The sequence below is a fragment of the Calliphora vicina genome, chromosome 5 (assembly GCF_958450345.1).
Source record: "Calliphora vicina chromosome 5, idCalVici1.1, whole genome shotgun sequence".
NCBI classification, from domain to species: Eukaryota; Metazoa; Arthropoda; class Insecta; order Diptera; family Calliphoridae; genus Calliphora; species Calliphora vicina.
In genome coordinates this window covers 67,201,920-67,340,873 of record NC_088784.1, presented here as the reverse complement: position 1 = coordinate 67,340,873, position 138,954 = coordinate 67,201,920, and the positions used below count along the sequence as shown (strand labels likewise).

General features: G+C 30.5%; 7 protein-coding genes across 7 annotated transcripts; 2 read left to right on the top strand and 5 right to left on the bottom strand.

The window, feature by feature from the left end:
• Positions 1–22,327: 22,327 nt before the first annotated feature.
• Positions 22,328–32,629, bottom strand: PIG-X (Phosphatidylinositol glycan anchor biosynthesis class X). The gene is made up of 4 exons (XM_065511697.1): positions 32,463–32,629; positions 32,254–32,386; positions 22,981–23,129; positions 22,328–22,924 (listed from the first exon to the last, which is right to left on the bottom strand). The coding sequence occupies exons 1-4, from the start codon at positions 32,585–32,587 to the stop codon at positions 22,525–22,527; spliced, it is 807 nt and encodes a 268-aa protein (XP_065367769.1). The 5' UTR covers positions 32,588–32,629; the 3' UTR covers positions 22,328–22,524.
• A 2,299-nt stretch (positions 32,630–34,928) lies between these two features.
• Positions 34,929–39,399, bottom strand: rnh1 (ribonuclease H1). The gene is made up of 6 exons (XM_065511381.1): positions 39,242–39,399; positions 36,059–36,308; positions 35,717–35,988; positions 35,387–35,657; positions 35,156–35,314; positions 34,929–35,025 (listed from the first exon to the last, which is right to left on the bottom strand). Exons 1-5 carry the CDS (start codon positions 39,340–39,342, stop codon positions 35,216–35,218), a joined length of 993 nt encoding a protein of 330 aa, XP_065367453.1. The 5' UTR covers positions 39,343–39,399; the 3' UTR covers positions 34,929–35,025; positions 35,156–35,215.
• Positions 39,400–39,664: 265 nt separating this feature from the next.
• LOC135961927 (uncharacterized) lies at positions 39,665–101,683 on the top strand. Its single transcript, XM_065513575.1, has 4 exons — positions 39,665–40,635; positions 49,548–50,609; positions 70,032–70,944; positions 100,455–101,683. Exons 2-4 carry the CDS (start codon positions 50,466–50,468, stop codon positions 100,703–100,705), a joined length of 1,308 nt encoding a protein of 435 aa, XP_065369647.1. The 5' UTR covers positions 39,665–40,635; positions 49,548–50,465; the 3' UTR covers positions 100,706–101,683.
• Positions 88,216–92,219, bottom strand: LOC135961929 (protein lifeguard 1-like). The gene is made up of 4 exons (XM_065513578.1): positions 92,101–92,219; positions 89,742–89,899; positions 89,126–89,374; positions 88,216–89,064 (listed from the first exon to the last, which is right to left on the bottom strand). Exons 1-4 carry the CDS (start codon positions 92,174–92,176, stop codon positions 88,705–88,707), a joined length of 843 nt encoding a protein of 280 aa, XP_065369650.1. The 5' UTR covers positions 92,177–92,219; the 3' UTR covers positions 88,216–88,704.
• Positions 96,089–98,490, bottom strand: LOC135961928 (protein lifeguard 1-like). Its single transcript, XM_065513577.1, has 4 exons — positions 98,269–98,490; positions 97,803–97,963; positions 96,918–97,166; positions 96,089–96,849 (listed from the first exon to the last, which is right to left on the bottom strand). Exons 1-4 carry the CDS (start codon positions 98,342–98,344, stop codon positions 96,490–96,492), a joined length of 846 nt encoding a protein of 281 aa, XP_065369649.1. The 5' UTR covers positions 98,345–98,490; the 3' UTR covers positions 96,089–96,489.
• A 652-nt stretch (positions 101,684–102,335) lies between the features above and the next one.
• LOC135962157 (mitochondrial-processing peptidase subunit alpha) lies at positions 102,336–105,624 on the top strand. Its single transcript, XM_065513929.1, has 5 exons — positions 102,336–102,513; positions 102,629–103,010; positions 103,081–103,497; positions 104,392–105,037; positions 105,103–105,624. The coding sequence occupies exons 1-5, from the start codon at positions 102,470–102,472 to the stop codon at positions 105,270–105,272; spliced, it is 1,659 nt and encodes a 552-aa protein (XP_065370001.1). The 5' UTR covers positions 102,336–102,469; the 3' UTR covers positions 105,273–105,624.
• drosha (ribonuclease 3 drosha) lies at positions 105,390–112,089 on the bottom strand. Its single transcript, XM_065513927.1, has 4 exons — positions 110,441–112,089; positions 109,478–110,225; positions 107,808–109,420; positions 105,390–106,133 (listed from the first exon to the last, which is right to left on the bottom strand). Exons 1-4 carry the CDS (start codon positions 112,047–112,049, stop codon positions 105,778–105,780), a joined length of 4,326 nt encoding a protein of 1,441 aa, XP_065369999.1. The 5' UTR covers positions 112,050–112,089; the 3' UTR covers positions 105,390–105,777.
• Positions 112,090–138,954: the final 26,865 nt, after the last annotated feature.

Below are 138,954 nucleotides of genomic sequence, written 5' to 3'. Positions count from 1 at the left end.
TTGAATATGAACTGATTAACCGGTTTTTTTGAAGACAAAAACCGAAACCGTTTAACTGGTCTTTTTAAAAGACAATAATAAAAACCGGTTTTTTCAAAAACACACTTTTTCGGTTAAACCGGAAACCGATTTTTCAAATTTGCCGGTTTTTTGGACACTCTAGAATTTATACTTTTTGAAAAGCCTATTTTTTATATAAAATTCAACTTTATCGCAAAAATTTGCATAGTCGATATCAAAATATAGTAACCCATTTTAGATGGCCAAATACGTTCTTAATTGTTTTGTTAACGGTTCCGATAACCTCGATTTATTTCCCTCTTTTTTTCTATACCATTGTGCGCCCCTCAATTCTAAATTTTTCACGCTAGAATCATGGGTATTTTGTTAGCTAATTGCAGCTGAAACAAATTAAATTACGTAAAACTAAATTGTCCAGCGAATGGTATAATTTTTTAAAATTTTTCCGATTTAATGAATCTAATAGAAGAATTCACCAACATTTTACTTTCAAATAAATAAATAACTCAAGTTTGACATTATTATCCATTTTTTAATTATTAAAAACTATAAATTATTATTAAAACCTTTATATGAAATTGACACATAATTTACGGCCTTTTAGAAACCGATAAAGCTAAACAATGCTGTCCAAAAATGTTTACTTTATTATGTTTATACTATTATTTAAAAACAAGCGTATTGCTAAAATTTAAATATTAAATTTTGGCCAAAAAGGGTTAAAATTTTCCAAGACTGAAGTGTATAAAAGATTCGTCACAAACCCATGAAGCATTATCAGTTTTTGTTTTTAAATTTTTTATATTTTTTTCATTTTTATGATACTAGTACTACAAGTATTATAAATATTTTATTAATTTTAGTAGTACAATAGCTACTTTTTCGTCGGAACTAAAGGGTGTTTCCTGATAAAAATCTCGCTTCTATTTATCAGCATCGGAAAGTAATTGGAAATCAGAGTAGTTTATGGCAATATTTGTTTCATACAAATAATTTTTTTTATTAGTAGGATTATAAATTAATAAAAGTTTGTTTTTTGTTTTAAAAATAAATTTATAATAGTATTTTGTTTATAATTGTTTTTAAATTTTGTGATATTTTTTTGGCCGGTAAAAAAAAATAAAATCGAATTCTTTTGAAGAATGGTTTTTTGAAATTTTCAAAAAATTAAGAGGGTCATTCGTATCACAAATAAACATAACAGAGTGTGTTAATAAAACTTAAACCGTTCAATATAAAAATTCTCAAAAATACGTAAATTTATTTCAATATTATACAAATTCATTAAATATTAAAATATTGGCATATTACTCGGTATTTATAAATTTATCCACTTTTTCCGGAAATCCTCCCATTGAATATTTTATGATTTCATGATCCCAAATCGAGCCAGAAATATGAAAGGTAAAAGCCATTTTTGTAGACACTCCGTAATATATATTTCTGAGTTTATCGCGCCTGATGTCACAAATGATTGGCTTCATTTGCCACAACTGCAAATGGCTTGCCACACAGAAAACTTCTTGGGGAATTTTGTTTGTTTTAATAATCAGAACATTTAACTTTACGAGATGCTTTTCTGGTAGAAGTGTTTGGTGCTCTTCGAAAGAGTTGTTCGACTTATTTTACTTACCAATATTTGTTAGACCTTCTTTATTTCTCACCCAGGTTTCCTTTCCGTTCAAGTCCTCCTTATACTGTTTAATGGCTTTGGAAACAGTGTGACGATATACCTACAGATGCTATTTTTTTTAAAGTAAATATTTTTTCACGTACTTTTTTCGCTGTCCATTTTGACCGAAATAACAGTTGAAAATTAACCCCCTGTCTATACTTGACAAATATTTATTATAACAATTAATGACGTTTGTTGTCAAGGCAAAATTGTCTGATCAAAAGCAATGCAATAATACTACTAAATGAAGACTATACCTGATAATATTTTATCTTGACAACCATTTTGACGTTTATCATGATAAAAATTTATCAGGTATAGACAGGGGGTAATGATTAAGAAAAAATAATATCTGACATATTTTTAAAAGCTAATGTGATTAAAAAAAAAAAAATTTTGACTCACTCTTTAACATAATTATGAATTTTCAAGTCATTTTCAGAGGGGGCCTTGTATGGGGACTAGGGACAGTATAATTTCAGAGTAATTAGAACTAAATTGTGCAAAATATCATTAGGATTTCTGCATAATCAACAATTTATGACTACCGAAACAGTATTCCGGGGGACATTTGTATGGGGGGGTAGGTGAAATCATGGACCGATTTACTGTTCTGAAAATGTGTCGTAAAATGAAGATCGCAATAAATATCCGAATAATTTCACGATAAAGTTCCATTTCATTCACTGTAAATAATATAAATAAAACACATTAACTTGCTGTGACTTACAATATAAATAGTAACTCTCGTATAATCAGAATTACTCGTATTAAATAGATTTCAATCTTTAAATCACTTTATTTTTTTGATTGTCCGTCAAATATTGAGACTTTATTGCTGACGATGTTCATTTTTAAATGTTACTACCTGGAAAAAACGGTTAAGTGTTATCCATCATCATCATCATCATATGGCATTAATTACAATCGTCATCATATACATACGACGAATATACGCAAGAATCAAGTACTTACGGCCAAGTGTTGATAACAACTTATCGTCTTTGAGAGTATCTTGTCGTGCGAACACGGCGAGGTATGGTATCTAAACATTCATGCAAAGAGTGTGAATGTATTTAGTTAGTGCACCTTGAATGTGAAGATCGATAAAGAACATAATGATATTGAGTGGGTTTTTCCAGTTAATGTCCAAAAATAATTAGCCACTAAAGTCATCAGGTTTTTTAATTATAATCTTCTCTAAAATAGTTAATGGATTTATTTTCGTTCATATTAAAGACTTTGGAAATTCAGTGTTAAATTTTAAAATAAACCTATGCGGGAATTAATGACGTTTTTAGATCTGCTTACTAAAAGTTGAAGAATTTAATTTTCACAAAATTCACTTTAACATTGAAATTTTCCACTCGATTTAATTATTAAGATTTTTTAATATAAATTTTGCAATAAATATCAGTCAAAGTTGAAATAAGTCGACATTAAAAATTTATGTTATTCTTGAAAAAATCACATCACCACATATTATTGTTTTATTAAAATTTATATACATAAAGCTCATTTGCGACATAGGGTTATAATTCAAAATATTTTTATTTAACTAAGTATGTACTATAAAGCATTCCCTATCTTTCAGATAGTTCTGTTTTCAAAAATGTTTGTTATTTTCGGAGAGAGAGAGATTGGTGAAAAACAAAAATTATGTTTTAACTAGGGACAATCGCTCATTATTTAACAAACTATTGGAAAATTGATTAGATTGGCCATCTCTGATTTTATTTAACAGTTTCTCATTTAATCCTTCAGTTAAAATATAGTGATTTAAGTTCTGAGGTACATAGAGTAACTTCGGGGATTGTGGACTATGCGTCTAATGTGGACCAGTGTCTTTTTTCAGAAACTATTGAAGGTATGATAAAACTGATTTGTCGTACATTTTACAATTTGTTTGAAACGACAATTGCACATCTGCTTTCATGAGTAATTGATATATTGGCTTTTTATTCTTGTATTGAAATTAATGCGCGTGCTCAACATTTTTTTCGGCTCAAGTAAGAAACAAAATTTGGTACAGTTACTTGGCAGAATTTAATGTTTGGTTGTTTTATATAGTTAAAGTGGACACGTAGTTTTGCATATATTTGGTAAGAATTTAAGCACATTTAGATTATTAGGTAAAAATAATTGTTTACCACTGTAGCCCAAGTTCGTGTAATGTGGACCACTTAAATTACTTGATTATGTACTACTGGTCCACATTACCCGACAATAACTATGTACTTTGTATGCCATCTATCTAAGCCAAGAACGCGACTTTTTAGTTTGTATTAATAATAATATATTAAAATTAAATTTTTTAATCATTCATGATCAGCTGATTCATGAATTTTATGTATCAAATACTAGTCCACATTACCCTCATATAGTGGTCCATATTACCCTCCAATTTTTTTAATGCTGGTTTTTGGGTTCCTTTCAATATTTTCACATAAATTTTTTATCCTTTGACGTAAAAAATTTTCAACTGCAAAAACAATTAGAGAATACATTAGCTAATTTATTGCACAACTTTTTTAATATCCATATATATTGTGGCCAAAAAACAAAACGGTAGTCCACATTACCCGAAGTTACTCTAATAAGTTAAATCAATCATTTTAGTAAAAACAAGTAAGAGAGCTATATTCGGCTGTGCCGAATCTTATATACCCTTCACCAAATTATACTTTAAAATAAAAATTTTAAATATTTTTAGGTAAACAAAATTTAAATTTTTTTTCAAGTTGTTTTTTCAAAATTGTTTATTAATTTTTTTTTTAAATTTTAAAATTTTTTAAATTAATAATTTTATAATTTTTTTTTAATTTTAAATTTTTTTTTTTTAGTTTTTAATTTTTTTTTTTAATATTTAGTGAAAAAAAATTTTGGTGTCGTTGCACAGGTCTTTGAAATATCTATCATTAGATATCCATATTGTCTATATTAATGATTTAGTAATCCAGACATGGTTCAAAAATCGAGGTTATCCTTGTTTTTTCCTTATATCTCAGCCATTTGTGGACCGATTTTCTCGATTTTAAATAGCAACCGAGCCGGAATAATTCCGGAGATGATGTATCATTCGTGTATGTAAGTTATTTGAGGGCTTCAGAAAGTTGATTTCAACACACAGACGGACAGACGGACATGGCTATATCGACTCCGCTATCTATAACGATTCAGAATATATACTTTGTGGGGTCGCAATTGAAAAATGTAGAAATTACAAACGGAATGACAAACTTATATACATATACCCTTGCCACTCATGGTGAAGGGTATAAAAATAAGAAAGTATAGTCGGTGACCATAACTAATTACACTGTGCACGAAATTACACTTTTTATACCCTTCACCTTCGTGAAGAGGGTATATATAAGTTTGTCATTCCGTTTGTAATTTCCTCAATATAATTTTCCGACCCTATAAATTATATATATTCTGGATCCTTATAGATAGCGGAGTCGATTAAGACATGTCCGTCTGTCTGTCTGTTGAAATCAATTTTCTGAAGACACCAGATATCTTCGGGATCCAAATCTTCAATAATTCTGTCAGACATGCTTTCGAGAAGTTTGCTGTTTAAAATCAACAAAATCGGTCCACAAATGGCTGAGATATGAACATCGATTTTTGACCTACATATATCTGGATTACTAAGTAATTAATATAGACAATATGGATATCTAATGATAGATATTTCAATGACCTTTGCAACGACGTATATAAGACCATAATAAGTTGGACCTACAATGGGTGAAAATCGTAAAAATTTTAAAATAACAATTCGCCCAATTAGGCCCTTAATAATTCCTTTTAGAAATTTTTGGTTGTGATAACCTATTTTTTAGCTAATCGAATTATTCACCAATAATTACCGATTTTTTCTGATGTGATTGAAAAAATTAAGTTGGGGTGAGAAAATGTTACGCTTTTTTGTTAACAGTTTTTCCATTGCTGGAACCGAACAAATCTGTGGATATAATAACAACATTCGATCAATTTGACTATCACAACAAATCTAATTATTGTAACGTTTGAATAACTTTTTTATTCTGGAGAAAATTTTCCCGCTATTACCCGAAATTACTACAGTATTGGCCAATTCACAAGTCTCATATAATGTCATATTGTTCTAATATTTCACAATGGTTTGAAAATTTTGTTATTGACTTTCAAGTAAAAAATGTCCTAAATTAATACTATTCTGTATGCTATGTTTATTGGGTTATCGTTACCAAACAGCAGACCCTGCGCCTAAGAGTCGATTAAGCCGAGCCGGCGAGTCGTGAAATATTAGGACATTAGACAATATGACATGATAGGAGACCTTGTGTATTGACCATAAGTATCGTAAATAATTATTTTATTAATTTTCCACAATTTTTAAGAGCTTGAAATAAAATCAATCGGAATTTGAACCAATTCAAGAGTTGACAGATATCACGTAAACAGATGTCACGATCAATTGGCATGATGCGCATGATTTTAAACTTTCCATAATTACTTTAAAAATTGATCTTAATATTTTCGGAATTTACGTTCTTTTTCGTATAAAATAACAACTCACAAATGTCCACAATTGATTATTGATTAATTTGAAACGTGTTATTGAAAGCTAATTAAAATTACCATATCATAATACATACATATTTGTGTCACAACACAATATAGAATTTAATCTTTTCAAGTGTATGACGCAAAACTTGAGAGATTGGTAGCTATAGATATATTTCGCTATTATCAGTGGATACAGAATTAATTAAGTAGAAATAAGAGCATTTAATTTTCAATATAACATTGGAAATCTGATCATACCAATGTTATCAATTGTGACCAATTACGCATAAAGATTGTATGTATTTTCTAAGGTAACGTAATCGTACTTGTAAACAAATAAATAAACTAAATCATAGAGAATTATACCTAGAGACGAGACACTCCGATTTGTCAAATAAAAATACAACAAATCATATGTCTGATACAAAAACAAAATACATTGACTCCATTGTTTTTGACAACAGTCTTTTTGACAACTATGTCTCGTCTTTATGTTACCCTATGAACCAAATTTTAACCCATTGTTATCACACGTCTTAAATTAAAATTATAACCAATTAAATTAAAAACTATAAAATTATATTATACGGTTTATTGCATAGATACTTAAATACACATAGATTTGTTGTTTTTGTTTTCACATAGTTTTTATTACTAACACATTCTCATCACTTAGGTTTTTGACAACTGAGTTAGGTCTTTAACAAACAATTGAGTATGTCCATAAAAAATTCCGCAAAAATTAAAATTTTTCGTCTTTTTTTCCGAATCCAATCCTAGACATTAAAATAAATGTAACCTTTGTTAAAACCCATTCCAAAAGTCAATCATTTTACTATAATTCAAAACTAAATATAATGGTTCAGACCAAAATGAAACAATTCCATATCAATGCAATAAGCAACTCCAAGATATTTGTGGAAAAAAAATCCCGGGGCATTTTTTATTCATAATTGGGCTGATATTTTTAAAAAAAAATAAACAAATTCTTTTTGTAATGAAACATGTCTGCGTATGAGTGATATTTATTATTAATCATAACAAGTATACTCAAGATCAGTGTATCACAAAACTATTTTGCTTACGCAGTTTTAGAAATTAGTTTTTCATTCATATGCAGAATTGTAAAAAACTGGTAAAAATATATATTTTTTTTGCAACTGACAATAGATATTATTTAAAATGGGAAAACCTCAAGAAAACTTGTAAAAATATTAATTTTTGTTTAATTGTTATATTTGTTATTTCTCATCAAAATGTGAAGGTCAGAAAATTATTTTGCATTTTCTAAATTTCAGTTATTTTTTTTTTAATTTTTTGCTGTCTAATTCATAATAACTTAAAACAGCTTTATAAGACGTAAATAAGAAAAAATTCAAAAATTTGTATTCATAAACGTTTAATAGTGTTATAAGGCCGGGTAACTTATCAAAATTTTAAACATAATTAAGGCTTAATCAATGTTTAAATATATTTTTTTCATACAAAAAAATTTAACATGTTTAAAATTTTGATAAGTTACCCGGCCTAAAGGCCCAACTATAATATGCATAAGCTAGCTTAAGGTAATGTCAAAACCGAACGAAAAGTCTGTCAAATGCTTAAGGAAATTCAAAGAAACTTTTAGGTGGCTATAATGTACTTACGCGCATTCAAAACTATTTAGCCCCATTTGAACATTTATGTGCAACTTGCAATTAAAAAAATACGTATTTCTTATTATTTTATCAAAATACATATATAAATTTTCTTCATCCTTTTCATTTATTTCTTAAGCAAATAAAATTCGACGAAACTTGACGAAACTCTCTTAAGTACATTATAGTTTGTCACATACGTTTTATATGTATTCGCACATTTGCTTAAGCTGACTTAAGCTAGTGTATGCATATTATAGTTTTTAATTTCAAACATTTGAGTTTGTTGATGAAAGGGGAAAGAGGAATGAAAAAGGGAACTTTGTTTTATGTACATGAAGTTTTTGTTGAGTATGTCATCCACATTTATTCGTTCGTATTCGTACTGTACAGAAATGTCAAAAACTGAAAAGCAAAAACTTCACTGTGTGGACACGAATGCAGTTTCAAAAGAGAATTTAAAAATGTTTTGCAGCAAATGTTTCACAGTGTGGACCGGGACTAATAATTGAAATAAAATATATAAAAACGTTTGTATATTAATACATTTTAGCTTAATATAAATTTATTAGAATCAAATACAGATTTTTTCTATAAAAATTAGTTTTTATCTTCAAAAATGTATTATTACTAAAAAAAAAACAATGAAAAAATAGAATTAACGAATATTTTATCTTAATGACAAGCAACACTAACCATAGAGAACAGACATAGAGCGGAAACTCTCCTGTCAAAGTCCTAAATCAGTTGTCAGAAACCTAAGTGGTGAGAATGTATTAGTAGAAAAACTATGTGAAAACAAAAACAACACTCGTATGTGTGATTATCTCTTTATATATATAATTCTTATGTACGTGTGTTAGTAACTGAACTCCTCCTTAACGGCTGGGCCGATTTCGATGAAATTTGTTGTGTGTGTTTGAGTGGGTCCCTGGATGGTTTAGATTCACAATTGACCTATATAGGAACAATGGGCATGGCACCTCCCATACAAAGCAAACATTTATTATTGCATATCTGGAGTACTATTATAGTGGGAGTCTTCAAACTTTGTGTGAGCTATGACAAGACAACGTTTGCCGGGACAGCTAGTTTTGAGTAATTTTTTTGTTTGATTTTTTTTCTAATTTTCGGTCTATGTTTCTCTTTGCTAAAGTGTTTGTTAACAAATTTGTGCTTTAAATCTACAATAAGTTTTTATTATGAACTAGCTGACCCGGTGCGCTTCGCCACCCCAATTAGAATAAAGAAATAGTACTATCAAGTCTCACTTTGTGAATCTAATTGTAAACGTCTAATTTCATATTTCTGGGTCCATTATTATAGAAAATGCAAAATGTGTTCCTAATTTTAAATTTTTATGTTTATTATTATAAAATATTCAAAAAGTACCATTGCAATAAGGAAATAGTACCATTGATAATCACTTTTAAATTCGCATTCACTAAACCATAACCCGTCAAGCTTGAATTTTAGATTTGTATATCATTTCCTATATTATCAACTAATTTTGTTTCTATAATACTTAAGATTTAATAAATTATCACAAAACCGAAACCGATCGGTTTTTAATTTTTTAAAACCGAAACCGCGGTTTTGAAATTCTTCGATTTTTTGGAAAGTCTAGGTCCATTATTATAGGAAATTCAATAAAAGTACCATTAGAATATATAAAAAGTACCAAAAATCCCCCACTTGTGGTTTCCCACTCACTCGGGTCCATATAAGCTTAATTTCATTGGTGTAGAAATTACAAAAAGTACCATTCGAATAAAGAAAAAGTACCAAAAAGTCTCCCCTAGAATTCTAACTCACTTAGGACCATGTATGCTTAATTTCATGTTTTTAAGTCCATTGCTATAGAAAATTAAAAAAAAGTACCATTCGAATAAACAAAAGGTACCATGAGGTATCCGCTTGAATTTTCAATCACTTAGGACCATATACGCTTAATTTCATATTTAGGTCCATTATATTATAGAAAATTCAAAAAGTACCATTAGAATATAGAAAAAGTACCAAAAACAACCCACTTGTAGTTTCCCACTCACTCGGTTCCATATAAGCTTTATTTCATGTTTCTAGGTTCATTGGTGAAGAAATTACAAAAAGTACCAATCGAATAAAGAAAAAGTACCACAAAGTCTCCCCATAGAATTCTCACTTACTTAGGACCATATATGCTTAATTTCATGTTTCTAAGTTCATTGTTATAGAAAATTCAGAAAAGTACTATTAGAATAAACAAAAAGTACCAAAAAGTCTCCCCCTAGAATTCTCACTCACTTAGGACCATATATGCTTAACTTCATATTTCTATGTCCATTATTACAGAAAATTCAAAAAGTACCATTCGAATATAGAAAAAGTACCAAAAAGCAGTCACTTGTAGATTCCCACTCACCCGGTCTTAATTTCATGTTTTTAGGTTCATTGGTGAAGAAATTACAAAAAGTACCATTCGAATAAAGAAAAAGTACCAAAAAGTCTCCCCCTAGAATTCTCACTCACTTAGGACCATATATGCTTAATTTCATGTCTCTAAGTCCATTGTTATAGAAAATTCAAAAAAGTACCATTAGAATATAGAAAAAGCACCAAAAAGCCCACACTTGTGGTTTCCCACTCACTCGGTTCCATATAAGCTTTATTTAATGTTTCTAGGTTCATTGGTGAAGAAATTACAAAAAGTACCATTCGAATAAAGAAAAAGTACCAAAAAGTCTCCCCCTAGAATTATCACTTACTTAGGACCAAATATGCTTAATTTCATGTTTCTAAGTCCATAGTTATAGAAAATTCAAAAAAGTACCATTAGAATATAGAAAAAGTACCAAAAAACCCACACTTGTGGTTTTCCACTCACTCGATTTATATATAAGCTTTATTTCATGTTTCTAGGTTCATTGGTGAAGAAATTACAAAAAGTACCATTCCAATAAAGAAAAAGTACCAAAAAGTCCCCCGCTAGAATCTCACTCACTTAGGACCATATATGTTTAATTTCATGTTTCTAAGTCCATTATTATAGAAATTTCAAAAAAGTACCATTAGATGAACAAAAAAGTACCTATAGTTCAGTTCACACATTTTGGTACCTAAATATTATCCCCTATTCCTAACACTAACTTCACTCAAATAAATATCAGCTAACTTTAATGTCGATAACTGAAATAATTTAAAATTTTAAAAAAGTACCGTTAGGAGAAAAGTACCAATTTCCCTTTTCTTACTTGAACACCCCTCAAGTTTGAAATTTAAAAATATTCCATTTTGCCAAAATTGTTTATGCTATAGGCATGTATCAAAATATTAAAATCTGTGTTAATGTGCCCAAGAATAAATATGTTTTAAAAAAAGTACCAAACTGTTTACCCGGATTTGGCCCAATATACACATTGGTACTCGAGTTGCAAATAACACGCTGTTAGTTAATTTTTGTATGAATCCAGGAACCAACGTTAAAAAAATTATCAAAATTGGCTTAATAATTTCAAATATAATGTATTTTCCCGATTTTATCCCCTTTTTGGTACCTTTTTTATCCCCATTGAGGTGGTACAATTTCATTCAAATAAATTTCTGTAACGTGGTGGGAGCTCATAATAAAATATTCGTATGTCTATGTCAAATTATAGAAAAACATATTTTATGAAAAAGTACCAAAAATTAACACAATTTTTATCCCTTAAAGGTTCGAATTTCCAAAAAGTACCAAACTTATATTTTTTATTTTTTGTTAATTAAAGAATACGATTTAAAATTTGTTTCTATGTTTATTGGTTTAAAAGATACATAGGGTGCAAAAAAAGTACCAAAATACAGTTTTTACCCGTTTTCTCCCCTAAAAGTTTCGAATTTCCAAAAAGTACGAAACACCTGTCAGCTTATTTTTTAAATGGAGTAACATGCTATTTTAAGTTTTTTTGTATCTTTATTAGTTTTGAAGATATAAGGTTACCGAATTTACCCGTTTTTACCCTTTTTTACCCCCTAAACGTTCGAATTTCCAAAAATCCCTTCTTATCGGATCGTTTTGGAGAGGGAGGAACCCACAGTTAAAATTTCGTGATTCTAGCTTCAGCCGTTTGGGCTGTACGATGATGAATCAGTCAGTCAGTCAGTCAGTCAGTCAGTCAGTCAGTAACGTTACTCTTTTATATATATAGATTAGACCGTTGGTCTTTATTTTAGTTTTTCGTGAACTTTATTTACATATAAATTTGTGAGAGAGAAAACTTTACAATTTATATGGAATTCAAGTCCGGGATTTGAGGAGGTGTTGGCAAGGGCTTGATATTGTACAAAAGCCAAATTTTGAGGTCTAAAACTGTATGTATGTCAAATACATATACATAGTAGTATAGACCACCATGGACAAATATCCATGGTGGTCTATACCATGGATATTTGTCCAAAAATGTCATTGCTTTTGTCATTGAATATAACAGAATGTTAAAATTTTAATTTGTATGGAGCTTAGCGAATGATAACCACTTCTGAATTTTATAATCCGAAATGCGTGGTTTTTGTTGGTTCTCAACACCCTACGGACTGTTGTTTAAATTTGTACATAGTGTTCTTCTTAGTTTGTCGTTTGGTATTAGTCCTTCTTCTCTTGCATTCAATGATTTTGGGCTAGCACTCGGAGATACATTTTCAATGCTTTCGAGTACTATTGACCAATTGATTAATATTTTTATAAGTTGATGACATATATTAAACATATCACATAGCAATCTAAACTATTTGGGACAAATTTTGCTAAGAAAAATAGGTAATAAGTTACATGGATGAGAAAAAACACCGGTTTCGCCAAAATGTCAAATTTTGAAAACATTTTTAAAATTTCTATTCAATAGGTCTATGCTTGGTGCAAAAGACATTAGTTTCAAATGTTTGTTTACTTGACATGAAATCCCCCACACAGAGAAACCAGATTCGTAATAGCAACCGAATTTGTTGCCAATTGAATGATTCGGTTGCACACATAGAATTTTTCGGTTCCAGAAAGTCAGTTGATAAAGAACTTCGGTTGAAGTAACCAAAATTTTGTTACCACTTCTATAATTTTGTAGCCACAACTGTAAATCATTCGATTGGCAACAAATTCGGTTGCTATCACGAATCTGTTTTCTCTGTGCATATACTTTTTGGTTCTACGACCAATATTTCGATATGTTACAAACGGAATGATAAAATGAATAAACCCCCTGTCTTTTTTGATGGTGGATATAAAAATAGTAAATACTCGTATCAAGTTAAAAATTAAAGATTTCTAGAATATTTTGAGGAAGTTTAATTTTATCATCCAGATGTACCATTTTAAATATTTTTTTTATTATTTGTATAAATAAAATAACTTAAATTAGTTATAAAAGATAATGCTGACATGCATTTTAGACACTAAAAGTAAATATTTATGTGAATTTATATTAGGTTACAGTAATGAGCAAAATTGTAAAACCTCTCTGCTTTAAAATAAATTTTGAGTGTTTTTCATACACAAATTTGAAAATTGTTTTTCGTTCATATTTCGGTAATGATTTTAAATGCTTGGCATTCAATAAGTTCCTTAGATTATTTGTTAAACCATGATCTATATTAAATTTATAAAAAGTCTATCTGGTATTCATATAAATAAGATTTTAGAAAAGTTTTAATATAATAAAACACTTTGGCCAGACACTGTGTATATTTAAGAGAAATATTATCTTTGTACAATATACTAGCAATATAAATAAATACATACATATGTACATCTTATTTTATTTTTGGAGTTAATTGGACTTCTTAATTTTTATTATTTTCCTGCTAAATTTAAGCAAAGCACAACATTAAATGGAATATTTTCTAAAAAATTGTTATTGTCGTAGCAAATTTTAACATTTAAAGATTGGACCTAATCATAAAGTTTTTATGAAGGAAGTAAACAAACAATATTCAATATTTTTATTTCGTACACCATTTCCTAATTGTTATGAAAATAGAAAAGAACCGCCAGGTCGGGTCTATAATAGATTTAGATAAAAATTCATTGAAAAGTTTCCATATTTTCTACTGAAACAGGTTTAACTATTTTGTCCCGTAAATTTTTTAATGATTTTGTACAATGATCCAATGATATATTCAAATATATTTGTCCATTTATTGGGAATGAAAACAATACTTATGTACATATAACCTAATAAATCTCAGAACTATAAACAAAATATACAATTTAAATTAACATATTTTAAAAATTTCTATTTCTATTTGTTTTCTGTTTTTTTTTAAACAGTTTCTAACATTTTATAATGATTACTTCTAAGTAGCTTGTTATAAAAAACAAATATAAACATTTTTTTTAGATAATTTTCAGGAACAACGTACTAAAACTTCCACTTTTATTGAGTACAATAATTGTCGTTTAAATATATCGTAGAAAAAACTAGAGCAAATAAAATGTTTCCCATTTGTTCTATTTAATAACTCGTCTGTTTTTTTTTATTTGCAAAAACTGGCAACTCACGTTTAAAAGTAAAAAGAGAAAATATACATAGAGCGGAAAATATAAAAAAAACTCAAATAAAAATAATTACTCAAAAAAGTGTGTTGTTTTTCTTTTTACATTGTTTTTCTTACTAATACATTCTCACCACTTCGGTTTCTAATAACTGAGTTAAGTCTTTGACAGAAGAGTTTCCGATCAATGTATATTTATCTATGATTATCACATTTAATATTGTTTGTTCATCAAATGAGCCGTTTATATCAAAAGTAACTTAAGTACACTTTAAAAAAATGCTTTGTAATGTGTATGTAATTCTTACTTTACTATGTAATGCTTATTTATTTATAATCATAAATCCTAATACTAATATTTAATTAGCAATATAAAATAATTAACGGACTTGGACAATTTTAGAAGCCAACGGGCCTATATTTAAAGTAATTAACGAGCACTTAAAATAATACTCAGACGTTTATTTTAAACATATGAAGTGTTCATTTTAAATTTGGTTTTAATTTATTTTTTAAATTGCCCCAATTATCTTTAATGGCGGCTATAAAACAATAACACAAAAAAGGTGTTAAAAACATTCATAGAAATGTTTTGCGATTAAAAGGAAAATTTATATGTTTAAATGCATATTAAAAAGCTAAATATACAACAAAGAGAATAAAAAACTCGTCACCTTTGTAAAGAGTTCAAAATCATAAAACTTTTAGCACGTGAAATTTCAAGAATAAAAAATTTTGACGTAGTGGTATTTTACGTAGATCAAATTCGTTCTTAAATGTCTAACGTTTGACAACGAATTGAGATGAATTTTGGAATATTAAAACAGATTAAGTGCAAAAACCTTAACTACACTCAATTAGCAATATTTTAAATTACAATCAACAAAACGATGCTCTCACTAAATTTTAAAAAAATTAGTGGTCATGAAATTATTGAAGCCAAATTCGAATAATAAAAATTTTAATAAATTTTTGTTATTTTTAAATTAAAAATTTTAATGAAGTTGTACTACACCATTTTTCATTGAAATTGAGAAAATTTCCATTTTAAATTGAGCAAATTCCAATTGAAATTGAGAAAATTCCAAATGAAATTGAGAAATTCCATTTTAAATTGAGAAAAATCCAAATGAAATTGGGAAAATTCTAAATAAAATTGAGAAACATATAAATTATTTTAAACAAAAAAAAATAAAAAATTAACGATTATATCAGATATGGAAAGATGTGGTGGTCTGGATAGAGAGACCAATTTCAATTTATTTTGTCGTAGAAAACATGGTTGGTCTCGTGTTGGATCCCGAACAGTTCTTTCGATGCCTACTTCCCGTACCCCGACATCCACCTGATAGGTGCAATTGGTACCGCAGGCATTATTCAAATGGATAGTCGCAGAGATTCGTTCAGTGACGAAAGCGCAAACGAATGGGTTAAAAATGTTGATAGCAAGAGTTGGGTAACCAGTTATCTGAACTCGTTCTGGTATGTGACAATACCCCTTTCCACAGTCGTTTACGTGAAATTTTCGACAACTCTTCAGCAACACTTTTACAATTGAGTCCCTATTCACCAATGCTTAAGATGAATATACCAACCGTAAATCATCCTAATGTAGGAGAGCAGACGATTTTATATCTTCAAGAATTATTTAACGATTCCAAGTGCTGTATAACTACTGAATATTGCAGTAGAGCTATACAAAATACAACATCATTCCACCAAAGCGCTTTGGAATTGCATGATATGCCTCTTGGTCAATAATACTGCCTACATATGTTTTTTGTTTAATGTATATTATTTATGTAGAGTAAAATAAAATTTTCTCAATTTCATTTGGAATTTTCTTAATTTCAATTAGAATTTTCCCAATTTCATTTGGAATTTTCTCAATTTCATTTGGAATTTTCTCAATTTCATATTGAAATTCTCAATTTCATTTGAAATTTTTTCAATTTGAAATGGAATTTCTCAATTTCATTTGAAATTTTCTCAATTTAAAATGGAAATTCTCAATTTCATTAGGAATTTTCTCAATTTAAAATGAAAATTCTCAATTTCAATTGGAATTTTCTCAATTTAAAATGGAAATTCTAAATTTCATTTGGAATTTTCTCAATTTAAAATGGAAATTCTCAATTTCATTTGGAATTTTCTCAATATCATGTATAATGTTCTCAATTTCAATGAAAAATGTTGTAGTTTTAAGTTTTGAATTAAATAAACTGCAAAATTAGTACACTACCCCCATCTATGCCAAATATAAATAAAATGTTAACTCCTTAATTGTTCGAATTTCTAAAAAGTAGCAAACTTATATTTCGCACTTGATTAAAAAGAGGGTAGTATCTCTTAAAAAAATCCCTTCTTAGTGGATTTACATAAGGAGCGGAGCGTATAGGCCAAATTTCATGTCTCTACATTTTGGCATTTGGGCTGGGCGATTTGAATCAGTGAGTCACTCAGTAACGTATAGAGTTTAATAAAGCTCAAAGGTGTGCATTTCTGGGCATCACAGGTGCCTTTGGCAGCACCCCGCAGGCGGCCTTGGATATAATCCTAAACCTACTACCTTGAGAGTGTGGCAGCAAGAAATTTATTCAGATTATCAGAGTCTTCTTTGGTAAAACCATTGCGGGCAGGTCACTCTAGGATATTGTATGAGGCAGGTCTTATAGGTCAGGACATTATTCCATATGGAATCTCTGACTGACTTTCAACTTCGGTGCATCACCCCCAGTAGAGTTTCCCATTAGGGATAAGTGGGTTGGATCCGATCAACTGTTCGATGGGTGCGCAGTTTTCAATGACGGATCCAAGATGGAATCTGGTACAGGGGCTGGGGTTTATTTGGTCCACAATGAAATCAAGCGCTCATATAGACTCTCTAACGAGTGCAGCGTCTTCCAGGCAGAGATCTCCGCGATCTGGAAAGCCACAGAGTTGATAAAGGCAAACGTCAATAGAAGGTCTGCAGTGACTATATACGTTGACAGTCAGGCGGCACTATAGGCTCTGGAATGTCATTTAATACACTCCAACCTAGTGCAGGACTGTAGGAGAGCTCTAGAGGAGCTTTTGGTACACTGCTCAGTAAGATTGTGTTGGGTACCAGGGCACTGTGACATACAGGGAAATGAGGTAGCAGATGAACTGGCTAGACATGGTTGTGATATAGATCATGATACATACTAGAGAACGGGGTGGTTAAACCACCTATATGTCACTACTACAGGTTAATTTATGAAAGATTCCTCGACTATACAAATCAATCCTGGAGCAGTAGGTCAGATTGCAAAGTGTCCAGGGCCTTATGGCCAAAACTGAATGTAAACGCAACCAGAACATTGATAGAGTTGGATAGGTATAATCTTAGGATTCTAGTTGGAGTGATAACCGGTCATTGCTCAATTGGAGCCTTTAAGGGTAAATGCGATAATGGCACACTAGGGTGTGTGGGGATTCAGAGGAGCTAGAGACAGTAGAGCACATCATATGCAACTTCCCTAGGTTACATGCTCACAGACTTAGGTGGCTAGGAAATAGATTTCTGGACGAACTTGGTAATGTTGCTGGCTGCAAACTGAGCAACATACTAGGTTTCATTAAGGGAATAGGGGGCTATTTAAGGGACGTTCTACAGCGATTCCAAATCCGTAACAAGATCTTTCTTTCTCTTTTTAACAGGCGGTTTTGGACTCTTTTTATTCTTAATCTATCCTCACTGTTTATATCTATTGAAGGGAATCACAATGGACCTCCGAGTGGAAGTGCACATAGTGTATACCCCTTCCTAACCTAACCTAACTTATAGAGTATATACGAGATATATAGATAGAAGATAAATAGATAAGTATTTATATTTTGATATTGTCTTAGAAAACTGTAACTGTTATAAATAAGTACTTTAACATGGATTTTCTGGAAAATATATATCCAAAAACTACAAATACTCAGCATTTATTTTTCGTTAAACTAGAAATTTTATGTATGTATGATTAATAATTGTATTATTCATACAACCAAAATAATTTCGTAATAAGCTTGGTACTGTATTATATTATTGTAATTAAGATAACACGATAATAAAACAGATACCCCTTTTTTTCTTTTGATATTTCTAAATTGTAGGAAAAAATGGAATATGTACAATATGGTTACGAATGTGTGAAATTCTATTTCAATCCTATTGGCCTATAATAAATGGCCATTTTATTTCCAAAATATTTTTATTCTTCTCCACTGTAAAGTGTTTTGTGATACGTTATCTCTATTCGATAGATTCTAAAATCATTCGTTGCAAAAGATAGATATGCATGTATATAAATACTCACAGCCTCAAAAGTGTGTAAACATTAGAGAATTAATTGATTTTTTCAAGATAATAAAAATCATAAAATCTATCCATTAATTAACATGTAAATGTTTCGATTTGTTGTAGATTAGACCGAATATTATATTCGGTTCTGAAAAAAGAAGAATAATACATATAATTCACTGATGTTTACTCACTTTTGAGGCTGTGTGGATAGATAACTTTCTGTTCTGGAATAATACGAGTATTACAGAAAGTTTATTTAATATTAACAGATGTCATGGCATTAAATATAAGATTCTTTTAAAAGAACCTGTCTAAAATTAACAATTTAGTGGCTGTACAAAAATTTATGATATCATTCTAAGATACCGTTTCTCAAAATGTTTTTCCTGGGTTCTGTATTTTCTAAATCAAAGGAAAAAAGTGTCCTTATTTAAGGAAACATATGAAATATCATGTGAAAGTTCTTTGAAAGGCGCTTTCAATCCCATAACACAAATTTTCATGTAAGTCCAAAAATATTGGAACTTTAAAAGTTTTAAGTTTTTTATAGTTATTTAAAATAATAAATAAACTTATTTAAGTCACCGAAACGAAATTTTCCGTATTTGAAATTGAATTTAGTTCGAATATCAAAAATTCAAAAAAAGTTCGAACTTGATTAACTGTCTGTTCCACGATGTCGAAAGAAAAATGAGTAGAAAAAATTTGTATGAAAAACACTCAGTTTTAAAATTCTTTCGAATAATTTACATACAAATTGGTTCGAATCATTTTTCTTTCGACATCGTGAAACAAGCCTTGGTTAACAACGTATTAATTTAAACTAATGATTTAAACAATAATTTTTGCAAAAAGTTATAGATGTTGAAATATTATTGAACATTCATGATACAGCATTGAAATAGCCTTTCAAATACCTAACACATGATACAAATATTTCATATGTTTCCTTTGAGAAAAATATGAAACAATCATAAAAACTTTAAGAAAATATCCTTTTTATCAAATGATCCAACTCACCAAATACTGACGCACAGTGGTTTAGAAACTTTTTTTTTGGAAATAATTCGGTATCTCGGGAACTATTGGAGATATTATTACAAAATTTCACATGGTTAGAGCTGAGGTGTTTTTGAGTTTTGAGTTGTTCAGCTTCCTAGGGGTAATACGGGTCTCAAAATTTTTAAAAAAATCCCCAAAAATTCATTTATGATCCAAATTTAAAATATAAATAGTCCTTGAGAAGATCTACAAAAAATACGCTTACATGTGTAGGTTATCTCCTTCAGTTGAAGAGATATTTAGGTTTATTTTTTTTTTAATTTTGCTCGATTTTTTTTTATTTTTTAGATATGGCGGCCCTACGGAGTGTCGGAAAGAAAACTTAATGCAAAAGCATGTAAAGTAAAATTGGGCTCACTTAAGCGGACACAGTATCCCCCAGACCTATCCAAACTTGGACAATTTTAAAAAAAATATTTAGGTTTCAGTAAAAAATTCTAAAAAGGCAAAGCACCGATCCTCGAAAAAGTTCCGTATTTGTATAACCCTATATGTTGTTTAAATACTTAGAAAGTTGTTTTACTATCACACGGTAAATAGCGTCACAGTAGGCACTTTTCTAAAAAAAACTCGGTTTTTGGAACACATTTTCCCCGTTTTAGGAATTTCGGTATTTGAAAATAAAAAATGTCAAAAATTATAATGTCATTAATTTAAGGACATTTGGATCTAAATTAGTTCCCAATTTTGTTATGATATCTTTAACCGTTAAAATTTTACATTAAATCAAATTTTATATTTTTCTTCATGGAAAATCACCATATTATAATTTTTTTAGTTTTTAAGGTAAATGACGTTCAAAAAATTAATTAAATTCTTTAATTTTATTAAAATATGAATCTACAAGTCCTTCACAATATTTTTGATTTTGGACCAAATTATTTCAATAAGGTTAAGCATAGGTGAATAGGGACTCAATGTTAAAAGTGTAGCTGGAGAGTTGTCGAAAATTTCACATAAACGACTGTGGCAAGGGGCATTGTCACATACCAAAACGAGTTCAGATAACTGATTACCAACCTCTTGCTATCAACACTTTTGACCCATTCGTTTACGCTTTCGGCAGTGAACGAACCTCTGCGACTATCCATTTGAATAATGCCTGCGGTACCAATTGCACCTATCAGGTGGATGTCTGGGCCACCGGAAGTAGGTATCAAAAGAACTGTTCGGGATCCAACACAAGACCAACTATGTTTTCTACGACAAAATAAATTGTAATTGGTCGCTCTACCCAGACCACCACATCTTTCCACATCTGATATAATCGTTAATTTTTTTCTTTTTAGTTTCAAATAATTTATATAATGTTTATTTAGAATTTTCCCAATTTCATTTGGAATTTTCCCAATTTCATTTGGAATTTTCCCAATTTCATTTGTAATTTTCTAAATTTCAATTTAAATTTCTCAATTTCATTTGGAATTTTCTCAATTTCAAATGGAAATTCTCAATTTCAATTGGAATTTTCTCAATTTAAAATTGAAATTCTCAATTTAAAATTGAAATTCTCAATTTCATTTGGAATTTTCTCAATCTGAAATGGAAATTCTCAATTTCATTTGGAATTTTCTCAATTTAAAATGGAAATTCTCAATTTCATTTGGAATTTTCTCAATTTCAATGAAAAATTGTGTAGTAGTTTAGAAGATTCAGATTTATTAAATTTTTTTTTGCGATCGACGCACTTTGAGAAAATCTCTTCAAACAAACTCAACTTTAATTTTAGTTGGAAACGTCGACACCTAGTTTTTACTCAATACAAACGGGGCCACCCTAATGTACATGGCTTGTTCTTTTAAATTAATGTTTTAATTATTTAATGTCGGTTATAAACTAATTCATTCATATCCCAGAAGTCTTAAGAACTTCTAACGAAATGTAGCAATTCTGCTGAATAATAACAATTATATTATAATTGTGGGATAATATGATTCTTAAATAATTTAATGGTTCATTGATAAAAGTATTTCCAGAATGTTAAATGGTACTAGAAATTGCTTATACTAAACAGTTGTGTGTTCCATTTCGCATAAGGTAAATATAAAAACAGAATAGTGAACTAAAAAACAGATCCCAGCTAAAACTTGGTAATGACTTGCAATTATTTAATACGAGGGTACGTCAATAAGACCTCGACTTTTTTAATTTCCCGGCTCTTAACTAAAAGGGTAGAACTGCTGGTTACTTGGGCATTGCAACGCATAGGGAAATGTGATTGGAATATATGGTTCTGGAATGATATTTGGATGACATCAATAGAACGGACAGAGAATTGTCAAGCCCAAGTTAGACATGACAAGAACTACATAGATTGATGTTAGGGTTGGATGGATGCAGTTCGAGAACATTAATGCGGTAGCTAGAATTAGTAAATGAGAAAGTGATACTATCGATTTTTGTAGGTAGTATCGAGGAAACATATCATTTGTCATTGCCCAATGGCGGCATTACTCATTATAGACTGTAGAATATCTTTTGTTTCATTAATGATGATAGAACGAATTACTTTTTCAGCAAACTATTCCGCGATATAACATAACATATGGTCAGTTTGAATTCAATTTAATATATTTATTTATTAGTTTAGTGGAAATACAATTTGCATTATTTTATAGAAAATTGTGATTAATACTATTCGTTACTTACAAATGCATTATATTATTGATTGATTGCTTCGATATTTCTTTAATAAGTATTAATTATTCTTTTGTACAAGTCTTTGTTTTCGAATCTTCTCCTTTCATAATCTATTTGTGTTTCTTTTGCAGAAGTCTTTGCTCTTCCAACTTCTCATTGATGGCCATAGGAACACGTCGCGTACGAAACACCGTCCACAAGGAAACAATCCAACTAACAATAATGGTGGCATACAATATCGGTGGAAAGGCACGTTCATTACCTACTGGTATTTCGGCTCGTAACTGGGATTTTAATTTAACATCTACCTTCACAAATTTCCAATTGCAGGGCTCATTCCATGTATCCTTTGTTTGGCGACTAGTTGATTCCTTTATAATTGGCACCTTCTCATCCAAGCAGTAACTGGTATTTGGCTCGATTTGTAATTCATTCTCTAACAAATACTGTTCATCGCTAGGACAGTTGATAAACATTGTTGGTGTATTTATATCTACTGCTACAAAGGAACTGTCATAAAAATTAATTATTATAAAGATTATTCTGCTGTAGGGGTATTAGTTTACCTGTCATCGTTAGGAGCATGATAGCGAAAATGTATGGGCAACGTTATAGTATCGGTTATTTTGGGCACACCTTTAAGAAAAACTTCAAAGTCATTAGATTGCTCTGTTGGCTTTTCTATATCCACAAATGCGGGATAAATGGCATCAAGCTAAAATGTGTATATAAAACAGTTTAAAGTCAGTTATTACAACTCTAATCAAAGTAGTGTTTAAAATTAACAACTATATCCAAAATATTAAAAATAAACAAAACATCTAGAGATCTAAACAACAATTCATATAAAGAAAAACAATGTTATTTACAACAGTCATTATTATTTTTAACTGAAAGCAAGTGGATGTTTGTGTGATAAATGGGCAAGTTATTTTCGGTCTCTGTAAATTAGATAAGACAGTTAATATTTTATATGATTCTTAAATTAAAACGCTTTTTTATTATTTTGAAAGATAAATAAACAAATGATTATGAATCATATTAGAAAGATTAATTTCAACGAGCAAGATTCTTGAACATACTATGACCAATAATACGTGATGTATTTAATGAATGCATTCATCAGCGAGAAAAGTCTCATTTATTTAAATGTTACAAGTTAAACTCTTTTATATGGCTATGTCAAATCTTACGCACCCTTTACAGTATTTTTCTATAGAAGCACAAGATTTTCTATAGAAACTACATTTATAAAAAAGATTTTCAACTGAAATGCTTTTATACACAATATTTTCTGTAGAAAATATGTACTGTTGTACACAATATTTCTATACTGTTATACACAATATTTTCTGTAGAAAATACAGTTATACATAGGATTTTATATTGTAAATATTGTTATACACAAGATATTCTATAGAAAATACCGTCATGCATATGATTTTTACTAGAAAATACTGTTACACACATGAATGTAATGAATTGAATAAAGGAATTGAAATGCAAAAAAAAATCAAACATTGTATGTCTTGAACTACAAAACCTTTGTTTGATATATATCCCACAAATCGAGCAAAAAGTTCTTAAAGGAAAAGACCTAAGCTTTCTTTTAAGGAAAAAAATTAAAAAATGGTCGATTTTGAAAAAAAGTTTTAGATTTTGCAAAAAAAAAAATAAAAAAAAATGTACGTCTTGAGTTACAAAACATTTATATTGATAGATAGGGGGCGGATTTTAATGCATTTATTATTGGAAAATATGCGCCTAAAATATGCTTCAAAAAAATCAAAATATGACCTAAAATTTTAAAAAATATGCACTTATATTTTTGTGCCAGCAGTTAGAACTCTTTAAATTATACTAGGAATTAAACAATTAAAGTTCTAGAACTATTTTTAACATAACTTTTCTTCTGAAAAAACGATGTAATATCTTGATATGAATACTTGTTTAAAGTCATAGAGGTTCTATATTGTGACTTTCCTTTTAAAATCATCAGTATTTTCATCGTGCTGTAAAGTAGCATCCACCCTTAATTTTTATCTTGTAATAACCCAGAAATTAAGCAATTAGTAAATGTATCCCTTATAGACGGAAATTGTTGATGACTACAATTTATATATTTTGGGTCATTTGACGAGCTATTTGTAATGCAGAGAGAAGTCAATTGGTTACTTTATACATCGCATGTAATCTAGCATAAAGACAACTGTCACTTAAGTGTCTATGTAATCTATAGTGTAGGGACTTTAAACGTTAATAGTGTAGTGCATTTGTCTCTAAGTTATCCAAATTCACTAGTTTACGACAGTCTCGTAGAACGGCTTGGAAATGACTGTCAGGAGCGGTTAAACTAAACTTTTTTTTAAAAAAATTTTTTTTGAAATGATAATTTTCAATTACTGATAGAGATTAAGTTCTTCAATTCTCTATCAGTAGTTTTTCGATGTCGAACGAAGTTAGTCGATAAAATTTACTGCTATTTCTATAACAAATTCGACAAAAAAATGTTTGTCGAAACAATGTATTGCCCATTAACGACAAAAAATTATATTTTTATTAAAAATTGGCATAATATGCATATAAATATGCATTTTGAAGTAAAATATAACAAAATATGCATTATCAATAAAATATGCAAAAATATGCACTAACAAATCGATGCCATTTTGCAGCAAAATGTGCGATTCGGATAGATAATTAGTCTACATTGTATTTGGACGTTCGAGAAAAAACATGCATTTGCATATAAATCCGCCCCCTATTGATAGATATCCCACTCGCATCCCACTCAGAGACAAAAAGGGTCTTAAAGGAAGATTTCCTTTGAGCAAAAAAAAAAATTAAAAAAGTTTTTTGCAAAAAATTAAAAATTGTATGTTTTGACTTACAAAAAATTTATATTTAAAGATATATACCTCGCCCCACTAAGCGATCCAAAAAAAAATTAAAAAAAGTTTTTGATTTTGGAAAATAATTATCATTTTTTTTTATTTTTTTTCGAAAGACTGAAGAAATAGCCAAAGTATAACAAGTAGTCCGACTCTTTGACAACAGTACCTAACTCTATGTATGGGCATAAATGTCACGTACGCTTTTGATGTCCAAAGAATATAGAAAAAAACTTTTCCTAGCATTTTGGTAGCTCTATGTTTAGTGCAAAAGATAGATTCCATCGACTTTAAGTTTTCATAATGATAGTTATAAACATGTGGTAACGAACGTACGCAAAATAGAAGTCAACTTTAGGTGACAGTAGTTAAATGTAAAAAATTGGGAAATGGAACGGAATATTTAAAAGCGATTAATTTATTTTAAAAGTGTACTAATGTAGGTCTATATCCGGTATTTCCACAATAAAATATCTCTATTGGTTTTTGCTTAATTGGCCTTAAGTACCGGATTTTTCCATGTTTTTTTATTATTATCACCACGCATTTTCCCATAAATATCTTCGAATTTCCTTAACAAGTAAGTAAGAAGGTATGGTCGGGCTTGACCTACCCTAAGTAACATTTCTCTTTTAAAAATTCAATAATTTATATTCGTGAGTAATTTTCGATGTGGGCCTTATATGGGAGCTATGAGCAATTATTGACCGATCACCTTGAAATTAGGTCGTAGTTTACGTCTATGTGAAAGTAATTTATGTTGAATTTTATGTGTATACCAACATTTTTATGAGATTTATGAACATTAAAGTGATTTACGGTAGCGGGTCTTATATGGGAGCAATTAATAATTTTGGACCGATCATAATAAAATTTGGTGACATGAATTCGGTATATAAAACTTATTTGGAACAATATTTGTGTAGATACCTACATAAATTAAACATTTATGAACGATAAAGTCCAATTTTGGGAGGACATTTTTATGGGAGCTAGGTGAAATAATGGATCGATTTCAGACAGTTTCAATAGGCTTCGTCCTTGGGCCGAAAAAATTATATGTAACAAATTATATCGAAATAATATCTTCAACAAAAAACGATGATTATCAACATTTCATTTTTCGATCCTGGTTGACTAATCATAGGAAATGCAAATATACAGATCAACAAAAATTTTTATTTTGAAAACTAAAAAAAAAATTGTAATGTTTTCTGCATTTTTTATTGCAATACATTTTTTAATTCATGATTTTTACATATTTGGAAGCAAATTTTCTAGTTTTTTTTTAGCTTTTTGCTATTGTAAGCCGATTTTTCCGATTTTAAATAGCAACTTACTTTTACTTTACCAATCATGTTTGTATGTTATTTAAGGGCTATTTATTTAATTACGTTAGCTTTTAAAAATATTTCAGATATTATCTTTTATTAAATCACTAGTTGACCAGACAGACATTGTCCTGTCCAAATTAAAAAAATGCTTGTGTTCGATTTGTGACTTTGTGACAAGCGGTTTGAAGTGGGTAAAAATAGTAAAAACATAACGTATTGTTGAATGATAATTTTTCTTCATATAGGTTTGGGTTATGCTTGATTTGCATTTGATTTTAAAATATGAACAATGAATCTTCTGGTCATAGAATACACACATATGTACATATAAGCAATTCATTTTTGTAGTCAGCCTCTTATGTATTAATGAAATTATCTGTAATATTGATTTAAGTTGCCTATTTTAACATATATGGGGGATTTCATGTCAAGTGAACCAACTTTTGAAATCGATGTCTTCCGATCGGGATGAAATTTGCACCAAGGTTAGCTCTATTGGATAGTAACTCAGACACAACAACATCGGTCGAGAACTCTCTGAGTTATAGGGGGTAAAATTTTGACAATTTGGTCAAACAGGGGTTTTTTCTTATCCATGTAACTTATTACCTTTTGTTCTTAGCAAAATGTGTCCCAAATAGTATAGATAGCTATTTCTTCGATCTTTCGAAAAAAAATATTTAAAAAAAAAAATAAAAAATTTTTAATATTTTTTTTCCGAAATCAAAAACTTTTTTGACTTTTTTTTAAAATACGCCCTTTTTTTTTTTTTTTTTTTTTTTCTTAAAATAAAGTTTAGATATTTTCCTTGAACACCTACTTGGTCGCTTAGTGGGATGCGAGTGGGATATCTATCAAAATAAATATTTTGTAACTCAAAACATCAAATTTTTGACTTTTTTTGCAAAATCAAAAACTTTGTTGACTTTTTTTTTTCAAAATGGACCCTTTTTTAATCTTTTTTTTTAGGTCAAACAAAAGCTTAGATATTATCCTTGAAGACCCTTTTGGTCGCTTAGTGGGATGCGAGTGGGATATCTATCAAAATAAATATTTTTTAACTCAAGACTTACAATTTTTGACTTTTTTTTTGCAAATACGATTTTTTTTCCAAATGGGCCCTTTGTTTAAAATTTTTTTTGTAGTCAAAAGAAAGCTTAGGTCCATTCCTTTAAGATATTTTTAGTCCCTTAGTGGGATGCGAGTAGGATATCTATCAAAATAAATATTTTGTAACGCAAGACATACAATTTTTCAATTTTTTTTTGCAAAATCAAAATTTTTTTCCAATATGGGCCCTTTTTTAATTTTTTTTTTTGCTCAAAAGAAAGCCTAGGTCCATTCCTTTAAGATATTTTTAGTCCCTTAGTGGGATGCGAGTGGGATATCTATCAAAATAAATGTTTTAACACAAAAATTGTATGTCTTGAGTTACAAAACATTTATTTTGATATATATCCCACTCGCATCCCACTAAGCGATCAAAACCATCTTAAAGGAATAGGCCTAAGCTTTCTTTATAGCAAAAAAAAAAATTACAAAAAGGGCCCATTTTAAAAAAAAGTCAAAAAAGTTTTTGATTTTGCCAAAAAATCAAAAATTGTATATCTTGAGTTACAAAATATTTATTTTGATAGATATCCCACTCGTATCCCACTAAGGGACCTAAAATATCTTAAAGGAATGGACCTAAGCTTTCTTTTGACTAAAAAAAATTTTTAAAAAAGGGCCCATTTTGAAAAAAAATTCGAATTTGCAAAAAAAAGTCAATAATTGAATGTCTTGAGTTACAACATTTTTATTTTAATAGATATCCTACTCACATCTTCCTAAGTGACAAAATAGGTCTTAAAGGAAAAGACCTAAGCTTTCTTTTGAGCAAAAAAAAATTTTTAAAAAAAAGTCCCATATTGGAAAAAAATTTTGATTTTGCAAAAAAAAATTAAAAAATTGTATGTCTTGCGTTACAAAATATTTATTTTGATAGATATCCCACTCGCATCCCACTAAGGGACTAAAAATATCTTAAAGGAATGGACCTAGGCTTTCTTTTGAGCAAAAAAAAAAATTAAAAAAGGGCCCATATTGGAAAAAAATTTTGATTTTGCAAAAAAAAATTAAAAAATTGTATGTCTTGCGTTACAAAATATTTATTTTGATAGATATCCTACTCGCATCCCACTAAGGGACTAAAAATATCTTAAAGGAATGGACCTAAGCTTTCTTTTGACTACAAAAAAAATTTTAAACAAAGGGCCCATTTGGAAAAAAAATCGTATTTGCAAAAAAAAAAGTCAAAAATTGTAAGTCTTGAGTTAAAAAATATTTATTTTGATAGATATCCCACTCGCATCCCACTAAGCGACCAAAAGGGTCTTCAAGGATAATATCTAAGCTTTTGTTTGACCTAAAAAAAAAGATTAAAAAAGGGTCCATTTTGAAAAAAAAAAGTCAACAAAGTTTTTGATTTTGCAAAAAAAGTCAAAAATTTGATGTTTTGAGTTACAAAATATTTATTTTGATAGATATCCCACTCGCATCCCACTAAGCGACCAAGTAGGTGTTCAAGGAAAATATCTAAACTTTATTTTAAGAAAAAAAAAAAAAAAAAAAAAAAAAAAGGGCGTATTTTAAAAAAAAGTCAAAAAAGTTTTTGATTTCGGAAAAAAAATATTAAAAATTTTTTATTTTTTTTCGAAAGATCGAAGAAATAGCTATCTATACTATTTGGGACACATTTTGCTAAGAACAATAGGTAATAAGTTACATGGATAAGAAAAAACCCCTGTTTGACCAAATTGTCAAAATTTTACCCCCTATAACTCAGAGAGTTCTCGACCGATGTTGTTGAAAAATTGTGTCTGAGTTACTATCCAATAGAGCTAACCTTGGTGCAAATTTCATCCCGATCGGAAGACATCGATTTCAAAAGTTGGTTCACTTGACATGAAATCCCCCATATGTATATTTGCTAGTCTACCAACTATATATGGACCTATGGGCTCGGTTGGTTTTTCGTAAATAAATAAATAAAATATAAATAGAAGCCTAAGCTACAAGTACGATTTTGTGGATTGGGTATAAAAATACCCAATTCGGCATATGTGGGCTGTAAAACGTATGAAATGTGAATTTAGTTTATCAAGTAAAAATTTGTTTTTTTTTAATTATTGGATATAATTATATCGGCCTAACAATACATAAAAATATTTATATTCAATAAAAACTAAAGTTTATAAAGTTTATAAGGTTGTTTAATGACCATATGAAAAGTAGGCAATTTTTGGATTTTCAATTGTGTTGGGGCACCTCAAAACATCAAAATAGGTCAGTAATATTTCGTACGTTTAACTTACTCATTAAAAGACAACTTTATATTCCATTAAAAAAAAAAACAAAAAAAAATTTCATACATTATCGCTCCACCTTAATGTACATCAATGTACATATTTTGAGTTTTTATATAAGTAATCGAACTTTGTTCAGAAATATGAGTGATCACAAATCGATCTCCTTTTCTTGACTAAACGCTTATTGGCCAAGTTATTAGCGAATTTATATATTTTGAGTTTTTATATAAAAAAATCGATTTTTTGTTCAGAAATATGAGTAATCATAGATCGAGCTCCTTTTCTTGATTAAACATTTATTGGCCAAGTTATTAGCGAATTTACATATTTTGAGTTTTTATATAAAAAATCAATTTTTGTTCAGAAATATGAGTGATCACAGATAGAGCTCCTTTTGTTGATAAACGCTTATTGGCCAAGGTATTAGCGAATTTAGATATTATGAGTTTTTATATAAAAATATAGATTTTTTGTCAGAAATATGAGTGATCACAGATCGAGCTCTCTTTCTTGATTAAACGCTTATTCGCCAAGTTATTAGCAATTTTAGATATTTTGAGTTTTTATTAAACGCTTATTGGCCAAGTTATTAGCAAGTTTAGATATTTTGAGTTTTTTTACTCGAATAAGGTTCTCGTCTCACACAGTGATCGGTAATCAACAATTACTGATTTACAAGTTACAATCCAAGTGGAAAGTTCTTGATGTTATTATTTGTACTTACACAACAAAAAAACATGCACAAGATGTAGTTAATGCATGGGTGCCACTGATAATTTGAGTAAATAAGTACTAAAGAACTCATGAAAATATACATTCTTCTTGAACAACTTTTTTTTTTGCTGGGTACATGCATACACACACAAAAAAATAATCGAGGCTATATTAACTAAGCTTGCATAGTTAATTTATTTTTATATGAAAATGAAAAACTAAGTTTTATTATCTATGCCAATAGGTAATTCAAACAATACACTTACCTAAAAACTATGTTAATATAACTATTGGAATTAGTAACATCTTCGAATTTATTTGTACGAAGTTTTTTTGTTTTTTTAATTGTCAATTGAAAATATTTTTGGTGCAAAAGGGTATGTATATATTAAATTAACTTTAATAATATGAAAATTTAAGTAAATTATATTTTTAGCAATATAATCAAACGCGTGGAGACACGCGACATGTATAGAATGAAGTAAAAGTGTTATTCACGTTGTTGATAGACCTTCAACTTCAGCAGTGGCCCAACAACAATTACAGCAAAGGCGTTCAAAAACTCAAATAAATTTACAAACGCGAGATCCTACGAAACTTTTGGTGAAACAAGTCCCCAAAAGAAATCAAAATTCCACAATACCACCACAGACATAGTCTTCGGACAATGAAAGAGATTATTTTCAAAATCAAGCAGCCCACAACAAGCTCAACTCCCGACAAATCTACCTACATGGCAAGTTATCTCCCAGAAGTACCGGTATTGAAATGTTTCAATATTTTATTTAACTGTTCTGTTAATGATGTTTAGTTAATTATTTGGTATTATTAAGGGCCATTATTACAACTTGCCTTTATAGTTAAAGGTAACTTTAAGCAATAGAAAAAGATTAACTTTAACTATAAAGACAAGTTGTAATAATGGCCCTAAGAATAATAAGAATTTGAATGTTAGTATGTGGAATGTCCATCTCTATCTCAGATTGCAGGTTTCAATCAAAAATAGTGATACTATAACAATTGTTTCTTAAGTTTATTATTAATAAAACAAAACCTTTAAATCTGACTAGTACTGGAACAGATCAAAAGATAGAGATGGACACACATTCCACATAGAACATTTACATTCATAAGGTTAGATATTATTTGTTTCCAAAATCAATTTATTTGTAATGTTTTACTCCATTAAGTTTTCATTTTATCAATAAATAAAAATAAATTAAATAAAAAATCAATTTCATTGTCATTAGTAGTAATAGCATAGGAAAAATAGTTAATTTAACTAAACAGATATTTTCTTACATAGATAATTTACCAAAAATAAAAGTATAAATTAGCTTTGCCATCATTTGTAATTTTGAAAAGTTTATAAGAAAGTTTAACAAAAATTTTTGTTGATTATTCGAACAAGGAATCAACTAAAATTTTAGGCATATTTACTAAATAACTTTGTAAATGCCATTCTACCCTTGCTCTTAGTTAAATTTATACTATATTTTTAGGCAATATAACCTATAGAATTTTTTGTGTGTATGTAAATATATCATTACCTTTTTCAATCGTTGTAGGTCTTCTAGCTGATCAACGCTTACATACACTGAGGCTGGCAAATACTGCCTTAAAACGTATTCACATTCTTTACCCGCCAAAGGATAATCAAATTGTATTGTATAGATAAGATTTCTGGAAATGGAATTTCCAAAGTAAACAAATATATACTGTGCATTCGTCCAATTAGTGTTATCTTCTATGTACTTACCTATGGAAGCCGGCTTCCGTTAATTCCACGTCCACAATGGGTGTTTGCATTATATCATTTTCATTTTGTTGTCTCGTGCAGACAATAGTTAAAAGAAAACAAAAACTTATGAAAAAACTCCTCATTTTATTTGTTTTAATTATAATAATTAAATGTATTTATATTCAACCCATTTATCCAGATAAACAAAAAATTTTGTAAACAGATATTTATTTTGTCACAAACATGTGTTGTGACAGCTGAAGTTAATGTTGTCAATAGCTTTATAAATTGCGGAAATCGCTAAAATGAAATGCGAGAGACCGAAAATATCTAGTCCATATATCAAAAAAACGCAAATTGTGATTTATATTTTGTGACTAATAATAAATCATTCAAAATAACAGTTATGAAAAGATTTTTATTTACACGGTTTTGCATTGAGCGGAAACTATAAAAAACTTCAACAAAACAATTACTCAAAATAATCACACATACATTCTCACCACTTAGGTTTTTTACAACTGAGTTAGGTATTTGACAAGAGAGTTTCCGATCTGTGGGCGCAAATATGACACCTTTCAAATATCTGCGCGACTTCTCATGGAGTCATTGATCCGAGTATAATGAATAAATGTATTCATTATTATGGTATGGATAAAACAATGGAAACTTAGGTTTAATTTTTATAAAAATTGCCTGGCCTTTTTATAAAAGTGTGTAGTAGTATTTTTTGAATAACCCTTGTTTTTTATTACTGCCTCACAGCGAGGATGCATTGAACCAATTGAACAGTCAATTTCTCCTTTGGCATTCCCAAATATCTACATCTGACAATGCTTCCTTCCTGGTATAATTTTGAGTTCGTATTTTTATTTATTTATTCAAGTAATACAAAGCCTTCAAGGACAAACTAACATATTACTTAGAGAGATTTGCAATTTCCCACAAGTTTTCAATGTTATTGAGATCTGGCGATTGGACAGGCCACTTCAAAACGTGTAACTCTTTGGATTTTAACCACTTGGTTATAACCCTAGAGTGGTGATTTGGGTCATTGTCATGTTGGAATCTTCAAACTAAGGACATATTTTCCTCAGTGAAATGTAAACGATTCCAATCCTTTGTGAGAAACAGTCCTACACCATAATACTGCCATCGTTATTTTCGAAAAAAGGGTTTTCGCTGGGCGATTTCATTCAAGACAACTCTCAATTGGCCTGCGGCTAACAGTTCGAAAACTAATTTCATGCTATTAAATGATCTTTTCTAGGAGTAGTTTTGTGATTTCATCCTCCTATATGTTGAGTTTTTGCAGGACCTTTTTACTATAAAAACTTATTGAGCGAAAATAATTATCGAAATAAAAACAATACTGAAATAACGGTAAAACACGCTTTTTACATTTTTTGTAGTCTCAAATTTTGCAGAATTTTAAAAGTTTCCATTGTTTTGTATGTATGTATTTTAGTTAAAATTGAATATATTGTTGCAATTTGTAACATGCAAACGTCCTCGTCCATTTTATTTTGTCAAATTTACAAAATTATTCAGCCCAAATATGAATAAAAAAAAATCCGAGGGATTTTTTTCCCTTTTCCAATTTTTAACATTGAATTTGAATAGGAAAAATGAGAAAAGGGAAAAAAAACTCCCGCGGTTTTTTTATTCATGATTGGGCTGATTATATCAGTCAAATGGAATTGAGTGTAACTACGTTATTAAATAAATATGATCGTCAAATTTGTTTTAATTTTTGGTTTATTTATGAAATTTCAACCAAAAAAAATCATAAAATTTTTAAGAAATATTATGTTATTCATTGCAAAAAAATGGAAAATTACACTCTGATTTTTTATACTTTTACGCAACAAAAACTTGAACAAAATTCCAAAAAAAAATACAACTTTTTTTTTTTTTCTTGTTTTTGTTTTTTAAAAGTGTAAAAAAATCAGAGTGTAATTTTCCATTTTTTTTAAATGAATAATTTAGAAATGTTTTATCATCTCGACGTTTTTAGTGCTTCCTGTAAAATTTGTGAAAAGGGATCTAGCACGTTTGCATTTTAACATTTTAGCCACATTTAAGACTTAATTATGGTTAACATTTTAATAAGTTAAGAGTTCTTAATACAACTTTAAAAAATTAATAAAAATTATTTAAATTTCAATAGCCATTTGTTTTATTTTAAGATTTGTATTTTTTCTTGCTTGAACAAAATTCCAAAAAAAAATACAACTTTTTTTTTTTTTCTTGTTTTTGTTTTTTAAAAGTGTAAAAAAATCAGAGTGTAATTTTCCATTTTTTTTAAATGAATAATTTAGAAATGTTTTATCATCTCGACGTTTTTAGTGCTTCCTGTAAAATTTGTGAAAAGGGATCTAGCACGTTTGCATTTTAACATTTTAGCCACATTTAAGACTTAATTATGGTTAACATTTTAATAAGTTAAGAGTTCTTAATACAACTTTAAAAAATTAATAAAAATTATTTAAATTTCAATAGCCATTTGTTTTATTTTAAGATTTGTATTTTTTCTTGCTGTTGTGTTCCAATATCCCTTATTGGTGTTCATATAGCTTAACCCCCAGTAACACGAAGTATGGTTATGTTTTAACTAATAGTTATACTGACAGTTTTCATACAAAAATAATTTTAACCGACTGTATAACTATTAGTTAAGGCATAACCAGACTTCGTGTTAATGGGGGTAAGTGGTTTACTTTATAATTCGTAATAAAATAATCAATACAGAAATAAAATCTACATAATGCCTATGTCAGATGCATTCTTTTATATATTTCAGAGCCTTCTCGTGCCAATTTATCCGCCATTTCATTGCCCTTTATTCCTTTATGAGCTTTGACATAATTCTTGAAATAGACAGAAGAAGCATTAAGATAAAGTAATTAAAATTATATAAAAAATATATGTATAAGATTTACCCATTTTATATTAATTAAATTGTCTTGTAACAAAGCATCCAATTCCTTAAACTCCGTCAAGTTTTTAACAGGATCACCACTTTTTAAACGCCAGTTTTTTGCTTTCCACCCCCTTATCCAAAGTGTTATGGAATTAATGAGAAATTGAGAATCGGTACTGAGGCATAGTTTAGTAATACCCAAACGTTTGGCAGTTTTGATAGCATAAATTGCAGCCTGAATTTCGCCAACATTATTAGTGACACGTCCAGTTACAGGTTTGCCAACATTACTAAAAATTATTATTTACAATTTTCACTTTTAACGCTACTAAACTTTAAACATTCTTACAGAACATGTTCATCACCAAAATATACACCATAACCGGCACAAGCATTCTTTTGGCCATTGTTAAAGCAGGAACCATCTGTATAAACGATAACATAGCCCTCAGAATCCAGAAGAAATTCCATATTGCCAATATGTTTTAAACCAACCGGTTCCCAAATTATGGATTCATGTCTAGGTATTTTACCTGAAGAACTGCCAGTTGAGGATTCTAATTTTCGTTTACGATTTAATGAAGTTTCTGGCAGTCCCTCAACTTCAGCTAAAGCCATCAACTGCAATAAAAATTATGTTAATAAAATGTATGTATGTATGTCACAATTATTTGTTATTCGATTTTTTTACCAAATCATCATCTGTTATTTGATAATCATCACCATCACATGGTGGCCATAAATCATTTATTTCCTCTTCCTGCTTAGACTCAGTTTGTTTGATTACAGCGTCTGAAGGAACGGCTATACCGTCACTTTTGTACTGTATTTTTTTGCCGTCGACATAATAAGCGCCTATAAATTCTTCAGCAGCTTCGCGTGTAGGAAATTTTTTATATCTGGCTCCTCTATAGCCATTTATTTTCTCTTGACATTCTGCCCTGCAAAATTGATGGAAATTCTTTAACAATATTGAATTGAGTATTAAATCGAATCTAAGACATATTTTGTAGATATTCAACATTAAACCCTTGATAATTTTCCGATATGAGAGACATGGGTATCAATTAAATATGCTAAATTAGAAATTACTATTGTTACTATTAGATTTTTTAACATTTTGGATTAGAAATTACTATTGTTACTATTAGATTTTTTAACATTTTGGATTACATACCAGTATTGAAGTAAAATCTATATAAATCACCTTGGAAAAAAATAGTTTTTCTCTGGCGTATGCAGTTTCAACTAGGAAACCCGATCAGTAAAATTCTCGGACTTTTCCGATTTTTTTTATCCTACAGCCTTATAGTGGTGTAGAATATAATAAATCAATTTATGACTACTAGATATAAAATTTAGTTAAAATTTAATCGATTAATAAGTTTTATATAAATATACATACATATCGTCACCTAAAATGCAAAATAACGAAACATCACTTTTCATTAGTTAATAGGAGAAACAAAAAACGATATAAAATGAAAACTACTTGAGATATTGAAACAAAATTTTCAAATTTGAATTACAATGGCTCTAGAAATATATTTTATGAACAAAATTTTTCAAAGCACTCTTTAAGATACGTTTTTTTTTAATTTTTATTTTCTGAAACAAAAAAAACGTATCATCAAAATAAATTTTTATGAAAAAATAAAATTAAATTTTCATTAAGACTGCAAAAAATATTCAATTGCAACAAATTTATTAAAAAAAAATTAGGATACTACCTAAAATAAGGTAAAAACGATTTATTAATTACTTACTCAAAGCCTATACGTTATTTTGTTCAAGAAAATCATATACTTGATGATACTTTAGTTTCAATTTTGGTTATAACTTGGTTATTTTTGATAGTAAAAGTTTAAAATTTTGTACACATATGTATGTAATATGATGTAGTGAATCGTAATCAATAATAAAATCAATTTCGATTTTTTTGATGATACGTTGTTTTGCATTTTAGGTGACGATATACATATGTACATAGTCATAATTCAAAAAACTCATATTTCCAGTTAATATGGTGTTATTAACTGGAAACTTGGGTTTTTTCATAGTAAATAACTTGTTTTAATATCTAACAAAGTCTTGTAAAGTAGCTAAACTGGTGTTGCTGTTTGTGTGTTGAAAATCGTTAAGTTATCTTGAAAACTAATATATTTTATTACGTGTTTGTGTTTTTCTTAAAAAATTAAAAATAAAAAATATATCGGTTTAAAAACTAAAAATGTGTCTCCCGAAAAATTTAATTTTTTGAGTTATTACGATGATGCAGCAAATGAGCTATATGTATATTATATTACAGAGTTTCGAATTGATTATTTCAATCTGAGCATTTCAATATTTAGCTTAATTGAAATACATTTATTGGAATGGAATTCATTCAATGTTGAATTAATTCAAAATAAAACTAATAAACTGAATGAAAATATTTGTTTAATAGAAATCCATACAAACAAATTTGGTACTCTGGGGCTTATTTTAAAATTCGAATCGAAAAGAAAATCGTGCTTAATACCAAAGTATAACCTTAATACATTTAAATTCGAAAATATTTTCTTTCGAATCGAATTGCTCTATTACAACCCCTGTTTTTCATCGTGAAATGTTACTAGCAATATTTTATCACACAAATACAAATTGTACAATTTAAATTTGCATGGAATATATAAAACAATTAGAAAAAAATGTAGCGAATTGGAACGTAATTTATTACAGAATTTTTTTTATTAATAAAATTAAATAATGTACAAATCAATTGACAGTTGTACTGTTGGAATGTTTGCATTGGTTTTTGTTTTAAAACCTTTAGTATGATTTGTCACGCGACATATTTTTCTGTCATGTTTGTAATATTGATTAGTAAGATAAATTCAATTCAAAAGTTTATAACCTGCAAAAAACTTTGTATTTATTATATTGTTTGATATATAAGATAATTAAATTACAGCCTCGTTCAAAACATATTTTTATTAAATATTGGCACGCTGCATACAAATTCGGAAAAAATTAAAATCAAAGTGTAATTTTCAAGATATTTTTAAGAAAAACAAATTTTCTTCAGGAACGTTGAATTTAACTGATTCTCTTAAAAACTGATAAAATATAGGTATTTCATAAACAATTTTTATCCCATAGCTATATGTATTACTAGCTTGACCCTGTGAGCTTCGCTACCGCTGTCGTAGTAAAATAAAAAAAATATATAGCCTATTGACGCTTCCCAGTAGGAATCTATCTACGTTCCAAATTTCAATAAAATCGGTTCAGCCGTTTAGGCGTGATGCTCAAACAAATAAACAAACCAACAAACAAACAAACTTACAAACCCATTTATATATTTATATAGATAAGGATGGAATTTCTAAATATTAAGAATGAAAAAATCCTTTACGTAGGGCACATGATTTTTTAGTTGAAATTTGAAAAATAATCATTATTTGCGATCCCTTCTTCTAGGCAGAGATCTTAATTATCCGGAAAGCCACGGACTTGATAAGGGCACACGTCATAAAGGGGTCTGAATTGACAATTTAGGAAATGTCAAATAGTACACTTGAGCATAGTGATGGACTGTAAAAGAGCTATAGAACTATACACAATCAGGTTGTGTAGGGTGCCAGGGCACTGTTACATACAGGGTAATGAGTTAGAAGATGAAATGGATAGATAGGGTTCAGATCTGGACCATAGTAGTGGGTACCCCTGTATGTCTATTGGTCTCTACAATCCAATAGTAGGACGGATTGCTAGATGTCCAAGTCCAGCTGCCAAAGTTGGAAGCAAAAGCAACAAAAATACTAATTGGGTTAGATAGGAGAAGTCTCAGGTCTCTAGTAGCGGTTAATTAATAACTCAATTTCCAACTTACCAAGTACTGTAAATACCAACTTTACGTCCCTTTGCAACGGCATAAAAAGACATTATACGATTTATTTGGAAATTATTAAATGCAATCTTTAATAATTGCATTTAATGGGAAAATTTTTTTATGTGGAAACACAATTTGTATACTGGTAAATAGAGAAACTGAGAATTAGCAATAAGAAGAAAAAGCAAATAACAGATGACCAGCTGCAGCAGGGATGGAAAAATTAGTACGAAATAATAAAATAATTTTTATAATTTTAATTAAATTTAAAAAAAAATACTTTTTTGAAGTCGTACAAATATGTTTGGCATATAAATATTTTAATATATCAATAATTTGATTATAATTTATTTCATTTAATTGCAAAAACTTTTTGTGCCACATTTTTACAACTCTGTTGGTTTGTGGTAAAACGGGTGGAAAGAAAATTTAACAAAAATTCAGTTGAGAAAAAATAATTTTCATACATTTGCAGCTGTCGTGTTTGTGTTAAATAAATCGTTAATATATTCTGTTTGCGTTTAAATATTCATAACTGAAATTATCAATACCAAATATGTTGGTTTATTAACAAATAAAATACCAAATCCATTCGTTAATGAAAATAAAAGTGCAGTGCAAAAAACTAATTGATTAAAACAAAATAAGAAAAAATCAAGCGCAGTTAGTCTGCCAAAAATAAACGAGTTTTTCGTATTTTGTTGTTGTTTTCTTATTATTTATGTGTGATTTTCTTTTCCTCTTCAGTTTTCTTATTTGCGGAATCGGTATTAATTCAGTCGCCGCCGACTTCTGAAGTTTGTGCGTTTGTGTTATTGGAATAGTTTTGTTATTAAAAATAAAAGTATTTAATACTCTCGTTTTTATCAACACGCTCATATGTAAAATATATCAAATTAATTAAATATTCATGGGAGTTGTGTGTTTCGCGACTTTTATATGTAACAAACTTGTGATATCCATATAAAATTATGTAAATTTTATTTTATTTTAAAAACAATTCACTTGATATCGCAATTGCTGTTTTTTATTTCATGTAAAGTTTGTGTATGACAAAAGCAAAAAAATAAATATATAAACAAAAAAATAAAAAAACCTAAAAAGAATGGAAAAAATTCAAGTGAACTAAAAAGTTTATTGCTGATTCGTTGTTGCATTGCAGTTGCTGGATTGTATGTTGCTCACTCCAAATATCCACAACTTTATATTCAGACAATTGCCACCCTAAAGAGTTGTTTTTCTGTTTGGTTTCATTCTTCTATTTAATATCCTTTTCGTGATTGTTTTTTTGCTGCTGCTCGTGTTGTTTGTAGGGCAATGAATTTAAAGGCTCTCCATAATCATTCTAACACTCCAAGCAGTTTTGATGATTGGATTTCTGTGCGGTTAAATCGGTGAGTTGGGTAGCTAGCGCTGTATGTATATAAATGTTTTCATGAAATGGTAGCGGTAGTGAAAAACTGATACTATATGATTGAATTATTAATAATTTTCATTTGTTCGTTCATTCGACTTGGTAGGAAATAGAGCAGAGTGTAGTTTACACTTGAGGTTTTTTTAACTTTCTTGTATTACATTAGGGTAGCCAGATATTGAATTGGCAAAAAAAGTACACCAAAGAAAAAAAAGCAGTACAATTAATAAAAAAAAAGTACATTCGTGTTTTTTATTGAAAACTTCCTTAAATTCATTAAATAACATAAAATAACATATTCTTCAGTAAATGAGATCGTAAATATTATTTACAACAAATTAATAACTTAAAATTAGTCAGGTTTTAATTTGTGATTAAAAACAAAGTTAATTTGTACAAATTTATATTAATATTTTTAATACTGATATCACTTGTTTTTTTGTACATTTCGGTTTGGTTGATTAAATAATTATATTTAATTTTTTTTAATAATTTATAAGTCTTACAAATATTTATCATTCTTTTTAATATGGTTAACAATTCCATTTTTGCCATTTTCAGTTTTTAAAAAATTAAAAAACTCGGCACATGTCAATTCAAAATTAGTCTTAATAGTCAGTTCACTCTCTAAATTTTCAATTAAAAGCTTATTTCTTTCTTTTCTCCAAAAGTTAAACATTAAACTGAATATTCTCTCAGTTGCCGCATTTGAATGTGGTATAGAAAAAATAAACATACAAATTTTTTCAAAATTTGGAAATGATCCACTATTTAAAAACTCTTTCCATTTTTCTTCAACAGTTTTTTCTTTTGTTACATTTCCAGCAAAAGTTTTTAAATTAACGAATTCATCAAACAGTTGATCCATGTCAATGTTTTTGATAGAAAATGATTTAATGACATCTGCAAATTCATGAAATGATATGTTCGAGTTAAGATTAAAAACAGAAAGTTTTTCGAAATTATTTTTTTTCAGTGGAAAACGTTCTTTAATATAATTATTTATATACAATAAAAACTCATATGCACGTTTTTTGAATAAAGAAATTTCCCGTTCATTATCAGAGTTGTTGCAGATAGATTCAGCCAAATATCCATAAAATTTTTCATTCTTTTGTTGTTCAAATTTATCATAGAGCTGTTTAATTATCTGGAATAAGTCAATGATTACTAGATTATGGTTTTCTTCTAATCTTTTTATGGACAGTAATATTGAATTTCCAATGTTGTGGACGAATCCCAAATAGGCTTCAGAAAGTTCATGTTCAAAAAATTGGCTTAAAACTGGTGAACAGCTATCTTGAGACAAAAAATAAGCTTTTATTGCTGGATAATTTTTTAACAATCTTTCTACTGCAGGTGTTAGAGTAAGCCAACGTGTTGGTACGTGACGCAGCATTTCAGACCATTCCAATTCACAAAACTCAAACATTTCTTTTAGAGTTGCAGTCTTTTTTGTTGAGGTCGAAAATTCGTTAAAAATCTTTATTATAATATTTTCTAAATCAAATTTCATCAGCTTCATAGCATTTTTAAACGAATTGTTTAAAACATGACACAAACACCCAACACCAATAATATTGGGGTTGTTTTTTTTAAGCTCCACAAATACACTTTTCTTAGAACCAAAATTTACATTTGCGTTATCCGCGCAAAAGCTAGTTACATTTGCCAAACTTAGATTTCGGTATTCCAATTTTGATTTTAACGAATTTGCTATGTCTAACGACATTTCAGAATCAGAGTTGTAAAAACTCAAAAGTTTTGTGTTCACTCCTTTTTCTTTATTGAAATATCTCAAAACAATAGGAAACGTTTTAATATTACCTTTATTCGACGCGTCAGTCGAGATCGAAAATGGGTGAGAATTGCCTAAGTCTTTCAATAGGGATTCAACTGAATACTTAGCTAGAATGTTGGATATGATTTTAGCCATTTTAGTTTTACCACAAGTAAAGTTAGAAGCCACATTTGAATCTGGAAAAATCTGTTTGACTAGTTTGCTTGTGCAATCTGCTGATTGATAACTATGGCCATGCATTACAGTGTGGTAAGCAAAAGCTGCTTCTGCTGCTGCACTAGACTGTTTCGCTTCTGATTGTTTATCACTATTACGATTTAAAAAGACACTGACGGATTTTTGTTGGCTGCTTTCCAAGTTTCGCAAATGTTTTGTTGTTTTCATATGTCGCTTAATATCGGCTAATCCCCCATACGCAATAGAAAACACAAATCCACATGCCGTACACTTGGCCATAGTATTATCATTAGTTCTCGCAATCCAACTAAAATTATTTTTCCACATATCATTGAATTTGTTTTTTCGTCTTCTAACAACTTTTTTCTTCTTTTGCCCAGGTGATTTGTATGATACTTCCTCGACTTCAGAGTTTGAGCTACTTAAAAGCGATTCATATGAAATATTTGCATCTTTTTCCATTTCTAAAAATAAAGTTTTGCTGTTTATATTTACAATTGAAATATAAATGTTACTTACTGTGAACTTATCAACATTTTATTTAAAAATTTATAAATTATTCGATATTCTGCTTTACAAACTTTTTTATATTGAAAATTCTTTATTTTATTCGCTTTTCTAAAAAGACGTTTGCAACATATGAGCAATATTTACGTTTTGTTTTGATTAACAGATTGATCACAATTCTGGCGATTAACGACTGATTAATATAAAGAAGAAAAGTCGTCACGACTAGCGATTTTTTGCTTCTAATATAAAATACAATGAAAAATTTTTCGGTTTGTCGCCACAAATGTGTTCTGGTTGTAAAAACATTTTAACAGGGCGCTTCAAACTATGTGATTCTTTCTGCACTGAAAAAAAATGTTACTGAAAATGCTAAACAGAGAAAAAAGTACAAATAAAAGTACAAAAGGCAAAAAAAAGTACTTTAGCGTACTTTTTTAAGGGTTATGCAGACAGCAGTACATTGACTAAAAAAAAGTACGCGTACTGCTGAAAAAAGTACGTCTGGCTAGCCTATATTACATACAATTGTATACATACATATATCTATATATTTCAACAACTGTTTGATTGATTATAAATAAAGTAAAGTATTAAGGTTTTTCCCATTTTAATTATGGCTTCTGTAAAATGTTACATACCTACAGCGATGCGATCAGCTCTGCCGCTGTGATCCAATTGGACCAAAAATGGTACTAGCTTTATTTTGTTTAGTTTCCGATTCAAAACGGTTAAAAGATATTGGTAACGCTACATTATATTATTTCGTTAATGATATTTTAACGGTAACGTTTTTTAACATATTCGATAACGGAATTTTAATGATTAACAGTTTTTTTCTTTAAAAAATTAGCTGACGTACACTTAGCCACAAATGCATAGGGTAACATAGAGACGAAACGTAATTGTCGAAAACCTATGTCTGTTGTCAAAAACCTAAATCTTGCGACAAAAAAATACATGCTATTCAATGTATTTTGTTGTCGTAGCGTTATGGATGACTATGACCACAAGCATCCTTCTCTGTTGGGAAGGGAGTGGCTGCTTTATAACGTCAATTCAAAGTTGGAGCATTCTCCTCAATGTTCCGATCTTAATATTATTGAACAGAATTTACCAAAAAAACTTGCATACTCGATGTCTAATAGACTAAAGGGGGTTGTGAAGTTAAAAGGAGGTTAAATGCAGTCGTCCGCAGACTTTTGTAAATTTAATAAATAGAGATTGTTAACTTTTTTATTTATTTTATATTTTATTGCAAAAAAGGGTTTGTGTTTAAGTTGTTTATTAAACATTATAATATGTACTAAAACAATAAAATAGTGTTTTTTGTTTTATATTATCGAAATATTTAGCTTTTATATCCACCATCAAATGAAATGATGGGTAGGTACATTGATTCTGTCATTCCGTTTGTGACATATCAAAATATTGGTCATAGAACCTAAAAGTATATATCCAGGGCCCTCATAAGATTCTAAGTCGATCTAGCTATGTCCGGCGGTCTGTCTGTCTGTCAAAACAAATACTCTCTCTTGATAAGGTTTGTCTGGTATTGAAGATAGGCAATATCGGTCCCTGATTTCACCTAGCCCTAATACAAATGTCCCTATGGAATACTGTTTGAGCATTCATATAAGACGGTGGCCGAAATTCGACCACTTGAAAGCAACATTTTTTATATTGTGCATATCTAAAAAAAATATTTTTTTAAACCATATATGTTTCATTAATATTGGTGGACAATAACATACTTAAAAGGGTACCACAAAAAAACGAGTGGCCTATTTATATATAAAATGTTTACTATGCGGAAAACCTGATAAAATTTTGCACAATTAGTTCTATGTACTCTTAGAGTATGGAAAAAATCGGGCAACATTTGTCCCTAGTCCCCATACAAGCTCCCCCTCAGAAAATGTCTTGAACATTCATAATTGCTTATAATACTTAATATCGTGATGAAATTAAACACAAATAAGTTTTATATGAACCTAAATCTTTCTACCAAGTTTTGTTAGGATCGGTCCATAATTGGCCCTACCTCCATATAACCCATATATCAGAAAAACTATTGTTACTCATAATTTTAAGCAAGATTTCTCATAATTTGAAGGAAAGTTGATGCCATCTGATGGAGGTGATTCCAAAATGTCCGAAATATGAACTTAAACTTGGTTAAATCACGTGTAATACCAGAAAGTCCAAATAAATGGGGTTGTCATAGAATTCAATCATTGTCGGAATTGGTTTTGAAAACGACAGAAAAGGTACATTTGACTTACGAAATCCAATGTAATTTTTTGTTTAATCGATAAAGAATTTAATTCTAGATCGAATATAAAACATATAACTTTCGATTTCACGAGACAAATGTACTTTTTCTGTTGTTTTTTAAACCGATTCCGACAAAGATTGGATTCTATGACAACCCCGAAAGACCCAATTTGCATAAGCCATAGCTTGGGAGTATCCTTCCAAAAAGGTGTCAGTTTATAAATACTTGAAGCAGCAATATAAGTTTGAAACTGAACAAAAATTTCCCGGGATTTTTTTCCCTTTTTTATTTTTAACATTCGAATTTTTTTCTAAATGCGCTTAATAAAAAAATAACATTTATTTACAAAAGTTAAAAAAAAATATTTTTTTAAAACTCAAAAATCTATACTTTTTAAAACTTTTAACAAGTAGTTTTTAGATATTTATGTGCTGTTTTTCTATAGCGAACGAGTACTTTGAGTGGTAATTTAACATGTGTTTTGTTTTTGTAACAAAAACAAAATACATGTAAAACGTCCACTCAAAACGCTCATTCGCTATAGAAAAACAGCACATAAATATGTTTGCTACTAAAATATGCATGTTATTCTAGAATTGTTATTGCTCTTCAAATTGTCTTCGGCATATAACTTTTATTTTTCGTCTCTAACCAAACTTGAAATTAGTTTGTTTAATTTTTATAACAATTTTGGAAAACTTGGATTTCTGCCAAACACTAAAAGTTTTATTAACAAAATAATTTTTTTTCTATTTCAATATTTTTAATTTAACACATACATAATAACAAACAAATCAAAATACTTTTGTTAGCAAGGCCATCAATTTAATACAAGTAAACTTGAAAATTTGGTTATAATTTTTTCTAATTGAAAAGTTTTAACTTTCACCTTAAATATACATTTTGTATTAAATGTTATTATAAAAATAAAATATGTATGAGATAATAGAAGATCTCTGTTCCTCACAGTTTTTATATGCTAGATTTATTTCATAAATTTTTTTAATGTCTATGTTATAATAAATATCTCCAAATATTAATTTTCCCTAATTAGCACTTAACAATCATAGAAGTAATAATTCGGAATGTTAATAGTTGTAGTGTTGAGTTCAATATTAAACTAATTTAAAGATGCTAAGTGTTAAAAAATTCTAAATATGAAACTACATAGTTAATTAATGATAAAGATAAAGAATGCGTCACTAAAAATGGTTAAAAGTAAATATTTGAATAAAAAATTAAAGTATCAGAGACATTTTTATTCGTTTGGAAGGCCTATCAATGACATTATGTATAACATCTTGCAAATGTCCGTCACTGTTATGCTGGGTTAGTAGCATCCTAAAACACCAATTATCCATGACTCAGGCTCATAAAATGCTGAATTTGACTGATGGTTGGGTTATGTTGGCTTTGAGAGCCGCTGTGGTTTGTGGCGTATTCGCATAGTCCTGCAACTTAAGAAAACCCCATAAGAAAAAGACCAATTCACATAACCTCCACGTGAGATGTCCATCTCCTCAAATCGCATGTGCAGAATATCCAATGTGACATGAGCTGTTTTGCAAGTAGTTCCGTTCTGTTGAAACAACATGTCGTTGGTTTCCATATTCAATTCAGACCAAAGAAGTTGGTAATCATCGACCAACTTCGTTCTCAAAGAAATATGGATTGATGAGGCCTCCATCCCAAAATCAACAAACAATGACGCTGATCCACATGAGGTGCATGTGGATTTGTATCGTACAAAATTTTGATAAAACAATTGCGTGTCGTTTCTGGATTATTCGCATAACATCGGTCTTTCACGGCATCCTATAAAAATATTTAAGCGCAGCTCTGAAGCGGCCAATTAACATCGGAAAGACGGCTGATAATACGATTATTTTAAGTTAAGTTTCTTATGTTCATGTTCTGATCTTGGTATGACAATCCAAAGTCAATTGGGTTATGAATGTAAAAAGTAGTTTGTAATAAAATTTCGATTCAATTAATCGACAATTATTATTCTAAAATGAAATAAATTGTTTATTCGAAAAACTTTTATACGAATGACAAGCTTAGTACATATTAGGAAATGGAATGATGAAAATATAACTAAAATAGACGATGATAAAGTTTTTGAGAAAGCAAAACCTAAACGAATTGGAAAATTTTCACTTTTGTAAAAATTCCTGAAAAATTACATTCAATACATTTCTAAACAAACTGAACGATGTATGTATATTGAGTTAATAGAATTCAGAAATTAAATAGTAGGTTAAACAAAAATATTCACTCAATTAATATAATTAAAGAATAATTAAATTAATAGCTGATTCGAGTCATGAGCAAAGGCCAATCAGTTCACTAAGGTTGACACACATTTGAAATTAAATTTGTATTTAATATTTATGAACGTATATTTGTGTGTATATAACAAATTTCAAAATGTTTACGAATGTCAAAATTGATGTTTATTTCTAAACATAGAGGAAGACATGGAGAGGAAACTCTTTTGTCCAAAGTACTTAAATGGAGAGAATGTATTCGTTTTTTCAACTTTCAAAATATTCTTTAAAGACAATGGACAATGGAATTGTGAAATTAACTAAAGTTTTGTGCAAAATAAACTGAAATCATTTCAATGAACTAATAGCATTTTATCATTATCAAATAAATAAATATCATATTGCAAATACATTTAAGTATTAGTCATATATTAATTTGTTACACTTAATACAAAATGAGCAAGTGTTACTGTATCTGTTTCACCCGTGTAATACAAATATTTTTCTCTATTTTTTTGTTAAATAATTTTTTATTTCAAACAAGTATAGTTGGGTAAGTCCGATCATATGATGCCCTATGAATTAGTAAAATATTTCAGCTTTTTTGAGATTCAAAAGCGATATTAGTTCCTCTAGAAACTAATATCGCTTTTGAATCTTTATATAGGAGCTTTCTGAAAAAGATATCCGTTATAGCAGGGGGCTGAAATTTTGATTTTGATATATTAATAAATTTATTGGAAAAGTTTCCATTTTATTGTCAACCACTGTTTATTCTGGTTCGTTATAGATATCGGAGTCGATCTCGATTTCTAAGTCATATTAATAGGCATATCAAATGAAAGACATTTCAAAGTTCTTTCTAATGAGGAAGGACCGAAATGAGTCAAAATCGGGGAAACTTAATTTCTTCTACCAAACAATTACATTTTTTCTTTATTTTCTATATTTATTTTAAAGTAAAGGGTAAATAAGTTTAGGCACATCCCTAAACATATAGCACTCTTACTTGTGTTTAAGTTCGAAATTAGAAATTGGCCTCAAATAAAAGTATTTTTTTATGGCCGAATTGTTGATTGCTTGTATGTTAGTTTATGTCAAAATGTTTAACTGAATTATGAACCAGTTCTCAGGTTTATTCATTCATGCATACTATGCAATATTATGTTCAAAAATTCGAAAATAAATCTGAAAATCTGAAAAGCCAATTTTTACAATTCTGAACTTAAAAATTTTGAAGTACATAAATTCTAAATGTTCATGAATTTTGAAGTATTCACAATATAATATCAGAATATTGGCTTTTAAAAATAAAGAAGAAGATACATTTTGATATAAATCAAACTATTTATTATATTATTCAATTTATATGATATAAAAACTTGTCGCAATAAGCCCAGCATCACGAAATTATCGCGAAAAGCTTTTATCTCTTCACCATCGATTAATTATAAATATAAAGTAGGTATAGGTACCTGATAAATAAAAGTTTGTTTAAATTGTAATACGACAATGAAAATAAGACAAATTTTATTAAGCAGCCAACCATATTAGATATTGAAATTTTACAAGCTGCATAGCAACGGCTAGAGAGATAAAAATATTAAAAACTGTATGTACGAGTATGTTAGATAAACAACTAGATATAAAAAATAATACAAAGTATGTACTAGAAAATGTAATTTATTTGTTTAAACTATGAATATGATGATGAAACTTAAAACTACATTGTTTACTTAGCAACATATTACTAACAAAAAAATAGTTATTTACAATTATATTCATATATATGTATGTACATATATCTATACTTTTATACAGATATTTAATACATGAAGTTTCTTTTCTTTTACTTTTAGACTTTTAACGACAGTTACTGATAAGCCACCTCTTGCGCCCATCATGAACACTTTTCTGATTAACAACAGTTTACAACAAAATGCAGTAAAATATAATATGCAATTTCAACATTGAACGTAAATACGCTAAAAACAATAATTACAACAACAACAACAATTATAACAAACTTGAACTAGTGAACGTACGACACAAACAAAAATATATTAAGCAATAAAAATAAATAAACTGAATTCAACACAAAAATCCACTCTACTTAGGAAATAATGCCAAGTGTAAATGTAAACAAACTACAACAAATAAAACAAAAATTGACAACAACAGAGAGAAATAAAAAAAATATAAACAAAAACAAAAAGAACAGACACATTGTGCTGATATGTCAATGACTAGATAAATGAATGAATGCAAAAACATCAACAAAACACATTAACAACAATTGTTTACACCTAGAAACAAAAACAAAATAAAAAACAACAACACAATAAAATACAGATTTTAAATATTTATTTTAATATAGTACATCATACTTACTCTACACATACCAAAAACTAGTAGACAAAAAAAGTATTTATTCATACAAAACGAATAACGAACGAACAATACGAATAGAATTTCAAATCACAATTTGTTCTAAAAGAAATCAATTCATTGTGGAGGGTTTAAAGGAATATACTAAACAAAAACCACAACAGCAACAACAACATCATCTTCATAATCAGCAACACCATCATAGTTTTCATCCTAAGCAGCAACAGCAGCGTTGGTCTATAACATCCACACCAACAACTGCAAGATCATCGTCGTCATCATCATCATCGGGGACGGCGTCAACAACAACATCAGCCATTACAACGGGAGCAATAACAACGTCAACTTATTCACGTCGAATACGCAAATATTACAAAAGCATTATAGCAATGCGAACAAAACATTTCATTGTAATACTGTGTTGTGTGGTCGCCACCACTCTGCTCTTTATAGTACTGGGCACAGCGGGTGAACCCAATGATTCGCTAAAAAATATTGTCTCACAAACACATCAACAATTAAATAAGTTACAGGTAAGTGAAAATAAAATAAATGTTAATGAGTACCTAAGTAAAAACATATTTTGATAATTGAAATCTACTTTTTTAGAATTTTTAATTGAGAGACTGAAACACATGTATGTGTGGACCATATAATACAACTTTGTTTACTAAAAATATTCAATACTAGTCTTTGTAGATCAGGGGTTCTCACGGCCCCTTCACATATTTCATTGAAAGCTCGGCCCACTTGTTTTTCATAAAAAACAATAGTTTCTATTGTTGGTAATAATGTATAATTCTTTTAAAAAATTAAAAAAAACTTGACTTCAAGTTTAAATTGAGAATATACAAATTCCCTACAAGCAATATAATACGAAAATAATTCGAAATCTTATTGCTTAGAAGAAAACATTTATTGCGGCAACAATTTTATTCGAATTGCGGGAGTTTCCCCTATCAAGGTAGATTGTGCGGCCAGGGCGGTACTTCTAAGCAATACGAAACAATAGAAGATATAAAGTTGATATTAGTAGATAATCATTTAGGTGAATATAAGATATTTTCAGATAATCTTTTGGAAGATACATAAAATATATCGCCATTTTATCATATGAAGAACAAACCAAACGATATCCCAAAACTAGGTTATGTTAGGTTCACAGGCAGCCGCATTGTGGAGACAGGAAAGAGAGCAGCTCACTTGGGTCCAAACTAACACCATGGAGATAAAAATTCGATCATATATATTAGTGATAATTGTGATTTGTATTTGTGATAATTTTTATATTTTTTTTTGAAATTAAGATTCTAGAGTTTTTCAAGATTCTACACCATTCCAATTGTATTTCAGAAGTTTCTAATTATATTTAAGAAATTTCCAATTGAATTTCTGAATTTTCCAATTATATTTCAGAATTTTCTAATTGTATTTCAGAAATTATAATTTATACTTAAAAAGTTTCAAATTATATTGCAGAATTTTCCAATTTTATTTCAGAAATTTCCATTGGTATTGCTATTATAATTTTCTGAAATACAAATAAAAATTTCTGAAATAATTCTAATTGTTTATTACTGTTATAATTAAATTACTTTGTAATTGTAATTGGAAAACTCCATTAAACCAAATAAGAAAGTATAATCCGACCATATGATACCCTACACTGAGAAAAACACTTTTCTTTTAAAATTTATATGGGAGCTATGACTAGTTATGTACCTATGGACGACTAATTATGGGCCGATCGTTACAAAATTTGGTACTGCGATTTCGGCTTATATAAAACATATTTTGTGTTGAATTTGGTTTGGATATCTACTAGGGTATTCAATCGATTAACCGTTAACCGGTTAACTGATTAATTTTGGACGGTTAACTGTTCGAATAATATAAAATTGCCGATTTTCAAATAACAAATAAACCGATTAGTTTGTGTCGATTAACCGACACAAACTTAACATATTTTTGCACTTTAACATATTTTTTTGTATTTATTTTTCCGTTTCAATTCAAATACAAATTAAAATTACATATTTTTTCGAACATCCAAGAAAAATGTTTAGTGAGTCATATTTAATTTACATGTATTTGAAACTTTGTTTGTATTTGTATTTTGAAATGAGTCTTTTATCAGAACTTAACAAAACTATTAAAAGAATTCACAATCTAAAACAATCCAAAAGGATTCGAATGAATTTTTGATGCATAGAAAAAAACTAAAAAAAGAACTGAGATGTATAATCAATATAATCATAAAAAACTCATATCGCACTTGATCAACAAGAGGGTATTAACTCAAAATTTTAAAATTTTCAGTAGAGGATAGAACTGTTTGTGGTTACATTTTAAGAGAATTTGAAAATCTGAATACATCATAATATGTAAATTCCATTTAAAAATATAATTAAATTGTTTTTCTTTTAAATTTTTCCAATTATTGCCAAAAAATCTGTTTTTTGAGTAAATGCCATTTTTCTGAAAAAATGTGAACAATTTTATTATAAAAAGAGATGTGTGTGAAGTTAAATTCGAATTTAACTAGCACAGACAAAAACCACATTTTTTAACATTGATCATTTTACAGTCAACATAGCACTGTTAAGCACTTAACAGTCATCATAAATAAATTGTAGTACATGAAATATATCTGAAATATGTATCTGAAATAATTTCAGAACTATAAAAAATAAAAAAATAATAAAAAAATAAATTTCTGACGTGAAATAAAAGTAAGATAGTAAGAATTAATATTGGAATTTAAATAAAATTGAGTTTTTTGAAAACAAAAGCTGGAGAGGATTAGTGACCATTTTGGGAATTGTGTGGAAGGTTCGCATATTACACTATATAGATATGGTGGTCCAAGAGGTACTTGTTGGAACTGTTATAGTGGGATACCTGAAATAATCTTGGGATTTGAGAAAACTTAAGTTTTTTGAAAAAAAAGCTCGAGATGATTTGTGACCATTTTGGAAACTGGGTGAATGGTTCGCATACTATACTATATGTAAGTGTTGGTGCAAGGAGCACTTGTTGGAACTGTGGTAGTGGGATATCTGAAATAATCTTGGGATTTGAGAAAATTTGATTTGAAAAATAGTATTTTTTTGAAAAATTTTCTGGAGAGGATTTTTGTCCATTTTGGGAATTGTGTGGAAGATTCGCATATTACACTATATAGATATGGTGGTCCAAGAGGTACTTGTTGGAACTGTGGTAGTGGGATATCTGAAATAATCTTGGGATTTGAGAAATTTCGACTTGAAAAATGTAATATTGCTGGAGAGGATTAGTGTCCATTTTGGGAATTGTGTGGAAGGTTCGCATATTACACTATATAGATATGGTGGACCAAGAGGTACTTGTTGGAACTGCGGTAGTGGGATATCTGAAATAATCTTGGGATTTGAGAAATTTCGACTTGAATAATTTTATTTTTTTTTGAAAAATTTTCTGGAGAGGATTTTTGTCCATTTTGGGAATTGTGTGGAAGGTTCGCATATTACACTATATAGATATGGTGGTCCAAGAGGTACTTGTTGGAACTGTTATAGTGGGATACCTGAAATAATCTTGGGATTTGAGAAAACTTAAGTTTTTTGAAAAAAAAGCTCGAGATGATTTGTGACCATTTTGGAAACTGGGTGAATGGTTCGCATACTATACTATATGTAAGTGTTGGTGCAAGGAGCACTTGTTGGAACTGTGGTAGTGGGATATCTGAAATAATCTTGGGATTTGAGAAAATTTGATTTGAAAAATAGTATTTTTTTGAAAAATTTTCTGGAGAGGATTTTTGTCCATTTTGGGAATTGTGTGGAAGGTTCGCATATTACACTATATAGATATGGTGGTCCAAGAGGTACTTGTTGGAACTGTGGTAGTGGGATATCTGAAATAATCTTGGGATTTGAGAAATTTCGACTTGAAAAATTTAATTTTTTTTAAAATTTTCTGGAGAGGAGTTTTGTCCATTTTGGGAATTGTGTGGAAGGTTCGCATATTACACTATATAGATATGGTGGACCAAGGGGTACTTGTTGGAACTGTGGTAGTGGGATATCTGAAATAATCTTGGGATTTGAGAAATTTCGACTTGAATAATTAATTTTTTTTTTTGAAAAATTTTCTGGAGCGGATTTTTGTCCATTTTGGGAATTGTGTGGAAGGTTCGCATATTACACTATATAGATATGGTGGTCCAAGAGGTACTTGTTGGAACTGTGGTAGTGGGATATCTGAAATAATCTTGGGATTTGAGAAATTTCGACTTGAAAAATTTAATTTTTTTAAAAATTTTCTGGAGAGGACTTTTGTCCATTTTGGGAATTGTGTGGAAGGTTCGCATATTACACTATATAGATATGGTGGACCAAGAGGTACTTGTTGGAACTGTGGTAGTGGGATATCTGAAATAATCTTGGGCTTTCAGAAATTTCGACTTGAAAAATGTAATAATCTTGGGATTTGAGAAATTTTGACTTAAAAAATGTAATAATCTTGGGATTTGAGAAATTTAAACTAAGCAATTTTAGTCCTGGTCAGTTTTGTTAAGTTTTCATAGTGCGATATAAATTTAAAAATATTTGTTGGCGTGTTGCCAACAAGTACCTCTGGTCCACCATATCTATATAGTGTAATATGCGAACCTTCCACACAATTCCCAAAATGAACATAAGTCCTCTCCAGAAAATTTTTAAAAAAATTTAATTTTTCAAGTCGAAATTTCTCAAATCCCAAGATTATTTCAGATGTCCCACTAATACAGTTCCAACAGGTACCTCTTGGACCACCATATCTATATAGTGTAATATGCGAACCTTCCACACAATTCCCAAAATGGACAAAACTCCTCTCCAGAAAATTTTTCAAAAAAAAAATAAAATTATTCAAGTCGAAATTTCTCAAATCCCAAGATTATTTTAGATATCCCACTACCACAGTTCCAACAAGTACCTTTTGGTCCACCATATCTATATAGTGTAATATGCGAACCTTCCACACAATTCCCAAAATGGACAAAGGTCCTCTCCAGAAAATTTTTAAAAAAATTAAATTTTTCAAGTCGAAATTTCTCAAATCCCAAGATTATTTCAGATATCCCACTACCACAGTTCCAACAAGTACCTCTTGGACCACCATATCTATATAGTGTAATATGCGAACCTTCCACACAATTCCCAAAATGGACAAAAATCCTCTCCAGAAAATTTTTCAAAAAAAAAAATAAAATTATTCATGTCGAAATTTCTCAAATCCCAAGATTATTTCAGATATCCCACTACCACAGTTCCAACCAGTACCTCTTGGACCACCATATCTATATAGTGTAATATGCGAACCTTCCACACAATTCCCAAAATGGACAAAAATCCTCTCCAGAAAATTTTTCAAAAAAAAATAAAATTATTCAAGTCGAAATTTCTTAAATCCCAAGATTATTTCAGATATCCCACTACCGCAGTTCCAACAAGTACCTCTTGGTCCACCATATCTATATAGTGTAATATGCGAACCTTCCACACAATTCCCAAAATGGACACTAATCCTCTCCAGCAATATTACATTTTTCAAGTCGAAATTTCTCAAATCCCAAGATTATTTCAGATATCCCACTACCACAGTTCCAACAAGTACCTCTTGGACCACCATATCTATATAGTGTAATATGCGAACCTTCCACACAATTCCCAAAATGGACAAAAATCCTCTCCAGAAAATTTTTCAAAAAAATACTATTTTTCAAATCAAATTTTCTCAAATCCCAAGATTATTTCAGATATCCCACTACCACAGTTCCAACAAGTGCTCCTTGCACCAACACTTACATATAGTATAGTATGCGAACCATTCACCCAGTTTCCAAAATGGTCACAAATCATCTCGAGCTTTTTTTTCAAAAAACTTAAGTTTTCTCAAATCCCAAGATTATTTCAGGTATCCCACTATAACAGTTCCAACAAGTACCTCTTGGACCACCATATCTATATAGTGTAATATGCGAACCTTCCACACAATTCCCAAAATGGTCACTAATCCTCTCCAGCTTTTGTTTTCAAAAAACTCAATTTTATTTAAATTCCAATATTAATTCTTACTATCTTACTTTTATTTCACGTCAGAAATTTATTTTTTTATTATTTTTTTTATTTTTTATAGTTCTGAAATTATTTCAGATACATATTTCAGATATATTTCATGTACTACAATTTATTTATGATGACTGTTAAGTGCTTAACAGTGCTATGTAGACTGTAAAATTATCAATGTTAAAAAATGTGGTTTTTGTCTGTGCTAGTTAAATTCGAATTTAACTTCACACACATTAAAATCATAAAGTAAAACAAATTTTATCAACAAAACAGTATCAACTCAAAATACAACCAAATATAAATAAAACAATTTGATTATTTTTAACTGGAATAAAGGCTCAACTCAAAATAATACATTTTTTATGAAAATATACGATGCATTTCTATTTCAACTTTTGTATTAACTCAAAATAATACCTTTTTGTTGTATAAAAGTAGTTACTACTTTATCACAAAAATGGTCTCAAATGTTGTTTTCGAGATGAAAAAGTAATCGGAATACGTTGAAATTTTTACAGTAGATATTGATGTTGTTAGTTGATTTCATGAAAAAAGTGAAATTTTAAAAATTTTGAGTTAATACCCTCTTGTTGATCAAGTGCGATATGTGTGTTTTGGATCTCAAATACCATATTTGCTATTATTATACCCTTCACCTTCGTGAGAAGGGTATATATAAGTTTGTCATTCCGTTTGTAATTTCTACATTTTTCCGACCCTATAAAGTATATATATTCTGGATCCTTATAAATAGCGGAGTCGATTAAGCCATGTCCGTTTGTCTGTCCGTCTGTCTGTGTGTTGAAATCAATTTTCTGAAGACCCCAGATGTCTTCGGGATCCAAATATTTCAATAATTCTGTCAGACATGCTTTCGAGAAGTTTGTTATTTAAAATCAGCAAAATCGGTCCATAAATAACGGAGATATGAGCAAAAAACCGGGACAACCTCGATTTTTGATCTATTTTTGATCTACATATATCTGGATTACTAAGTCATTAATATAGACAATATAAATATCTAATGATAGATATTTCAAAGTCCATTGCAACGATGTAGATAAGACTATAGCAAGTTGGACCTACAATGGGTCAAAATCGGGAAAAATATTTTTTAACCCGAATTTTTTTTCATAAAAAAATTTTTTTTGTCATACATTTTTTTTTAAATTAAAAACTAAAAAAATTTGGAAAAAATTCTTTTTTTAAAAAATTTGGAAAAAATTCTTTTTTTAAAAAATTTGGAAAAAAAATTTTTTTTAAAAATTTGGAAAAAAAAAATTTTTAAAAAAAATTAAAAAACAATTTCAAAAAAAAAATGTTGAAAAACAATTAAAAAAAATAAATAAATTTTGTTTACCTAAAAATATTTAAAAAAAATTATTTTAAAGTATAATTTGGTGAAGGGTATATAAGATTCGGCACAGCCGAATATAGCTCTCTTACTTGTTTTTTGATAGAATTGTTGTTTTATTCGTGGTTGTATTTTCAATTTAAATAGAAATTATTCGGTTAATCGAATTATTTTAAATTAACCGAATAAAACGCCGATTAATTATTTTCTCGATTAACCGATTAAACCAGTAACACGATTAATTGAATACCCTAATATCTACATATATATCTAAGATATTTATGAGAGCTTAACTATTTTCAGATATGGGGTCTAATGGACCGATTCTAAACAAATTTAATAGGATTCAATTATATGTTTATGATAATTTTTAAATAATATGTGTGTCAATTATCGTAAAAATATTAAAAATCTATTAAACTTAAAAATATCAATCCATTTTGTTACGTCAAAACATAATTATCTTCATACTGAAATATTTTGTTATGGAAGCAGTTACGTCCAAACATATTTAACTCGACATAATTATCTTCACGCACTTGCTAAATCTAACTAATGACTCATTAAAACATTTACTGATGATTTTACCAAACTTTAAATTGAATTTGATGTACATACATATAAATCATTATCTTTCCATTCATTTGACTTGATTAGTATGTTTTGTTCTTCAAATTTTATTTAATTAATCATTTGTAACATATAATATTCTTATTTAATAAACATATTTAATAATTTCTGACTACTAATAATGACAAATTATCGAATTATTTTCTGCATATAAAAATGTATTGTTGAAACTTTTAATATAATTACTTTTATTATCGGTTAGCCGGTTTTATCGAACGCGGTTACCGGAAACCCAGTTTTCTAAAAGGTCCAAATTTTCGGTTAGGGAAAGTTGTTATAATATGGATTCAATATGCACTTCACTTTTTTATTTTGTTTTGGCGATATTTAATTCATATTTATTTTATATAAACAAATGTTTCAATATAATTATATTTAACAACACAAGAAATGATTTATTTATTAACTATTAAAACTTAACATAAAGTAAGTTTAAAAAATATGAATTAGTAGTAACAAAAATAATGACATACAGTATTGGCCTTAACTAAAGCACCCCCTCAGTGCATTTATTTTGTATAAAAACAAAGTTTTAAATATCTATTATGTATTATTTTCATTTGTTAATAAGTTTATTATTGATAAACAAATACTTTTAAAGTTAACCTTTCTATAAGAGGTAACTTAAAACCAAAAAATATTTTAAGGTAGAAAATGAAACGTACAGAACTAAAGCAAGCACCCCTTCAAGGATATACTATAAAAAACAATTTTAATTTATTTTTTGTTGCAAATCCTTTGTTTTGGATGGCACAAGAACATCTCTTAGCATAGAAGATATTATGTTTTTATGGCGTTTTTCGATATTCCTTCCCAAGCTATTTTAACGGCATGAAATAAATCGTGAAAATTGCCAATCCTTATTTCAGCAATTTTCACGATTTATTTTCATATTAACAATGAGCCACAAGTTCTCAATAGGATTAAGATCGGGAGATTGACCAGGCCAATGAAGAACTGGAATCTTATTGCTCTGTAGCCAAGTCTTACAAACTTTGGAGGTGTGCTTAGAATTGTTATCCTATTGGAAGCTCCCTATAAGTGGCATCTCTTCACTGGCATAAGGCAACACTACATCTTTCAATACATCACGGTACATGAACCGATCCATAATTCCATAAATACATACATTGCCTCCTCCATGTTTAATTGTTCCTTTGCAATACTTAGGATTCAGTCTTTCTCCTTTTGGTCTGCGTACACGCCTTATTCCAGCGGAATTTTTAAGTTGTATTTGGATTCGTCAGGGAACAGTACTATCTTCCATTTTAGGATACTCCAGTCGATGTGGGCTTTGGTAAACTTCAGTCTAGCTTTCTTGTTCTTAGCTGATAGAAATGTTTTTTTTACTGGTCGTCAGCTGGATAATCGGGCTTCTACTACTCTTCCACGGATTGTTCTTTCGCTAACGCATAATCTTAAACTTGTTCTTACTTGACTAGCTGATGCTGTACAATCTTTTTGTATTGCTCTTTTGATCAAAGAATCATCATATCGTGTGGTTTTACGCGAACGACCTGCAGAATGCACCGGTGATATCCGACCAGTCATAAAAAAATTTTGAAACGAGCCTGGAAATAACTGATCAGTTAATTGAATATTTTTTACTCAATTCATGTAGTGATAATCCCGTCTTCCAGTCTTCAATAACATTAATTTTAAATTCACTGGAGTACTTGTTCATTGTCATTGTTTTTTTTTTTGTTTAACAATAAACTGTATAAAACTTAAATTTTACACACTATTTTTATCTTTTGGAATTTTTAAATGCATTCATTGTGATTCCCGATAACTCACATTGCAAATATGCAGTAGCGAGTCAAATTTTTAAACATCTTATAAGAGGGTGCTTTTGTTTTGTCCGTAGCGTTTTAAGTTTTTATATGATTTATCTTTTTAAATTAATTTTTAATAAAATTATCTTTTACTAAATGAATATTATATGAACATTAACAATATTAGTTAATAAAATATATACAAAATACATCCCAAAAAAGCCGTTTTTATCAACAAAAAAAATTATGATTTGAAAAAATTCATTGAGGGGGTGCTTTAGTTATGGCCAATACTGTATTTCATTAAAAATTGTAAATTTCAAGACCTTTAAGTTAAGTTTTATTACATATTTTTTGTTTGATGTTATATGAATTGTATAATTGAAAATGTATTTTCTAATGAGTCTACCCTATACTGTTTTGCCATGATATTAACATAGTCTTTTATTGAAATCGTCTGTAAAAATACTCTTATATAGATTTTCTTTAGAAAATAGTGTTATACCAAAGAATTTCTATAGAATATATTGTTATACTGAAGATTTTCAATAGAAAATACTGATTTTCTTTATAAAGTAGTGTTATACTCAAGATATTATTGCTTTAATTTAAGAGATAAGAATAAATGTTGTCATATTAATAAATGCATGTATGTACGTATGTACTAGATTGGGATATGGGAAATAAGTTAATACGATTTTCAACATCATTAATTGCTATAGTACGATAAGAGGTGATACCACAATATACTTATATACACTGTTGTGCAAAAGTGAGGCAATGTATATAAATTAAATTTTTGAAATTTTAAACTCTTTTTAGTTTCATATATCATTAAGTGTGTACTCTTAGATAAATAGTGAGCCGAAAAAAACTTATACTAGTATTAAGTTAAATAAAACTTAAACCGTTCAGTATAGAGAGGTAAGGAAAAGTTTCCAGGCAGCCGCGAAGTGAAGAAAAGAAGAGCAGCTCACGTGGGTCCAAGCAATAGGTCATTTCGTAGAAAATCAGAAAAAGAGGGAGAGATATAAATAAAAAGAGAGAAGGGGAAATTGAAAAATTTAAGAGGAAGATGTCCAAAGAAAGAGAGAGTAAGGAGATTTTAAAAATTGTGTACCAATGAGTTGGCGGTTATTAGGTCATTCTAAGGAGATCCCCATGTATGGTATTTTTAACCAATTACTACTCCTTATAAAGTCATTAATGCCCTCTAGCCTAATATTCCAGAGCTCAGAAAGACTATTTAGGGAACGATGTCCCAGAAACCTTAAGCGTAGGTCTCCTAATGCCGGCCAGTGACAAAGAAGATGATAACTGGTCTCATCCTCCTCTGTGGTTGGCAAAAGTGCAGTGTCCGGTTATGACCGCCACTACACCACTCTATTGTGAGCGTGTCAAGCCAAGAAAATATGTTGTTCTTCCACGATTTAGTCGGAGCTATATAATTTTTTTTATAGTGCATGTGGTTTCACAACCCCATCTTGTCTGAGCGAGCTCATAGTAGAAGTTACTAATTTGTAGCTTGCATTTGGATAACGGAATCTCACATGGCAAATCTATGTCACCGTCAGGTAGCATGTAGGGTTCTATAGCTGAAACAAAAAGTCGACTTTTCGACCTTTCGACTTTTTCCGTTTTTTAAAAAGTCGACTTTTCGAACATTCGACTTTTGGTAGTTTATGAAAAGTCGACTTTTCGAACTTTCGACTTTTTAGTTAATCGACTTTTTTCGACTTTTCGACTTTTTTCGAATATTTTCGACTTTCCGACTATTTTCGATTTTTTTCAACTTTTTACAATTTCTTGTAAAAAATACATGGTTTCTACATTTATTGATGCGCCTTTTGTAAAGTTTAGCAATAAAAATTAAATTTATCAAGGCGATAATAGTTAGAATAATGTTGTAAGAATTTTGTGTAGAAAAAAGGTTTATTTTATAAACATTTATTTATTATTTACTTATATTAGCATACGCTACAAAAAATGCAAGTGCAATATTTTTTTTAACAATCTAAAAAGTCGACTTTTATCGACTATTCGACTTTTTTAGACTTTTATCGACTATTCGACTTTTATCGACTTTTGAGATAACATAATCGATTGTTCGACTTTTTTCCGAACAAAAATAGATGTTGCGTATGCGCCTGTTAGAGATTTTATTGCGTCCTGACAGTCTCTATATATACGAATATCCCTGCCTGATATATTGCTATAACTGAGTCAGTTTGCCGCCCTTTTGATGGCTCATATTTCAGCCTGAATAATGCTACATTCATTTGGAAGTCTAAAAGATAACCTAGTGTAGAATTCCTGAATGTAGACACCTGTGCCAACTCGATCTCCCTTCATAGAACCATCTGTATTGACTGAGAGACCCGTTGTGTCATATAAAGCTCCGTCCATTGCTTCCGTATTGTACGGAATTGGAAACCCGAAATTCCTCAACATGAAGGGCCTAGAAATGCAGTAATCGATATTATCCGGAAGAGTCTGAATACTACCTATTATACTGGCGTGACCGGAGCATGTTTCCATGCCCCAATCGCGTTTAGCCTAAAGGCCGAGGCCATTTTTCATGCCATTAGATCCACAGGGATCCAGTTCAATATAGTAAAGAGCGACTTTGTTGCGGTCGTTCTTAGAGCTCCTGTTATCAGGATCGCCATTCTTCTAAAAATTCTCTCGAATAGCATACAAATTGAGCCTTCCATCAGACAGAAACTCCATAGAATAGTGTTGGCTTAATGACCATATCACATAGCCAGTAAACTAACTGGGGTCTAATAACCCACTGCGTATCTATGGCCTTCTTACAGACATGCATAGCCGTCACGGCTTTTGATGTTCAGGATAGTTTACTATCCAGAATAACTCCTAAGTATTTTGCGTTGTCCGATAGTGTTAGTTCAACACCATTTAATCGGGGAAGCGAGAAATGAGGATCTTGTACTTCCTTGTGAACAGTACAAGTTCGGTTTTGCTTGGGTTAACACGCAGTCCACTGTCTGTACTCCAACGACTTAGTACACTGAGTGCATATTCCAGTCGTTGTGATATCGTGCCCAAGTGGATCCCTGAGTCTCAACTGATATTCAGTTTTCTGAGCAATTTATGGCCAGATTCCACAGAAGTGGTGATAAGATGCCTCCATGAGGCGTACCCCTAGTTGCCATTCTCGTGATCACTGCCGTTCCCTTTTCGGAACGAATGATCCTCTATTGTAGAAGGTTCGTGATGAACCTTACAGTTGATTGGTCCAGACCAAGATCCTGTAGTGCTGAAACTATAGTTGCGGGTTTTAAAATATTTTTATTTTGGTGAAAAAGTGAGGAAATGACCTTAAAGTTAAAATATCCACATATTCAGACAAAGACACTAAATAGAATTCTTGTTCTTAGTTATCGATGTTTACTCATGATGTATGAATCTAAAAACTGTTTTATTGACAATTTTCTAAAACCTTTGCCTCACTTTTACACCACAGTGTATGATTTAATGCACTCGTCATATCAATTATTTTAAAAATATCCAGCATTATACAATAAAACACTTGACTAATATATCAGAGTTTTATTTTAAATTAATCTTCAATGGTTAACCTCCATGCGATTATTTAAAAACAAACTATTTTATTATAAACATTACTTGTACAGAGATTAATAAATATTTAGTTAAAAATACTTTCGCTCTGATCATTTCAAATAAATACAATAACCACCAGTTCTTATAAATAGCCATATTTAATTAACAGTAATCCATTTTATTTATTTCCAAATAAACAAGAAACTGTACTATATTTTAAATTTACTTTTCTAATTATTAATTTGCATTCTGATAAAACAAAAATAAACATTAACTCTACTTAAATATTTGTTAAACACAAACAAATTAAACAGAATGTACTCGCTCGGTGTAGTTGTGATTCATTTAATTTAAAATATTTTCAGTATTCAAATTTAATCTTTTAATGTATGTACAGACGAAAATATGTACTGTGTATTAATACTTTTCAAATTTAATTCATCATATTTATAATACATTTTGATACCCTTCACCATTGATTGGCAAGGGTATATATTAGGGTTCCTAATTTACCGGATTTTTTCACTTCCCGGGAGGAAATTAAAAAAGCTCTTCATTCCCGGGAATTTGTTTATATTAAATTAAACCAAAAATTTAATTTGATTTGTTGTTGTGTTTTATACCCTTCACCATGAGTGGCAAGCGTATATATAAGTTTATCATTCCGTTTGTAATTTCTACATTTTTCATTTGCGACCCCACAAAGTATATATATTCTGGATCATTATAGATAGCGAAGTCGATATAGCCATGTCCGTCTGTCCGTCTGCGTATTGAAATCAACTTTCTAAAGTTGATAGACAATATGCATATCTAATGATAAATATTTCAAAGACCTCTGTAGCGACGTATATAGTAAGTTGGACCTACAATAGGTCAAAATCGGAAAAAATATTTTAAACCCGAATTTTTATTTCACCAAAATTTTTGTTCGCTAAATATTCAAAACAAAAATTGAAAAAACAAAAATAAATTTTAAAATTGAAAAAAAAAATTTCGTTAATATTAAAAAACAATTCAAAAAATTAAAAATATTTACAATTTTTATTTGAAGTATAATTTGATGAAGGGTATATAAGATTCGGCACAGCCGAATATATAACTTGTTTTAAACAAAAATTGTTTTAAATTTTTATCTTAGTGTATACTTGGTGTATGCTATATAAGTTCGGAACATCCCAATATAGCAATCTTACTTGTTTACTTTACACAAGGTGGGTGTTAGGCTAATATTTTTGGGCGTTACAAACATCAGCACACACTCTTTATAGCCTCCCCACTATTGTTGTGTAGGGTAGAAAAATCTGTAATCTGCTGATTTTTTTTATAGATTTTTATTCCCAGACTTCAAATCATATGTCAAAATATTTTTATCGTAAATTATTTTGTCTTAAGAAAAACGATATTGAAATACGGAAAAAACCATCACTCAAACCAAGACTATGCTTGATAAATACTATGAGAACTCTGCACCATTAATTTCAATGGTAAAAAGTGGTTTACTGAATTTCGTTGTGGCCGTAAAAACACAGAGGACGCCGAAGGTCTCTACACCCGAACCAAATTGATGTGTTGGCCGATCGCAGATTGAAAATGAGAGAGATTGGAATCCATAGGCATATGACATGGCTCAGTGGTTTTAATTTTAAATGATTATTTGGCTATGAGAAAGCTTTCCGCAAGATAATATGTTGTTCTCAGATTATGATAAGCCTTAAGCCGAGAGCAACATAATATGATAAGTCCTTCATCATATGAATGGTTGTCACAAACATATATTTGTTTACTGTAACCATATATATGGTTGATACAATCATGTGAATCGTAAATTAACCATATTATGGTTACCACAATCATGTAAATGGTTACTGTGACTATAATATAGTTAAAAAACTTGTAACAATATTGAAATGGTTACAGTAACCATGCCCAACTATATTTTTTCTCTGCGTGTGGAATTATAGAATAATAATACTCATTATTGTTGTCTGTCAATACCCTTAATGCCTAAAAATGAACAAAATTAATAAAACAACAGAATATTTTTATTTATTTACCTTGAAATACAAATATTTTTATAATAATCATTTTTATAATAAAACGAAAAGCCTTTTTTTTGTAATTGGTTTGTTTTTCACTCTCAAACAATTGCTCAGACATTGTAATTTAATTTTTATACAAGTAAATGTAATTTTTATACCCTACACCACCATAGTGGGGAGGGTATTATGCGTTTGTGCAGATGTTTGTAACGCCCAAAAATATTAGTCTAACACCGATCGACTTAGAATCACTTTCTGAGTCGATTAAACGATGTCCGTCCGTCTGGTTGGCTGGCTGGCTGTCCATGTAAACCTTGTGCGCAGAGTACAGGCCGCAATTTTGAAGATATTTCGATCAAATTTGGTACATATTATTTTTTCGGCCGAAGAACCAAGCCTATTGAAACTGGCTGAAATCAGTCCTTTATTTCACCTAGCCCCCATACAAATGTCCTTCCGAAATTGAACTTTATCGGTCATAAATGTTTAATTTATAAATGTATCTCCACAAATTGCGCTCCAAATAAGTTCTATATATACAAAATTCATGTCACCAAATTTGGTTACGGTCGGTCTATAATTAGTCATGGCTCCCATATAGACCCGCTTCCGAAAATCACTTTAACGTGCATAGATAGCTTAAAAATATTGGTATACTCACAAAATTCAACATAGTAAACTTTCATATAGACATAAATCACACGACCTAATTTCATGGTGATCGGTCCATAATTGGTCATAGCCCCCATATAAGGCCCACTTCCGAAAATCACTCAAAAATATAAATTATTGAAATTTTAAAAGAAAAATGTTTTTGCTCTTTTACTTAGTTTAGGCTATTATATGGTCGGGCTTGACCGACCATACTTTCTTACTTGTTTTTTATAATTACGAATAGTTTGTTTTTGCATTTTAAATAAGATTACTAATGACGTAAAGTACGATAAAAAAAAACCATTTTGTCTAGTAAAATTTAATTGTCATAGAATCAACACAAATTGCGTTTCACTGTTTTTGTAATGTTATGAAAGTGTAAATGGAACCATTGCGCAATTAAAAAAATTAAATGCCCAGTGGTTCCATGACATCGGGAAATGGAAAGCGAATAGAATATTAATTGCCTCATTAAGATTTGTTGTTTAGAATGTATTTTCAATAAGATGCCAGCAGATACATTATAAATGCGTTGCTTAAATGCAATCAAATTTTTAAATAAGTATTAGGATGTATGTGACATAATTAACATTATTTAACTTGATATTAAAAGGCACATCAGTTGCGATAATTGTTATAGGATGATTCATTTAGAAGTTTTTTCACAGATCACGCGTGAATGGTTTCATACCACCAAAACTGGGGAATGAGGGTATATACAAAAATTTGGTTGGTGTCACTTTGACACCATATGATTTAAATTTTTTCGAAACCGTACGTTTGCAATTTGTAAACAAATGTGTATGAATCGACTACAGAATGTTGTCAAATTATACGCCTCGTCGCGCCGTCCCATCCCACCTTGATTTACAAGCCGCTTGGATTTTAAACAACGCACAGTGGCGCCATTTGAGTTTTTTAAAACTCAAAAAATATTTTTTAAAATTTTTGATTTTTTTTTTTTTAAATTTAAAATTATTCCATAAAAGATTTAATTTTTTTTTATATTTTTTCAAAATTTTACCTCTAGCTAAAAAATGGGGCAAGGAATAATCAAAGAACTTATTTTGAAAATATGACAAATATAGAAATTTGTAGTTTTTTTTATTTGGGAAATATTGAAAAAATGGATAGTTGGAAAATATCGATTTACCTGGACAAACACAAAGCAAACAATACAATTTTTTTATTCTTTTCTTAATAAATAAATCTATCAATAGAATCAAAAAGAATAACGATCTGTTACCTAGTTTTCGAGATACTACATCTGAAAATATATAATAAATCACACCCAATTAGTTGTCAACTTTGAAGGGTTATATCATTTGAACCAAATACTGATTGTAATAAGAGTAGCATTTTGCATTTGAAATCGTTGAAAAATTTCCTGCAAAATAAGTTTATTCAAAAAATTTTAGGGGCACCTGCAATTTTTGATTTTTGCAACCTCACTTGTTCTACGGGCGCCACTGTGCTACGTACGTAATTTATCATGTTCTTTTTTTTGTAATTTAGAACGCAAAAGTACAAATTAATTAATAAGTGCTAAACAAATTATGTTTTGTGAACAAAATAAATGCAGTGCAACTAATATGATCAATGAGGAGATAAAGTAACGACAAGTAATTACAACGATTCCTGGAAACAATAACCATTGAAGTTGTTTTACATATTATAAAATGTTGTTTTTATTAAATAAATGTGAAATTAATTACAAACAATTAAGAGTGTTTTTTTTTTGTATTTATTGGCAATAAAGTATTTTTCTGATGCAGTGGTTATATGGGGGTAGGGTCAATTATGGACCGATTATTACAAAAGTTGGAAAAAACTTGTTTGTTTACAACTTGTTTATGTCCAATTTAATCCCGATATTAATTACACTGTGCTAGTTGAAAAAAATGTTAAGCGGGGCACCCAGATGATTGATATATCAGTATATCGGGAATTCTTCCGGCTCGGTTGTTATCTAAAATCGAGAAAATCGGTCCACAAATGGCTGAGATAAGAGGAAAAACCAGGACAACATCGATTTTTGACCTATATCTGGATTACTAAGTCATTAATATAGACAATATGGATATCTAATGATAGATACTTCAGAGTCCATTGCAACGATGTATACATGTAAGACTATAGTAAGTTGGACCTGAAATGGTTCAAAATCGGGAAAAGCTTTTTTTAACCCGAATTTTTTTTCCACCACATTTTTTTTCACTAATAAATTTAAAAAATAAATAAATTTTAAAAAATAAAAAAAAAAATTGGAAAAGAAATTAAAAAACAAAATCGAAAAAAAAAATTATTTTCCAAAAAAATTTTATATTTTGTTTACCTAAAAATATTTAAAATATGTATTTTAAAGTATAATTTGCTGAAGGGTATATAAGATTCGGCACAGCCGAATATAGCTCTCTTGTTTTAGTTTAGCTCGTGTTTTTGAGATATACCGTTATTTCGAAAATATATAACGGTGACTTGACCAAATGTTGTCGCAAAAGCAAATCCATATTGCCGTTGAACAACGCCAAATACTCATGCGAAGTTGACACGCGATTGTGTTTGTGGTCAATTGCGAGCACCCATCATGCGGAAAGCTTTCTCATACCCAAGTGATCCTTCAAAATTGAAACCACTGAGCCATGTGAGATGCCTTTAGCTTCCACAATCTCTCGCACTTTCAATCTCCGATCGGCCAAAACCTTATCAATTTGGTTCGGGTGTAGAGACCACAATTGGGCATCCAGAACGTTCGGCATCTTCCGTGCTTCTACGGCCACAATGAAATTCAGTAAACCATTTTTTTAACATTGAATTTAATTGTGCAGATTTCTCGTAGTATTTATCAAGCTTTGCCTTAGTTTTCCGCAAAAAATAATGAGCAGAAGCAAATTCACTTTTTTCTATTTTCTCTTCAAAAACGAGGTAGTCTGCTATCAATGGCTGTCAAATACAAACTAAATGACGCAGCTTGTTCAAATTCTGACAGGAGTCCACTGACAGATCCCTGTTGACAGGAGTAGTGTTGACCTTTCAGTTAAGATGCGGGAAATTCAAAAAGTGACGGACTTATTGACCCGCTGTCGTAGTAACAATCTGGTATGAATTGCGAGTGGGCAACTTTAGGGGCCCGCTCACTAGCTCCCATTCCAACTACGTGCCGATGTAAATATACTCAAAAACACCACAGCATTGAGTATGTAAAATTTCATTAAGATATCTCCAATCTTTCACGAGCTACCGAATTATTTCCAAAATAAAAAGTTTCTAAACAACTGTGCGTCGGTAAGCTACCAATCTTTGGTCATGAGAAAGACTTCGGTCTTTCTGAGTTCCAGTTTTATAAATACAACTAAAAAATAATGGTTGCGTAGTGGCCACAATTCACTGATTTGTATACAATTCTTTACAAAATATATTATTGTACTTTATTTCGTCAAATTGTTAAGTGTACATTTTATTTATCGCAATTTATTTGCTAGGATTTGTAAAATCATTTTATTTTTTATTGCCTCAAGATAGTTAAATACCGTCATTTAATTGTGTAATAAAGAACTTTGTTAATTTCATTTATCGCAATAATATGGAAATGAAGTTTCTGTCAATAGTAAGTAGTTTCTAGGGAAGCATTAAAACTAAAATTTGTGCATTTAAATGATAAGATTGTATAATTTCAACTCTATTACTTACAATTTGAAGAGGACTCTTCACAAAAATTAAGTAATATGGACGAAATAAATAATTTTATTTAACAAAATACAAATATTTATAACTTTTATGTTGATTGTGTTAATTTATTTTTATTGCATTTTTCTTTCAGGAAAACTTACGTGTTTCAGAACAAAAGAAACTAGAAATTGATCCAAAATATTTAACAATTTTGGGCTTTACCTCACCGTTATCATCCTCCTCATCGCAGTCTTCGTCATCGTCGTTATCACATCCAACAAAGCAATTAGAATCTCAGTACTATAAATATGAAACGAAACCGAATGCGCAACAAAAGACTCAAGAAACCCGAGACGGACAGGGCTATGTAGTAGAAATTCAACATTTACCTCTTGAACACGAATCAGATAAGATCAACAACAATGATGGCGTTGAGAGACTCCATTCGAAAACGGCACATGTACATACAACACCATTCTTTAATGGCACAAAAGCAAACTTCACCATTGTCACCTATGTCCAGGAGGGTCAAGCCCCCTCAGCCATATTGCTATCGCAAAATATCGCTTCTAAATTTCCAAACGAATACTTACTCATCTATGATCTTGGCCTATCGGAGGAAGACTTAAGAGCACTTAGTGCTTACTGCAACAGCTCCAGATGTACAGTTATATCTTATGATCTATCAGTGTTTCCCTCATACGTTGCCGATCAGCGTATGCATGCATATCGTCCAATTGTGATAAAAGATGCATTAATGCGTTCAAAATCTATACTTTTTGCTGAAAACTATATGCGTATACGTGGTTCTAGTCGTGATCTCAATGATCTACAAACAAAGGTGGCCGAAACGGGTGTCCTCGGTTGGAATACACCGACTGCGGTGTCGACGCGTACACATCCGAAAATGTTTGATTACTTTCAAACGGATGCCGATGATTTTTTCTTTTTAAGAATGGTCGACCTAGATACAGTTCTATTTGTTGATACTGTATTCGTAACGGAGAAAATCTTATTGCCATGGATAAAATGTGCCCTAACATTGGAATGTATAGATCCTATAGGTAAGTTTAATACAATTTATAAATTATCTAAATGCAAGGGGGAAAATCAATTTAAAAAATTAGTAGAAATAAACGTATTTTCTCTATAAACTTCCATTTAGTCAAAGGACTAAGGAATTTTTGTTTAAATATTAAACAGTGTCATTAGTGAATTTACTTGTACATAGAAAATCATTTACATTCTTCAACACTGTTCCATGGTTATTTGATACTAATGGACAAAGTCATTATTTATTTACCTAGATGATCAAATATCTTTGCTGCTTTTATACTATACTTTTCTATTAAATTACAAAAAAAAACCTTTTTATTGATTTGTTATCGTCATAAACTCTTTTACATGAGCTCCATTCTATCAGACATCAATCTATTATTGTTTCATAAGAAACTATTTTTTTTTTATTGAAAATTTCTTTAATTTTTTTTTATCAATGCTATTTACTACACAAGCACACAGACAGTTTGTTTTAATAAATAAATTGAATGCAAAAGAGCAATGCTAGTAAAAATTAATAATAAAGTTTACTTATTTTATTGTAAAATTTACTATGGAAAACGGCAGCATATTTCAATGTCATTCAATTATTGTTTGTTTTAATTTAGTTTTATTGAAAATAGCGTTTTCAATCAATAATTGCAAACTGAATATATCGTGATTTTGAAGTAATGTTTTGCAATTATGGTTAAATTTAAACAAGCCCTCAGATGTTGTGGTGACTGCAAGAAATTATTTATTAAACCCTACCATTAACGTTCTGCACTTGTTAGTGATTCTGATTAAAAAGAGGCTGTGTGGTAGCTGGTTTAAAGTATAATAAAGCACTAAATGGTTACTGTTTTCACTACCTAATTTGTACCTTGAATAGCAATTTAAAAAACTTATTTTAACATTAACTTATAATTAGAGTATATAATTGGAACTTTACTAGAATGTCAACGATTCAGTTTATTGCTATCAATCCAAGCGGATACTTCCTTCAAAAATACAATATTACCATAAGTTTGTAAAGCCCTGCCTGTTGGCCTTCTTGTAGTTTACAAATGAGCCCTTATCAGTTTGAGTTGGCAAGGAGGGCCGGACAGACAATGAGAATGTTTGGGGAGTTTAAATATCTTGATTATTTCCAGTTAATATTTGGATTGAGATGGAAAATTGTGTTTAATATTAGCGATTCATCCTAAGGGTATCCCGTTGCCACCTAAAAACATTCTTACCCTTTCGATTTTAACGCTTGTTAAAATGAATGGAGCATCCTCTTTTGTAAACATTCCTTGATGTAACTATCTTTAGAGTAGCGAACCGAGGCACTCCTCAGGGAGGGTTTTTATCGCCACTCTTGTGGAATCTTGCCATTAATTTACTTCTCATGAAATTAGATTCCATGAAGTGCAAAACTGTTGCATATGCTGATGATGTTGCTGTAGCCGTTTCTGGTAAACACTTGGACACATTATCACAATGCCTACAAACTTCACTTAGCACACTCAACCAGTGGAGCACTGCTAGTGGACTCGGTGGGAATCCTGGAAAAACAGAGCTTGTGCTTTTCTCAAGAAGGTACAAAATCCTCGTTCCCATTACCGCACCTAAACGAAGTGGAACTTAAGCTCTCGGATAGTGCTAAGTATCTGGGAATTATTCTGGACTCTAAGCTATCCTGGAGCCCGAATATCCATGCGAGAGCGTCTAAAGCGGCTATCACTATTTATGCCTGCAGAAGAGCCATTGGGAAGACCTGAGGAATTAGCCCTAGAAATTCGAAATCCACCTATTGTGGGATGATCGAGAGAATCCTGCGAATCTCTGCACTAATGATTATGGGTCCGCAACGGAGCACTCCATCTCGTGCTCTGTTCGTTGTGATGCACTGGCTACCTGCTGATCTCATAGCCATCAATTCGGCGGTTAGGCTAAGCACTATAGGAGCATGGAGGCCTGGCACCGGCCATGCGTCTATTTTGGGAAGTGTACCTTATCTCCCTGTCAACATTGATTACTGCACTCCCTTACCCTTTATCGACAGACGCTTCTCTGTATCGTGGGTGGGTGAGTTACCTTCTTCTAGGGACTCGTTTGTCATCTATACAGATGGCTCTAAGTCTGCGGTTGGGGTGGGTGGTGTCTTCTATATGATGTCATGGGAGCTCTTTTGAAAATACTTTCTATTTATTGGCTTTAGAAACGTCATATGGACCATTACTTCTACCTGAAGCAGGTTTTCCTTTCAACGGACAAGTTTTCTCGATACTATTTAATAACATTTTTTTTCGTCACTCATTTTAATCATATTAACAACAAATGAATATAATTTAAATTAAACATAATAAATGGCATACTATTCAAAGGTAACTTGATAAAAAAAATAGTTTTAAGGAAAAACGTATGTTAAGGTTTTTTCGATCTCACTCATTAATAATGCACAACATCCAGATGTCAAGAAATGCGCAATTCAATTATGCAAACAATTTGTCGGACATCCAACCTAGCGGAACCGGAACAAAATAGCTATAATCTTGTGAACCAAGAATTTCAAACGAGATTCTGAACCATTCCTTCACCTTCCGAAAATTGGAAATATTATTCCGTAATATAATATGTTCCTGATGGCATAATTAGCTGTGGAATATTTCACACATCTCTGGAACTCCCTGTTCGGGAATTGGAATTTTGCTCGAGTTGTTTGCCTTTTTGGAAGCAGACAAACTCGCTACAATTGGGAACATATACTTTCCGATTTTCCTTTCCTCGCCTGTAACAACTCACTACGTTTGCCAACTTGATAAAGCACATCTCACTCAGCTCATAAAAACATGGCTTTGAATTTTATGGCTATCTAGATCGTTAATGGTCTCAAAAAGCAGCGACCGTGTACGCGCACTATTATTCCTATTCTGGAATAATTCGCGCTGAAAAATGTTGCAGCTTTCGATTTATCCGTGGATACTGTTGACCACTACTGTTAGAATATCTCACACATCTATGGAACTCTCGGTTCGGCAATTAAAATGTTATGTAATCTATTCCTATTCTAAAATCTGGGAAACTTGATACAAAACGGGTCTAATACTTCTCGATTACCATTTCATCACATGTAGTAAAGGTTTTAGAATCACTACTGTTTCCAAACTGAAAGAGCAGAGAAAACCCATAACACATGTTGGGCTTTGAACTTGGTAGCAATCCAGAGCGCTTATGATCTCAATCAGCAGCGACCGGGTCAACTCACTATTTGCACTTATTGCTGCTTTGGATTTATCCAAAGCATTTGACACGGTTCACCGCTCTAAGCTCCATTTATGCACTGCATTCTTCCTAACGAAGTCAAACGTTGGAGTGTCTATTCAGACAAGTTCTGACAAGTCAATTAATGCCTATATATTAATTATGTTACTTTCTTTGGAAAACGGATAGATTGGGGAAGGAAAGATGTTGAAAGGAGATGTGTCACTACTCTGGTGTTGAGTAGGGGCATTATTCAAGCTATTTTATAACCATTATTTATTAATTTATTTTACTTCGTCGGTGTTTCAATGCCATACCGCCGAAGGAGGGCGCTGTGATAAGTACTAGTTATTAGTAAACTAATAATTGTCATAAACTTATTGGCAGCGCCTCAAATACCATATCAAGATTAATGGTCAATCGCTTAACCACTTAAGTCACAGCACCTACTTAACGCAAAATAATAGACGTGTCGCAATAGTAATAATCTCACACATACTCTTCAACGTATAACTTCCTGAACCTCTCCCGGATGTCCCGCTGGTATTGTATGCGGATGATTGTACCAACTTTTCATATGGTGTACAAGTCACTGTACCTGGCCACAGACCATCTGCATTAACGTAAATATCAGTTATCATGTTCAAAATCGACAGTGTCGCTTTTCATACATATCCTACTTAACCCTAGCATACAAAACCCGATGATTCTAGACCATCTATATCAACCAGAAATTAAAATCGCAAAATAGAGTCATAAAAGCTTTGGTTGGCTACCGTTACCGCAAAGCTACTGTTACCCCTAAAATACCCTTTCAGCTCAACTACTGTTATCGTTACCTAAATAACTGCAATTACCGTTACCGCTTAAATACCGTTTCCGATATAATAGTAAATACTGTTACTACTAAATACCGTTACCGATTTTCTATAAATATTTTTTTTTAATTTATAAAACTCCAAATTTTGGATGTTAATAATAGAGTTCGTTGAAACTCGTCAACTTATTTTTGACCTTTGTAAATTTGTTTAACAATTTAATTTCGAATGAAATTACCGTTATCATTAAAATACCGAAATAAACTTTAAAAACCGTTACCAAGATAAACCGGTAGCCAACCTTGCCTAAAAGCTTTTGCAGCAACTCATGAGTGATGGACAAGAAGATAATTGTAGTGGCGTATAAGGAAATTGGTCGCTCTCTTTTCAATTACTTTGATCCAGTATTGAAAGAATACATTTGTAAAGCCACAGACGTATATATCGTAACTTGTTTTATTTGTTTCCATTATTTACAAAAATAGTTTGGTACTCTCTTTTATAATACTTTAGTAATAACTCGATTTTCCATTTGAATATTATTATATCTCTAACATCTCTCAATATAACTTGGATGTCATGGTTTTAAAAGCATTTCTACAAAACGATATTGTACTGTCCAAACAGAAACATTTAAATAGCAGCCAAGCCAATTTCGATTGATCGGCAAATAAATTGACCACTCCAAAAACGTGTTCATTTGCAGCCATTTGATAATTGTGCAGCGGTGATGTTAATATCAATTGGGTATCGAAAATAATATAAACAGCTGTCAACGTACTAAATGAGCTCGTACTATAGAATGTCGAATAATTAAATATGAAAATATTTGAACATATAAACACTAGATAAACTGCTAGTACAATTATGAATGCTCGAAAATTTGTCAATTTAAATTTAGACTGCAGGCTGTAAACAATAATTGCAGACAACTGCAATATTAATATTATCGGCTGCAAGATGACCTATAAATAAGAGAAATTAACAAATATACATTACATTTTTTTAATTAAATTATAGGTAAAAATCGCTTAAAACTATCATAATGTAATAACGAAGTTGGGAACTATCTCCCAAATATTATTAAAAATTCCCCGTGAGATTTTTCCCTTTTCTTATTCATAATTGGGCTGTATTTATTATACCCTTCACCTTCGTGAGAAGGAGAAGGATTTCACGTTAAGTGAACTAACTTTTAAAATCTGCACCAGGGTTAGACCTATTGGATAGTAATTCTGACACAATTTTTCAACAAGATCGGTCAAGAACTCTCGGAGTTAGATGGTGTCAAAATTTGAATTTGTGATTTTTCTCATCCATGTAACTTATTACCTATTGTTTAGAAAGCTATAGCTATCTAAACTATTTGGGACACATTTTGCTAAGAACAATAGGTAATAAGTTACATGGATGAGAAAATTCACATGTTTGGCCAAAATGTCAAATTTTGACCCCCTCTAACTACGAGAGTTCTTGACCGATCTTGTTGAAATTTGAAAATTGTGTCTGAATTACTATGCAATAGGTCTAACCTTGGTGCAAATTTCATCCCGATCGGAAGACATCGATTTTAAAAGTTGGTTCACTTGTCGTGAAATCCCCCATATACAGTATTGGCCATAACTAAAGCACCCCCTAAATGAATTTTTTGTATAAAATCAAAGTTTTAAATATCTATTATGTATTATTTTCATTTGTTAATATGTTTAGTATTGATAAACAAACACTTTCAAAGTTAACCTTTCTATAAGAGGTAACTTAAAATCAAAAATATTTTAAGATAGAAAATGAAACGGACAAAACTAAAGCACCCCTTCAAGGATATACTATAATTAAAAATTTAATTAATTTTTTGTTGCAAATCCTTTGTTTTGGATGGCACAAGAACATCTCTTGGCATAGAAGATATTATGTTTTTTTTGGCGTTTTTCGGTATTCCTTCCCAGGCTATTTTAACGGCATGAAATAAATCGTGAGAATTGACAATCCTTATTTCAGCAATTTTCACGATTTATTTTCATATTAACAATGTGCCACAAGTTCTCAATAGGATTGAGATCGGGAGATTGACCAGGCCAATGAAGAAATTGAACCTTATTGCTTTGTAGCCAAGTCTTACAAACTTTGGAGGGGTGCTTAGGATCGTTATCCTCTTGGAAGCTCCCTATAATTGGCATCTCTTCACTGGCATAAGGCAACATTACAGCTTTCAATACATCACGGTACATGAACCGATCCATAATCACATAAATTTTATGATTTGGAACAAATCATTGACCAGAAAAGCAACCCCAGACCACTACATTGCCTTCTCCTTGTTTCATTGTTCCTTTGCAATACTTAGGATTCAGTCCTTCTCCTTTTGGTCTGCGTACACGCCTTATTCCAGCGGAACTTTTTAAGTTGTATTTGGATTCGCCAGGGAACAGTACTGTCTTTCATTTTTGGACACTCCAGTCGATGTGGGCTTTGGCAAACTTCAGTCTAGCTTTCTTGTTCTTACCTGATAGAAATGCTTTTTTTTTGCTGGTCGCCAGCTGAATAATCGGGCTTCTACTACTCTTCTACGGATTGTTCTTTCGCTAACTCATAATCTTAAACTGGTTCGTACTTGAATAGCTGATGCTGTAGGATCTTTATGTATTGCTCTTTTGATCAAGGAATCATAATATCGTGTTTTTTTCGCGAACGACCTGCAGAATGCACCGGTGATATGCGACCAGTCTTAAAAAATTTTGAAACGAGCCTGGAAATAACTGATCTGTTAATTGAATATTTTTTACTCAATTCATGTAGTGATAAACCTGTCTTCCAGTCTTCAATAACTTTAATTTTAAATTCACTGGAGTACTTGTTCCTTGTCATTGTTTTTTTTTTTAACAATAAACTGTATAAAACTTAAATTTTGCCTACGTCTTCCTTTATTTTTACCTTTTGGAATTTTTAAATGCATTCATTGTGATTCCCGATAACTCACATTGCAAATATGCAGTACCGAGTCGAATTTTTAAACATCTTATAAGAGGGTGCTTTTGTTTTGTCCGTTGCGTTTTAAGTTTTTATATGATTTATCATTTTAAATTAATTTTTAATAAAATTATCTTTTACTAAATGAATATTATATGAACATTAACAATATTAGTTAATAAAATATATACAAAATACATCCCAAAAAAACTGTTTTTATCAAAAAAAATATGAATTGAAAAGTTATGGCCAATACTGTAATTTGGATCCTTATAGATAGCGGAGTCGATTAAGCCATGTCCGTCTGTCTGTTGAAATAAACTTTCCGAAGCCCCCAAATAACTTACATACATGTTTCATACATCAATGCCTCCGGAATTCTTCCGGCTCGGTTGCTATCTTATGTATAGATATTTCAAAGACCTTTGCAACGACGTTTATAAGACCATAATAAATTGGACCTACAATGGGTCAAAATTGGAAAAAAAAAATTTCACCAAAAGTTTTTTGATGGTATAATTTGGTGAAGGGTATATAAGATTCGGCACAGCCGAATATAGCTCTCTTACTTGATTTTAAAATAAAAATCATTTACCTACCGTTAGGCTGTTCGTTATATTAGCATATACTCCCATTAGAATTGCCGTCAATATCGTTACGAAGATCAACGATAAATAAGCATTCGTTATTGGTCGACGATAATTCCGAAAACGATACAGTAGCGCAGATATAATAAAGTTTATTATCCACATGACTGTAGAAATGTCGATTTTTTGTGACATAATTGGTACATTTCGTAGAAATAAATACATGACGGGCAGATAAACAATATTTTGAAGCTGCAAAGAAAGAAAGCAACAATTAAAATAGATAAAATAAAATAAAAAATAGAATACAATACAAATTAAATGTATGTTGTTGCTACGTTAAATTAAATTATCTGTGATGTGTGGGGGTTAAAAGTTGATGATGATTGCTTAAATTTATTTATACAACATTGTTCTTTTTGCCTTTTGTATATTATTTAGAATTAAATTTCGATATTTTCAAGTATTTTATCTTGTACATATGTATATATACATTAATATATTTTGTTCATTTAGGTCATTAGGAAATTAATTTTAATATATTAAATAAACAATGGAGGTTCATGTGACCAGAAATTATATTTGCATATTATCAGATTAGATTAACGAGGCCAAAAGCACCAAGAATTATCTTTTGCCAGCAGTTAAGTTTACGATTGAAGCATAAAATCCTATATGATGAAAGGTTAAGAACATACCAAAATGGTACGTACAAGAAACATCGTTTCAGGGGGAGAAGGAATGTCAATCACAAAGTAGATATAAAGCTCTATAATATCTACGCTCTACCAGTAGGGAAAAAATGGTTAGATCACGTGAAAAACTGCCAGTTCAGTTCTAGAGTTGGAAAGTTTTGGTATACATGTCGGTCTCTCTCTAACCCTGCTCGCGATTAAGATACCCAACCATCAACCGTGCTCGCGTGTCTTTGTACAGGCTTTTTAGTGAGTTCTCTGAGAGAGACTAGACGAAACGAAGTCTTATTCCACATTCTTCATTGGGAAGCGGGGAGTCGTTTACCTGACAATGGTCATAACTGATTATACCCAGTGACTGGACAAAGGGTAGAGTCATTCCGATTCCCAAACCTGGGAAAAACAAGACTGAGGGTCAATCCAATAGGCCGATTTCTCTTTTGTCACCTGTCGCAAAGACATACCAGTATGGATTCCTTAAAATTCACAGCACCACCGTAGCATTGGCGCGCCATTGCCACTCTAATCTCACAGGTTTTAAATCAGCAGAGGACGATCTTCGAGGCTAGACCTGTCAAAGGCCTTCGACCCTGTCAGCCACGCCATCCAACAGTCCTCAACGCCCAACAGTTGTTTTGTAGGGCTTAGTCCACCCCGTAGAGTTAAGCAAGCAGTTCCTCAGAGCTGGGTCCTGTCGCCACTTCTGTTTACCTTAAAATGTCTATACTCCCGAACCTCCCGAATAAGGAGAGGAAGTGATTTTATATGCGGACGACTGCAGCATTTTAATACCAAATATTTGTAAAATTCATTGAAAAATTTGCCCACAATTGGGCAGTTTTATTTCAAAAGCATTTTTAGTAATATAACAAAAAATATCGCTAAATTTATAATTAATTTAACTTTTATTCACAAAAAATTAAAAAAATATGTTGAAAAAAGTCTACATAAGATCTGTACATTAAATAAAAAATTTTTCAACGAATACAAATTTGCATTAAATTCAATATTTCGTTGGGCCACCACGGGCATCTACAAGCGTCTGGGCAACGAAGTAACTAAATTCTGCGGACGTTATTGGTTCACAAGTAATAAGATGTTTTCGGATCTTCCGTTGTAGAATTTCCCATACGCTCAATAACATTTAAGTCCGGGCTTTGATGTGGTGTGTACAATTATCATGGGGCATGGTAGAGTAGCCAATCTTAACAATTTGAGACCAATGTTTCGCATCGTTATCTTGTTGAAAAATCCAACTTTAACCAAGAGTTAAAATATCAACGGATGCTCTAAAATTTTGTTCCAAAATGGATTTGTACTGATAACGATCCATATTATGCTCAATAAACACTAACTTTCCCACTCCAGAAACAGCGACAATACCCCAAACCATCACACTGCCAACACCATGCTTAACTGTAGCGAGTAAGTTTTTCGTATCCATTGCTCTATTTGTTTTGCGCCACACTTTATCTCTTCCATCACTTCCAAATATGTTATACGTCAACTCATCAGTGAACAAAACTCGCTTCCAGAATTCCATGTCCTTTTCAAAGTGCTTTTCCAAACGAAGTTTGCGATCCGTTCGCTAATTTACGAGGAGTTCTGCTATAATTACCATTATTATTTAAGGTTCTTTGAATTGTTCGTAGATGAACAATAACTTCTGATCTTGTTGCGAGTTCTTTGGCCAATTTTGAGGTATTTACTTTTGAGTTTTTGTTGACTTCTTTTAAAATGAAGATTACATCTCTTTCTTTGGGCGACCACTTCGCAGCTTGTTTTTAACTGTACCAGTGTTTTCAAAGTTACTGAATATTGTTTGAACTGTAGACTTAATAAATTGCATGCTTATCTGCTAGTATTCAAAAAAACCAGGACATGCTGTGGTTGTATGTAGACTTTTGTCAATGTTTTTTTTTATTGTTTTTTATGAATAATTTTGCAAGTTTACATTGCAACATTTTTTTGGAGCATAGCAATAAAAATAGATTTCAAACAAAACTGCATTATTATTTTTTTATTTACCGGATTTTTTCTAATAAAGTGGCAAAAATTGTGGTCGTACGTAGACTTATGTCGACCACTGTACATACATATTTTAAAACGTTGACTTCAGCATTGATGATATTGAAAATTGGAACAAGGATCAAATTACGGAAGACAACGATTATACGTTCGATAATGATATCGATGGGTCAATTATCGAGCAAGATATCGAAAGCTGAGAAAGTATCAATATCTTAATAAATGCCTTGAAGAATCTAAGAAGAATCAAATCCCAAAATTTTTTCTGTCATTTATTTTATGTTTAATAATCAATTTTGCACCCCAAAAAAACTTTAGAGAAGAATTGCATTTTTAAATTTTTTTTTCAAAATGTACGTTATTACGTTAATAAATTTTTACACGCTTTGGCATATTTTCTACCAATTTTTCATTTACTTCATTTGGAATAATCTCTTTTTCCGCTGCTAAAGGTCGTACATATTGGTAGGAATTAATCAGTATTCTTCCAACCGCCACTTCACGATTCACCACAAATTCTCAATAGGATTGAGCTGGTAACTGCATTAATAAGAAATTTGTCTAGAATCACCATTCTCTACGATTTTTGACGTGTACATTAGGTCGCCATCCCATTGAAAAATTACTTCATCCACGACTACAACATCGGTATGATGAGTCTGCAAAATACGCAGATGGTTTCCTTTACCCATTATTTCATCGATTCTTTGCATTGGTCCAAGATGGCACCATATAAAGCAACCATGTTTTACTGTTTCCTTACTGCGTTGCCAATTTTGAAACAATTATTGATGTCGTGACCAGTTCAATGTCCCAAGCTCAATCCTATTGAAAATTTTTGGTGAATCGTGAAGTGGCGGTTGGAACAATACCGATTAACTCCTTCCAATTTGTACAAGCTTTAGCAGATGATGCGAACAATTTTCCATACGCACGTTTCATCATCCATTAAGCTGCAGGTATAATTTTTGTATAAAATTTTACTACAATTTCCGTGCTCTGTCTTTGGCCTCTAAATTTTTTAGCAGAGTTCCAGTCATGAACTTTTTGAGCCTTGTATGTTTTTAAACCTGCATTGGCTTTAACTTTTCGTACCAAATAGTCCGAGCACTGTGCTAACCGGACTGCTTTGCTACCGGATGTATTGGGAGCTCTTTTGAAAATGCTTTTTATTTATTGGTTTTAGAAACATCATGTGGACCAATCCTTCTACATGAAGCAGGTTTTCTATCAACGGACAAGTTCCCCCAATACAAACCTTTGATTGATTGGCCAACTTTTTGTAGGACCAAGTTGGGTTTTTTTGAAAATATTTAACAATTTTAGTACGCACCTTTTTCTCGTCACTCATCAGATTAACAACAACATTAAAAATAATAACTGACATGTTTTACAAAGGTTTAAAAGTTTTAATGAAAAACGTGTGTATAGGTTTTTTCGATCTCAGTCCTTAACATAAATTTCTACATAAGTCATTTAATGTTTTAAGAAATTAATCACTATTAAATTCTGTACAATTCGCACCATAACTGATTCAAGTCCCCATAAAGGCCAAAACTACATATTGATGGTTGGTATACAAGACTCGGCACAGCCGAAGCTATCTATATGTATTCAATCGATCGTAATACCGCTTAAAGAGTATAATTAGATATTTTTATATAAAAGTTTTTCTTAACTTAGTCCTTAATTTAAATTCATACACATGCAGTTTTATCGAAACTGGATTGATTAATTTTTTTTAACCATAATAAATTATTATTAATACATATTTTGTAAATTATTTCTTTACTACTTACAATTATCCAACCAAATATGGTTCTTACTAAATGCTTCCTTTTATTTGTATCCTCAATACTGAATCCTCTCAATTCCAGATACAATGGCGTTGACAATAAACTACATTGTAGGTTTTTATCTAAATTTTGTAAATGCAAAATTTATTCACTTTTATTATTTTCATTATTCTTGAGTTGCGAAAATTATAATACGATTAATTTAAATATTTTATTATTTTTACCATTCAATGGTAATATTTCCAATTCATTATCACTGTTTTTGTTCTTCGTTGCGGTTGTTGGAATAGTTGTTGAAACATTTATCGCATTCGATTTATACATGATGATGGCTCAACTTACACTCTATTAATTTTAAGGGATAATAAACGTTTTATTACATAAATTTAATAAAATTCATTAATGTTAATGGGGTTTTGGTTCTTGTTGATGTTATTGTTTTTTTTTCTGTGTGAGCTATTTTACGATAAAATAAACATTGATAGTTATTTGTCATTTATGTACATACAATCATATTAATTGAGTGTACATTAAATATCAAATTAAATAAGATAAAAAAATACTCATTAGATTCCATTGCAGTTTAAGTGAAATATTGGCTACAGTTAATTTTAATTATTACTGTATAGCAAAAAAAACAGAACTAGATTAATTCAGTCTCTAATTTAGTAGTAGCAATTTGCTTCCGGAAAAAACTACTTTTGATATATGGTGAGTAGGATCAATTATAGACCGATCCTTACAAAAATTATGTTCAATTTCATCACGATATCTTTATAGATTCACAATTGACCTTTATAGGTGCAATGGGCATGGCACCACCCATAAAAAGTAAAAATTTATTTATGCATATCTGGAGTACTATTATAGTGGGAGTCTTAAAACTTTGTGTGAGCTATGGCAGAACAACGTTTGGCGGGACAGCTAGTTATCTATATATATAAAAATTGATGTTTGTATGTATGTTCCGAATGAACTCAAAAACAATTTTGGACCGATTTTGATGAAATGTTCAGGGTATCTTCAGAATAGCCTAGCGGGTCAAATTTTTGATTTTCGATCTGTGGGCGGAGGGGCTAAGTTTTTACATTATACGGTAGTTTTTACATTATACGGTATATTATACCGCTAATGCCATCTATATATATAAAAAACTGCTTGACCGATTTTGATGAAATTTTCAGGAAATCTTCAGAATAACCCAGCGGATAATACTGTAAAGTCAGATTTTTGATATTCGGTCTATGGGCGGAGGGGTGTGTAAAAATCTAATTTTTACATTACAACATATACACTCAGGTCTCGTTTTAAATTTTGAAATTTTAGATGGTTTTTTTTTTAATTCTTCATTTACATAACCGAGCCCTTAAGGGCCTTACCTTTTTAGCATTTTTAAATGAAACCAATTTTGCATCACTGACATAATGGTTATAGTTTGTTTTTTACAAAATCAAATTCTTAATATAGATTCAGATACGGAATAATGATTATATCATCTAGTGTTGAAAGTGACGTTGAACCAATTCCAAACCGATGCAGACAATTATTCAGTGATTCAGATTAATAATACATATTTACAAAATTTCCTTAAAAAATGTGTTAGCTCATTTTCACTATTCTGTAATTACAAATATTTTTGTTTATTTTTGTTAACGTATTTTGTTTTTATTGTTTAAGTAAATTAAATAAATATATTTTTGTTGATTTTTTTATGCGATTTTGTTCTGATTTTTTAATTAAAATCTGAATTTATGAGGTTTTTCAGAATTTTAGAACGAATTATTAGTTTTTATATGAAGCTAGAGTATCTTTTTATGCGAATTCAATTTATGCGATTTTTTTTGGAACGCATCTATCGCATAAAACGAGACCTAAGTGTACATTAGAGTGCTCCAAAAAAATAAAATTGCGAATTTTGATCGTCCCCCCCTCTAGAATTGTTCTATGTATTGTAGAAACATATTGTGTAAAATATTAGGATGATAGGATAACGTTAACTGGTGGCGCAACGACGCTGAAGTTTTGAGGTGCATTTACAAGGGGAAAATATGCAATTTTTTCAGATTTTGTAAAAATTTTGCCATTAAATAATGACTTTTACAATTTAATTTAAAAGAATCGAAATGTGTACGTAATTGTCGTTATAATAAGATATAAAAGACAAAAATTGGTGAAAAAGTGTTAAAGTTATTAAAAAATCGCCAGGCCATTAACGTGTCTCAGGCCACTAGAACAAGAAATTTATGAACAAAATTAACATATTTTGAGAAATATTAAAATAAAAGCTAATTTTTACTTAAAATATATCCATATTTACTTGTATATGAGTTTTTGTCCTCGTAGGATACCGTTAACCTATTCGCAGGTATGACCAAAAAAATTAAATTTTTTTAACGGCAGTTTCAAAACTCCAATTTCAAATTTTTAAAAATATTGTTAAACAAATTTCAGAATTTTTTGATCATCACATGGGGATTTATTGACAACATATTAGGGAATAAAAATGTGAAAAAAGTATGTCAATACCTCCTATAGTTTTTCCGTACCTGCGATATAAATTTTGCGATTTTCGAGAAAAACTAATTTTTTGGCCATATTTTGGGGAATGATCAGAATTTCCTTACTGTAATGATTTTTAAGTAAAATCTATTCAGAATAATATAGTCCAGGTAATTTTAAATATAGTCTGAAAGTTTTACTAAAATCGGAAAACTTTAACCGTTAAATCGTGAAGGTCAAAGGTCAAAGGTCAATTTTTTCAATATTTGGAATTTCTCATGGAAAGATAGCGAAATATTATATATTTTTGTGCCGATTTTGATGAAACTTACGAAAAATATAAAATGAAGTCTAATATTCACAATAACAGTACAAAAATGGAAATTAACCCTTAAGAGTACTTGGGGTCAAAATTAATGTGTTTTTCGTGATTTTAAAAGTTGAGGGTCATTTGGACCCCAAGTGCTATTAAGGGTTAATTTCCATTTTTGTACTGTTATTGTGAATATTAGACTTCATTTTATATTTTTCGTAAGTTTCATCAAAATCGGCCCAAAAATATATAATATTTCGCTATCTTTCCATGAGAAATTCCAAATATTGAAAAAATGGACATTTGACCTTCACGATTTAAGGGTTAAAGTTTTCCGATTTTAGTAAAACTTTCAGACTATATTTAAAATTACCTGGACTATATTATTCTGGATAGCTTTTACTTAAAAATCATTACAGTAAGGAAATTCTGATCATTCCCCAAAATATGGGCAAAAAATTAGTTTTTCTCGAAAATCGCAAAATTTATATCGCAGGTACGGAAAAACTATAGGAGGTATTGACATACTTTTTTCACATTTTTATTCCCTATTATGTTGTCAATAAATCCCCATGTGATGATCAAAAAATTCTGAAATTTGTTTAACAATATTTTTAAAAATTTGAAATTGGAGTTTTGAAACTGCCGTTAAAAAAATTTAATTTTTTTGGTCATACCTGCGAATAGGTTAACGGTATCCTACGAGGACAAAAACTCATATACAAGTAAATATGGATATATTTTAAGTAAAAATTAGCTTTTATTTTAATATTTCTCAAAATATGTTAATTTTGTTCATAAATTTCTTGTTCTAGTGGCCTGAGACACGTTAATGGCCTGGCGATTTTTTAATAACTTTAACACTTTTTCACCAATTTTTGTCTTTTATATCTTATTATAACGACAATTACGTACACATTTCGATTCTTTTAAATTAAATTGTAAAAGTCATTATTTAATGGCAAAATTTTTATAAAAACTGAAAAAATTGCATATTTTCCCCTTGCAAATGCACCTCAAAACTTCAGCGTCGTTGCGCCACCAGTTAACGTTATCTTATCATCCTAATATTTTACACAACGTGTTTCTACAATACATAGAACAATTCTAGAGGGGGGGACGGCCTGTACCTAGAAAGTTTTTTTCGTCCATACAATCTTGGAGCACTCTAGTGTACATATATATAAAAACAGATGTGGGCCGATGTTGATTCCAACACATGTCCGGTACTATAAAAGTTATTTTATATTATCAATCGATGATAAATAATTTTGTTTACTCTTTCAAATTAGGTGCATTAATAAGAAATTTCCATATGAAATCTATTAAAAAACAAGTAAGAGACTTGTCCAAAACTGTACATTAAAATCGAGATGCAATATAAAACAGGTTCAGCTAATTTATTATAAGACAATTATGAAAGTTCAAGTCGTTTTCAGGGGGACCTGTCCCGTATACGAGCCAGCAGGACAATCCTACTTATGGATTTCCGTCATGAGCAAGGCCCAATCTTCTGCCAGACGATTGGGCATACGGTTTAACGATTACTGTAGAAGCTGTCAAAACGAAGAAATGGAGGAGACTCTGACTCTGTTCTGCCAATGCCCGGCTCTGACAAACTTGAGGTAGCACAATGGGATCAGATTTGAATGGACCCAAGTGAGCTAATTGACGAGTGGCTGTCCATGGAACCTAACCTAACATCGTTTTCATATATATTATTTTAGTTTTAGTCTTCATTCTTCATTCTTATAGTTTCCATTGTTTTGTCAATGCTGAGAAAACGATGAAATCTATATATACATATAAAAATGGTGTAAATAATGTATAGTAATTCATAAAATGAGAACGGCTGTGCCGATTTCTGTAAAATTTTTAGTCAGTTCGTATTTTCGAGGAGAAGGTTTTTACGAAAGAATATTTTGGAAAATACCTCCGGAAAAGTCGGAAAATTGGAAAATCGAGTTTTTGTATGAAATTTTGAAATTATTCCTTTCCAAATCAAACAATAGAAAGTTCTTAGTCTAAATCTTGGAAAATTGCGGAAAATGCGAAATGTTGTATTATTACTCTAAAGTTTGTCTGAAGCCTTAAAATTGGGGCGAGGCGAAGTTCGCCGGGTCCGCTAGTTTAGAAAAACTTAATTAATTTTAATTTATCTTAGTAAAAGGTCGTGTTTTTTAAAACTGAATTTACGAAATATAGTTTTCAAACAAGTTTCCATTGTATTCGCTTTCGATTTAAAGTTTAGATTAGTAAAAAAATCAATGTTTTTTTTTTAAATCGCAGACAGTTTATTATAATAAATTCTTAGGTTAAAAAACGACTTAATAGAAATTCCTGATTCTATAAAAAAACTGAATAACTACCCAGGAAAACTTGTAGAACTAGTTCCGAGTTTGACAAATTCAAGCAAAAATCATTGTTTAGATAACTGATGCCAGAACCGTTCCAAGGAAGGTATACTGACTCCTAAACGCTTCGGTAGAATTTGATCAGAAGGTCACAATTTCAATTAAAAATTATTTTTCACAACGCCAAATTCAAACGAGCACTAGCTATATTCATGCGTTCTGGAACTAGTTGTGAAAATACTATTCTTCCTGGGTATATACATTTAAGGTCCCATTTATAATAAACAAGATTTAGGTTTATAAAACAAATTTTGTTTGGAAATTTAGTTTTGTAAACCTTTCACAAATTTAAAAATCTACTATAAATAATGTTATTAAAATATTTTACACGTCAATACTTTAAGATTCTAAAAGCGTAATTTGTTCTGTTTCTATTAATAAATTTCATCTTATTATTATTAAATTTGGACTCATAGGAAATTAATCACTTTTTTTGCCAAACAATTTTAAAATAAACAAGAAAATGCGTATGACATCCATGTAAAGAGTTAAAGCGGCAAATATATACTCTTCAGGACTAACGCTATACTTGTGCTCTCCACCCATCATCATTTGGGTATCATAAATGAGGAAAAAAGAAGCCAATAGAGCGCCACAGCTGGCATAAATAGTATGAACGATATGGTTGCGATAAAAGATGGTAACAATACCGAATATCATCAGACACATCATGGAACAAACTACGAAACCACCACAGACTGTAAAATCATATTTGGTTTGCATAGCAAATATAGTCAAGGATAAACATAAAATGGCCGTAATACCAACAGCCAATAATACCTAGAAATGAAGGAAAACATTAATTAGAAATTTCCTTATTTTGGAAAATTTTACAACTCACCGAATCTGCTTTATAACGGCCAGCTATCGTACCCATTAGGAATGATTCGGCAGCTGTAAATATGGCTAAGCATATAAAATTAGTGGGGAATTTACGACGTGGTGTCTCACAGCATGCCATTGCAACTCCAATCACTAACGTTATTACTAAAGCAACCACTGCTAGGTATCGATGTTTTTGGGAAAATTCCAATGTAGGTTGGTGGAATAAAAATATGGCCACTGTGCCAAATGTGACAATTAGCTGGCACTGTAATAATTAGATAAGAAATATATTAATATATGTATGACTTTTAACTATTATACGAATTTAATTTTGCAGTAGCGTGCTAACTGCAAACAATCTAGTAAATTCGTTTGCTTGTCAAATCTAAATCCTTTCCATAAAGTCCCAGCAGCTACAACAACAGTCATTGAATGGAAGTGGGTATTTTTACAGATCGTCTGAAGGTCCATTAACATTGTCACTTTCATTCCGATTACGATTCATGATTTGTATATTACTTTCTTAGTATTATTTTAAGACCTTGATTTTTTCCAGCTCTACTTTGCTATATTTTGCTATAACTGCTCTAATTACTTTACAGTGCATATGCATTAATTTCATTCACTCTTACCATTAAAATGAGATAGACTTTACGTAAGAATCCCTTCCGTACACTGGCTTCATCGAACGAAAAGTTCTTTGGCTGCAAGTCCTCGGGATCTACTGAATCGCCATTAGGTTGAAATTTAAAATCATCCCCAGGACTCTCCTTCCAACCACATGTTTGATCTACAAAAAAAATGTATTAAAATTATAAACATTTATTTTCATAATAATTTGAAAGTAATAAAAGAATCTAAGTCTGCTTTTACACAGAACAAGTTTTCTAGCTGCAAGTCTTCTTTTACACAGGGCAAGTTTTCTTGCCGCAAGTCTGAGTTTATAGGAGAGAGAGGCAAGAAGAAATATGAGGGGTACACATTTGCTTGTACTGGCAAGTCTCTCCAATTCTCTTTTGTTTTCTCATTTTCACTACGGCGTCTATTAGATTTTGAAATACACAGACTTGCTGTGTGTAAACACACGAGCAAGTTTAAAAGGGAATCGAAGAGACTTGCTTCAAGTAAACTTGCTGTGTGTAAATCCAGACAGTTACAATTTTTCATTAATTTTGTAAATAATTTGGGGGCTTCATTCGGAAATTTGATTTTAACAGTATCTATAACGATCCAGAATACATATTCTTTATGGGGTTGCAAATGAAATATGTGGAAATTACTAACGAAATGACAAACTTATAGAGGGTATTTTTTTAAACCCGATAGAACATAACTGCCAAACGAACTGTCATACTGCACTCACGTTTGGACTTTTATGACTCATCATGAATAGATTTATGCTGGAATAACTCTTCCAAAATATCCACATTTACTATGACTGTTTTATCGCAAAATTGTGTTCAGCGATGAGGCTCATTTTTAGCTTAAAGGTTTTGTTAATAAACAAAATTGCCGCCAAACCACAACAGACTCTACAGACTCCATTACAACCACCACCGTTTGGTGTGGTTTAAACGCTGGACCTTATTTCTTCAAATATGAAGTCGGAGCCTGTATTACTGCAACTTGATCAATGATTTATTGTTGGAAAATATGGATGACATTGATTCGACCGAGATGTCGGATCAATGTCAATGTTGATGGTGCTACTGACATACGGCGACAGCAACTATCGATTTAAAGAAATAAAACTTGATTTCGAGAAATGAACCTGTCAGTTGCCCTCTAAGGTCGTGCGATTTGACACCTCTCGATTATTTCCTGTGGGGCCACGTGATGTCACTGGTTTATGATGATAAACCAGCAACAAGTGAGGCCTTGGAAGCCAACATTGTTCGTGTTATTCGTGACATACGGCCTGCTCGAAAAGGTGACCCAAAATTGGAAGTCCAGAATGCGCTTTGCCAAGAACAATCGCAGTGGCCACATGTTACATGGACGAATGTTAATGCCATGTATTGATATTTTGAATAAACAAAATAGTTTGATTAAAATATAGTTTTTCCCATCTTTCTGGCAACATATGCATTCCGTGCCAAAAGAACTGCTCATCTTTTGAGGCGAAGAACATATCAAGCCAATATCGGATACTCTGTTCCAAAGTAAAACGTTTCCCAGAGAGAGCTTTCTGCATCGATCGAGATACATAGCAGTCGGACGGAGCACGGTCTGGACTATAAAATGGATGAGGCAAAACTTCCCAACCACTTCATTCTAAATACTTTTTAACAGGCAACATGTAACCGAGCGTTGTCATGATGGAATATTACGGTTTCATGTCTTGCCGGTTGTCCAGTTTACAAAGTATTGTTGAAAATAATAAGAGATAGACAAAAGTGGTTAAGAGGCGAATAGTTGAACCAGTAAATCTGAATTGCAGTTCCTATCCGCAAATTGCTGGAGCTCCCACTCCAAATAAAAATAATAAAGAGGTTCCTGTTCAGTCTGGAACCGTTTGATATTAATCAAAACTTATTAAATAGTCTTGCAAATAACCTACCTCACTTATTCAAAACATGTCTAATTTCAAAACATCTATGCAAAATACCATACAAGAGCTTTTGAGAGCCCAGAACCAAATGATACAAATTCTTCTGGGACGCAAATGGCTTGAACCAGCACAAAGCTGAGGTGTCACATTTTATCAACGAAAACAATATAGATGTAATCTCGGAGACTCACTTATATATGGGGGATTTCATGTTAAGTGAACCAACTTTTGAAATCGATGTCTTCCGATCAGACACAATTTTTCAACAAGATCGGTCGAAAACTCTCTGAGTCAGAGGGGGTCAACATTTTACATTTTGGCTGCTATTTTCTTGTTCGTAACTGTATATAGTATGTATATGAGTATGCGGAATCAATCATGAAAAAGGCAATCTAGACTGCCCACTAAATATCCACTGCAAATATTAATATTTTACTTACTTGATGTTGGATTATTAGGTGGATATCCCGTTTTATCGGGATATAGTGGTGGTTGCGTATATCCCTGTTGATTCATTGTTGTTTATTAGTTATAAGATACTAAAAATATTAACTAAAAATTTCAAACAAATATTTGCAAAAAAATTAGCATCAGAAAAGCTTTTTTTACGATCTATTTGAAATACATATTTGTTCTGCACACACTTATTTCCATATTCGAAAAATGAAGAGTGAAGACAAAAAGGCGAAACTAAATTGCCAAAAAATCTAAGTATGTTGTCACCAATAGATCAACAACAACAATATTTTAAAAAGCTCTCTTAAGTTTTATAATTTTTATTTCAAAAAAGAATATTTTAAGAACATCTACATATACTCTTGTATAGCCTTTGAGTTTAAGATATGGAGAGTAGTTAGGGAGAGACTAGCTGCCATAGAGTAGAGGAAGGCAGTAATGCGTTAACTCAATTGCCAAAAACCCAATAATGTTGTCAGCAGGGATGGATGAATCCAGTACTCTTTGATGTTGAATATTTTCGGAAATTTATTTACAAGTTTTCTTCTTCAAGTTACAATATTCAGATTCGTTGGGATGCTCAAAATTGTTGTTAATCGAATGATTCCATTATATCCACAGATAGCAAGTATTATGGTGAAAATAACAGAATTTGTTGAAATTGAAATACTCTTTGAGCAGTCATAAATATGTTTATTATGCGGTAATCCTTATAAAATGTTGCACAAATTAGTTCTAAGTACTCTGAAATTAGATCGTAAAATATGGTTACAAAGTCTAAGGATATTTATATTTAGCGTAAAAAATGGTGGTTTAAATTTATTTATACAAAATCTAGTTTTAAAAATTTGTCTTTCGAAACGAGCTACGTGTGTTTTCCAAATTCAACATAATCGAAATTGATTTTATACCGATTAAAACTGAGAGTGTGGTAAGACCGGTCAAATGCCATTATTATGTTATAAATCCTTAAAATCGTTAGACCAAACACGCTGGTAAAAGTTTATGATTCGAATTCCCGGGAATGAAACGATTTTTTAATTTCTTCCAGGGAAGGACAATAGTCCGGGAAATTATTAAAATGGTCGTAAACAAATGAAGCAAAAATTCATAATAAACCTATAGAATCATTCACATTTTAATTTGTGGGTGTAATTATTTAAATTTACAATAAATAACAGTTTATTTGTTGGTGTTTTGTCGAAACTGATGTTAAAAAATAATACCTGTTGTCAAGCATATATGCATACTAGGGCTATAACCAAATTCTGGCCCTAGCCTTGAGATGGCAAATGTTATGTTATTTACGATAACATTTTTTACGGGTCATTTTGGAATAAAAACCGAACACAAAAAAACGATTTTTAAAGTCAAAATTTTCTCAAATTTTTATTCCTTTTTTATTTTTTTTTATAGTAAAGCAGCGGATTCTTTCCCGTTACCTCAAATTTTAAATATAGATTTGAGCCAGGTTGATATATTAATAAAAAAAAATATTTGCATTTTGGTATAAAAAAAATAAAAAATTATCTCCAAACTTTACCGCGTTTTGTTGGTAAACTAGTTTGACAACTGCGAAAAAGTAATACCATTTGTTTAAAATAACGTTTATTGGTCTATTTTGAAATTTGCCAAAAATGTAAAAAAGTTATAGTCCTAATGCATCACCAGAAAACATTTAAGTTTAATACCAAATTGTAATAATTCGAAATCAAACCAAACTAGTGATTTTGACACCTTAATACTTACTTTGACGGATCTGTCAAAAGACTATATTCAAATTGTAATAATTTGAAATCAAAGTCCCCATCCATACTGTGAAACATTTGCTGCAAAACATTTCAGTTTGTCGAAAGGGGAAAGAGGAATGGAAAAGGGTACTAAGTTTCATGTACATGAAGTTTTTGTTGAGTATGTCATTCACATTTATTCGTTCGTATTCGTTCTGTACAGAAATGTCAAACACTGAAAAGCAAAAACTTCACTGTGTGGACACGATTGCAGTTTCAAAAGAGAATTTAAAAATGTTTTGCAGCAAATGTTTCACAGTGTGGACCGGAACAAACCAAACTAGTGATTTTGCCACCACTTAATACTTACTTTGACGGATCTGTCAAAAGGCTATATTCAAGGCGAATTTATAGAAGGAGACGACACAACTTCAACAAATACAACATGTACAAAAACAACAGCTACTTTGTTTTTGTTAATAGACAAGTGAACTGTCAAAGTTGCCTGTTGTTTTTTTTGCTTTTACTTTTGTTATATTTTTCGCCACAACAAACACATGTGAATTGACAGTTCAATTGTCTGAACAACTGAATAAAAAAACAAGTAAGAGTGCTATATTCGGCTGTGCCGAATCTTATATACCCTTCACCAAATTATACTTCAAAATTTTAAATATTTTTGGGTAAACAAAATTTAATTTTTTTTAGTTGTTTTTTTTTCATTTTTTGGAAAAAAATTTATTTTAAATTTTTTTTTTTTAAATTAAATTTTTTTTTTTTTAAATTTAAAATTTTTTTTTTTAAATTTTAAAAATTTTTTTTTGGTTTTTTAAATTTTTTTTGTTTGAAAAAAAAATTCGGGTTAAAAATTTTCCCGATTTTGACCCATTGTAGGTCCAACTTAATATGGTCTTATATACGTCGTTGCAAATGTCTTTGAAATATCTATCATTAGATATCCATATTGTCTATATTAATGTCTTAGTAATCCAGATATAGGTAAAAAATTGGTCAAAAATCGAGGTTGTCTTGGTTTTTTCCTCATATCTCAGCCATTTGTGGACCGATTTTGCTGATTTTAAATAGCAAAATTCTCGAAAGCATGTCTGACAGAATTATTGAAGATTTGGATCCCGAAGATATCTGGGGTCTTCAGAAAACTGATTTCAACAGACAGACAGACAGACGGACAGACAGACAGACAGACAGACAGACAGACGGACATGGCTTAATCGACTCCGCTATCTATAAGGATCCAGAATATATATACTTTATAGGGCCGGAAATGAAAAATGTAGAAATTACAAACGGAATGACAAACTTATATATACCCTTCTCACGAAGCTGAAGGGTATAATAATCAGCTGTTCTTCTGAGGTCACCTTCTATAAATTCGCCTTGACTATATTCATACGTTGCAAAAGCTAGGGAAATCATGGACCGATTTATACTGTTTTCATCAGAATTTGCACTGTTAGTATACGAATGACAATAAATTACAGAAAATAACAAAAAAAATTTTGAAAATTACCAAATTTTTATTGAGGTTTTGGTCCATAACTCTAGTTTTAGTATACCGGTTCTGCTGATTTTCAGACAGACGGATATTACAATTATTTTTGTTAATTTTGATACAACTTACCATATCAATGGCTTAATATAGAAAGGTCGTATCTCGTTCTTTTTCAAAATCGGGTTTTTTTACATATTCTGGTAGACAAAACTGAAATAGACCTCCTTTAAAAAATTCAGTTTCCTATATTGACGAATAACAGATTTACAGTAATTATAAAAAAGCTCTAACTCATTTAAAAAATCGTTTGAAAGAAAAACCCATGAGTTCATTTAAAGTGGAATGCATATTTTTTGGTTTATATTAAAACAAACAACTCTTCTAAAAATATTTTTTGATATATTACAAATTTTTAGTTGTTTTTTTCAATTTCACTTTCTGATATTATTGAGTTTTTTCCTTCTCCTGTAAAGTAACTAAAAGTTGAGATACGACCTATCTATATTAAGCCATCGATATGTAAATTCGACGAATTAGAGAAATTTTGCCAAGATCAAGATAGAAATGTAAAATATTCAGTCAAATGATTGGTAGTGTTTCAAAATCTAAAATAGAATTCTTGCTCATTTAAAGATATTGAAAATATATCTTTTAATAGTCTATAAGCTTTATATTATAAAAATTGTGTATTAATTGCATACCAGCATTAAAAATAAATCAATATGAATGTTATTTTTAAAAATTCGCAGACACTTTATTGTTACAAGTAAACAACTATAATTTACAATAAATTCTTATATATTGATGTCTGAATTACACAACAAATAAGACGATAATAGATTGACATAGAATAAAATACAGTTCAAATATTTGAGACCTTAAAAACCTAAATTACAAAAAAAAAATCTTCATATAAATTCTTGATTTTACAAAAATGAAATACATTTTGAATAAAGTATTGTATAAAAAATAACATTAAAAGATTCTCAAGAGTACAGTGGGATTTCATGATAGTAAATTAGTAATATCAAAATGTTATTGACAACCCTGATTTCTGCGCCCCTAGTGAATCAATTTCATGTTATTGTTGACGGTCCATCAAACATTGGAATGATGTCGGTATGTTTCAATTAATTGCTTCTGTTGCCAATTAATTGTAAAATAAATAAGAAAATGCGTACGACATCCATGTAAAGATTTAAGGCAGCAAATATATACTCCTCAGGACTAATGCTAAACTTGTGATCTCCGCCCATCATTATTTGGGTATCATAGATGAGGAAAACGCAAGCCAAAAGAGCACCACAGCCGGCATAAATCGTTTGAATAATATGGGCACGCCAAAACATGCCAACAATGCCAAATATCAATAGAATGACCATGGCAGCAAGTAGAAAACCACCGCAGGCAGTGAAATCATATTTTGTTTGAAATGCAAATAAGGTCAAGGCTAAACATAGAATGGCCGTGATACCAACAGCCAAAAATACCTAGAAAAGAAAAACAAATTCAATAAGAAATAAAATAATATCAAAATACATAATTGCTTTCAACTCACCGATTCTGCCTCATAACGACCAGCTATGGCACCAACTAGGAATGATTCCGCAGCCGTAAATATACTTAAACATATAAAATTAGTAGGGAATGTACGACGTGCTGACTCACAGCATGCCATGGCCACCACAACGACCAATGTAACAATACATGCAGCCAATAATAAGCCTGGATTTCTTTGGGAAAATTTCAATGTTGGTTCGTGGAATAAAAATAGAGCCACGATACCAAATGTGAAAAGTAATTGACCCTGTGTAATAGATAATAATTACAGTGGATTAGTTGCAATGGAAGGCAACGTATCCTTATAAGTTTGATATAAGGATACGTATGATATTGTGAATAATATAAATTTTCTATATTCGCATTTACTTGTAACAAAAAACTACTTTGGCAGATAACCAGAGATTGAGAAGCAATTTAGATTTCTTTGGAAGAATAACTAAACTTGATAGATTGATTTTTGGCTTCGATTTAAATATTTTAATTCAACTACTGATTTAATATCTCCAAATAAGGTTTATAAACAAATTTTGCATGGAAATTTAAAAATTGACTACGTATGCTTTTCATAGGGTTAATATTAAATAAATTCCAAGTTCAGAGATTACATTTCAAAATTGAATACAAATAACATTTGATGAATATTATTAATTTCACTAAATTTAATTGTACATTATACGTAAAAGTTTAAACTTAATTTTACTTAATTAATGGAATACACAACATACATACATATATAGCCATTAATTACATTACAAAAAACCTGCAAACTATATTTCCAAAGAAATGCATTCTCATTTTAAAGAATTTCATCACAAAAGCAAGCGAATAAAAAAAAACTTTGTTGAAAATATGTACATATTTGTTTTAGTTTTCCTCTTACCATTAAAATGAGGTAGACTTTACGTAAGAATCCCTTGCGTACACTAGCTTCATTGAATGAAAAATTTTTCGGTTGCAAATCCTCGGGATCTATGAATCCGCCGCTAGCTGGTGATGGTATATCATCGGCGGGAGGGCTTGGCTTCCAGCCATAGGGTTGACCTACAATTCAATTGCAAGAAAAAGTTATACCTATTAATAAAATAATTCCATTTTAATTATTTTAACATGATTGACAGAGGATCTAAGGATTATTTTGTACAGTCAACACATAAAATTGTATGCGGATGAAGCTGACACAATCATTATCATGTTTTCTATATTTATATTGTGTATACCAGTGTTATTTTTTCGCTTATTTTTGCCATTGCACCAACAAGCTTAAGCTAATTAATAATCGTAAATATATGGGTTTTTTCAATAACCCCCCGACTACTCGTCAGCATCATAATACATCATTTACTTACTAGGTGGTGGTGGTCCGGGTACATAAACTGGTTGACCGGGATACGGTGGTTGTTGTGAATATCCTTGTGGATTCATAGTCCTTTATTGTTTATAAATTACTAACAATATAAAAAAAATTGTACAAAAAAATTTAGAAAAATCTGCCGTCGACAAAAATTTTTATTTTATTTTCTTTCGATCCACTTGAAGTACGTTCTACAAATACTATTGTTTCTTTTGTGTTTATGAGAGAGAGAGTGAAAGATAAAAATTAGTGAGTGACATCTGTTTTACTGCAGGGATGGAAAATTCAGTAAAAATGTAAATTTTTCTAACCCAACGAAATAATAAAGTACTTTTTCTCTTTTTTCAATATAATTCGATATTGAATTAATTTGTAAAGTGATTAACATCTATTTTTTTATGATTTTTACGATTATTCAAGTTAGTAAATACTTGAATAATTTATTACGTATATCGATAATGGCATTTGCGATTATATCGATAACGGTATTTGAGCGGTAGTGGTAATTGCAGTAATTTCGGTAACGATAGATTAACGGTAGTCGACCTGAAAGGTTATTATAGGGATAACAACAGCTTACCTAGCGTTTACACATGCAAGTAACAGTTCGAAAAACACAATACATACATACTTTTGCACTAACACAATCACACATGCAGCCACTTGCAGCTCACTGCCTACTGAATTTAGGTGGACAGTGATTTTCGACACTTTCATACAAGTGATGACAAATAGAGTTGCCAATAAATAGCTTTTAAAAAATTTATCAGAAGGTGGTAAAATAATAATTATATTTTTAACTTATTTTATGTATTTTTGTAAAAGAAAATAGTACAAATGACCACTAATGCTTATCGTTTTCGTAAAAATAGCAATTTCATTAGTTTTAATAAATAAAATTGTTACTAATATCTATAAAAATTGTTAACCTAACATTTTCCCCAGAAATTTTTATATTTGAATATCATGGTAACACTTTATTGTTATGAATAAAAATAATAAAATTTGGTTTCAAGCCGCAAATGGACTTAAAAATAACAAATGCTGATATATAAAAGGTTTATTTATCGAATTAGCTGTAATATTCTTATATTTGTGGCATTTTGAAGACATCATTCTCCTTCGCTAACATTTACAAAATGAACTTTTACTTGCATGTGTAAACGCTCAAGCAACTTGTAGACATTTCGATGTATTTTCGACATTTTCGATAATAATACGTATTATCAACTTTCATCAATCTACTTGCATGTGTAAACGCAGCGTTAGTGATAATGGTAAATTAGTAAATTATTGAATAATTAAAATTTTCTAAAGTTGCTTATAAAAGAATTCATTTGAAAAATTAAATGATTCAATAAATTTTAATAAGCTATTTTAGTAATGATTAATTTAAAAATCGTAATTCTCAGTATAACTTAAGATTAAAACCTAACTACAAATTGAATATTGTAATTTTAACATGGCTTGAATAAAATAATTATTCTATGAACTAATTTGTTTTGAATGCTTTAATGAAATTGAATTAATTATTTTATTCAAACATGTTTGTAGTGGAGACACCTTGTAATAAAAAACTTAATTTTAGATTATTTTAACTTGCTATTCGCAAACAAAGCATTCGAACAATTTACTCGTTTTTTTTATTTAAAACACAGTTTTGGAAATTGTTTTATTAAGTACTTTCCGTTTGCGTTCAGTACCTTTTCAAAATCTAAATTTTCCATGCCTGGTTTATTATTTTCGTTGTGGATGCTAAGATGTTGCCACATTGTTTTACTTAATCACGAGGGTGGCTTCAGCATTTGGTTAATTGCTAATATATAAAGCAATAAATTCTTAATATACTGGAAGGCTCTAAAAACATATAAAACTTAAAATAACCTGTTGGAAAATACAACTTCTTCAAACATTTAATAAAATCTCAATGGTCATTTTAATATTTTATTTGTATGTATTTTATTTTTTACTGTTAGTACAAAAAATAAAAATATTCATTTTCGAAATCAAAATAAATTGTAGATATAAGCTCCTCCCGATTAGAAGATTACTCATAGATGTCTATGAATATGTCTCATAAATATCATTTTTGTTTTTATATTTTGTATACATATTTTTATTCTGATAATTTTTAATAATAAATTTAATATTAATTTGTATTGTTTCTTTTTTTCATTTTAGGTGCGCAATCAAACGGTTGCAAATATAATAAAAAGCCCCAATATCGTTATTCTGGTTGCCATAGTTATGATACCTCAGCTTTTAATATTGTACTGGGACTAACATGGCATCTTGATGATACAAAATATTCACTGCCAAGTGAAAATTATAAAATTTTTTATAAGGAAACATTAGAACAAGCAACAAAAATTCTCGAAAATCGTAGACGTAATAGCAGTGAAACATCCGAACATCCTTTTACAGATGAATAAATAATAAAACAACACATCATTATCATTTAACCTAAAAAGTTAAGAATGCTCTAAGTTACAATAATAATAACTACCAATTAGTTTCTTTTATACGAAAAAAAATAAATTGTTAAATTAACAAATATTTGCCTAAAACAAAAAAAATATATATATATATAATATGTGGATGGGTTTTGAGAACCAGCTTAAACTTAAATATTAAGTTTAAACTGTAGTTTATAAAACTTAAATTACACATTATATCTAATCTACATTAATTTATCACAATAATACTTAAAAACTCATGATTTTGAACTTATTATTTTATAAACAAAAAATAATTTTCTTAGAGAAAATTAAAAATTAATTTAACATGAATTAAACTAAAAGGTAAAATAATAAAAACATAAAACCTTAAAGCTTGAGTTTAACAATGCATAAAATTAAACAAGTTAGAAGTCTAAATAGGGCATAAGAAATAAGGAATGAATAATTCAAAAATTTTATAAACTAAGTATAATTATAAGTGTATTGGTAATATTTATTATTATTATTATTTTTGTAATACTTTATTTGTTTAATTTCTTTCGTATATTAAAAAAGTAAGAAAGAATTCAGGCTTAGCTTTGCTTGAATAATTGTTAATACATTATTTGTTGGATTTTTTTTTTTAATATCTTTATTTGTATAATTATAGAAAATGAAGATGATTAATAATGAAAGTGATTTAGAAAATTAAGCATAAAATGTGATTTTTATTTAATTAGTTTTTCTTAATTACATTATTTTTAATATTCAAAGGTTTTTGCAAAATTTGTAGTGATTAAAAGAAAATAAAAATAATTATAACAAAAGTATTATTCTATTTCAGCTTAATTTTGAATGACAGCTGTAGATTTTTTTCTTCTTCTTAAGAATAAAACTGAAATGAGAAGTCAACATTTATAGCTTAAACAAAAAAATAAATGAAAAATTATTGCAATATACAAATATGATAAATTAATTTTATTTGGGGTTTGAACAAAAGGTTTGTTATTATTAGAGTATACAAATTTAATTTTATTAATGGGTCAAAATTGTAAAAATATTTCTTAACCCGAACATGTTTTTTACAAGAAATTTTTTTCTGCCATATTTTTCACTAATAAAATTTTGTTGAGTAAATAATTAGAATTGTATACAGGAAGTATGTAGTTGGTTATACACAGTACATAGTATATCATCTAATCAAAAAAAAATTCGATTTATTTGAGGCCAATACTAATTTCAAACTTAAACATTTTTAAGCAAAAAATTAGAAAATTTCATGAATTTTTATGTTGTTTCAATATTCTAAAATTGGAATTTTAATTTTTATATATTTTTTATATTTATTTATGTTCTTTTATTCAATGCTGTTTTTTTATAAAATTGAATTCAAATTGTAAGTAGAATACCCCCAAATTTACAGTTTTGTTATTATTTTGTCACTGTCATACAGCTCAGAATACAAGGATAAGTATAATTTTAGTACATAAAAAGTAAAAACTTTTTTCAGAAATAAAAAAGTTTTTGGAAAAAAATATATGGCAGCACTGTTTTGCACATATAATAAAAAGAAACTGTCAAAAACAGCTGTCATTCGAAACCTTTCCTCCAAAGAATTTTTCTCAGTCTTCTCACAATTATGTTTTAGAAGAAAATCAAAAATTATTAAAAAGTTTTAATAAATTTAAAATATAAACTAAATAAATAGCATAATATAAAGAGTTTTTGTCTGTTCGTGCTAAAAGAAAAGCATTTAAAATGCAATTGCGTGCTTTAAGTCATTTAAGAAACTCTTGGCAAAGGTAAGTAGAGAGTGAGAACATTGCGATTGACAATTGTTCATCATTGCGGCATTTCACAACAATAAATACTTATTGAATAACCTAAAACGTGATGTTATGTTTTTGTAAAATCTAGTGTGTCCCGGCGATTTGCAACAAAAACCTCTTCACCCAACATAGATGAGGTAGGCAGTGGTACCGGTATTGGTAACATTACCGGTGGTTTGCGTAAAAATGTTGATGGACTTTATACCGTTAATCAACCATCCACAGATGTGGTCACCAAATTGCCACCCTTAACACAGCCTATACCCGATTTGGCTGATGTTGAATATGCCAAACCTCTGCTGGAAAGTAGTGCCACACAAGTAACAACACTGCCCAATGGTTTGAGAGTTGCTTCGGAGCCACGTTTTGGTCAGTTTTGTACAGTGGGTTTGGTCATTGATTCAGGACCACGTTATGAGGTTGCCTATCCCGGTGGTGTTTCTCATTTTTTGGAAAAATTAGCTTTTAACGTGAGTTTATTTTGTTGGTTTCAATAATATTGAAGGATTATTAAATTAAAAATATTTTCCTTTTCTTAAGTCTACCACCAACTTCCCCAATAAAGATGCCATTTTAAAAGAACTTGAGAAAAATGGTGGCATATGTGATTGCCAAAGTTCTCGTGATACCCTAATTTATGCCGCCAGCATAGATAGTCGTGCCATTGAATCGGTTACCCGTCTGTTGGCCGATGTGACCTTGAGACCCACTTTGCATGAGGAGGAAGTATTTTTGGCTAGACGTGCTATACAATTCGAATTGGAAACCTTAGGCATGCGTCCCGAACAGGAACCCATTCTTATGGATATGATTCATGCAGCCGCCTATAGGGACAATACGTTGGGCTTACCGAAACTGTGCCCCCCACAAAACCTGGATGCCATCAATCGTAATGTGTTGATGAATTATTTGAAATATCATCATGCACCTGAACGTATGGTTATCGCCGGCGTAGGGGTAAGTTTAGTTTTGCAATTTCTATTTGTATACTCTTCAAGTTTGTAATTTCTACATTTTTCATTTGTGAACCCATTAAGTATTTATATTCTGGACCGCTATAGATAGTGGTTTCGATATATCAATCTATCTGGTACAGTCCTGGTTCGGTTGCTAAAATTGTGAAAATCGGTCCACAAATGGCTGATCGATCTACAAGCAAAAACCACGACTACCTCGATGTTTATTTGACCTATTTTCACCAATTTCTAATTTCTCATTAGCGACCCCATAAAGTATTTATATTCTGGATCGTTATAGATAGTGGAGTTGTCATAGTTATATCAAACTATCTGATACATCAATATGCCCGCTATAGTCCCGCTTAGGTTGCTATTTAAATTCGGGAAAATCAGCCCACAAATGGCTGAGATATAAACAAAAAACCACGACTACCTTGATTTTTAATTTATATCTGGATTACTAAGTTATTGACATAGACAATAGCATATCTAATGATAGACATTTCCGCATTCCCACGACAGCAGGTTTTACGCACCGGAATGACCCGAGTTCACTCGGCCAAGGGCTGTCAACTCAGCAACAACTGCTGCTACAACAACAACATAGACATTTCCGTGACCTTTTCGACGAAAAAAAAAATATTTTTTACCAAAAAATTCACAAATCGAAAATTTTTTTCTTCAACAAAAATGTTTTTCAATCTTTTTCTTAAAATATACTTCAGTGAAGAGTATATAAGATTCGGCACAGCTGAATATAGCTCTCTTACTTGTTGGAAATAATTTTGGTGATAAATCAGTTTCAATTGAAAGTGAATACATACAATTTAAATAATATTTGTGTGTTAAATGTTTGCTGTGACAATTCTAACAATTTCTAACGTTATTCTAGGTCAATCACGATGAGTTAGTGCGCAATGTTGAACGTTTCTTTGTTGATGACGCTGCTATTTGGGAAAAAGAACAAATCGGTGGCACCGGTGCTCAGGAAGTTGACAAATCCATCGCCCAATACACCGGTGGTGTACGCAAGGAGGAATGTGAAATACCAATTTATGCCGCAGCTGGTCTACCAGAACTTGCTCATGTTGTTGTCGGTCTTGAGGGTTGTTCCCATCAAGATCCCGATTTTGTTGCCCTGTGTGTACTCAATATTATGATGGGCGGTGGCGGTTCCTTTTCGGCCGGTGGTCCTGGCAAAGGAATGTACTCTCGTCTGTATACAAATGTGTTAAATCGTTACCATTGGATGTACAGTGCTACTGCTTACAATCATGCTTATGCCGATACTGGTTTATTCTGCATACATGCCAGTGCTCCGCCAAACAATGTACGCGACATGGTCGAAGTGGTGACAAGGGAATTAGTAAATATGACCTCAAATCCTGGACGTGAGGAATTGAGTCGTTCAAAGATTCAACTACAATCGATGTTATTGATGAATTTGGAGTCACGACCAGTGGTATTCGAAGATGTGGGTCGTCAAGTTTTGGCTACTGGACATCGTAAGAGACCAGAACATTTTATAAACGAAATTGGTAGGTTATCTGTTATATTTTTAAGTTTAGAGTTATTTTTAAATTATGTTTAAACTTATTTCTAGATAAAATTACTGCTGCTGATATTCAAAGAGTGGCTAAACGCATATTGGGCACTCCCGTGTCTTTGGCTGCCCGCGGTGATATTGCTAGTCTGCCTGACATTAAAGAAGTACAAAATGCTTTGCACCACGATGGCAAATTAAACAGTCGTCGTCTATCTTTGTTTAAATGAAAATCATTCTAATTTCATCCCCACTTCCCGCAGTAATAATGATAATACATCCTGAATACTTTTAGAAAGTGTCCTTTATAAATCCACATTAACCAAACAATAAAATAACGCTCCACATTATTGTATAATTTAGTTTATTAATTTGGCAATTAAGAAATTATTTGCTTGTTTGTTTTCTATATAACTTTATATTCTATTTTAGTATTCTATCTGTTACTTTAATGGCCAATAAGTTTTTGTATAAGCCATCAATAGATTAGAACAAGTTATTGAATTGTTTTTTTTTACGAAATTGAAAATTGTTACAAGAGTTTTTTCAATAAACAAGAACAATTAATTTGACATTAATAAATGGATAATATCTTTTAATTAAGCACAACTGAAACATTCAAACGAAACATTTCATACAAGTATCTAAAAATGATTTTCTTTAAGATCCAAATTGGTTCTATGTGTATTTTATTATTTTATAAATGTTAGTTTTAGTGTATAACTAGCTTAAAAACTAATTGGATATTTCACCGGGCTCCAAATCCGAAGAAGATGATATATCTTCAACCAAGTCTTTCAAATCGTTTAAAATTAAATTCTGCTTGTTGGTTTTATCTTCAGTTATGGCTGTTTGTTTCGAAGGTTCACTGGGTCTTTGGAAATCTTCATCGTCACTGCTTACATCTTCACAAGTTATGGGTGGAATAATTGCTATCGATTTGTGTATTACTTCTGGCGAGGAATGTTGTAAACGCACACGTTTGGGAGATACATGATCTGAATAACGTCTGGAGGATTTCTTTTTGGGAGTATCAACACTAGCTACTGAGTTCAAACTTTCCGTGTCTGAAAATTTGTCACTGGAATATGCTGCAAAAAATTTATAAAGAAATACCACACCACACCATTTTTAATAGCAATTTTCAAGTCAGACAATTTACAGTAATAGGTAATTTAGCTATCACTTTTTCTACCAATAGGGACTTCCGAACTATGACAGTTGATATCGGCCAAATTGTTAAAGCTACATCTGTCATTTATTCATTTTGTTTGGCCAAATCACGATAGATAGCGTTCAACAATGACGACGTGTGTTCGCTGAATGGGACCTGTAGCAGTTGCAAACTGACCCTAATATTCATAAAATCATCTGGATGAATTTGGAACGATACCAACCCAAATAAGATCCCAGAGCGTTCAATGTATACCGATAAAGTTAATTTTGGGTGTAGTCCATATTTATTTAAGAATGTCGTTGGCCTATGATTACCAACTTATTTTGGCCTGACTTGGATAATATGCTTGCAACGACATGTGCTTTAAACAGAACGGCGCTAAAAGCCATATCATAGCTCATGTAATATTGGACATTCTGTATGACCGATTTGAGGGCATGGTCATCTCAAGTGAAGGTGATGTGAAATGTCCACCGAGATTATGCGATACCCCGTCAGAGTTCTCTTGCGTGGTTTTCTTAAGTCGCTGGTCTATGCAAAAAAAGCTACAAGCCACAGCGCACCCTCAAACCACAGCGGCCAAAGCCAAATCTGTCAAATTCTGCCTGATTTATACCCCAGAATCATGGAGAATTAGACATTCCGGCGAAGCCTCGGCGGACATTTGTAAGATGTTATATTTTTTTCAAACGAATAAAAAATATCGATGATATCTCACGCACACTTTGTTTTATTTAAATTTAAAGATAAAAAAAGTTGTGCAGGCAACTAAGTCAGCAATTTTCTAAAGAAGATAGTTGGCCAGACTACTGCAAAAGTTTGCAGGTCGTGGCATCAGTGATGCACAAATTTACTGCATTTACGAACACACCCTATATGTAGAAAATAGTTGATCAATCAACTGGACGACTATTTGCTATAGAAAACAGTCAGATAAATAAGTCGACAGATTTGATGCCGAAAAATTATCAGAAAACGATGTTGACCATAAAATTAAGCTTAAATATCTAGTTAAACCAATTCTGGAGACAACTGAGAAGTCGACAATATGATACTTAACTAGACTAAAGAGTCGAAAGTTTTATAAATAAAGTATTGGTCAGATAATTGAGTAGACACTTTTCTGTAGTGAGTAGTTTGTCAGACATCAGAAACTTTTCCGTAGATAATAGTTGTGCAAATGTGACCTTGATGTAGCAAATATTAAGTCACACAACTGAATCGAAATAGTTAGTCAGACAAATGAGTTAAGAGTATTCAAGCCGAACAATTTTTATAAAATAAAATTTACCATAAAATGATCCACAATGTTTATATAAACAATTTCTGCAGAAAATAGTTTGTCGAAATATGTTTATAAAAAAAGGTAGCCCAGAAAACAAGGCAACAATTTCTTGTTCTAGTGGTTCCCCTAAACTAGCTCTGAGGGTTGCGGGTTCAATCATTTCCGCCAGTGTATCTACACATTTTGTTAAAAATAGTTTCTCGGACAATTGAGCTAAGAATTGTCTGTATAACTGGGACAAAATATAGAAACTAGACAATGACAACTTATGTGATAAATAGTTTTAATTTAACATTTACTAACCACTCATTTTCCTTTTATCCCGTCTCTCCATATTCTTTACAACATCATCATTTTCCACTTCATCTCCCTCATCATCGCCATCATCTTCTGGCAACTCATCACTTGATATATCTTCACGTTCACGGTATTGTTTGGGCAAATGAGATTCATCCTCCATGGGTGCTGCAAACTTTGGTTTCCTCTCATCCTTTTGTGTGCTCTCTTCCGTATTTAATTCGCGTCCTGTCTGTTTCTTAATGCTCTTCGCTATGACACGTTTCTGATGATCCAGTTGGGGAAATAGGTCACGAGAATTCTCCAAAGCCTGTTTGGCGGCATTCATTTCAGCCTGCTGTATGGAAGAGCCGGTAGCAGTGGCTAAACGTTTGTTTCGAAAGTACACAGCAACCGTGTAGACACGAGTATTGGTGGGTCCTGAAGATTCAATAACTTTATACAGGGGAATATCCGGCTCTCCACCATCCATAGTGCGCAAAGTGAGACAACATTGCTGCAATTTTGACTTGGGATCGTTCCAATCTTGATTCATGATAAACAATTGTAAACGAGGAAACAAACACACATGACAGAATTGCTCGCAGTACAACAAACCCTTGTCGACATACAAGGAGCCCAAGAAAGCTTCCAATAAATCTGCTCTATCTTTGGTCTTTAGCTCGGCTTTGGGATTAGAGTAAACAGCATACTTGGTCATGCCCAAGTCATCACAAACAACGGCCTGCGTACGATTGTTAACCAAAGAGGAACGCAGCAAAGACAAATGACCTTCGTGATGCTCGGGAAAATGACGATACAAATATTCCGAACAAATCAGCTGCAAAACTGTATCGCCCAGAAACTCCAAACGTTGATTAGAGCCCAACGTAAGATGGGTGAAACCTATAGAACGATCAGTGAAGGCTCTTGCTAATAAACGTATATGCTTGAATTCTATGCCTATAGAGTCCTCGAACTTGGTTAGCTCCTGAAGCATAGGATACGAACTTATGCAGTCTCTATCACCCAGAGGCTCTTGTTCTTGCAAAGGATGTTCCGGTAGATTCTTCCAGATCTCTCGCAGCAGCTCGTTTTCCATAAATAAAGCATCCATGAATACTTCATCGGCCACTGAGATGCCACCATCCAACAGCAAAGCACCCATTAAGGCTTCAAAGCAATTGGCCATGGCATGACGCAATTCCAGTTCGTGACACAGATCTGAACCATGAGCATAGAGCATGTACTCTTCCAAATGCAATTTCTTGGCCAATAGGGCCAAATGTTGATTTTGCACTATGGCCGCCCTATAAGTGGCTAAACCACCTTCCTCCAACTCTGGAAACATAAAGAACAAATGTATAGAGCTTAGAAATTCTACTACAGCATCGCCCAGAAATTCCAAACGTTCATTGTGTGTAATATTCGACATTGTTTCATATTCCTTGCCGAAACGTGACATAATGTTGATCAGAGTATTTATGCCTCTCTTGCGGGTATTCATGTAATGAATTTTACGATCACCATACTCAGGCTGACGTATGCCACAATTTGTTAGGGAATTGCGGGCATGATCGGGATTGGTGCCATAATTTTCCTTGTAAGATGGATGTGTTAAAGCCAACTGCAGTAGATATCTAAGAAGAAATGAAAGTATTTTAATTCTGTAGAGTTGTAAAACAATAATTACTAACCGATTTTTAAATTTATAGCCAATATTATTTTCCATTAAATCTAGAGATCTGTGAAATCTTAAATGACCCGTTAACACGGGCACTAACATGGCATGCTGCACTATATCACACATTACACCAGTACGATGATAACCCTTTGAACTGACCGCTACCGTTACATTACGTTTCATTCTACCCTGTGTGCGCATTTCCTGCAGACGTGCCTCTTTTTCCTCCAATTTACGTTTGTCTTTAAAAGAAGGCTTCGACATGTTGGCCATTAGATGGCGAAATTTAACATATTCCCGCCAGGCTTTCTGGTACTCCGGATTGCCAGCATAACTTAGCTGCGGAGGTCGTATACCGAAATGAACTATGGCCGGGTAACTTACATCACTTTCGGCATCATAACATTCAGGCAAATCGCTAACATTACGATCCAATTGATCAACTCTTACCGATGAAGGTTTATAGCCTGGCTTTGTGGCCAACATACCCTTGAAATTGTCCACATAATCTTGCCATTCCGTTTGCGGTATATGATTTAAATTGTGCAATCTAGGAATATCCACCAAAGGTCCTGCATTGTCCAGTAGATATTTGAGGACTTCACACATGGCCAGTACCTCTTTGCCATTATCGGGTAGATCACGTACAAAGCGTGGCAGAAAATGAAAAGCAGGACAACTATTAGCTGCTATAGTGCCATCGATATTAGGCAACAGCGAAAAATCGACCAGTTCTAATAGCTCATGGAAAAGATATTTAGCTGTAAGAAATGCAAAATAAAGGAAAACATAAAATAGATTTTACAAACATATCGAAAGTGCTTCATTTTTAAAATAATTAAAGACCATTTTAATAATCTAGAAAATCTCAAAATGGTTGTGGTTTGGATAAGCGGTCCCCAAAAAAGAGAATGAAACCCCTTACAAAAAGCTAGTACTTTTTAATAAAATTAATACATAATATCCATGTACTTACAAAATAAGTCCAGCTCTCGAACCGTAAAGTTTTCCGGCATCTTCTCGGGTACATACAATATGGTATACTCGATATTGAAACGTATTACCTTGCATGTTGGCAAATCCATTAAAGGAAAGTGTGACAGCAATGAGAAACCTTCAAAAAGAAATTCATGCTCATCATGCTTAATAATAGTGGGAGTTTTGGTGAGAAAATTGGTAGGCGGTGAAATGGTAATACGATAATGATGCAATTTATGTGCATTGTTCGAGTTTACATCGCATTTGGGATAGCCATCTTCTCCCGGGTAGATGCCATGACGAATACCCACACGCCGGGACTTAACTGAACAACGACATAGAGGGCCATCATTCATCTCGCCATTTTCATTATGCCACAAGTCGGCATGTACGCGACAGGGATGTTGTAGTTTGCGTGATAATTCCTCCATACAGTTGTCCTGTTCCATTTTAAATTCTTCATTATCAGATGAATCACTATCAGAGGATGTGCATCCTTCTGATTTATGTTTGCACACGCGTCTGCGTGTTTGTCTGGGTGGTGGTTTGTATGTTGGTAATGACTCTCTTATAGCTTCAGATCTTTTGATTAATTTCTCCTCAAATAGTTCACACAACATTTCTAGTCGTAAGGTGGCCTCAACTTCGTGTACATTGTTCGTTCGTTTGTAGTAAGGATCGGCCGGTGATGAACGTACCCATACCTCTCGACTTTCATCATCCATTTCGGCCAGTTCGTCCATTTTACGTTGAATTTCTTCGGACGTTTCACAGTAATTCGAACGCCAGTTTCGTAGCAAACGGTCTCGTTCAGACTCCGACTTAGCGGGCCGTTCATCACGCTGACGATGTCGTTTGCCGACATAGTTTTTGTCGGATCTGCCAGAATCGGAATGAGATGAAGAAGTGCTTGTTTTGTTGTCATAGTATTGATCTGATTTGCTGTAAGAAGCATAAGATGATGAAGGTCTGGCATAGTATTCACCATCCCTGGGACGTGTTGAAGGAGGATAACGATGGCTGTGAGAGGAGCCATGATGGTTTTGTGAATAATAATTACTGTCGTACTCGTACTGATAACCAGACTGATAGTCATATGATGCGTTTGTGGTGGCATACCTAGATGTGGACGCAGCTGGAGGGGGATACGAATAATTAGACGATGGTCTGTGATAATCAACGTGCATTTTAGGTTCACTTCCACTAGGTTTATATGAACTTGAGCTGGAATAACCTCCTGCGTATTTTGAAGAGTATGCTGAACTTTTCTCTAATTTGTTAGTATCGCCTGAATGTGCAACTGCAGCTGAATCTGTTAAATACGCCGGGTGTTTATATGCTTGTTGTTTAACTGATACATTTTCATTACCCGGTGGTGGCGGAGGAGGAGGTGGTGGTAAAGTACACACATAATTGTAAAGATTTTCCGAACCAGGCGGTAATGGTGGAGGCGATGCAGCTGACTCGGCTTTTGAAGATGGCGTTGAACTTACTCCGGGAATTGGTGGTGCGGCATAAGTTGGTGTAGTTGTTGCTACTTGAGGTGGTGGATAGTAATAGTAGTTTGGAACAGAGTCATAATCTTTTTTCGGAGGCGGGTAACTCATTTTTCTGATAGTCGGGAAAAATTCGATACGAAAACGAACAAATTGTGTGAAGAAAAATAAATATACATATGTTATTGATGACACTTGTTTGTTTACTTTTATCAACTAGTGAAGGTTGCTTGTCGATAACCGAATGGATGACAACTATTTATTGTTGTTAGTGATGGACTTTTTTTTGTGTGTAAACTTAATACTGTTACTTTTAAATTTTAAATTAATAAATAAAATTACTACCATGAACTGGATTTTGTTAATGCAAGAAAAGTGTGTGAGTTGGGAAGGAGGATGGGGTAGGAGAAAGAAAAAAGGTCCAAATCAAGATCCCAGTGTTCGGTGTGTGCTACTACATGTATTTATAGACGGTAAGTTTAAAATATTATTGAAATCATTCGGTATGTCAAGAAATCGTTTCGAAAAAACATTTACCCCCATATGCATAAACAATTTTTAAATTTATCAAAGGTTTATAAAACAAAATTTCCATACGAAATTTGATTTATAAACCTTTGATAAATTTAAAAATTGTTTATGCATATGGGGGTTATTGTTTACACGATAGTATCACAAATATTTTATTTCTTTGTTGATTGATATTTTTCTGCAAACTTTATTTTTATTTTATATTTTCTTGAAATTTTTGTTTGCCTTATTTGTATTTAAAAATACATACCCGATAAGTAAGTATAAAAAGTTTTTGAATTGTTTTAAACAAATTTTAAATACCGACCGTAAATCAAAAAAATCATTTGTATTTTTTGAAAATCTAATACAAATTTTGTTTAGACGATGAAATTGTATTTTTATATAAAAAGTCAAAATATTGGTGCTTTTTAACCTTTTCAAAACTTTTGATTGCAAATAAAAGCCGTTTAGTAGTTTGAAAATTGTAACAACTCTTTATTTATTTAAAATGTACAACAACAGAATTAAATAGTCACTAAGTGTTTTTTATACACGTTTATAAATTCGCAGAACTAAAGACACACTTTATAATGTACATGAATTCACTTGAAAAACACAGCACCCTTTAAGGCACTCAGTTGATGTTTATTTGAATAGCGTCTCTGATAAAATCACTAAAGACTGCAACCTCTGCCACTATTTATAACACTGCATTACCATCTAGAAAGCTCTATTTCTACAATGTTCTTTAACTGAATATTCGAATTCGAATATACGGTCGCAGCAAACAGCGTTGCCATACTTACGATCAATGGTCAACTGAAAGCTTTTATTCAATGTTAATAATGCCCACAGATACATATGTTAAAGTTTGGGCACTGCCATTTGAAAGCATTATGCAACTTTAAATCAGCCGTTAAAATCGTTATATTTGAATTCAAGTACAATTTCGTAACAATATTGTTACGTTTTAACCTTTTTAAAACGCTGGTTTATTTCCTTTAAATAAACCGGATACTTTTGATTGCAAATAAAAGCCGTTTAGTAGTTTGAAAATTGTAACAACTCTTTATTTATTTAAAATTTATAACAACAGAATTAAATAGCCACTCAATGTATTTTATACGCGTTTATAAATTCGCAGAAATACAGACACACTTTATAATGTACACGAATTCACTTGAAAAACACAGCACACTTTAAGGCACTCAGTTGATGTTTATTCGAAAAGCGTCTCTGATAAACTCACTAACGACTGCAACCTCTGCCACTATTTATAACACTGCATTACCATCTAGAAAGCTCTTTAACTGTCTAGAGGTTTCTAATACATACGCCATCTGTGGTGTACTTTCTACAATGTTCTTTAACTGAATATTCGAAATCGAATACAGCGTTGCCAACTTACGATCAAATCAACTGAAAGCTTCCACTCAACAATGCCCACAGATATGTTACAGTTTTACAGCACTGTTATTTGCAAGCATTATGCTACTTTTAAATCAGCCGTTAAAATCGTTATATTTGAATTCAAGTACAATTTCGTAACAATATCTTAATTCGCTAATAACTTTTATATAAAAACTCACAATATCTAAAATCGTTAGTAACTTTGCCAATAATCTAGAAAAAGAGCTCGATCACTCATATTTGTGAACAAAAATTTATTTTTTATATAAAAACTCAAAATATCTAAATTCTCTAATAACTTGGCCAATAAGCGTTTAATCAAGAAAAAGAGCTCGATCTGTGATCACTCATATTTCAGACCAAAATTCGATTACTTATATAAAAACTCAAAATATGTACATTTATTTATACTAGTATAACCCGGTGCACTTCGCTACCCCTACCCTAGTAAAATTAAAAAAAAATATGAATGGATTTCTGATAAAACCTAACTACATATATAAAATATTGAGAATCTCTCAATTACAGTTAGTTCACTTGATATTTGAAAATAACTAACTAATTTGGTATGGGAGTTACTCCTCCACTGCTCTGATCCCACCCATTTTTAAACCTTTTATGTAAATATGAAGCTTTACTTTAACTTTCCTTTATAAGGGAGGGGTAAGAGTTTAAATACTTTTAGAATTATAATTCTCCAGATATTCAAAATTAATTATTTACTTTGCCCCACGACCACTAATGCCATCCCGACCATTTTCAGCCAATCTATGTAAAATGGTAAGAGGGCTATGCAGACAAAATTTGAAGAACCTTGCAATTATTACTTTGTATGATAGTTGACTCACCTCCTTTTCCGACCCCTTCCATTTTGGTTCCCCAGATAATCGAAATCAATATTTACTCTCTATAGGAGGTGCTACGCCCTCTAATCTTATTCCGTCTATATTTAGCTAAACTCCGCACATTAATAAGAAATTAATTCGTAAAAAGTTTAAACACTTTTACAATTATAGTTCTCCAGATATTCGATTTTAAATATTTATTTTGTATTGGGTGTGCCACGCCCACTATTCCAATCCCGAAAATTTTCAGTGAAACTATGCAAAATGATAAAAGAGCTATTTAAACAAAATTTTAAAAATCTTTCAATTATAGTTCACAAAATATTTAGAAATAACAATTCACTTTGTATGGGAGGTGACTCACCATTTGTACCAGTACCATTTATGATTAAACTTCATGCAGTGATAAGAAATTGCATATGGGAGTTAGAAAATAAAAAAAACACCTTCAAAATATATTTTTTTAAGTGACTTTAAATTACTAAAGTCTTCTTTGTTTTCTATTACTACGTTTATACGTAGCCTATTCGCAAATAAAAATTATTTGCAATTAACTAACTCACTGTTTATATGTCACATTAGTTACGGAAAATTCTTGGTTTTATGAGATGCCGGATGGTAAAATGTAATTATTTGGTAGCTCTTTTATTGAATAAAATATGATACATTTTTTATTGTTTTAAATGTAAAAATTATAGAATCAAAAATTCTTGTCCGTCTTGCAATCCAATTAATTCAAAAACGCAATGAAATATTTAAAAAAACGTCTTAATAAACTAAAAGCGTTAAAACATATGGCAATGCTTAATATCTTATTTGCAAATAGTGTCGTTAATCAGGAATTGTTTTCGTGAATTGTTTGCGGCATTTTTTTCTACATAATTGCAATATTTTTATTTGCGAATAAGCCGTGCGTATAAACGTAGTATATAACAACTCTCACTTAAAACAGAGCGAAATCATACTGTTTAATTGTTTCTCTTATTTATTTACAACAACAAATTGGACAAACATGCATTGCTTTGTTTACATTTTAGTTTAAGGTTCACATGTACACGTTTTTGCATATGTATTAGTAACATCTTTAAACGCTTATAACTCCTAAAAAACTGTACCGATTTCAATAAAATATATATTCTGCACTTCTGTGAAGAAATCCCTTTAAAATGGTATATTTTTTACCCTAATTGAATGTATAGTGAGAACGTAAAAGGGGTCTAAAGAAATCGACTTGCCTATTAATATTATGATGATGATGTATTCTGTTGTTGCAAGACTTAGGTTTTTGACAACAGACTTAGGTGCTTTGTCTCTCTGTAACGCTTCTATGTATATTTTATTCTATGACCATATGATACATTGTACAATGTACATATTTTAAAATCAAATGTAAATCAAACATAACCTAAACCTATATGAATAAAACTTATCATTCAACAATACGTTTTTTATTTTTTTTTTTTCATTTTAACTATTTTTACCCATTTCAAACCGCTTCTCACAAATCGAACATAAGCTTTTTTTAATTTGACAGGACAACGTCTGTCGGGTCAGCTAGTTATCTAATAAAATTTAACTTCCAACAACCAATCGATTTAATAATTAAATTTAACTTTTAATTTGTATTGAATTTAATCAGTTTTAACAATAAAATTAACAAAATCTATTTAAACACATTTAACCACAACCAAATAAATAATGTTGCACATAGTCCCTACAAAAAAAGGAACATTTTTTAACAATCACAGTGCACCGTGAAAAAGGTTTGTTTTAAAAAAAATAAAAATGGCTCCGATTGAGAGATTGTTTGATATCTTTTGGTGAAATAAAAATGTTTGAAAATTGCAAAGTATTGACAAATATGGAGATGAAGTGATCACAGATTATTGAGCTTTTTGCATTTGGACCACTAGACTTTTCAATTTACTTATTGTAATTTTCATATGGATTGTTGGTTTTGGAAGTGATCATAGATTATGATCATGTTTATGTTTCAGTTATTTTTCATATGAAAAATCAATTTTTTGTTGAAAATAAAATTTATCACAGATATTTGGACTTATAGTCACGTTTATGTTTAGATAATTTTTTATATGAACATTTGATTTCAGGTTGAAAATATAAGTGATCACAGATTATTGTCCTTCATTTCAGTTAATTTTCACATGAAAAATTGATTTTGAATATAAAGTGATCGCAGAATTCCCAATTGGACTTGTATTTACCGACTTATAGCCACATTTATGTTTCAATATATTTTTATGTGAGGTAGTTTGGCATTTTATATAATGAATGGAGATCAATTTCCTACCAATCTGTTCTATTTTTAGTTTGAACTCATCGAATTCAAGTTTTTGGAAATTAAACCGTATTATGGTCCGATCGTCATACAATTTTGTATTTTATATAATCTCGATTCAAATATGAAGTGGGTCTGATATATGTGGATGACCTTTATTGCATTTTATTTTGATATCGATATTTAAAATAAATTTTTAAGCGATTAACTGTTACTGTACTATATGGAAGCAATGTACAATTATGGAAGATCATCATAAAATCCGGCAGGATGATTTCCGTGTGTTGAGAACTTAAGTAAACATTCAAATAGACTTGGTAAAATACGAAAAAAAAGCTAGACTTCGTGCACCCGATAAAAAAAAACTGTTGAAAATTATTGACAGGCCATACCTTTTCTTTTATGGTAAAAATAAGTAAACACAGAAATCATACAGGTCACGCACTGTGCGACGAGTCGAATTATTACATGTTGTTTAAAATGAATTGAAACAAATTATTTTGTATGTTTATTGCTGCACACAAGCGGAAAAAAAGAAAAATCAATTAATAAATAAATACATCTATCTAATGCTTTTGTTTTGACATACAACCATTTGTAAGTATTTTTTCCATTAATCAAATTTACCAGAACACGATTTAGCGGATGTAAAATCGATTTTATGTTTTTGTACTCATATTTTTGTACAATGGATTTATGTGTTTATGAATAAAAATAAAGTGAAATTTACAAGGAGTCAAGGAACTTATTTTGCTGTGAAAAATAAATTCATACGTACATATTGCTACGTTTTTACCTTTTAAAAACGTAGTTTATTTTCTTTAAATAAACCGGATACTTTTGATTGCAAATAAAAGCAGTTTAGTAGTTTAGAATTTGTAATAACTCTTTATTCAATTAAAATGTAGAACAACAACAGTTTAAAATAGTCGCAGAAATACACACACTTTATAATGTACAAGTATACATTGGTAATGCAGTTTCACTACTGCAAACGCACTCACTATTTATACACACTGCCATCTGCAATCTGATTTAAGCAAATAGAAAACAGAACATATACGAATCAATTTAAATTTATATAGTAAAACACAGGTGCTTAAATTTTTATATGAATTTATATGAAAAAATGTACTTTCAATAACGTGTTTCCTTATAACTCCTGAACTAATCGAGTCTCCATCGATATTTTTTTGCACGAATATAGTAGAGAGTTTAGGTATCCTTATACCATATTCTTTTTTAATTATTAACACCGAGATCTTTAATATTCTTTACATTGAAATATATACTCCGAAAATTTACTTTGAAAAAGTCACTGATATGAGCAACATATTGGATATATTATGTATGTGGTATATTTCATTAATATCGGAGATGGTAAATCCGACTGCTGTCCGCTCTCACATGGATCCTCCCCATTACTTTTAAAAATATTGAAGTTTTAAGATTTTTTCTTAAAACTCCTTTGCTAAATTAAACTCTTAGAGCCAGTTTTTGACTTCGTATTTAAATATGAATTATATTTAAGTTCTATTTAAATGCGAAAATGAGTTTCTCAGTGCTTTTTTAAATGATACTTAAATGGCCGACGTTGGTCATTTAAATTCTATTTAAGTTTCATAAACTACCATATGTTTTTGACAGCTGACTTTTGTTGTTTGGTTTTTTTTTCACTCTATTGTAGTAAAAAAAAAAACAAACAACAGCGTCTTGCTAAAAAAAGCGTCTTGCAAAAACTACAATTCCGATGCGGGGCAATTGGAGCTTCTTTTGTGCATTTTCCTACCAATAATTTTATTGTTTAATAAAATTTTATTTCTTATTGGGCAAAATGTATCAATTTTTGTTTTGGTTGAACAGCTGTTTTAAGCAAAACTATCGATAAATTTTTGATATTTAGTAGTGCTACCATACTTTTATCTTATTTAAATAAGACAAATTATGTAGCACTGAAAAACTCAAACTGTATTTAAATACAACTTAATTTTAAGTTAAAATTAACTAAATACGTATTTAAATAACAAGTCAAAAACTGGGCATTATTTACATAGATATTGAGGATTTATGATGTATTTAACGTTTATATAGATTGATAAAAATTTTTGTCAGTAAAAGGTTCTTTATCAAACATCCTTAACATTTAATGTGGTGACTTATGGCAGTTAGATGTATCTATTGATAAGTAAGAAACTTGTTACCATTTCCAGGTTCATGCTGTTTTTAAGGGGGCGAAATAAATAACTCAACTTCCCAAAAATTTTAAATGTGCAAAAAAGTACCTTTTGTTCTGCGGCTCCTAATTTGAAAATTTTATGAAAACTATACAATTTATTACACATATTATTTACATATGTTGTTTTGAATTAAATATTATCTAAACCTCCCACCAAAATCGGCCAAGACTAACTCATTAATTTACGGTCACTATCTTGTTGTTTTGTTTTCGATCAAACAGTTGAATCTCTTTATTATAAATATAAAATAAAAATCCTTATTGTCATTAGTTTCACATTAAAATCTAATTAAAATTTAATTGCTTTATAAATGTGTTAATTTTTAATCTCATTTTCAACAACATCATTTAACATAATTTTTAATTTCATTTTACTTTATTTGATGAAAATAGCAACAATATTAAAAGCAACAGCAACAGTAACAGCATCAGTAACAACAACTACATACAATATAACAATAAAGACAGCAATAAAATAAAAAACAACACCATTCAATACAAATCCCATTAATGATGATTTACGTATTCTAATGAGTGAAATGGGGAAAGGAGACAAATCGTAAGCAAAATTAAATGAATTAAAAATATCCAACAGATTGTGTAAGCGCGAGCAAACTCAAGTGTTCTATTAACACTTCCACACTCTTAATCACAATTAGATATTTTTTAATACTCATTCACTCACTCACTTATAGTCGCTTAAATATGCAGGATATGTTCCAGGCAAGGACAAATGGAGATTTTGAATTGATACTGAACTATAGGATTGAAAGTGTTAAATCCATGTATGGGGGATTTCATGTCAAGTGAACTAAATTTTGAAATCGATGTCTTCCGATCGAAATTCAGACACAATTTTTCAACAAGATCGGTGGTGAACTTTCTGGAAATAGAATATTCGAGTTTATCTTTCAGATTATTCATGAGACTTCTAGAAGATGACGCTGTGTATATAAATAATAACAGCGAGTTGTGAGTGAGTTAGTGTATCGTAGGCGCTGTTAGAGTTAACATCAACCATGTTAACAGTGTGTGTGTATTAAAAGAGAGTGACTATTTAAATTGTTGGGTAAATTTCAATAAATTAAGACTTGTTACAATTTTAAAACTACTTGGAGCCTTTATTTGTAATTTAAAAGAATCCGGATTATTTAAAGAAAATAAACCACCGTTTTTAAGAGGTAAAAACGTAACAATGTATTTATTAAATACAAAATTAAACGGCCAAAAAAGCGAACAATTAAACAAATATTTATTAGGATAATTCTTTTTCCAAAGTCGACATTCAATACTAATTAATACTGAATACAGGAAAAATCATAAATTATTGGGTCATCAGTTACCTTACAGAGATTAAAATTCTCAATATCTATGAAATTTGAATACATTTTTTTTGAATTGTGTATCAAAAATGTTGTATAATATTTTAAGTTTATTAGTCAGTAACTTTGAAACAATTTTAACAACTATTTATTTATTTAAATTTACGATATAATATTGTAACTCACTCACAATCCGCTTTTAGTATTAATATACACAGCGGGATCTTCTAGAAGTCTCATGAATAATCTAACGGAAAAAACTCGAATGTTATATTTTTACAATCATCACCTAGAGCTTTTAAAGCTGTCTAGTGATAACCGTTTGTTAGCTGAACCATTTAAAAAAATCATTTTCTTTAGTTTTTTTTAAAATATTTGTAATTTCTCCCAAAAAAACATATTTGAAAGGGCTCCTCTAAAACAAACCAAAATCACTTTTATATGTGATTCGGCTTAATGTACAATGTATGTCACTACAATACAAAGTCAAAGATGTATATTTGAATGTTCTGGTGTTTTCACTTAATTTCTAATCTTGTAAATTGAGTCTTTGTACTTTTTAACATACTCCACAGGCTATCTAATTTTATGCAAATATTAGATGTTTGTTTGTATTTGTAAATTACATTTAAATAAGCATGTATTTGTGTGTTATTTGTTTATTTGCCGTTTAGTGAGAGCTTTATAAAAAAATCTCTAAGATTTCATTTATTTCATACACATAGATTCATACAAAAATTTCTATAGTACATGGGAACTACCGAGGACAGTAGAGTGTTCCAACAAAAAATAATTTTTAATTTTTTCCCCAAAATGATTCATTTACCAAGAAACAATTTGTTTTGGGAAAAACCCTAAACCCTGGGACAGAGCTGTAAATGAATCAATCATTTTTGAATTAATTCGCGAATCATTCACACAAAAAAATGAATTGAATGAAATTTGAGTCAATTCAAATGAATTTGGTAAAAATGAATTGCAATTCGTTTCCAATTCAAATGAATTGAATTGATTTTGAATTAATTCAAATGAATTTGGTAAAAATGAATTGCAATTCGTTTCCAATTCAAATGAATTGAATTGATTTTGAATTAATTCAATTCATTTACAATTCATTTGAATTGAATTGATTTTGAATTAATTCAAACGAATTAGAAAAAAAATTAGCAATTCATTTCCAACTCCGACGCGAAATTCGCAGCATATTTAGCAGATTCTTCAATGTCTATTCTAAACATCCCTAAACGTGGATTTCTTTCAGATGATAATTTTGAAAAGCTATTGTTGTTTAAGGTGAATGATGCATTCTAATTAAATCTAATTAGCCTTATTTATGAAACTCAATTGTGTTTTGAACTACATACATTGTTATTTTTCCTGATTTTTGATTATTTTTGGAAGATAGTTTTATTTTTTTGAAATAAATATAATATAAATATTAGCAAAAAGTTTGTTGTTGGGTGGTCGTGGGTCACAAAATTTCAAAAATTATTAATTGCTTCTTGAATATTAAATATGTTTTGTCGTTCAGTGTATTTCAAAATAAAAATCAGTTCTTCTTGAAGAAATAAACTCCAAACACCATGTTTTCATTGATCAGGCGCGTATACAGGACAAAGCTTTTCAATTTTTGTACTGGATATTTTCATTTTGGTAGGAGAAATCTTTCATTCCCCCTAGAGATCTGCTCTTGAATTTGATTGATTGCAACTCATTTTTGAATCATTCATTTGAATTGCTAATTCTTTTTTCTAATTCATTTGAATTAATTCAAAATCAATTCAATTCAAATGAATTGTAAATGAATTGCAACTCATTTTTACAAATTCATTTGAATTGGAAATGAATTGAAATTCATTTCTGCCTAATTCGTTTGAATTGATTCAAATTTCATTCAATTCATTTTATCAATTCAATGAATTAATTCAAAATTTAGCTAATTCATAATGAATTAAAATCAAAAAAGAATGATTCATTTACAGCTCTGCCCTGGGAATAACCCATTCGGATCGTACTTGGATTTTGTTGATTTTTTTTTTAAAAATGTGATACTCGAGGTGGCGTGTAATTTTGCTAGTTAAGCGTAAAGAGCTTTATTTACAACTTTGGTATCTTTGGTGACTCCCACTAAAATTTTGAAATTTGAATTCTTAAATGTACTTTTTAAAAGGAATTTTTTTGATGTTCTCGAAAAAGGGTCTAATTGACCCCTAAAGATAGGAGCTAGATGGTTAAGATCTTCCACAAAAATTATCCCCATAAAATTCCAAAATATAACTCTGACAATGAGAATTCTCTCAGACATTAACTTACAAAATTTTTTTCATTTAGTAAAATGCTCCCTTCGACCAAAACATGAAAACTTTGACCCACTGTAAAAATTCATACCAGCTGGACTATAAGTATATTCTACAAAAATTATCTACTCAACATGCCCTTTCAGAATTATAGGGTCGCTATTTTGTTCCAAGCCAAAAGTCTCAATTTGTTGGACAATAAATTTCAACCAAAAAATTTAAATCATAAATTTTATAATTAAATATTTGATTATCACCACGACTTTCTGATATGAAACAGAAAATGTTCCAAGTGCCACAAAATGACCTATAAGATGCAAACGTACTTTTTCTTAACTGTGATTATTTGTCATTAAAGTCCATACCAAATAAGCAATAAAACTGCAATAACAGATTTCAAAAATATTTAAAATCAAGGATTTTAGAACGTTTTTTGTCTCTCCTGTAATATTTCTGAAATGGAAATTAGCACGTTTGTATACTAAGCTAACGAATTGATAAATAAAATAAAATTTTAAGAACAAAACATACTAATGAAGTCAAATTTATTGAAAGGAGGTATGTACATCAAAAATATGTACGTTACTAAACGTTTGGTAAAATCATCACAAAGTTTTTAATGTATCATTAGTAAGATTTAGGCCCTAATTTTGTAAATCACGTCACCAAAGTGACGTGGTATCTTCAAAATGCATATTTATATGCATATTATGCCAATTTGTAATAAAAATATAATTTTTTGTTGTTAATGGGCAATACATTGTTTCGACAACATTTTTTTTTGTCGAATTTGTTATAGAAATAGCAGTAAATGTGATCGACCTTCTTTCGACATCGAGAAACTGGCATTAAGTTCTTCATTTCTCTATCAGTAATTGAAAATAATCATTTCAAAAAATTTTTCTTCAAAAAAGTTTAGTTTTTTTAAGTATCAAAACAAAGTATACCAAGTAGTCCAACTCTCTATTTTATAAATTTACTCTCTCACATATACGGGTACTGTGTAAATTCAACACCCTTGTGAGAGAATTATACACATCAAAAGTCTCGAAATTTTAACTATAAATTGTCCAATAAATATAGTTTGATACGCGTAAATTCACTAACACACATTATTTTATAATTTTTTTCAACACATTTAGCACTTTTTCTTTTCCGAAGCAAGTCCATTTCGCACAAACTAAAAAATATTTTTTTTATTAATTTTGACGTTTTATTTTGTTTGTGGTAGGTTTTAAAATATTGAACAGAGTTTCAATTTTTGGTATTGAAAATAGAACAAAATTTAAATAAATTAAAATTTAAACATTTTTTTAGAACTCTGTGTGTATGGTGAAAATTCAAAACGAACCAACACATATACATTTTTATAACTAACACATATTTAGACTTAGGTACTTTTTCACTAACACATGTATAGAGTTAGGTACTGCTGTCAAAGAGTTGGACTACTTGTTATACTTTGTATCAAAAATTCATTAAATATATCGAAAAACATACATACATACATTTCATTGCAAATTCGATTTATAACCCCCAATCTATACCTGACAAATTTTTATCATGATCAACTTCAAAATGGTTGTCTAGATAAAGAATTATCAGGTATAGTCTCCATTTATTAGTATTATTGCTTCGTTATGATAAAATTGTTAGTGCTTTTGCTTAGACAATTTTGTCTTGACAACAAATGTCATTTATTGTTATGATGAATATTTGTCAAGTATAGACAGGGGATAAGAGAATTCGTTATCGAAAGATTTTGTAACTTCACATACACAGTTACCGCTCCTGACAGTCATTTCCAAGCAGTTCTGTCGTTAACTACACAATTAACTTTTAAAGTCCCTACACTATAGATAACATAGTGACAATTGTCTTTATGCTAGATTACATGGGATGTATAAAGTAACCAATTGACTTCTCTCTGCATTACAAATAGCACGTCAAATGACCAGATATTATTAACAAGTATTCATACCAAGATATTACAATTAATATATCCATCGTTTTTTCAGAAGAAAAATTATTTTAAAAATAGTTTTAGAACTTTAATTATTTAATTCCTGGTATAATTTAAAGAGTTCTAACTGCTGACAAAAATATAAATGCATATTTTTTAAATTTTTAGGTCATATTTTAATTTTTTTGAAGCATATTTTAGGCGCCTGTTTTCCAATAATAAATTACTATTAATTTTTTGTAAGAATTAGAATTAGTCATCCCAATACGTATGATTAATATTTTACCTTAATAAAAATATTTAAAACACTCATACGTCAACGATAAAAAAGTTCTAGTTCAGTTTAAATTTGCAGTCCTAATTAGGGTGAGGTAGATGTCTTAAATTTAAATGAATTGTTAAAAAGTCCTTATAGTGAGTCCTCCTTGCAGAGGAGCATTTGACATTAAGTTATAATAATAATAGATTTTAAATTTAAAAGTTGAGAAAATGTTGAATTTTCGTTTTTTTTTTGCCGAAACTTCACTTCCTGGAAAAAAAGTTTCTTAAGAATCTTATAATGCATCATATTGTTACGAAATTGTACTTGAATTCAAATATAACGATTTTAACGGCTGATTTAAAAGTAGTATAATGCTTTCAAATAACAGTGCTGTAATAACAAACTGTAACATATCTGTGGGCATTATTAACATTGAATAAAAGCTTTCAGTTGACCATTGATCGTAAGTTGGCAACGCTGTTTGCTGCGACCGTATATTCGAATTCGAATATTCAGTTAAAGAACATTGTAGAAAGTACACCACAGATGGCGTATGTATTAGAAAGCTCTAGACAGTTAAAGCGAAATCTAGAGTGCAGATGGCAGTGTTATAAATAGTGGCAGAGGTTGCAGTCGTTAGTTAGTTTATCAGAGACGCTATTCGAATAAACACCAACTGAGTGCCTTAAAGTGTGATGTATTTTTCAAGTGAATTCGTCTACATTATAAAGTGTGTTTGTATTTCTGCAAATTTATAAACGTGTATAAAAATTCTGTTGTTGCACATTTTAAATAAATAAAGAGTTGATACAATTTTCAAACTACTAAATGGCTTTTATTTGCAATCAAAAGTATCCGGTTTATTTAAAGGATATAAACCAACGTTTTGAAAAGGTTTAAACGAAACAATATTTTCTTTAAAGGCATTTTAACAAAGATAGCTCTAAAATAGATAGGTCTAAAATGCTTAAAATAAGCTAATTAAAATTTGGAATTTAAGATTGGTGTTCCAAAATCCCAAAGCTAGACAACAGTTTTAGATAATTATTCATATTATTCTGTAACCAGTCCTGGACCAGTCTTTACGAATATTGTAATTTTTTTTAGGAATTGCGGGATTTACTTTACTAAATTTGATATTAGTTTCCACCTTTATATTTGCTACCAGACATCAATTATTTATTTCTTATCACTTTTATTCTCTCAGATAACCAAAATTATAAGTCAAAATTCAAAAAATATTTTTTTTGGAACAGTCTAACGTACACGGACTTGTTTATTTGCTTAATTGAAGTTGAATTGCTGCCAGGTATTACTTAAGTAGTAGACTGGCTATAGTATGTATTAGTGGAATGAGTGGTAGAAATGATGCCACTCCAAGTAGCTGTGGAGCAATGGCATATTTAAGTATGAGAACAATATTAGTGATTTGAACATAATATTGTCGTTGTATGTATGTTCTATGAGCAGGTGTTTAGTTGAGTATTGAGTACCCAGTAGTTTTGGGTGACTCCCGAACTAGTTGTTTTATATATCATTTAGAATAAGCACTAGTTATATACATAATTGGCTATGTGACAAGGTATTTCAACATGTGCTTGTCCAATTTAGTCAATGCATGGGATTCGAATAGCGGTTACATAGAGCCAGTTAGCTTAGTAGCTACCTAACTGGTTACTTAACTAGCTACATAAATAGTAATTTTACATGTACCTACTTGTACCTATCTACCAAGGACTTTTTTTGATTTTCTCGAAAGAGGGTTCAAATTTACCCCTAAAGAAAGGAGCTAGAGGATTAAGATCTTCCACAAAAATGATCCCCATAAAATTCCATAATATAACTCTGACAATAAGAATTCTCCCACACATTAACTTACAACATTTTTTTCATTTAGTATAATGCCGAGCCAAAAGAACTGCTCATCTATTGAGACCAAGAACGAATCAAGCCAATATCGGATACTCTATTTCAAAGTGAGCATATTACAGAGAGAGCGTTCTGCATCGATCGAAGTAAATAGTCGGTCGGGGTAAGGTCTGGACTATAAAGCGAGTGAGGCAAAACTTCTCAACCACTTGTAAATAGTTTTTAACAGGTATTACAACATGTGGCCAAGCATTGTCATAATGGAGTATTACGGTTTCATATCTGGCTGACTATTCTGTATTTCGTAGAATAATCGCGTTCGGTACAGGTTCCCTGTGATGGTCTGTTCAGATTTCAGCACCCTGTTGCTCCCACCAAATACATGGATATTTGGCTTTGGCTTCTATTCGGCTGGTTGGTTGGGATTCACATACGATATCACAGTGCAACACGAATAAAAAAACCATAACGGACACCACTACGTGATAAAAGACAAAAGAACTGTGTCTCCCAGTTTTGCCCAAAGCCATCCACTTTTTTCATATTTTTGCAAAAAAGTGATCATTTTCTCAGGCTCATATCTTGCAAACATTTCGGAATTTACTCTCTGAGGCAAAGTTGTAGCCCTTATCATAAAAAACAAAAATTGTGAACATATAAAATCAAAAAAACTTAATTTTCAAGATCAAAATCGCAAAAAACTTTAAAAAATTCGATTTGTTTACCTTTTTTCCCCTGTTCAGGTCTATATGTAGCAAACCGTTCAAAATTCAAGGAAACAATCAACTACAAAAATGTACCTTGGATCTTAATTAATAACTTTCTAGAATATGAACTTCCTAGGAATGATTCTTAACACCGTTTAGGTAGGTTAGTAAGAAAAAACTAAAGGAATTAAGTGTTTTGGCCCATAAACTTTTAAATTATTATAAACTAAAGTATACTTTTAGGCAGCTTTAAAGAAATGTATTTCTAAATTTATTTAGAATTTTTTAAAGTTTTTTGAGATCTTGAAGTTGCAGTTTTTTTGAAGTGTCACAAAAAAAAAATTTAAAAAAATTTAATAAAAATATGGACGTTGTTACGAAAAAACGTTGCTGCACATACCTATATATGTACATATAAACATACCTTTTATTTTCGTTGTCCATATTATATAAAAAACACTTTTAAATAAATTTTTTAAACTTTTTCTTACAGTTTGGCTTTTTTTTTAAAGAAAACAGTTTTTTATTTTTGAGCAAATGTCAAATGTTACCAGCGTTGCCAGAAAAATATTGAAAAACAGAGTTGCATTAGCAAAAACTTGTTGTTTGTAACTAGTTTATCTCAAAAGCTAGTTAGAAACCTGTTTTTGTTTTGTATGGATAAACAAGTTTCTTAAACTAGTTTATCCCATAAACAACTTATAACATGTTTATGGCGTAGGTGTAAATGCACTATAAGTGAGAATAAATGACAGATATATACCCTTCAAAATTACAAAAGATACGCCATCTATTACTATTCCCACATTTTTAAGACATACACCTCGATATCGAGGACACTAAGCGATATTTGACTCTCCAATAGATTACTTATGGTGAGTAAAATAACTACTCTCTAAAGAACAGTACAAAATATAAGTTTAAAGTGACTTAACTCTAGATTATTTTGAGACACTAAAGTGACAATTGACCTAAGTAACCAATTAACTTCTCTCTACACTACAAAGAGCACATACGTTCAATATGACCAAAAAAAATATAAATAGCACTGCTGGGTATTCATATGTACATCTGTGTTTCTAAGATTGAATGTTTCCAATACTGTTCATAGCTTATTGTTTGTTAATAATATAGCCCCCACCACAGCATACCACAAATACTCTGCTATCCTGCCATGTCATTCATACTCTTCATTGAACCATTATTTGGCTTTAACTACTAGACTTCCTTGAATTAACATAAATAAACCACGAAGTCTAAAACGACTACGACTATGCTAATGATTATATTGTACATCATTATGATGATGTTGGCGATGATTTCAATAATGATGTTATTTTTTGCTTTGACTTTAAGTTACATTGAAAATTCTGTGGTGTTTGCTTTGTTTAGGCAGCAACGCCTTTTGTAGCATTTTCAGCAATATTTGCTTAAAAGTTGTGTTGTATTTAGTTCAATGCTAAATATTGCTATTTGTCTACGGGTAACAATACACACCCTCTCTCATATTCACAATATAACTTTATCTAGGTAAAAGATGAAATTAAATAAATTGTTGTTGTTTGCCAAATCAATTGATTTCAATCAAATGAGATTTGAATATTCTAAATACAAAAGTTTAATACAATATTAAGAAGAAAAAAGTTGTTTGTATTATGGGAGATTAATTTCTTGATTGAAAACACATGACAATAAACTTTTTTATTGCTTTTTTCTTGTTAAATTTATTAAATACTGGAATAAAAAATAACATTTTCTTTAATTTTATTATTGACAATGATGAATTCTGGAAGATGTCGACTTAATCGGCTATCTTGGCTCCATTATTACTGAAACTGCTGGTTCAAGTGCAAACATTTAAAACTGAATATAGAATAACACTCAATCACCGCACAGTGGTATAGAAAAAATAATAGGGGGAAATAAATATGTAACTTCTAAACGGTAAGTTCGATTTGAATGAAATTTCACACGCACAAAGAAGAAGTGTTGTGCAGTTTAAGTTTTGAACTAGGACCGTATGGGTCAACCAGGGGCGCGACCAAGGGTCCTCAAAGTAGAACACCTCGGGTATGTTACATTTTTAACACGATACTATTTCTTCCTTTGTATTCCGATTTCATGTAGAATTTCCTCATCGAGCACTACAAAAAATCTTGTCGTAGCTATCAATTATCTCTTATAGCTTAGGAGATATTCGCATTTAAAAATTAAATTTTCAACATTTTTACCCACCCTACTCCAGTTTTTTGATAACAGCGGATTCAAATAATTCCCAAATTTCTTAAATTTTCCTTTATTGGAGTAACAATACATGTATGTGTCAAATAGAAAAAGAATTATTTAAAAATAATAACTAAGTCCAAAGATATATGCATTCGAATTCAAAAAAATTTAAAAAGCGATTTTTCGTTCATTTTTGGGGAAAAGGCACTTTTTTTCTGTTTAAGTTATCGCAAAAAATTTCTAAGAGGATGTATAAGGAATTTGTATTTTTGAAACGCTAACTTTTCATCAAATATTTTAAATGAAAAAATATTTGAAAATTGTTGACACCGAGGGATCCAGGTTCAGTCAAAAAATGTATATTTTTTATGTAAAATTCAATTCTAGGGCAAAAATTCTCAAATCGCATATTCGATATAAAAATATAGTAACCGGTTTTAAGTGGCCCAATATGTTTTTAATTATTTTGTAAAGTGTTCCGATAACCCCGACCCTGGTATGGATATTATAGCCAAAAAACTAAAAATTTTAATTTTTGTGATTTTTCAACATTTTTTTGGGAATTGCGGGATAGCTGATTATAAATTTCAAAATTCGATTTTTATTTTTCCATTTTAAATAGAAACTTCTCCATAACTGTGAAATTTCACTATAAACTATTCATAAATAAAAATTTTATTTTAATTTGAAAAATTTGTATCTATGCAAAAATTCAATAAAAAACATTTTTTGTCATATTTTTCAAAAAAGTATTCCATGAATTTTTTAATTGTCTAAAGTAATATACATTTTTGAAAAGTAGTCAAAATCCTCTATCCATTGATATATAATGTGTCTCCCTTATATATTGTATGTGGCAAATTAATTAGGGAAATCTTAACAACTCGCAGATAAGATACCAAAGTTATAAATAAAGCTCTTTACTTTAATTATCTAAATTACACGCCACCTCTGGTCAGCACATTCGGATCATAAATAGAGGCCCAAGGTGGCGTGTAATTTTTCTAATTAAGCGTAAATAGCTTTATTTACAACTTTGGTATCTTTGGTGACCCCATTGAAATTTCAAACATTTTTGTAGAATATTTTAATCCTTAAATGTCCTCTTTGAAAGCAATTTTTTTGATTTTCTCGAAAAAAGGGTCAAACTGACCCCTAAAGAGAGGAACTAGAGGGTTAAGATCTTCCACAAAAATGATCCTCATAAAATTCACAATATAACTCAATAGGAATTCTCTCAGACATTAACTTATAACATTTTTTTCATTTAATATAATGCTCCCTTCGATCAAAAAATTAAAACTTTGACTGTAAAAAAAAATTCAGACCAGCTGGAGTATAAGTTTATTCTACAAAATATGTTAGGCCTTGGGAGCATAGAAAATGCAACAAAGGGCCACCCTAATCTACATGTAAATGATGGTATTTTGTTTACTGTAACATTAAATTACATATAACAAGGCAGTGAAAGGATATAATGTTTAATTATTTTATCAAATTAAAATAAGAAATTTGTTCTTAAATCATTACTATAGACATAAGTACTTTGGTACCATATACAATATAAACAGTTCATTGTTATGAAACATCCAATCAGGCATGCCATGTCATGCCAAAACAGTCGTTGCCGTTAACATTTATATTGGCTTTTTTTTAACAGGAATTTCACAACAACAGCAATATCAAAATATTTGAACACTTTTTTTTTGATACCTTTTGTGACCAAATCACTGCTACCCAACCAAAACCAAATTATTTTTCATTTAAAATTTTTTTGCATCGTTCAGTGGTACTTGATGTCATGATTAAGTGCGAGTACAAAACAGTCGACAAAATTGTCCTTGAATGAATGAAAAAAACATACAAGGGTGGGCCATAAATTAAAACTTGTTACACCAAAATATTATTTTCTGGTATGATATTTATTATATTCTTTACTGTGGTGAGGCAGAGCTGTAAAATAATGATTCATATTTGTTTCTTAATTCATTATGAATTATACCAGCTCTGGTACAATTCGTGCTCCGTCCTATTACCATTCGTTTCGATAGATGCAGAATGCTCTCTCTGGACTTGATTCGTTCTTGGCAACAACAGTTGAGCAGTTGTTTTTTCGGTATCCATATGTTGCCAGAAAGATGGGAAAAGGTTATATATAAGAATGGCCAATACTTTGAATAAATTTATATTGCACAAATGTTTCAAAATAAAAGCTAAAAATTGTAAAAAATCCTGCATTTTTAATCTCATGTATAAAAAAAATTACAATTCATTGCATTGATGATTCAAAGATTCATTAAAACATTAATCATTCGTTTACAGATCTGTAGTGTGATACACAAATTTGTCATGCTGTTTGTTCCCAAAACGGCTATAACCGAATCTTATATACCCACCATCAATATAATATGAGCAACATTTTTGTTTATATTCCATAAAAACATCAATCTGGTTCACCCGATATCAGTAGTAAGTTTCACTTTGTTAGATTGTTGCATTTAACCCTTTGACTACCACGGGGACACCGGTGTCCCAACACAAAAATATTGAATAACAAAATAAGGAAAAAAGAATGGGTTCCATTTTAACTAGTTCGTAAACGTGTCTTTTATTAATAAGTTTAAATTAAAACAAGTTCGGTAACAGCATTTATTTTTTATTGTCTTTGAAAATTGACAGTTTTATTGGAACTGTGTTCAAGAATTGTTAAAAAATTAGTCTTATGGTCGTGAAAGGTTTAAGCAGTTCAACATGTTTTGTTAATTTTTGGACACATAAGTCAGCAATAACTATTTGTGCCGAATTTTGGTTTATGTTTTCTTATTTAGGCCCTATCACATTTCAATTGCGTTTAAACGTCGATTGGACGGTCATTTTGGTTGGACCGGTTTTGCCCATTTTTAATATCAAACATTTCTGAGACCAGTATTTGGGGACAATCTTATCCGAATCGAAGAATTTGCAACAAAATGGCATCGATTTGTTGTTGCATATTTTGTTATAAATGCATATTTTTCTTTAAAATGCATATATTAAGCATATTTTTAAATTTTATTGCATATTTAATTTTCTTTTGGATATATTTTTATATTTCTGCAAGACAGTTACTAATACTTATTATAAACTGATGTTGTTGATTGGCAGCGGCTGGGAATTGAACCCAGGCCACAAATACCATATCATGCTTAATGATCAAACGCGCTAACCAATTAAGCCACAGCACCAAATTTTTTTTTGCCGAACGTAGAGGTCGCCTTTTTACATTTTTCGTTATATCTTTGCCATTTACAGTCGGATCTTAAAATATGATATATCAATATTTTTGTCTCGGGAAGACCAATGTTTTGCTCTAAGAGCCATATACCTCAAGTATTCCGTTCTAGAATTTATCCACCAGATCTTTCTTCCTACCACCCTAATGTACAACCCTAATGTCAGAAAATGAATGCTCGCAAGAAATCATTAAACTTTTGCTAACGAAGTAATTCGATAACACCTGCAGAATAGTCTGCATTTACCGGCGTATGCATACATATGATGTAACGAAATCGTGTCCTTTTGTCAATGATAATTCAACAAAATTTGGTACAATCTTTTCTATTGCTCCAAGGACGATGTCTATTGAATTTGGTTAGAATCGGTCCATTATTTCTCCTAGTTCCCATATAAGTTATTTACGATTAGTGAAATTTATATTTTTCGTTTATTAATAAAAATATTTCAAATAAAAAACTTATTTTTATTGCATATTCCTGTCATTTTTAGTGCATATTTTCTCTCTTTATAGTGCATATTATAAGCGCATATTTTTAGTGCATGAAAATCCTTGCCTTGGTAATGACAAAATCAATATGACCCCCATATTTTTGGTAGTTGGTATAATAACATATTTGGGTTGATTTACGACACTCCCTCCCTCTATTATTGTTGTGGCATTAGCTTTTTTGTTTCTGTTTGTTTTTATTCGAAGGAATTGTCTGCCAATTTATTTTGTGAATGGTTTTAAAGGGTTCATTGTACAGTACGAATGGACATGTTTGAGCATTTTAAATAATCCAAATAATAGGGTATTCAAATTATTCGATTTTTCTCTTGTTCGAATAAAACGAATAAGCCGAATAAGAGATTTTAACTTATTCGAAAAATTAAAATTTTTTTAAAAATGTATAGAATGAAGTTTTAGAAAAACTAACGTTAAAGTTAACAATTCAAATATTGATAATGTTAAAAAACATTCGAAAACAAAGTCCATCATTAAATTTTCGCCAGAAATATTCTGATCAGATTCCATCCAGAACAATCTACAAAACAATTGACTAGCAAACTATTTAGTTTCAGTTTTTGAGCTTATTTAAATTTGTAATTATTAAAAATTATGAAAAATTTTAAGCAATTTCATAAATTTAAATATGTATGTAAATTTATTCTTTTTATTCGATTATTCTACATAAAATTGTTCGAATTATTCGTTATTCAAAAATCGTAATTTTTAAATTGTTCCAATAATTATTCGTAGGAAATTATTCGATTAATCGAATGATCATTACTCGAATGAATACCTTGCCAAATACTCATACCACCCGTAACACCCAGGGTTTAGAAATTTTTAGCAAAATACAATTCAGTTAGATTTTCCAGAAATTGATATTGCAAAACTGTTTCTAGACATATTTTAATAACACTGTCCAACAGCATTTTTGGAACAGAATAATTCTGAAAGGGTAGATCATTTTTGTAGAATAAACTTATAATCCAGATGGTCTGAATTTTTTTTTTAAAGTGGGTCAAAGTTTTAATTTTTTTGATCGAGGGAGCATTATGCTAACTGAAAAAAATGTTGTAAGATAATGTCTGAGAGAATTCTTATTGTCAGAGTTATATTGTGGAATTTTATGGCGAACATTTTCGTCGAAGATCTTAACCCTCTAGATCCTCTCTTTAAGGGTAAATTTTAACCTTTTTTTTGAGAAAATCGAAAAAGTCCTTTTAAAAGGGACATTTAAGAACTAAAATATTCTACGAAAATTTTGCTGCAAAAATTTCAGTGAGCTTCACCAAAGATATCAAAGTTGTAAATAAAGATCTTTACGCTTTTACAACATTTTATTGAATTATTTTAGAGGTTAGAATCTTCCTTTTAAGATTTTTTACGATGATGGTCCTTAAAACACTTCCATGTGATATTTTCACGCAGTCATGCCAGCGACATTGATATCTATCTTCCATCACTTTTAAATCTTGATGAAATCGTTCTCCTTGTTCTGCGCTATATATAATGTACTTTTATGCTCATATTTTTAAAGCTAAGGTCTTCGTAATTTTCAGCTTTCTTATTTTCTAAGAAATTTTTCGCAACCGCAACAAAAGTTAAGCAAACCGCTGCTTCTACATTATCAATTTATTCAAAGTATTTGCCATTGTTAATTATGACATTTTCCCATCTTTCTGGCAACATGTGGATTCCAAGCCAATTGCTCGCTTCAAACGAATCAGTTGCGTTCGTTACATCTTCTCAGAGATGGTCTGGTCAGATTACAGCAGCTTATAATATATAGGACCTTTTTGCTCCCTCTAAATACAGAGCATTACTTTGCTTTTGTATCGATTCGGCTGGTTGACCGGGCTTCACATACGATCTCTTACGCTTCGGGTTATCGTAATGGATCCCTTTTTAATCGCAAGTAATGATTGTGTGCAAAAATGATTTTATTTTATAGCGTTCCAGCATGATTTTGAAAATGCAAAATCGATTTTCAAGGTCTCTCAGCTTCAATACGTATGGTATCCAATTTCTCTGCTTTTGGATGAATCCTGCTTTTCGCCAACTTTTTGAAGTTGCTGCTAGAGTAGATCCTAATAAGTTTGCAAGTTCTTGTTAAGTTTGACAAATCTTCATGGAGTAATGCCTTCAATTCTTGGTCTATAAACATTTTTGGTTGGCCTGGCGATATTTGTCTTTCGTGTCCAAATCATTTCTAAACCACAAAAACTATCTCTCGCACGTTGAAACCAATGGAACAAATTCACCGTAAGCTTTACTTCTTTTATTTAAAAAAATTAAAGCAAAACTTCCCGCATATGACGCTCTTTTGGTACAAAATTCAACATTTTCGAAGCAAAAAAATCTTTGTTATAAGTTATTAAAAACAAAACCCGCGTTTAGAAGATACGAATCATTCGAATAAAAAATATATTTTTTTTCTCGATTATTCGAATAATTTTTATTCGAAGAAGGAAAACTCTGTGTATATTAACCAAAATTTTAAATTTCAACTAATTCAAAATCAATTTTAGAACACGAGTTACATTTATATTTCATTTCAATTCTTTCTTCTTGGAAAATATCAGGATTTCGAAGTAAATAATTTTGACAGATATAAATCAAAGCAATGATTATAAATCGTAGTTGAGCAATAAACAATTAATTTTTGTCAAATTAAAATTTAAAAATTAATTAGGCCGGGTAACTTATCAATATTTTAAACATAGTTAAGCTTAATCAATGAATAAACAATTTTTGAATGAAAAAAATATATTTAAACATTGATTATGCCTTAACTATGTTTAAAAATTTGATAAGTTACCCTTTAGAAGACTAATATTTTCCGCGTACCCCATTTGAGAACCGCTCGATTGAGAGCTAAAAAATTTATTTGGTCAGATTCCATCTAGTTGTTTAGATATTGTTATAGATATATAACTAAAATACAACTGATAAAACACCCAATCGTATTCTGAAGATGGTGAAATATATTTCAAATATAAAATTTTCACCCAAATTGCCATTATTTTAAATTCATAATCATAACGCCTGCAAACAATAATTACGTGTTACAAAACAAACTTTTGACTATTTTTGTTCTTTGTTAAAGACAGGGTTAAGGTCGAGCATTATTTTTGTGTTTTTTTGTTTGAAACTTTTAACTCAATTCAAAAGTTTTTTTTTTGTTTGTTTGTTTGTTTCTTTGGCAGCTCAAACGAGTGTAATGTTTTCCTTTTGTAGTTGCTGTAAATAAAAGTTCAATATTCATAAAGGAAAAATATGGAAAGAGGAAAAATTTATGCATAATAAATTAAATTCTTTTTTTGTTCCGACTTAAAAAGGATATGGTTAGCTTAGAGAGCAAACGAGCTAAGTTCACTTTTTATGAAAATTGCGATTTTAATAAAAAAACTTTTAAACTGTGTTAAGTCATCAAATTAGTAATAAATATTGCATTAAAAGATTTCAAAAATATTTAAAACCAAGGGTTTTAGAAAGTTTTTTATGTCTTCGGTAAAATTTGTGAAGTGAGACTTAGCACATTTGCAAAACTAAGCTATCGATATGTTTGATGGAAGTGTTTTTTCATTTAGTTAATGCGAATCTATTCTACGGTACTAAAATTACAACTATGTGTGAGGCAATATTATTAAGAAAAATCGCTTTAGATCATTGGATATGTAGGGAACTGGTCATTTGACTAGCGAAAAGGCATCACTATCGGTTACTTTACAGGGCTTACGAATGGCCGCATTAATAAATGTCTGTCTTAGCAGGAGATTGTATAATCAACAATTTTATTAAGGGAAATCTCAATATTTTTTTTTTGGAATCAGTAGATATTCTTATAAGGAGAAAGAATGATTGATAAATATTACTATCACGCTTCCATGGATCATGCGAAAATTTTTTCTAGTGACAAAAATTAGTTCATCAACCGATACGTTTGGTCTAAAAATTTTGGCAACAAATTTTATTTTTTTTACAAGGCAATTTTGTTGCCATTGAATCCTTTGATTAGCAACAAATTAATTTGACTTAATACATACAATTCTTCTATGCTTATAAGGATAAACAAACTTAGCATACTTACTTGATAAATAATTATAGATTTTCTCATATTTGTTACTTATATTTAGAACAGTAAAAGAAAAACTTCTACCGGAATTTATATTAAAAGCAAATGCAAACAAAATTTAATCTGAATCCATTAGTCTTTGTGTTTGTAGATGTGAGTGTGGCTTCCAGAAACCGGTAAAACGATATTTAAATTGAAATAGTTATGGAAACTTACTTAAATATTGTTTTTTTTTTTCCTACTCATGGTAAAAGTTGGCTGTCAAGGTCATTATTTAATAATGGCAGACTAAATGTTAAAAGGAATATATTAAGTATCCAATTCTTTGTTTTTTTTTTTAAGTTTCTCGAATCCTTTTATGTGTCATACTTTTGAAACAATAATTGAAAAGCAAACTAGCAGCAATATTGTTTTGTCTGGTATTTATATATGGTTCCTCATTAACCTAAGTTCAGATTTATTAATTTTTATTTCTAAGCAAATGATTGAATAGAAATTTATAATAACACACAGTCAAAAAGAATCAAAACATTTTGTAAAAAAATCTCCCATTACTAGGCATAGCAGAGGAGTATTAGAGTTTAAGTTTAGGATATGTGTCATAGAACCCCATAGAGGAGAGAAACAAGCAGACCGGCTTAGAGTCGACAGTGCGCCGTCGGTTATATTTTCGAGTTTGCAGCCGCCGCCGTTTTTGTCGGCTCAAAATAAGCTGCCGATATTTTTGAATTTTTAAAAACTACATCTAATAATTTGAAAAAATTTGATTTCAATTTGTAAATTATGACTTTTTAAAACAAAATGGAAGTCAATAATATTTTTCTGAAAAAGAGGTTTAAAAAAATAACGATATGGTGTTGGCCGATCGGAGATTGAAAGTGTGAGAGATTGTGAAAGTCATAGGCATCTTACATGGCTCAGTGGTTTAAATGTTGAATGATCACTTGTGTATGAGAAAGCTTTCTGCAAGATGGCTGCCGCGTTGGCTTACAATCGGGTGCACAAATGGATACACACATGTGCAGTTTCCATGGCAAAAATCCATGAATTAGGCTACGAAATACTCTCTCTTCTGCCCTATTCTATGAATTTAGGCCCGAGTGACTATTTCTTGTTTCCAAACCTTAAGTAATGTCTCGGCGGAAATATATCAGAGTCCAACAATGAAATCATCTCATGATCTCAACAAATCTTATTTCCTTGGAAGGGATAAACAAATTGGAGAA

Excerpts from the sequence above, each read along its gene's own strand:
- PIG-X (XM_065511697.1), bottom strand. The coding sequence starts at position 32,587 with ATGAGGAGTTTTTTCATAAGTTTTTGTTTTCTTTTAACTATTGTCTGC. Across the intron at positions 23,130-32,253 it reads ACCTACAACGATTGAAAAAG|CTTGATGCCATTTATCCCGC; the intron begins GTAATGATATAT and ends TACACATTTTAG. Across the intron at positions 22,925-22,980 it reads CATGCTCCTAACGATGACAG|TTCCTTTGTAGCAGTAGATA; the intron begins GTAAACTAATAC and ends TTTTTATGACAG.
- drosha (XM_065513927.1), bottom strand. The coding sequence starts at position 112,049 with ATGAGTTACCCGCCTCCGAAAAAAGATTATGACTCTGTTCCAAACTAC. Across the intron at positions 110,226-110,440 it reads TCGAGAGCTGGACTTATTTT|CTAAATATCTTTTCCATGAG; the intron begins GTAAGTACATGG and ends CATTTCTTACAG. Across the intron at positions 109,421-109,477 it reads GGCTATAAATTTAAAAATCG|ATATCTACTGCAGTTGGCTT; the intron begins GTTAGTAATTAT and ends ATTTCTTCTTAG.
- LOC135961927 (XM_065513575.1), top strand. The coding sequence starts at position 50,466 with ATGCGAACAAAACATTTCATTGTAATACTGTGTTGTGTGGTCGCCACC. Across the intron at positions 50,610-70,031 it reads AACAATTAAATAAGTTACAG|GAAAACTTACGTGTTTCAGA; the intron begins GTAAGTGAAAAT and ends TTTTTCTTTCAG. Across the intron at positions 70,945-100,454 it reads GGAATGTATAGATCCTATAG|GTGCGCAATCAAACGGTTGC; the intron begins GTAAGTTTAATA and ends TTTTCATTTTAG.
- LOC135961928 (XM_065513577.1), bottom strand. The coding sequence starts at position 98,344 with ATGAATCCACAAGGATATTCACAACAACCACCGTATCCCGGTCAACCA. Across the intron at positions 97,964-98,268 it reads ACCCGGACCACCACCACCTA|GTCAACCCTATGGCTGGAAG; the intron begins GTAAGTAAATGA and ends ATTGAATTGTAG. Across the intron at positions 97,167-97,802 it reads AAGTCTACCTCATTTTAATG|GGTCAATTACTTTTCACATT; the intron begins GTAAGAGGAAAA and ends TCTATTACACAG.
- rnh1 (XM_065511381.1), bottom strand. The coding sequence starts at position 39,342 with ATGCAATTATTAAAGATTGCATTTAATAATTTCCAAATAAATCGTATA. Across the intron at positions 35,658-35,716 it reads TTTGGTGATGAACATGTTCT|TAATGTTGGCAAACCTGTAA; the intron begins GTAAGAATGTTT and ends AATAATTTTTAG. Across the intron at positions 35,315-35,386 it reads ATTTAATTAATATAAAATGG|AATTATGTCAAAGCTCATAA; the intron begins GTAAATCTTATA and ends GTCTATTTCAAG.
- LOC135961929 (XM_065513578.1), bottom strand. The coding sequence starts at position 92,176 with ATGAATCAACAGGGATATACGCAACCACCACTATATCCCGATAAAACG. Across the intron at positions 89,900-92,100 it reads ACCTAATAATCCAACATCAA|ATCAAACATGTGGTTGGAAG; the intron begins GTAAGTAAAATA and ends TTTTTTTTGTAG. Across the intron at positions 89,065-89,125 it reads GCCGTTATAAAGCAGATTCG|GTATTATTGGCTGTTGGTAT; the intron begins GTGAGTTGTAAA and ends CTTCATTTCTAG.
- LOC135962157 (XM_065513929.1), top strand. The coding sequence starts at position 102,470 with ATGCAATTGCGTGCTTTAAGTCATTTAAGAAACTCTTGGCAAAG. Across the intron at positions 103,498-104,391 it reads TGGTTATCGCCGGCGTAGGG|GTCAATCACGATGAGTTAGT; the intron begins GTAAGTTTAGTT and ends ACGTTATTCTAG. Across the intron at positions 105,038-105,102 it reads ACATTTTATAAACGAAATTG|ATAAAATTACTGCTGCTGAT; the intron begins GTAGGTTATCTG and ends ACTTATTTCTAG.